Here is a 109,103-nt window from a genome sequence, read left to right as displayed (position 1 = left end):
TTTCATATTCCTGGCCTCAGACTGCAAATGGGCTATCAACACTGCCTAGCAATCCTATCCTTCTTTTAGTTTGCTTTGCTCCAATACACATACTGCGCCTTTTCCTCACTCTGCCTCCCCCCTTCCATCCCAGCTCCAGGGCTGACCAAGCCGCAAGCTTGCTTGGGAAAATAGAAGCCAACAGATGGGAACTCCCTCCTCTTGCCACCACCAAATGTACACACCTTCCTACATCTCCTTCTGCAACGGGCCTCTCTTTCTTCTCTTACATTGGAGTAAGTGTCTCTACTCCTTTTAAAGGCAAATCCTTCAGCTTGTGGTCTGGAGCGCCTTCCTTCTGGCCAGTCCCAGAAAATCACAACTACTGGTACATTCTCTTTCTCTCTACTTTATCAGCAAATTTTCACTCTTCTGAAGCACCGCCATCAACCTTTAGACCTTCCCTGCTATCTCTCAGATGTATATATAGCATTTTAAAACTTTTGTATCTATGTATATGTACATTACATATATAAAAACTCATATATGTGTATATGTATGTGTGTGCATATATATACATATATATAAAACTCATCTACATATGTAAGTTTTTAAAACAACCACAGATCCCTCCTCTGGCCCTTCCCCCTCATCTCTGGCTTTCCTCTCTCCCTCACCTCCAACCTCTCCTCTACTTAACTCTCATCTAGCTCCTGCCCCCACCACTCTGCAGAGCAGTAGGTTGTCACAACTTAGGGAAAGGGTGCTCCTGGCGACTAGCACGCGGAGGCCAGAAATGCTACAGTGCACAGGATGCCCCCTGCCTCCCATGCAGCCCCCAGCACAGAGTTATCCAGCCATAAATGCCAACAGTGCACCAGTTGAGAAACACTGATGCAGAGACTGTGTTGTCAGGTTACCAAGAGCTTCCAGGACCCAAGCGGGAGAAGCTACGTGCACTGCTCATGACCCCAGTCCTCTCTTGGATCCCCGACGCTTCTCTCCTGGTTTCCCGCCTGTACTGTGGGCCAGTCCTTCGCACATTCCTCCTCTCCCCGACTCAGTCCCGGGCTCTCTTCTGGTCCTCTCTTTCCTCTTTCTTCCTAATTGTCCTATGCAGCGGCTTCATATCATTTCCATGCTGGCTCTGGAGCCAGACTCATGAGTCCCAGCCCTCAGCTTCCCAGCTGTGCGTCCATAGTGACAATTTCTTCTCTGTCACTTGGCAGCCTCAGCATCTTGGTCAGTAAAGTGGGGATGATAATCGCACTTATTGACAGAATTACAATAACTGAGTGAGGAAATGCAAGTAAATCTCACGGCAGAGAGTTGAATTCATGCTAGCTGTTACTGTTTTTATTTGTAGCACTATGACATAAAAGTTGTACATGGTTTTACTTTTCACCAGAGAGTTCACAAATGGATACTAAGGACTCATCTGATCAAATCCAGACAGGTATAAAGTTCAATCTAATAAAACAAAACACAAAACCAAGACACTGGCTAAGCATGAGCTTGGGCAGGCACAGTACTAAGGCTGGGGATTCATGAGGTGCCAGGCAGGGTTCCTGCCCAGGAGAGCTTATCTGCAGTGAGCACACAGCAGAGAAACAGAGAGGAATACATGGCAATGTTAGGCAGCACATGATAGGTGCCCAGTCATTGAGAGACAGTAGTTTTCCATCAGGATTCCATGAAACCCATTCTTCAGAGATGCCGCAGGTAGATCCTCAAACTTTAGAATTAAAATTTCTCTATTTTTTTTCTTGAGGTATAATTTACATATAGCATTATGTTAGTTTCAGGTGTACAGTGTAGTGATTTGATATTCAAATTTCTATTTTAAAATGGTAATAAAAAGAACATACTTCTTAACGTGTTGCAGGCTAAATTTCAAAGTGGTAGAGAATACCAAACATCAAACTTTTTTTCAGGTTGACAGATTTTTGTCCAGACTATAATGAAGCACCTCCTTACAACTCTGTTTAATAAAAGAAAATTTCATTCATCTAGATATGAGTTGCAAGAGGAACTATTTTGGCTTGTTTTGCTCAATAGCTTTATTGGAGATGTAATTCACATGCCATACAATTCATCCATTTATCAGTTTGGGTGTTTTTTTAATAGTTACAATTTGCAACTATTGGTTGGATCAAAATTCTCCTGAGTTTGTGCAAAGAATGCAAATATAAAGTGAAATGAGGATACTGTGAGGCAACACCTGATGCCTCCACAAGTCCATAATATCAGTTTTCAAATGTTTACATGCAAGCAAGCCAAAACATTTCCTTTGGCTGCCTTTCTATATAATTACATAAATTTGAATGTGTAAAGTTGTTTCATATTAATGAAAAAACTTCATTTATCTGTTTCATATATTGAGGTTGCACTTAAGAGCTAGATTGAAGAGATTCAACTTGGCAAATATTGAATATGTGCCAAGTCCCAGGCCCTGTTTTACACTCTGGAACTGGGCCCCGAACAGACATCAGGCCCTGCTCTCATGAAGCTTAGATTCTTGGGCAATAACTGGAAAGAAAGAAATGGTGCATTAGATGAGTACATCAGGTGGTGAGTGCTATGAAAAATGGAAGCAGGCAGGCCAAGAGGGGTCAGGAGCTGGGCTGGGGCAGGGGCAGGAGGCAGGGAGCACCGGGGAGAGGAGTGTGCCGAGTGCAGGGTCCAAATGACCCTGTCCTCTTGTGAAATTTTGGTATTTTTCTCATCATGGATTTTTTTTGCATTAATTTTGATGTTTTGAAATCAGTGCTTGCCTTGGTCACTGAGTTACTTGGTGCCCTCTTCAATTTTGCCCTAGTTCCACCCTGGTTTCAGCTCCCGAAACAGCATCTGTGTAAATGTGGTCACAATCACTGGAGGAGGGCTTTGGATGCCTGGGGAAATTTTCAGACTTTATTTTGTGGTCTCTGGAAAGACCTCTGAAGGGGCAAATAGGTGCTGTGACCAAAATACCATCTGGGGACAATTGGTCTGGAAGCTGTGTGGAGCCAGCAGGAGAGACCAGAGCGGCAGGACCAGTCAGGAAACTCATTGCAATGATGCAGGCCCTCAGCGTCAGGGTGACCCAGGCCCAGGAGGCAGTGGAGAGGGAAGCTGACGGCCCCACGCCTTTCACGGGTCTCTGCCTGCCTCTGTTTTTAATATGGTTAATTTGTGCAAAACAGGAAGTGCTGCCGTGACAATGGCATTATTTGTGGCTGGGAAATGTACTTTTGAAAACTGAAAACTGTGAAGACCCTTGGTCTCTGTGCTGAAGCTCAGCTAGGTGGGTCCCATTCCAACAGGGGGCCATGATTTCCCTCTGCTCTGCCAGCAGAATGGACTCAAGAGCTGCTCTGCTCCTAACACAGGGGACGAGGTTACTTAGCCTTTCAGGAACTCCCAGCTGTGTGGGGCCCTGGCATTGCAGGGAAAGGCTGGCTGAGTGCCCACCAGGCACTATGAAGGCAGGGAGATTTACAGGGAGGTCACAGGAAACCTTCCCCTGCCCCAGGCTTTGGTCCTAGATAAACAGTTCAATTCTAAAATCCAGGGTAGTGGCTGCAGGCTGGGGGAATTCTGAGGAAAGGTAACTCTTTGCAACAGAGGCAGACAGGCATGTGCAGTGGGCACCAAGATGGAGTTGGGGGCCAGCCCCTTCCGCAGGAACTTCTAGTCTTCTGTTCAATTGAATCTGAATTTCTGGTTCTGATTCACCCTGGTGGCCTCACCCACCTGGACTTCTCTAGTCATTTTCTAAATTGACATTTTCTACTGAGCCATGAAGACACTCTTTTGGATAGCAGTCTTTTGGAATCAGAGCCTGGTTTGAAGCCTGACGCCGTGGCTTCCTAGCTATGCAAACTCTGGCAAGCTGCTTGACATCTCTGAGCTTCATTTCCCTCGTGGAGTTTATTAAGGGTGAAGTACAGTTACATGCATACATATAAAGGACCCAGCAATAGTCAAATCCCTGCTCTGTACTCGATGTCTGCATGGCCGTGGGCAGGACACTAAGCCAACTTCTCAGAGCTTCAGTTTTCTCATCTTTGCTATGGGGATACTAATAGTGCCTACTCCAGACACAGTTGTCAGGATCAAATGGGACAAGCCCCTAAATTAGATAAAACATGAACACGGCATATATTACAAACTCAGTAAATGGTTCCTATAATTACCAGTATGATTGGAAATGGTAGCTATTAGTAACATAACTTGGGAATAAGATGAAATAAACATGGGAACAAGTTTAATTTTCAGGACCTCAGTGAAATATTTCAGAACTCCCTTTGGGTCTCCTCTAGCTCCCATTGACTGAATCAGTCAACAAGTATTTACTGAGCACCTACTATGTGTCCATCACTGTTAAGCACATGGCAGCCGGCAAAACAGGCATGTTGCCTGCTCTCATGCAGTTTAATGTCTAGAGGGAAAGCCAAACAATCAAATAATTTTATTAATTTAGAATTCCCCAAAGTAATGAGTGCTTTGAAGGAAAAGTTTGGCAGCTATGAAAATGTAGGAGGTGCTGGCTTGGTCTGGAAGGTCAGGGAGACTTCTGGAGGCAGAAAAGCTTGATCTGAGATCTGAAGACAAGGAAAGTTAACTAAGCCTATGCCTATGTCCCTCCCTGGACCTGCTAGGGCTCTGACGCCTGGCAATTGTCATGCTCAGCTATCCTAGACTCTGGGGCCTCTTCTGCCAGATGTAAGGTTCAGACTGTAGTACTCAATGATCTCCCTCCCTCTTTTCCCCTAGGTTTACAAACTGGAGATAAGAGGTGCACATGCATTTTGCAGGAAAGGAAAGTGGTATGATGCCAGCAAATGCAGAGACCCAGCCTGAATAGGAGAGAGCCGGAAACCAGAACCTAAGTCCTTCCCAGCTACCCATATGGACCCAGCAGACAGGAACTTGCCCTTTTCCTGCCCTAACTTACATTTCCTTGGGCTGGCATAAAAACAAGCAAACAACGCTGAGAGGTGCTGACCGACCACTGATGGTGTCTCCTGAGTCTGCAGGCAGAGCCTGGATACTCCAGCACAGTGACACTGAGACAAGAAATGGACTTTCATCTCTCTTCAGCAGTTTGCAGAAACCTCGATTCCAACCAGAAGCCAAATCAGCTTTTGAGGACCAATCTCTCAGTCCCACCACTGTCAGAGGCAACCATTTCTGGAAGCTTCATGTCTAGTTCAGGCTGAAGCAGCTCTTTGGGAGAAGCACCTTGAGTTCTTTTTTCAATCATCCACTGAATCCCTTCAACTGCCTTCCCTTTACTTAACTTTTAAATAGCTACAATTACCTGGCATACAATAGTCACCTGGGTTTAATTTTTTTTTTCCTGAGGGGGCCTCATTTTAGCTGAGCAATTGCAAACAATAGCTTGATTATACTTCTATTCTTTTGACACAGCTATTGCTTCTTTTCCAAAGAATGCTCTGACGTTATCTGAATATGGAACTATTTCTCTCCCTTAGCAGTTTTGCCTGGATCTCACCCACTGAAGAAACCAACTATAAATATTTGGCATTCCTTGCACCTCTGTCATCCATGCAGTTGAACCTTCTGGGGCTCTGCATTTCAGCTTTAAGCCTCAAGGAAAATGGAAAGAAAAGGCCAGTGGCATGTTTCAGGCCCTGAAGCTCTGCTTTTTTATAAACAGTCACCCCCTAAAGGGTGCAGATTAGGGTGTTGCCATGAGTTAGGTTTCTCATAAAGCTTTTTTTATTATAGTAAAATATACATAGCAAAATTTACCATTTTAGCCATTTTTAAGTTACAGTTAAGTGGCATTAAGTACATTCAAAATATTGTGCAACCTTCACCACTGTGCATTTCCGGAACATTTTCATCACCCCAAACAGGAGCTCTGTACCCGTAAAATTGTGATTCCCCATTCTTTTCTCCTCTAGCCCCTAGTAACCACAATTCTACTGTTTGTCTCTATGAATCTGACTACTTTAGGGACCTCACATAAGTGGAATCAGACAATGTTTGGCTCTTTGTGTCTGGCTTATTTCACTTAGCATAATGTCCTTGAGGTTCACCCATACTGTAGTATGTGTCAGCATTGCATCCCTTTTTATGGCTGAATAATATTCCATTGTGTATTGTGGGGAAGCTGGAAGTTCCTACAGCCAGGATCCTCACCTGAACCTAAACTATTTGATGATATAATTGGCCTAGTGCTAGGCTACTGCTTCCACACCTGTGGGCAATAAGCTATTATTGATTGAGTCACTATATAAAGAGCTCAGCCCAGTGCTCTGCTCAGAAGCAGAGACATAAGAGGATTACAGACCTGCAGACTGTTGGATGCAGATGTAATTCTAGTGCTCAGCCTATTGCCAGGAGAATAAAGCCAGGTAATAAACCCTTTTTCCCCAAGAACGTTCCATTGTCATTCCTCGGTCTCACTGAGTCCATAGTGAACTTGCCAGGGCTGAAACCCACTGGCAAGACATACGGACATGCCATATGCTGTTCATCCATCCATCCGGAGTTGGACACTTGGGTTGTTTCCATCTTTTCGCTATTGTACAATAAATTTTAACATAATCGATGGAATCTGGCCCCTCTGTGACCTAAGACCAATTTAAAAACTACATTTTATTTTATTTCATTCCTTGGAAGTAGGACACCAAACAGAGCATCTTTAATATACTGGGGTTCTGCAAGCAAGCTGGGGCTGGAGACGGTGAAGGATGAGTAGCTGTAGTCACTGTGGACCTTTGCAGAGCTATGCCGGAAGGCCCAGCTGGTTAGCGATAGCACACTGGGTGGGTGAGATTGCACAGCATAACGTTTTGATTCCATAATAAAAGAGAATTTTTATTCATTCTTTCAACTAATTAAACCCATTAATTCTATCATTTACTCACTCATTCCACTATTATTAAACATGGTGGTGAACTAGGCCTGCCCTGAGCTTCCAACCACTAGGGGCAGAGAAACAAGTAAATGACACTGACAACACCTAAGGGTAAGGGCTTTGGGAGGAGAAGCCCGGGGTGCCTCACCTGCAGAGCCAGGAAAAGCTGCCTGGGAGAAGTCACACCTGTGCCAAGACATAAGGGCTGGGCAGAAGTTAGCCAGGTGGAGTCAGAGCGCGGCAAGAGTGAACCAGCCTAGGGAGGGATGTGCAGGAGCCTGGGGCTGAAAGGGGTGACCTGCTGTGGGCTTAGGTGTGTGACTTGTGTTTTCAGGCAGGGGTGTAGAGATTCATGAGAGGCAGACAAAGTGACACTGCAGGCACGGGCAGGAACCATTTGGGGAGGGACCTTGTGTGGTGTTTGGCTTAATCCTGGAGCAAAACAGAAGTCCTGATGGCTTTGAAGCAGAAGGATCAGAAGAACGCACCCTGTTCTTTGCCGGGAAGGAGGCATCCAGCAAAGCCCTAAGAGCCAGCATCTAATGAGCACTTTCTGAGGGCTCGGGGCTGCTCTAGGGCTTCATGCTTATCTCAATTAGTCCTCACAACAGCCGACCAAAGTGAGTGATAAGGAAACTGAAGCCTAGAGAAAAACTTACCAAGGCCTCCAAGTGTGGGTAGCAGGAGGCAAGCCCAACCATTGCCTCTGCTGTTCAGTGTGGTCCGTGGACCAGAAGCAACTCCGTCTCCTGGGAGCTTGTTAAAAATGCAGAATCACAGCCCCAGACTTAATGGATCAGGATCTGCATTTTAACAGGATCCTCAGGCGATTCCTGAACACACTGAAGTTCAAGAAGATTGATGGTGATTCCCAAGATTGGTTGCACATTGGAGTCACCTGGGAAGTTTTGAAAATCCCTGATGCCCAGGCTGCACCCCTAGATCAATTACATCAGGATTTCTGGGACTGCCACCCAGGCTTCAGGATTTTTCAAGGGCAATAAAGCCTTGTATAATGCATGCCTGTTTCTAGGGAGGGCAGGCCAACTCCTGCAGGGAAGACAGGACGCAGGCTTGCAGGGTCCACCCAGGCACTGAAGGCTCTGTAGCTTTAAGAACTGGGACTGGCTGCCTGCCAAGGAAGCCACTGCCAATGCACAGGCCACGTGAGCACAGGCTGCAGAGCTAGGCCAAGAGAGTCAGCACTGGGCCTGGCCTGGGCTTGCAGAGCCGGACCCTGCAGCCCAACCCCGGTGGCGCGGGTGAGCAGAAGAAAGGGGACCTTTATGTCTTTTTAAGGAGAAAGCACACATTCTGCAAGACCATGGAAACAAAGAGAGGAACTGTTTGTGGCCCTAGTCCAGATGTCCCAAACAAACAGTAAGTCAGGCGGGCACAGAATGCTGCACAGGCGACATCCACACACCCAACCCAGCCTAGGAACTGAAGGGTCTGTGGGGCTACAGGGTAAGGCCAATTGGCAGGGCAGAAAATTCCCAGAAATTTTCTCCACTGGAGCTTGTGTCCTCTCTAAGTTAAGGCTCAGCTCGTGACAGGTAGCACCTGATGAGTGACAACACCTCAGGTGTGGGTAGCGTTTCTCCTCTTTGTCCTCCATTCTGCGTGGACCTTTAGGTCCATTTCACAACCCTGAGAACCCCCACAGTCACCTGCAAGCAAAGAAAGTGAAACTGAAAACTGTCAGAGGTAATAGTCCGTCTTTGGGCCACAAGCTTGCTGGAAATGAGGCCATGAAGTCAGTGGACAACGTGGGGGTGGCAGTGAGAGTGAAGGGACTCCAGGCTGCAGCAGACACAGGGACAGTCAGCCAGTCAGTCAGTTTCCTGGGCACCCACAGGAAGGAAACGTGGAGGTGAGGGAGCAGCCAGGTCAGCAGCCCCACCTTGGCTGGAGGCAGAGCTCCATAAATCCCCTTCAAGGTCTCTCTAGGCCACAAGCCCGCGTGTCTCAGTTCACTGGGAACCCAGGCCCAGTGTGGTGCTGGTGACTGCAGTGGCGTGCTTCTGACCTGTATGCCCCCAGACTTAAAGGCAAAGCGTGACTTTTGCATGTCTCCTGTCTAGCAATATCTGTGCCTCCTTGACCCCTCCTTCATTGTGGACAATTGAGAGTTAACTCTAATCCACCTTACTCCATGAGAACGCATGCAAAATGGTCATGTGTTGGGGGCAGGTAGCAGGTTGAGACTGTGTTGAAAGAAAAAGAATATTGGCATTGATTGGCGTGCAGAGGTGGGACACCACCTTGTGTCTTCAAGGTAACTGGGTACAAACTAAAAGGAAGGGAAGGAGAGCTCCAAGAGTAGAAGCCAACAGAAAGCTGGCTTCACCTGAGGGGTGGACTTCAGGTGAAGAAGGAGGAAGAGGAAGGCAGCGTGGGGCGGGGCAGGGCAGGGTGGGGTCGGCTGGGAGGAAGCAGAATTGTAGCTTGTATATAATTACGATGAAGCATCTTAAAGGGTCAGATGTGACTTCTGTCTGCAGGGCTGGGTCCCAGGAGGTCAAATGGTGGCCCCTTGACATGTTTTATTTATAAATTTGAACATCCTTGGAAAATGGAGTAATTTCACATGTGCCTCTGAAACTAAGCTGGAGCTGCCTGTTACCCAAATCCCCACTCACCCTGTAAGCATCTGGCATTGCCCACCCCGCTAGCAAACTTCTGTACCTGCCTGGCTCCTGGGGGCATCGCAGACAGCTGCTACTCCTTGACTTGATAATAATGATTTTCTTTTGAGCCTGAGTGTGTGTGTGTGTGTGTGTATGTGTGTGCACATACGCATGCACACACCAGGCACACAGGTATGCTCTCTTTCAATTAAGTTCAATTAATCTTTCCCTTTTTCAGTCAAGGATGACAGATGCACAAAACCAAACATACCCCTCTCCTTAACAGATTTCACAGTGTTTCCAGGCCATCTGCCAGATTGCTAGATGGTACTTGCATTAAAATTTTTTGAGTGCATTTTGTTATTTTGGTTTTAAGGATTTCCCAGCCTGCCTTAAGGAAATATTTAATGTGTGCTGCATTTTATAGCTTTCAAAGCATTTCTTAAACATACATGAATTCATTTTATCCTTCCATGAGTTTGGTTGTTTGGGTTGCATTCCTGTGATCTCTTGGAGAAAACCAACATAGAGAATCTAAATGACTTGCTTGGTCCTGCAGTAATTGTGAAGAAAAGTTAGTATTCCGGCCCAAGCTCTCTGGAAGACTAAGCTGTGTCCTTTTAACTAGATGGACTTGTAAGAAGTTATGCTTTTTGTGACTAAGGGTATGATGCCTGTCCAGAGGGCTTATTTGACTGCTGGTTCGGCCACTCAAATAGCTATGAATCTCTAGACAAAGTACTGAATCTCCCTGTGCCTCCTTTTCTGTAAAACAGAAACATCTACTCTTGGAGTGTCATGTAGATTAAATGAGATGCTACATGTCAAGTGTTTAGAACCATGCCTGGCACACAGTAAGCTTCCAATGAATATTATTATCAGTACTAAAATATTATTTTCTGTACCTTTGGGAAACATTCTGTGTTAGTTAGGGTAACAGCTAAATTGTAACACAAAGACAATACATTTGCTCAAAAAGGATAGAAGTGTATTTGTCTTTCACCTAATAGCTAAGAGGTAGATGGTCAGTCCAGGACAGATAAACAGCTTTGCTCCACAGTCACCCAGATTCCTTCTCGCACATTGCTGCCCACTGCCTACGTGTCCTCCTCTTCTGCATAGTCAAAGCTGACTCAATACCACAGCTACCTTCTGTTCCTGCCTGCAGGAAGAGGAAGAAAGGAGGTGGAGGGCAAACAGCCCTCTTCTAAATGGTGCAATTCAGAAGCTGTTCACTCATTTCCCTGGCCAGAACGTGGGTGCTCTTAGCTAAGGTAAGTCTGGAAAATATAGTCTCTATCTGGGTTCACTAAATATACTAAACTAAAATTTAGGAGTTTACCTGAGTTTGAAGTTGTTCATGCCTGCTCTGCCTGCCAGTTCCTCAGCTCCCCCGCGCTCTGCTTCTTGTCTACTGGATGCCTGTTTACTCTTGGATTTCTTTACTAAAATCCAGGGGCTGCTCTCAGCTCCCCTGCTCTTCTTGGTGGCAGTGTGATTGTATCCTACAGGCGGGTCCAACTGACTGCCCCCGGGGCTGGGCACTTATTTCCTCCCACTCTAAACCTCCAGGCAAGTGTGGCACTGCACTCTGGTTTTTTTGTTTTGTTTTGTTTTTTCCTGTCTGTATTTTTGACAACTTCTTCAATATGCAATGTAAACTCCATTCTCCCCTGTCTCTAGAGTGTCACCATGCTGTGTGATCTTGAGCCTTGGTGGATGATTAAGGAAAGGTACTTGTCTTCTATCCAGTGCCCTGGAGTCCATCCTTGCCTGTGCTCAGGAGGGAACCTTCTCCCCACCTCATCAGAGACTATGAGCCCACAGGGCTGTGATAAAGAAGCCAGACCACTTGTTTAGTGGGTGGATAGGCAGCCACATAGTCCTGAATCTCTGGAGTCTTAGAGTTCAATATCCAGGATGCATAATTTCCTGAAATCACTAAGTGAATGAAAAGAAGTATGGACCAGTATTCCATTCTATCATGGCAAGTAACTGAGATTGGACGGGCCAAGGGAGGGAATGCCAGTTGTCTCAGGGACCTTACTCCAGGGTCAGAGAAGGCGCTTTGATGGATATAGCCTAACAGATGAAGAAGGAATGTGTATTTATTGAGGCCTGAGGTGTGGCAGGCACTTACAAGAAGCAGAAGTTAGAGCACTGAAATAACAAGACAGTCACCTACTGGAGTTGATAGTCTAGCAGGAGTCCTTTACATTAATGATCTCATTCAATCCTTGCAAGTTCTGCAAAGCATGTATTTTCATATATTATAGACAAAAAGTTGAGCTGAGAAAGGGAAATGTAAGGACAGTTTGGAACCCATGTCTGTCTGATTCTAAGTATCTTGCTCTTTCCATCATGACCTTGTCTACCTCTGGTCACTTTGTTGATAAGGGAATCTAGTCTATACACAGAAGTGACCTTGACCTCTCTGCTGGACACTGGAAGCAGGGACTATTGTTAACTCAGGGGTCAACTTCCTTTGACTGGTGGTCGGTTTTTCTCTCTACCATGCATCTCTCTCTCTAACTCTTGTCCACTTATCCTGTGTGAACCCACCGAGCTGAACCCCACTTCTGGAATGCTTCTGCCCTGCCCATTCCTGGGGTGCTGACTGCCACTGGAGGAATGAGTCCACCATCTCCATCTGGGCCATTATAGTTCCCAGGCTGCCAGAAAAACCTTCCAGATGTTCCTACCTACTTTCCTGTCCCACTGTCACTAGTACTTCCTCTCGAATGTTCTTCTTTCATCAGTGCATTTTTGAACCTCCATTTCATTGTCTGTCATCATCACTGACAGAGAAGCCAGCCTGTCCATTGATAAAGCTGAACAACATTGAGGCCCCAGGAAACTCTCTCGGCCTCCTGGCACCCGCCCAGTATCTCTCCTCTTCTTCTCAATCCCGCCCATGCTGGGGAAGAGGTGTGTTCCTCCGCGGCTGACCTTCCCCTGGGCTCCAGATGCCCTCCACCTCCCCTGGAACCTTCCACCAGCTGTTGTTCTCTATCGCTCGCACCTTCAGCCTCTTCTCTACCAACATTTCTCTTTGTGTTCAATCTCTCAACATGGTTGATCTCTCCAACGTGAAAAATACCCCATTCTTGATCCCTTATCTCTAACGTTTTTCAGTTTCCCTTTGCTCTCCCTTCACAGCCAAGCTTACCAAAAGAATCATCGGCATGAGCTGTCTACACTGCCTACCTGCCCACTCAGTCCTCCATCACCCTCTGCAATCTGCTTTGTGCTCCCGTGATCAAATGCCCAGACCGAAGTCATTAAAGACACCCACACGCCAGGTCCACCTGGTGTCTTTCTTCCCTGATCTGACCCCATCTTTCTGGAGCGTGGGTGCTGTGGCCCACCCCTGCATCTTGAGCCTTGCTCTCGAGGTGGCTCTACTGTCTAGGTCTCTACTTTGCTTTGCTGGACAGTTTTTTCCATCTCCTTTGCAGAGACCTCCTGTTCCTCTTACTCCCAGAATGTTCCCTGAGTCTCTCTGTCCTGCCCACTGCCCTTCCTGCCCTCTTCCCTGCCCTTGGTGTTTTCAGCCGTGTATAAGCTGGCAGCTCCCACCCCTCCCTCCTCCATGCAGATCTCCCTCCTGACGTCTGGTCCTGAAGGTCCAGCTTCTCCTGGACCCGTGCTGGTGGCTGTCCCACAGGCTTCTCCTCCTGAGTGTTCTAGAGCCAAATGCATCGCTCCCTTCCAAGACTTACCCTTCTTGTGTCCTTTACTTTCAGGAATGTCACCATTACCCCAGTGCTCGTGCCAGAAAAAGGGCATCTAGTATTTGCCTTGGAGTCCCCCTTTCACAGTTCCATCAGGAATCATGTCCTGGGGAGTCTGCCTCCTTTAGCTCCTGAACCCCCTCCCTCTCATTCCCTTTACCATTGGGAAAAGCCTTTGTTGCTTCTCTCACAGATCTGACCAAGTGCCCTTGAGGACCTCCTTCTCCTCTTCCATCCTCCCCTGGAGGACTGTCAGCGTCCTCTCTCGAGTGCTGTCTCCTCAGGGCATCCTTCTGCTCTCAGTGCTCCCAGAGCTTTTAGACAAAGTTCGCACTCCTCCAGGTAACTGCATGACCCTTCCGGATCAAAGCCTTACCTACCTTTCCAGCCCCTCTCCATCTTTACACCAGGCTGGCCAACCACTCGGGTTGCAGCAGGGACGTGCCTTCACCAGCAGTGTCCTCTTCTGCCCTCCTCCTGGCAATTACTTCCAGTTGTCTGTGAAAACTCAGCACAGGCAACACCGCCCAGACCCCACCTGCCTGGTACTGTCATCACAATTTCCCTTGCTCTTTCCCCATTAACAGCTCTAGTACCTAAGCATGTTGCTGACACATGGAAGATGCTCTATAAATGGTAAAGGAATACACTATTTTTCAGAAACTTTTAATTCTCACTCACAAAGCCTATGCATCAAGTTGCGGTCCATTATGACAACTCATCAGTGTGTATCTGATTTTTTAAACAGAAGTATCCGTTGGCCTTAATAATCAGACACGTAGAAGCTGCACATCTAGCCCACGGAGGGTGAGGCAGCTGTTCCTCCCTAAGTCACTCCCGAGGAGCTGAGCCTTGTGTGTCCCTTCTCTCTCCTGCCTCCTCTTTCCTCTGGGCCTTCTGATTTCCTTGTATTTTTGCATTTGGCCTGGGGAGGTAGACAGTTCATCAGGATTTAAGGCTTGAGGTAGGAACTGGAGACTCTCTGTGGGCAGCTGTTTGTTAAATCGCAGTAGACTCGGCTTTCTGTGGCCAGCCGTGCTTCCCTCAACCTGGAGCACGTTGGGGCTTGGGGATAGGATGGGTGGGAGGTGATGTGGCAGAGGCCAGAGAAAGTGTCATATTCCCCAGGGGGTGGTTGCAATTCTGATTCTGTGGTTGAACAGAAGCAAATCTGCATGTTTTACAGATACCTTCATTGTTTGTTATGATGCAATTTTACCTCCTGTACTTGAAATTTACCTGCTGCTGAATCTGCTCTTTGGAATGGCTGAGAATTTTGTTCCCCGTCTCTGCTGATCAAGCATTTCAAATAAGGCAACTGACTGACTGTCCAGCTGTGTGAACTAAGGATGGTCCAATGGCCCAGACCATGAGAGCCATACCTGTCAGGAGCCATATCCCTATCACCAAGTGGGACCTCTCCTTCTGCTGGACTCTGCAGGGGCTGGGACTCAATACCTGACAGAATGTGCAGATCAGAACCTAGGAGGTTTGCAAGTGACAACCCCAACTCTGACTTATGCAAAAAAGATGAATTTACTGCCCGAAAAGTCTGGAGGGAAATGTGTATTTAGGTATGGCCGTGTGTAGGGCTGGGAATGGTCGGAACACCTGTCTCTCCCTTTACACCTTTGGCCCTGCTTACTTCTCTGTTGGCTTCCTTCTCAGGCTCAGGCTAGCTCCCTGTGGGGTGGCAGAAATGGCTACCCATGGCCTATATCTACATTGTCCTTGCATCTACCAATTTCAGGGCAAGAAATACTTCTTTGCCAACAGCTATACAAATTCAAAGGATAACTAATTGCCTCCTTTGGGTCACGTGACTATCTTCGTCTGTTTGGGTTGCCAGAAGTACCAAAGATTGGATGACTTAAACAAACAAACATTTATCTCTCACAATTCTGGAGGCTGTTCAATATCAAGGCATGGGCAGCCTCAGTGTGTGGAGAGAGCCCATTGCTTGGTGTATGGAGAGCCATCCTCTTGCTCCATCCCCACAGGGCAGAAGGGGAAAGGGAACTCTGTGGGTCTCGTTTATGGGAGCACTAATCCCAGGCATGAGGGCCCCACCCTCATGACCAAATGCTCTCCCAGAAGCCCTTCTCTAAATATCATCACACTGGCGGTTAGGATTTCCATGTATGAATTTGGGGGACATATGAACATTCAGTCCATTGCAGTGACCATCCTCAAATCACTGTGATCAAGGGGACTGGATATTTTAATAGGTCACCTGGTCTTAGATAGTGATTGACAGTCCCCCCAGGGGAGAGACAGCCATAAAAATGTGTGGTCGTATATTAGTTTCTTAGGCTGCTACAACAAATCACAATTTGGTGGCTAAAAACAACAGAAATGTATTGTTTCACAGTTCCAGAGGGTAGAAGTTTGAAGCAGAGGCGTCAGCAGGGCCACACTCCCTCTGAAGATGCTAGGGAATAATCGGTCCTTCCTCACCTCTGCCCTCTGCTTTGGCCCCAGGCAATCCCTGATGTTCCTGGGCTTACAGCCGCATCACTCCCGGCTCTGCCTCCCTTGTCACGTGACTGCCCTCTCTGGGTTTCTCCTGTTCTGTGTTTTCTTTTATAAAGACTCTTGTCACTGAATTTGGGGCCATTTGATTAATCCATAATGATCTCATCTCAAGATCCTTCACTTAATTCCTGTATAAAGACCCTTTTCCCAAATAAGATCACATTCACAGGCTCCAGGAATTAAGACTCGGACATACTTTTGAGGGGGCCATAATTCAACCTATTGCAGGGCAGAAAGAAAATAACACATAGCCCCTTGGCCACCTGGCATCCCCCCCTGTCCTTTCCCCATAGCAACAACTTCAGAAACATACCACCCCACATGGGACGAGCCATGCGCATGTAAGCACATCTGGCCAATGGGATTCTTCTTGGTCAGGTCTGAATGTCACTTTTAATAATCTGTCAACTGACAGTTAAGTGATTAGTTTAAACACCCAATATTTAATGGTAGAGAAAAAAATAAGATAGTTGGAATAAAAGCCATTCACATTTAGTAAAGGGGAGAAGGGAACAGCACACTGAGGTCATTTGTCCAACATTCTACAGAGGAGGACTGGCAAGGAGCCACTTCATAGCTACTGAAAGATCTGAGTTCCTCAGTCAGCCAGGGGCGCCTGGGGTTCTGGTCTCTGGACGACTCCGGCTTGTCCACTACCCTCCATGAGCGGCATCAGAGAGAATGTCCCTTCTAGAAACTGTATCCTAGCAGGCCACTCCTTGAGGACGTAAGCACAGAGATCTGGGGCTGGCCCCAGCAGTTGAGTAACCTTGTGTTATGGTTTGTTTCTGGCAGCATGGCTGTCTAAAACTCCTAGGCAGTTGCTGGGCAGTTCGTTTTCTGATAAGTCCATGAGCTGGCAACCAGAGCAGGAACCCGGTCAAGTCATGCTCTGGAATCTGGACCTTGTCCTCACCATGTCTGTCTCCTAAGAACTGTCTATGCTCTGCCCTCCCCCAGCCTTCATTTAGACTTTGGCCATTTGGCCTCTGCCCTGGACACACTTGGTGGGGGAGGGGAAGGAGGCGGGGTTAAGCAGGCCACTTGCTGCAGGCCGTTCTGCGGTGGCCAGCTGTCTCCGGCAGGGGTAACGGGCGCTTTGGTCAGGCAGGGAGCTTGGGCAGGGGCTGCGGGAGGAGAAGCAGCCCCCCGGGTTCCTCTCTTATCTCCCACTGTGTTCTCCTCCTTCCAGCCTGTGCTTGCACTAACATCAGCCTGGGGCAGGGTTTTGACTTTTGCAATCCTGAAAGATGATTTTCTGGCTCTCAGCTCAGTTGAATTACTGAGCACAGACAGAAAGAGGATCTTGTGGCTTTTCCCCCACTTTCCCTGCTTTCAGAAAGGCCAGCTGAGACTCAGGACTCTTTTCTTATAGAACCTTATTAAAGGCGGAAGAAATTGTCAATGCACTCATAAACTGGCTTTTCTTAAAAAACAAGATCTCTAAATTTCCAACATCCCTGAGCATATGGTTTGACCTCCCAGATTCAACAGGAGAGAGTTCAGTGACTTTGCCCCACGTAACAGATACTGCTCACTTCATGGTGAGGGAGGGGGCAGTCCACGCTGCCCTGCTCCCCACTCCAGCACAGCCAATTCCATACATTAGGGTCTGTCACTTACAAAGCCCTATTCCTGGTACAAAGTCCTATATTACTTAGGACACTTGATGGCAATTGAATCTGCAACTATCTACATAATGGGAATCAGGGATGGCTGGATGCAGAGACTCGAATGATAGGATGAGGGCTTTGTCTCTCTCTTGCCCCCTCTCTCTGTCCCTCTGTGACTCTCCAGTCCTCCTTTCTGCTTTCCTCTCTGCTGACTTCATTTCAGGCTGATTTTCATGGAGTTCTAGGCTTATTATGCATTTACATGTAGCAAAATCCCACCTCTTTCTTGATTGTTCCAACAGAAGCACAAGGGTGGCTCTGACTGGGCTGGCATGCAACCTCTGACATCCCTGTATTAACCACTGAGGCCAGACAAGTGGAAATACCCTGATTAGATGGTCTGAATCACATGCCCCCCATTGATATGATAGGTAATGCCACATGAATGACAGCTTCTCTGGGTTGGGGAAAAGGCAGTTTTTGAAAGGAAAATTATGCTGGGAAAACAAAAATAAGTGTTCAGGAACTAGGTCTCTGAGCAGGTTCTTGATTTGCATTTTCCTGTTGGTCAAGAGTATGGCAGCCTGCCTACCATTTGCCTGCTCCCTCGGGGGATGTGACCCTCTTCCTGCATTCTTAGCTATTACCTGGAGCCTTTTTATCCTTTCTTTTAATTTTTTAAAAACTGTGAAGTACATCATACATACCTATAAGCCACATGTTCCGCTTAAAGAACTGTAAATCAAACACCTGCATCCCCACCAACCCAAGTTGAGAAATGGAATAGTGTCAGTTCCTTAGAGGCCTCTGAACACTCTTCCCCAGTCACATACTCTTCTATCAGAAGGAAATTACAGAATTCTGTGTTCACCATCCCATGCTTTTCTTTATAGTTTCACTACACACACACACACACACACACACACACATACTCTTTAATTTCTAACCAGTATGTTGTTTGGCTTTGCAGAGCATGGATGCCTATTTTTAATGTGGCATGCAATATATGTTCTTCTGTGACTTCTTTCATTCAACATTATATATTTGAGAATATTTGTGTGGATGTGTGTGGCAGTAGCTCACTATTCACTGCTGTATAATAGTCCACCATCTGGTTATTTCACATTGCATATATCTGTCCTCCTGTTTAGCATGTATACTTAATGGGTGGAATTGCTAGGTTTAAGGGTGCTCACATCTTTAACTCTCCTGGATAAAACTAATTGTTTTCACAAAATGATTATAACAATCTACTCTTCCACTAACAGTTGATGATAGTGTTTTAGTTGAACTCATTCTTGTCAACTTTAATTTTTGTCAGTCCATTGAGTGTGGACTATGTCTCATTATGGTTATAATTTGCATTTATTTGGTTAGTATTGAAATGAGAATCTTTTCATGTTTATGGACCATCTGCTTTTTCTCTTCTGTGAAATGCCTATTTATGTCTTTCCTCCGATTTTCTGATGGGCTGTTGGTATTTTTTTTTTATTGATTCATAAGAACTCTTTATGGATTTATGTCAGTTTTATATGGTCAGATTCTACTTGCACTTTGAGATTGCCTTTATTTTTCTTGTCTAAGAAACCTTTCTCAACCGGAGGTCATATGTTCTTTTTCTATTTTCTTCTAAAAATGCCTTATTTTGTCTTTCAAATTTAAGTATTTAATCTTTCAGGCTTAAATATTCAATCTCCCTGGCTTTGATTTTTGTGACTGCTGTAAGATCATCAGCTCCTGATTTTACTTTTCCCCCCCATATATCTGCAGTGCCCTATCTACCACTTTCCAAAAAAGTGGTCATTTTGTCTCTCTGAGCATTCAGATTTTCTATGTTGAACTTCAGTTTTTCCCACAATCCACTGCAGATCAGTATTTTTGTAAGTATAATCAAAATTACTAGAGAAGTGACATTTTGAAAAGATACACAAAATAAAGACCCCAATTATTTGTTATTAGATTTAATAAACATAAACTTATTTTGTCAAGTTGCTATCAAAATTTCTAAATGCTTACTTTTCACGTCTGTATTGATCCTGGGCCTGTGGTAGACAGTTCAAAGATGGCCACCAACACACAGATCACACTTTGAGTCATGCTACTCTGTACTACTGTACTCATATGTTTGTTTATTCCCACTTTAATATCAGTTAATCTTTTTTTTAATTGTGGCAAAGTGTACATAACATAAAATTTATCATCTTAACCATTTTTAAGTGTACCATTCAGTGGCATTAACTATATTCACTTAATGTCCAGCCATCCCCACCATCCATCTTCAGAACTTTTTTAACATCCCAAACTGAAACTGTCCCCATTTGATCATTACGCCCTATACCCCCTTCTCCTAGCCCCTGGAAACTACCATTCTACTTGCGTCTTTACAAATTTGACTATTCCCGGTACTTCAAATAGACAGAATCATATAGAATTTGACCTTTTGTGTCTGGCTTATTTCACTTAGCATAATGTCTTTTAGGTTCATCCACATTGTAGCATGTATCAGAATGCCATTCCTTTTTAAAGCTGAATAATATTCCACTGCATGTATATACCACATTTGTTTATCCATTCATCCACTGGTGGACATTGGATTGCTTCCATCTTTCAGCTCTTGTGACTACTGCTGCTGTGAACATTGGTGTACAAATATCTGTTGGAGTCCATGCTTTCTATTCTTTTGAGTATATACCCAGAAGTGGGATAGTAGTTCAATGTTTAATGATTTTGAGGAAATGTTACATTGTTTTCACAGAGGCTCTGCCACTTTACATTCCCACTAGCAATGTGCAGTGGTTCCAGTTTCTCCATATCCTTGCTAGCACTCATATTTTCTGGGTTTTTTTTTTTAGCCATCCTAATGAGTGTGGAATGAAATGGTGTCTTATTGCAGTTTTCATGTGCATTTCTGTGATTACTAATGTTGAGCATCTTTTCATTGCCTACTGGCCATTTGTATATCTTCTTTGGAGAGATGCCTATCCAAGTCTTTGCCCATTTTTAAATTGGGTTGTTTGGGTTTTTGCTATTGAGTTATGAGGGTTCTTTCACTCAGTCTTAAATATTATGGTTTCATAATTCTTGATATCTAGAAGCTCACATCCACACACACACACACACACACACACACACACACATATAACTTATATCTATTTACTCAGTCTTATTAATTCAAATGCTAATCTCATCTGGAAACACCCTCACAGACAGACCCAGGAATAATGTTTAACCAAATATTGAGCACCCCATGAACCAATCGACTTGACACATAAAATGAACTATCACACTGTTACTATTTCTCCTCCTTCCTTTTAACAACTCTTTAAAAATACAAAAAACATTCTTAGCTCACAGTCTATACAAAAAAATTTGGTAAACCCTGGCTTAGACTGTCTTTCAATATCTACATCTCAGTGAAGTTTTGTCTTTCCTACAATATAGCGATGCTTGTGTGATTTGCTAAATAATCTATAAAAGTCAAGAGTCAGAGAGCAAGCCACGGCCCACCATGCTGATGTACACCCTCTCAGCCTGCGGTCCACACTGCCGCCCCTCTACCCATCAGATTTTGTGTCTTTTGGAAATACTACCAATCTGGACCCCACCAAATAATTGCCCTAACACCAGACATTTTTTATTCGAATAGCTACAGAGTGAGACTCTGGCTCTCTCTTGCTGCCCTCTCCTGGCTGACCCATTGTTCAGGATCAGAGGAGAGTCCTGGTGGAACTGACACAGCCCGTGATCCCTTCAGGTCTGGTTACTGGTTTGTAAACCTGCCCTGACTTTTACCAGTGGAAAGTACTAGCAGGGATCTTAACACTGGCTGTGATGGCCAAGTTTATTAACTCTTGTAGGATCCTGAGACTTTTTGAATATAGGCGTTATATGGAAAGAAGAGTTGTACATGTTTCCTATGTGCCAAGTATTGCTGAACATGGATTATTTCATTTAATCCTTGTAAGACCCATGTGAGCTCCATATTCCTTGGCTGTTCAGCATTCACTTTGCACTGGTAATGAGACTGAGACCCAGAGAGGTTAAATAACATGCCAGAGGTCCACAGGCAGGAGGTAGTGGAGCTGGAGCTTAGAGGTAAGCCCATACTGATCGGACTCTAAAGCCCGTGTACTTAACTGCTACCCAAGGTTCTCAATCTTTTGTACAGAGTCTAATTCAGGGGGAATCGTGTGGAGCTCAAAGTTTTGCATTTTTAACAAGCACTCCAGGATTCTGATGCAGGTGTCCTAAAGATCTACACTTTGAGAACACTGCCTCCCATAAATAAAAATTGAAGTGCTTCCCACAGAAGGATATAACTATTCAATGCCAGAAGCCTCATTCTGGGGTGGAACAAAATGCTAGGCCTACCCGCCTGCTTTGGGTATGAGGGGAGATCAGCAGAGGTGATAAAATGTAACAGTCTCTTATCTCTTACCGTCCCGCAGGCTTCCCTACCCCTCTCCCTTTCTAAGCCCCAGAGAAGTGCTGCTCAATCAAATGTGCCTAAAGAGATGTAACATTGCCCTCCGCTGCGAAGTGTATGGCCTCTGGGTGTATACACTGTGTATACACTGAGCAAATGTAAGCTGGTTATGTGATGACACTTAAAATCTAAGGGAAACCTGGCTGTCTGAGGAACAATTTCACATCTTCACTGAAAATGTACATTGAACCAACCAAAGGAAAGCAAATATGTCCTTTCTTTATTAAGTCAGACCCAGTGCTCAGGCTGTCAGATCTGGAACTGTTCACACCTTGCTGGGCAGAGACAAAAGGAAAAAGGCTTAGTTATAATCTAAACACAATGAATTTGCAGTGAAACAAAGCAGCCTGGGCTTCAACCATTCCTAAGTGTGCTCTAACTTTCAATAGCAAATCTGTTTGGCAATGAATGGCATGGAAACTTCTCCCCACCTGGTGGCCAATGTTTTCTCAAATTTCTGTATCTCTCTTTGGCTTCTGGGTAGGGCTGGCCATCATCCACGGAGCAGGGGCAGGGGCACAGATGCCTGGTCAGCCACTGGTTAGTGCCCTACAAACGAAAAATAGAGTAAGGACACAGCAAAATGAGGTCGGGCATGGTGCTGGGTATTTGACTGATATGGTTTCATCTTCAACAACCCAGAGACATGTTGGGATTATATCTTCATTTGACAGATAAAAAACGGAGGCACAAATAAACAAAGACACTTGCCCAAGACCACCCAGATAATAAGAAGTGGGGCCAGGAATCAAAGCCAGAGTCCTTGCCCTTTCTATGCAGCCATGTGCCACTGTAACGGACCATGGCCTGTGCGTGTGTTCATCTCAACAGAGCCTCTACTTCCAGTTCATAGCGGCTCCACTCACAGGCCTTGGCGAAAGGCCACTTGCCTGTGGGTCCAAGAATAACATAAATACTATGATCCATTTTTTAAAAATGAGATTATGTATGTCAAGCACTTAGCTCAGTGACTGGTACTTTTTAAAGTACTCAGCAGACCCCTGGGCATAGTCAGGCCCTTGGGCCAGGGAGTTACTGGACGGCGACTATTTGGTAAGGAACTCTCCTCAAGTTTGCTACAACGGTGATCGAAAATAGGAAGTAAAAACAGCCTTGGGTTCAAGAAATCTATAACCCAGCTGGGGAACTGACATAACTTAATGTTTAGAAAAAGAAATAAAAATCTATTCATGGACTGCCTACCATTTCTAGTCCTGGTCTTACCACCTGCTAAGTGGTTAGCCTTAGAGGAAATGACTTCACATCTTTTTGGGCCTCCTGTCCTCATTGGAAAAATGGAGACACTCCTGAACTCAAAGGGTTTTATTGGTAGGATTATGTATTGTTGATTCTCAGTAAACAGTACATAGGGGCTGAAGGTAAAGGGGGAAACAGAATTAGGTGGACTTTCTTCCAGACCTAACTTTGAAATTGAGCTCTGGATGTGATGAGGCCTTGAAACTGCAGAGATGGAATAACACTCCTGGCGCTGTAATCCTCAGTTTATGGCAATCCAAGTCAAATCAGTTTAAATATTAGTGCAATTTACTGATTCATAGACCCAAGAAATTCAGAGGGAAGGCAAGCATGCAATGCAGTCGGATCCAGGTGTTCATAACACCGCCGTGGCCCAGCGACAGTCTGTGGCAGTGCTTTGAGCTGGCGCTCCTGGGTCAGCTTTGTCTACGGGCTCACCATGCTTAGGACAGTCAAACAGCTGGAGCAGCCCAGGCCTCGCCCCTGTAGCCCGGCGGGCCTTCTGTCCTCCCTTCGCAGGAAGTCCCCAGAGTCATTCTGATTGGACACCCACTTAGGTCATGTGAACCAATCCCTGCCTGCAGTAGATGGAATTGTGATTGGCTTAGTTTAGGTCACATGTTCTGTCTACAGTGCCTTGGAGTAGAGTCCAGTTCCTGGGAAGCACGTGAATCCTCGAATGGAAACTGGGCCCGTTTCCAGTGGGACTGGCAGGGAGACAGCCACAGTGCTCATGTCAGCTGTGTTTGTGAAATCAAAAGGGCTGAGTAAGCCATGTGAGGGTGAGCCACGCAGTCTTGCCTGGCAGAGCATTCTTGAGGGGGAGTTGTGAGAAATGGCATTTGGGAGGCCACTGGGGGCCCTGGAGGGGCCCGGGTCAGCCACTGGGCCTGGGCCTTGTGTGAGCCCAGGAGTTTTACTGTAGTATTTACCAGCACCATCAGCAAATTCAGGAAACGGACCGGTTTCCTCCTATTATAAAGACTAACCTTTATTCATTAGGTAGAGAATTTACTCCACCTTAAAATGTTCAGTGTGGGGCCAGAGGAAAAGGGTGCCCACCGTTTCGGAGAGCCCACGGTGTGCTGACTCTGGACCGGAGGCTTTTCCTGCATTTTCTCCTTTAATGCTCCCAAGCTCCCTCTTTGACAGGAGGCATTGTCCCATTCTGCAGAAGTGGCAGGAAAGAGAAGTGCAGAGAATGGTCTAGGGTTACTCAGCTAATTATGGGCAGAGGGGAGTACATGACTCCCCAGGGCTGCTTGACTCCAAAGCCCACAGCAGGAAGATTCCACTGTCCTGTGTCACAGCAAACGCCCGAGCTGATGACCCTTCTGCATGGTGACACCTGCTTCAGAGCACAAGCTTGTCCTCAGCTACATTTGTTGTGCCCAAGGACACGGATGGATGTGGGAGTCTAGAGGCAGGTGGCTACTCGTGAGCAGGGGCCCTGCCCCAGTGGGACGGAGGGCAGGAGAGCCAGGCCGGGCTGAGCATCCTTGTCCTGGTGGTCACAGAGCCCCTCCTCCTCACATGCTCCTCTCCAGCAGCTCCGAGCGCTCTGCTCAGCGCTGTGCCCATAGGGCCTCCTCAACTGCCGCAAAGCTCCTCGATGCAGGTGCAGTTACTACCCCCATTTTATTGGTGGGCAAACCAAGAAACAACCATGGAGGCTGAGGTCACAGCAAGGGGCTTGCCCGCAAGCGGTGTGTATTCTCATGTCCAGTTTACAGATGAGTACTTTCACCGTTAAGAAACTGCCCACTAATCTCACGTGGCTGACAAGTGACTGAGTCAGGATTCACACTCAAGTTCTGACTGACTCCAGAGGATGGTGAGGTGCTCTGCTGTGGAGGGGCGATTTCATTTAGGGAAGTTACCTGGTCTTGAGGATCCCCCCCTGAAGAGAATGTCCCACTTACTCCCAGGAGAGCTCGCGATCCACTTTATTGGAATGAACCCAGGTCCTTTCTTGGGTCATCTGTATGTACTGATGTCACTGTCCCTCTCCCCTATGCCCACTTCATCCCCCTTCCCCGAATAGCTTACAGGGGCCAGGTTCCCTTGCGGACTCACTCAGGAACTGTACCCCTGTGGCAAGTAGAGTCAAACTTCCTGGAGCCTCAGACCATATCGCCCTCCAGGATGCCGATGCTGATAGTAAGCCTTGTATTTTTTAAGGCCACCCACAACAAAAAACATGGAAACTGGGAATGGAAAAGGTCCATGTGAGCAGCCCTCCTGTATAACAGCTGCAGGCGAAGGTGACTGCAGGGAAGTGGATGGCCCCCCTTTCCTTTATGTTCTGTTTTTAGCCTGTGTTTTTCAGAGCAAGTAGGTGCCATGGTGATAGGTGCCATAGAAATAGATGAAGCACACCGCCCAGTGAGGGCTGCAAGTCGTTCCCATGGAAATGTACCAGTGCTGGGGAGAGCCCACCGTGCTGCTGCCAACCGGCTGCTGCACGTGGCGGGAGCCCTCCGGGCGGCACAGCCCCCAGACCTGTCCACTGCACTGCTGGGGAGGAGGCATCACTGTAGGGCAGCCCCTCAAGGCTTCTAACTTTCTCCCTGTGATTGTCTGGGGCCCCTGACGGTCTCCCTCTGAGGGCACCCATGGGGGCCTTCTCTCAGACTCTTTCCAGGGAACTCACTTAGGATGCCTGGCCTTCGCTCAGCACAGCGATCACCTCCTCTGACAGTGGCCTCCAAGCTGATTCTGTCAGTGTTCCCATGCTCGCCATTGGCAGCACACGGTCCCCATCCTGCCTGGATGTGGAGCTGTCACCGGTTTTATGCAATGAGTAATAGGGCTCGTGGGGCAGAGCTGCGTGTGAACATTTGGTGGTCAGCAATACTCATAAAATGAAGTCTCAGAGGATCGCAGCCAGGCGTGATCATATCTGGGATTGTGGTCTTTGGTTTGTACAAGCTCTGGCTGTACAGACTCAGGTCTGACCCCAGCTATTTGTGGAGGCGGCTTTGATGGACTGAAAGACCCTTTGAAACAATGATCCCAGCCATTCCATGGCATTTGTACAACCCTTTCGCTTAGCTGTTGATAGATGTATGGAAATGAAACTGCTCTGAGCTTAGCTCATTTTTATTTGGATTTAGACCAGTTATGGGTCTTCTGAAACATAACTTGTATGTACACATGCCCTTTAAACCTGTCTTATATTAGGCCTGGCAAAAGAGATAAGTTTAAAGGGCATGAGTTGTTGTATCTGTATCTGTCCACTTCTGTAATGGGGCTTTGTTACCATACATTTATCTGTTTCCTTGCATTTTTGCTATCAGATAATATACTTCCTTCAAAGCAGAACAAGTATAATTCTTGATTAACATGTGGTTCTGAGGCCAATAATTCTAAGAACTGACCAAGTGAGAGATAATTTTACTCTCAATTAAAGAAACACGCACACATCCCCTGACAAAGGAAATTTTTTTTTAATTTAATAATCAATACCACCACTGACTAGTAAATTATTGCCCAAGTAGTTACAGATTATGAAAATCAAATAACTGAGAGGTGCTAAAGAAATGTCCTTCCTGGCATGTCTGGCATTTGGCATGAAGAGATTGAAACCCAAAGAATCCAAGCACTTTGTTCTTAATTCAGCATATCTTCTATGTATGCAGGTGTCGTGTCATGTCATTGCCACAAGGCAAGCCCTGTCCCAGCAGGGGAAGAGCATGGAGCCTCCAGCTCCCCCAGCCGTGGAGTGGTGTGCACAGTGACCTTGAAGGAGGCTTGTAAGTCATCTGCTGGTTGAGCAGGGCAGTGGAAGGGTCGCTAGACCTAAAATTTGGTTTACCCTGCTGGGACGCACACAGGGAACCATGTGATTCAGCATGTACCATTAGTAGCATCATACACTTAGCCTACATCTGGATTCCGTTTGTCATGTTTCATGGTTACAGGAATTTGGTCTGACAGAGCAATGCAGAACCTCTGCATTAAATAAGCAAACATGTGTGCTCTAGTTTTCCAGGCCAAGCAAACTATCAAACAGAAGGGTTTGTTCTTCTTGCCCACAGTGCTGTTGCACCCTGGAGTGTGGCCACTTGGTTGGATTGCTTTATTTGGCTGAGTAACTAAAAGCAGATTTGCTTTGAAGAATGAGGCTCCCAAATCTTCTGTAACTCTCTAAGAATGGACATTCAAAGTCACATCTGGCAGAAAGAGTTTCCCCCAGATTTTCAGAGTCATAAAATTCCCATTTGGCCACGTGAAGCATCCACACAAAACCTGCCTTTCCCAAGATGAGCTCCTTCCCGTGGAACTGGAACAGGCACCCGGAGTTAGAGACTATTTGGTATTTAACTCAAGACGCACCCGACCTTTGTGTCACTTTTCTTTTCACACCAATGATTCGCAACTAAATGTTAAATGTGAGTGTACCTTAACCATCACAGTTTACCTTTTTAAATTTAAATTTTAATTGTGATAACATATATACAACATAAAATGTATCTTCTTAACTAGTGTTAAGTGTACGGTTCAGTGGCATTGAGTATGTCCACATTGTTGTGCAACCATCCCCATCAACCATCTCCAGAACTTTTTCATCTTCCCAAACTTAAAATATGTCCCCATTAAACACTAACTCCCCATTACCCACATCTCTATCCCTTGGCAATCATGATTCTACTTTCTTTCTCTATGAATTTGATTATTCCAGGCCTCTCATATGAACAGAATCATACAGTATTTGTCTTTTGTGACTGGCTTATTTCACTTAGCATAATGTCCTCAAGGTTGACCCATGTTGTAGCATGTGTTAGAATTTCCTTCCTCTTACTAATATTCCATTGTATGCATATACCAGCTTTTGCTTATCTATAATTTAATTTTCCTATAGCTTTTTTCTATTTTTAAATTTTGAGGTAATCACAAAGTGACAAAAATTGCAAGGGGACTACAAAATATCCTCTTTTTTCTTGAACTCCTTAAGAATAAGTTGTCCTACAGTGACTGTAATGGGGTTTGTGGGGGGGACTTGGTGAAGGGGGGACCCTAGTAAACATAATGTTCTTCATGTAATTGTAGATTAACAATAACAACAAAAAAAGAATAAGTTGTCCTATACTCCATCATAGTCCATACTTTTGTGTGATTTTTTCTGCATACAAAGACACTTCCCTACCTAACCACAACACAACCATCAAAACCAGGAAATGAATGCGGATTCATACTATCATTGAATCCTCAGAGTCTAATCAAGTTTTTCCAATTACTGCAATAGTGTCTTTTGTCTCAAAAAGATCTAGTTTGGAATCACTTGCATTTAGTTATGTCTGTTTAGTGTCTTCCAGTCTAAAAGAACAGCTTCACAGTTTTTCCTTAACTTTTATGACCTTGACAGTTTGAAAGACCATAGATGTTTCAGAATGTCCCTCAATTAATGTTTGTCCATTTCCCCATGATCATATTCAGGTTATACATGTCAAGCAGGAATACTGCATTCTTTTCCTTGCATCCTACCAAAATTTACCCTTTTGATTTGTTCCTAGTTGAATGATGTTCACTTTGATTGCATGATTAAGGTGGTGTCCACCAGATTTATCTACTATAGACTTCCCTCTTTCTTATTAATAGGCATTTTGTGGGGAGGTTCTTTCAAACTATGTAAACATTCCACCCATCATTCAACTTTAATTATTTCTTATGTCCATATGGACTTGTGGACTCCTATGTTAGTAAGTTATTCCTGTCAATATTTATTTTAAAGCTCACATTGGCCCCCTTTGACCAGTGAGTCCTTGCTATATGGCCCCGTCATTCTTTGAGCACATCCTGTCCTAACTTTCTGGCATGACAAGATGTTCCAGGCTCATCTTGTCTTCCTTGTCTCGGTTATGGAAACAACCATTACTCCCAGGAATCTTGATTTATTTTAATGGAAAATGGTATTGATCATCCCAGGTCTGGGCACTAGATATGCTTATTCCTATTGCAATGTTGCTGCTCCCCGACAGAGCAAAGAAACAGATGTTTCCCCCAACACACATACAGATATGCTCCTTACCCTCTGATACCATGTGCCATGCCACCATTTCTTGACTCACTAAGAATCCCTCCTTACCCTGATTAGCCTGGGACACCACAGGCCAGGCCACCCTCCCCTGGGATGTCCTCCTCATCACTTGGTCTTTGACCCCTGCTTTGGGCCACTATGGCTTCTGGCCCTCCATCCCCCACCATGGACTCCTCTACCTCACTCTGCTCCACCTGATGGCTTTAGGACTGAAATGTTTAGGAAGGGGAAGGAGAAGGGCCCATCCTCTGCTGTGGTGGAAAATACTTGTTCTGTTAACAATCCTTTGCATATTGGGAGCACTTGTATCTGACCCACTAAATAAACAATACTGATTAGGACTGCCAGCATTTCCCCAAACTTTTGTCTCTGTATGGTAATGAAAACAATTTTTACGAAATATTTATACAGTTAGGGTGCCTTCTCCCATCGGCAGCATCTATTTTGCAAACTTGCAGTTGTATTTAGGCTGCCACCAGCAACTCTCTTGGCAAACGCTGAGCAACTCCCACCACAAAATTAATGAGAAAAGGCAAGGTCTGAACACCTACTTACTCTGTTTTTCTATTATCAAGTGGTAGGACTCTGCAGAAGTGATCCAGGAGACATTGATAGGAACCAGAAATGGGGACTTATAATGCTGTGAACTGCTTATGCTTGTGAATACTGTGATCTTCCTGGTTAGACTATGAGCATCAAGGACATGGACTGTGTCTTCTATGATTTTTAGTACCTGTCAAGGTCGGGTCCTGAATACGATCCTGCAGGTGTATCAGGTGCTCTCCGTGCTTGTTGGCCGACAGAGCTGGGAGACTCTGCCATGGAAGGAAGGGAAAAAGAACCAGACTTCCGGAATCTGACAGCTGCTTGTTGGGCTTTAGCCTGGACACGTTAGCTTCTCTTGGCTTCTGAGCCACAGAGTTTCCCTCCTGCCTCCCTGGCTGCCTCATCTCAGCTGCCTTCATGCATGCCACTTGCTCTGCCCACCCAACAGTGGACACTTATTGGGTGCCTTCCATGTGCCAGGCCCTTTGTGGGTTCTGGAGATACCACAAGGGATAAAACAGATCAAAAGTCCTGCCCCAGCCAAAATGAAGGCAGAATAAAAAATCCCCCCGTGTGTGATCCTGGAGCGAACACGGCTGTTCTCCTGAGGCAAGCTGACCACTGGCTGGTCTGGCTTTAACACACGAAGGGTTAAAGCAGCCTCTCTCCTGCAGGGTTTGCTGTGGGGGGGGCACTTACCATGTGCGCATCTTTCTAGCCTGGCCAGCCCTCTCATCTGCCAGCCCCCCGCTTTGCCTGATCTGCAGTGTGTGCCCCGCTTGCAGCCAGAGCCATCTTTATTAAAGCCAAGTCACTACCGCTGAGAACGACATGATTTTCCCATCACCCTCAAGAGAAATCCAAATCCCCTCAGGAGCTGGCCTCTAGTTACCCTCCTAGCCCCTGCTCCCTCTCTTGCATCGAGTATTCCAGCAGGGCACAAAGCAGGTTTCCTCCACTGGCCTCTCACCTTTGCTCGTGCTGTCCCCTAGCCCAGAGTGCCCCCCTGCCCATACTGCTGGTCTGACTCCTACCCTTTCTTTTAGACTCAGTGCTTTCTCCTCCTCTACCCTCAGCCCACATGGCCCAGGAGCACTCAGTACATGGTGTTAACGTTCCTGAAGACAGACACGGTGGTAATTATGTGTTTAGCGTCTGTCTCTAGGGATGGCAAGCCCCCCTGTGAACGTGCGCAGGCTGTATGTTCCCCACTGTATCTGCAGCCCGCTGGCTGAGGAGTTACAAACACAGGCGACAGTGCATGGCAGTAGCTGTGGCCCCGCCAGAACTGTCCTAAGAGCCTCACACATGTGTTGGCTAACTTAATCCTTCCCACACTCAATGAGGGACATTCTGTTATTAGTCCCTGTTTACAGAGGAGAAAATAGGCAAAGGGAGATTAATGATCCCCCCCTAAGCAAAGGGGCAGGTTTAGAATGGAGACAGTCTGCCCTGAAACTGTGCTCTGTGCTGCGATGTCTGTTGCCCGATGGATGGCTGATTGTGCCTGGACACTGGGCACTAGCGGGCGCTCAATAAGCAGAACTATTACCATCATCACCACAGTGTTTGCTCTCCCAGCTGTGCACGCCTCTTACATGGGGATAACTTCTGTTTTATCCACTCAGTGAACTTAGCGTACCCCACATGGTTGGGACTAAGTAAGTATTTCCTGAATGAATGAAAACTTGTCAGTGACCCTCCCTTCCCACCCTCCTTATACTTGTCAGAAGTATAAGGAATGACTTACTTTACCAGAATGTTTTATTTCTTTAAAAAGGACCCAATTCTACATTCCCTATATATATTTAAATTAAAGTCCATTTTCAAGTAAGTAATGTTTACATACTGTACTGTTCAAAGTTGCCGGAAGTCCCTCTTCCATCAGAGCCATAGCATGGTGCCACTCCAGAGGTGTCAGTCACATTAACTAGAGTGTGGCAGCCACTGCTTCTGCTCGGGCCCCATCCACCCAGTTTCCCCCTCTGCAAGCACCACTGATGGCTGTGCTTCATCCTTCTAGAGATGGTCAACATGCATTTGAAGAGACTGTAGGTGTGTTATTCAACAATGAATTCTCCACTTTGTCTTCTTCATTTTACCTCTTTGGGAGACTGTTTCATATGAGATGTATAAAGCAGGCTCATTCCTTTTAATGGTTACATAGTATCTCATTTTATGGTATGGGTATACCATGGTTTAACTACTCCTCTGTTTAACCAGTGTTCCACGTATTTAATCAACCTCTGTTGGCTTGCTTCTAAATTGTTTCTATTACAAACAGTACTGCCATATGCTCCCATCATTCCACCCACTGTTTGAGCCCATCTGGAGGGTACATTCCTAGAATTGGATTGCTTGGGTAAAGCAGAGAAATGACTTTCTAATGGTGAAATTTCAGTCATCTGTGACAGGCAGAGATGAGATATTTTTATACTGGGTTGTGGGTGTGTCCAATCCTGCTAAGGATTGATGATGGCTTGTGGGCTCCCTCTCTAGTATATATGATGTCAAGGAATGATATTTGTGGGTTTGATAGTTTGTTTTTCTCTATAAAGAAAAGAGAGGCTTCATTGCAAAAAGGTGTCTTCTTGGAATCTGACCAAGGCTCACTAGTTAGATCCCATCTTACCTTACTTCTAGAGAAGACCTCAGTGGACAGTGACACAGTTGGGCCACTCCAGGCCACTCAGCAGTGAGTTCACTGGAGGCCCTTGTGAAAGGCTGAGAAGTTCAGGGTTCAGTCCTCAAAGAAACATGGACTCAAGAGACTCTGGCCCCAGAATCACCGTATGGGGGAAAGGAGGAAGGTCCTCGCTATTCCTACAAATAACTTGATCCCTATTAACACCACAGGGTAGATGATAGATGGATGGTTGGATGGATGGATGGATGGATGGATGGATGAATAGATACAGAGATAGGTAAATATCAGTCAAGCAAACATGAACTTAGACTTGCTTTTGGATTTGGGCTCTACCACTTACTAGTTATGGGAGTTTAGGCAAAGTCTTTTACCTCCCTAAGCCCCATTTCTTTTCTATAGTGGGTTGGCAATGTCTTCTTTGTGGGGCAGTGCTGAGGAACAAATGGATCTAAACCAATGAGGGTAAAGGGCCTGGCACAGTGCCCAGCATGCAACGGGGTCCCATATATGCTGGTAGCTGCTGCCATTTATCACATAACTAGGCATCCTCTGGTTGGTGTACTGAGGGCACTTCTTTGGCAGGAGCCAATGAGCATGACTGCTGCCTTCGAGGGGAAAAGTCTGTAAGGTAGAAGTTCTCAGCTTTCCCTCCCTCCCGGCATGCATGTGGACGGCACTCAGGTGCCTGGCCCGCTCCGATGTACTCTTCACAGGGCAGGATTTCCAGCCACGCTCACTTAACTCCAGGCCAGGAAAGCAACATTTTACAGGAATGACCTAGATCCACCTAAATCTATATTAAAACAACAAGTAAATAAAGGAAAGGAAAAGCAGTCATCCTCAGATTTTGGTCTTCTGGCTATAATTTATTTGCAAAACAACACCCAGCTTCCACCTTCTGCCTTACAGAGTAACAGTGGGTGGGATGGGTGCGGGGTGTACGGCGAGGGCTAACGAGTGGGTGCCTGTAGGGTCTCTCACTTCAGTGGGTTTGGGGTAAACTCCGTTCTCTCCTCCACATATGAGTCGAGGACATTTACCAGAGGGGTCTGGCCACTGTCCCCACGAGGCTGTAGAGTGCTTCTCTGATCTTTGCTGGGTGCCAGGCTGAGGTGCTAAGCCCTCTGCAGTAACCCTGAGGAGCCATAGACATCCAGGGCCTTAGCTGGTACCTCAGCGGCTTGGCCAAGGGGTCAGGCCTACCAGACCGGGCAGGCGCTCCCAGTACAGCAGGCAAGCACGGCCTTGACCTGCCAGAGCAGCTGCTTCTTCAACTGGGGAATGGGATCCAACCCCACCTGACCCCGCCAGTGTCCTCCAGCCCAGCCCTCCGGGACTGATTGTCCTCTCTGTGTCCCCAAAGAACTTTGCTTCTGCAGCTATTAAAACACTCACTGTCAGTTTAAAATTCGTCTCTACACCACCCAGGGCAACATTCTTAATATTTTGTTTGTTAGAGACTTTACGTGACCTCAAACTCTTCACTAAAGTGGCCATGGGGTTTACGTGGCTTCCTATCTATGAAAGTAGAGTTGAAAATACACCTTGGTAGTTTGGAATCTCATTGGATTCTTCTCTTCAGATAGAAAGACAGTCAAGCTTATCCAAAACCTTCAGTATGGAGACTGCCCTTGAATCCTGCTTTCACCCATTCTGCTGTCAGCCAGTCATTCAACAAACATTTACTGAACTCCCACTTTTGTTCCAGGCACTATGGCAGGCATGTGGCCTATTTAGATGAGGACATGGGCTGTTCCTTGGAGGCTAACATGATATGACCATCTGGATTTGCTGACACATTGAACCTCTCTTTCTAGCGTATAAGAAGTGACTTAGAGGATTCCTTTCTAAGCATAATTTCCTAGAGTTTGGGGACCATCTCTTTATTTTTAAATCTACTGTATTCACCAAAAACCTGTGTAAGACAATGTGCCTAGAGTAGTGGAGGGTGGGGGATATTAAGAAGAAGATGTAAATTCTCTGCCTTCTGGAGACCTAAATCTAAACAACAGAGGTCACATGTAGACAGAAAATCTGGCCTGTTATTTCATTTGTGATTGCACGTGGCAGCCCCTCATTGGTTCATTTGCTCATAGGTGTTTTTAGTTTTTTAGTGTGTACTGTGCACTTAGTTGGTGATAAGCCCTATAGGAGGCCCAAGCGGTGGCCCTGCCCTTCAGGCATGCGGGGTCTCCTGGGAGACAGAAAGAGGGTTCAGAGTCGAGAAGAACATCCAGCCGACTGTGACTCCAGGCCGAAATCAGTGCCTTGAAAAATGCCCTGGGGGTAAGGAGGCCCAGTGCCAGCCAGTGAGCCTGTTGGCTGCTGTACAGGACAAAGATTCTGAACCAGTTCAACCGCAAAGGCCTTGGGGGAGGGAGGGAGGAAGGCATACCAGACCAGGGGAAGGGCATAAGCAAAGGTACTGAAATGTTGGGAGTTTCTCGTTAGAAACCGAGATGTGCAGTGCGGGGAGAACTTGCTCCCGATGATGCCCACTCAGGGCGGGACCGGGAACAGCCTGCTGGGAGGCGGTGTCCGGTGCCACTCTGTGCCCTCAGGGGAGCTCTGCTTTCTCACCTCTTCCCCTTCTTTCTCTCACCCAGATTCTGGCCCATTCACAGATAGCATGATGACCTTCACAATCCGCCTGAAGTCCTGCCTTCCCTCCGCTGTAAGGACTTTGATTCTACAGAAGAAATCAAGCACCAGAAACATGTCCAGCGTGGCTGGTGGTGAGTGGTGCCCGGTGTTTAAAAACATGAAAAAATAAATCCCTGAAAGACCAGGTGTGTAGGGCCCAGGAATTCCTGAGAATTGGAGCTTCTGCATGGGAGATAGGAAGTAAGCAATAGGTTACTTAGCTCTGGTCACTGCGTAATTCCCCAGAAGGACTGGTTACTCGGTCCAGAGCCAGGTGTGAAGCCCCTCATTTGGGTCTAGCACCACCCACTTCTGCTCAGTTCCCAGAGCTCCGCAGTGGGGACAGCAATGGACTAGGGTGATGAAAGGGGTTGTCCCCACTGGGAAAAGTGCCCCCAGATTATGCTGCATTTTCATCTGGTTTTGATTCAGATCAAATCTCTCTACATTGGCCTGGTCTTCTCCAGGTAGCACCCATCTCCTCACTGTCCCCCAGGAGTGGTACCCAAGGTTCTAAAAGATTCTGCAAAAGAAAACATACCCAAATTGTCACTGACCTGAGTCCCAGCAAAATCTTGGAAGCAGAAAGGCTTTTCTGATCACAGTGGAATCGCCAAAGGGAAACCTGCAGATGGTTTACAGTAACAAAGGACAATGCTCATTGCTTAGGGACATGCCTGGCCTCTGTTGCTATTTGTGGGCTAACAGTTATTTAGTGTTGCATAACAAAGCACCCCCAAACTTAGTGGCTTAACCTGTAATTCCCATAATTCTGCAGTGTGGCTGGGTTTAGCAGGGTGGTTCTTCTGCTCCATGTGGTGTCTGCTCCAGCTAGCTCATCCAAGTGGCTTCTTCCTTGCATGGCTGGAGTGTCCTCTGGGGGTGGCTGGAACATTCCTCTCTGGCTTGGCCTAACCTTCCTCTCTCACTATGAAGCCTCTCTAACAGTGGTGGCCAAACTTCTTTACAGAGTAGCTCAGGACTCCCAGGCAGCATTCCCAGAAATGAGCCCTAATGTACACACACATGTCAAGTGCCTGCTTGCATCACATTTCCTGGTGTCCCATCAGCAAAGCAGGCACGTGGCCAAGGCCAGAGTCAGTGGGAAAGGGGCTCCTTGAGAGTGTGAACCCTGGGAAGCATGCTCTGTAGAAAGCCACCAAGGTGATGGTCTGCCACAACCCTTCATACCCACGATAACCTCAGCTTAACCTGGGATCGGCCACTGCTTCCTAGAACCTCAGGGAGCCAAGGGAGCAGAATGGTGTCGGAAGCCTGGTGTGAGTCCCAGGGTGGCTCCTTCCCAGGAGTGGGTGAATGGGGCGACCTCTCTAAGCCTCTCCGGTTAACTGACGGTAGCAATAGAGCCTTCCCTCCAATGCTGTGGGCAGAGCAACTGAGCTGGTGTAGGTAAGGTGCTTAATCCAAGTCAGCCACTACCACAGATGCTCCTACAGAAAGGAGGTCCTTCTACAGAACAGCTGGGGTCATGTGGTTTGGAACTGTGTCTTCCAGGACTTTAAATCACATTGCCATTAAGTAAAAAAAAAAATGATTTTTGGTTCAAAGGACTCAGAAGACTCACTTCATTTCTCTCCACAAAGAAAAAGCCATCACGACCTTAGATGGAGCCCAAGAGTCTGAGGGGACAAATGTATCACTTCAGACCATAAAATACCCTCCCTTCTGCATCCTCCACTCCCCCCACCCCCACACCAAAAAGACACCACGCGGCCCTCAAGTCCATGTCCCATTACTAATGGGAACAGCCCAGGGACTTCCATGACCAGCAGTGGAGATGATCAAAACAAAACCCAGTGCCCTCTGAAGTACATTTAATTAAAAAGGAAACAAAGAAGCTCTGTGCATGTAATACCTCCCTGATTTATGGTATTAAAAATCCAATTTGCTCTACAACGGGCTTTGGAGGTCAGAAAGGGGTGGCTAGAGAATGCGAGGCCTCCGGGCTGGCTGAATTCCCTTCAGCCTCACTCCAGATTATTTTTGGAAGCACTCCAGACTTGGTTGAGACGTGCAGTTGGCTTCCTCGGGATTTCAGCAGCTGGGGGCGTCCAGTTCGCCTTCACTTTGAGAGTCTATTGTAGCTTTGCTAGGCACTCAGGTGGTAGGTTTGAGATGGTGAGTTTTGGCACTTGGAGCTGGTCCTGGACTTTTCCCTGGAGATGGTTGCATCTGCATTACTCCATCATGCCCAAGCAGGAGGGTGCCGGAGGCGTAGACCCATATGAGGGCAGCCTGGTGCCTGAGGCTGGTGGTGGTTGAGAGGCACTGAGGGGTCCACATCTCAGGCTTGAATCCTAGCTGTGCCACAAGCCAGCTGTGTAATGCCAGGCAAGTCACCTCATCTCTCTGAGCCTTATTCTCATATATAAAATGCAGATGGTTACATAAATAAGGTCCTTAGCAGAGAGCCTGGCGCACAGTGAGCACTTTGAAAATATTAGCTGACACTGTTATTGCAGAAAAGAACTGTCCATACGTTGAGAGAGCAAATCTGACATTTAGGAGAATTGCCCCCACCCATGGTTATTTCTTCAAAGAACACAGTGATGTTTTCCTCTCGGATGGTCTTTTTAAAGGAAATAGTCCTTCTTTTGGGAAACACGACTTTTCTTATTTGTTTTTCCTCTAGTTACAGAATGATACCTATTTATTGTATAAATTTTAGAACATTGAGAAAAGCACAGAAAGAAAATTAAAATCACCTACAGAGATAACCATGGTTAACATGTAGATATATTTTCTTCTAGTTCCTTGTCTCACTGATTTTACAAAAAAGAGAATATGCTGAACATACTATTTTGTTACCTAGCATATTGTTCCTTTAACCATATGGCTTAACCAAACATTTTTAATATCATTATATATTTCTTCCTCACCATAATTTTAAATGTTTATTCAAGATTCTGTGGAATGAATATAACTCCAACCCCTACTTCCTGAACTCCTGGGTGTTAGGGAATTTACACCCAGGAATGAATTCCTGGGTTCTCTTTGAGGTGGGTGTGATTACTGCCATATTATCCATGGGAAAACCAGGCCCGGGGTCACACCGCTGGTCAGGGGCAGAACTGGGAGCCAAACACAGGTTTATTTACCTCTAAAGCCAAAGGACTTCCCATCCCAGAGGAAGGCTGGTTGCCCCCAGAGGAGGTCGTGGCATGTCTGCAGGGGTCTGCCTCTATGGCTCTGTTTCTCTAGAGGGAGAGTCAAGGATTCTGTGAAGCTGCTCAGTCCAGAATCTGCCCGGACAAAAGAAGTGAGCAGTCGCTTTCCCAAAAAGGACACCCAAATGGCCAATACAGTGTGTGAAAAGGCACTCAACCACATTAGTCATCAAGGTGACGCAAATTAACACCACAGCGCAGTGCCACGGCACACCCGTCAGAATGGCCAGAATGAAAAAGACGGGCAACAGCAAGTACTGAAGAGACACAGAGGAACCAGGAACTCACACTGGTGGGAGGGGGCATCAGTACAGCCACACTGGGTACTGCTCACCAGTGTCTACTGAAGCTGGACCTGTATACACCCTACTCCCCATGTGCATGCAAAGAGCAGTGCCCGTGTGTGCGCCCCAAGATGCAGGTGTTAAAAGGCTCATGGCAGCACCGTTTGCAATAACCCCAAACTGGAAGTTACTCAAATGCCCATCAGCAGTTGTTTGGGGTAAGCACACTGTGATAGTGAGTTTACCACAGCAGTGGGTGTGACCAACTTTTGCTAAACACCGTAACATGAGTAGATCTCCCAAATATATTGTTGGTGAAGAAACTAGACTCAAAAGACACATACTACGTGATTCTAGTATGTAATCTGTGGTGTGAATTCAGGGGTTCTCTTTGAGGTGGGTGTGATTACTGCCATATTATCCATGGGAAAACCAGGCCCGGGGTCACACCGCTGGTCAGAGGCAGAACTGGGAGTCAAACACAGGTTTACTTACCTCCAAAGCCAAAGGACTTCCCATCCCAGAGGAAGGCTGGTTGCCCCCAGAGGAGGCAGTGGCCCCCAGAAGTCAGGGCAGTGGTTCCTCTTGGGTAGGGTGATGGCTGGAAGTGGGGCGTAGTTTCTGGAATGCTGATCATGTTCCGTCGTGACCAGGATGCTGGCTGTGTGGGTAGGCTCATTTCCTGAAAACTAATCAAGCTGTACACTTATATGCATTCTTTCTGTGTTACGCTATAATAAAAAGTCAAGTTTTTTAAAAGACTCTTACCACAAAGCAACTGACTGTATCTGTCCCTTCTGTCACCAAACCCAGGGCTCCGGCCAGCCAGCGTGGTCGTCCTACCCAGGTCCCTCACTCTGGCCTTTGAAAGGTTCTGCCAGGCCAACAGTGGCCCTCTGCCTCTGCTGGGCCGAAGTGAGCCAGGCAAGTGGACACTGCCTACCCTGGGTGCTGTCCCAGACACCAGGTAAAGCGCTGGGGGTACCCGGGTTAAAGCTTGGAAGTGGCCAGATGCGGACGCTGGGTGTCTCTGCCACCAGAGACCTCTTTGTCCAGCCTCAGACACCCCACAGTGCCCAGCTCAGAGCCTCACTCCTGACTCTTGCTCAAGAACGAGCTGCCCTTCCCCTTGTTCCCACTCCCACCCCTGTCCCTATCCCCTGCCTGGGAAAAATCACTGGGATCACCAAGAGAGTCCAGCCCAGGAGAAATCCTGCTGGCACTGCCATCTGTCCACTTCACCACTCAAGCCAGAAACCTGTCTGCACAGGATGAAGAAGAAAATAAGAACAGTATTACCAATACCCATAGATAGACGTTGTTAACACTGTGGTGTATGTTCTCCCGGACTTTTAACGTGGTGAATAAATGGCCCTACCGGTCCTGCTTCTGTAACTCCTGTGAGCAGGTTTCTCCTGCCTTCCCAGCTCACCCTCAACCCTTCTCTCGCCTAGACTCTTAGGACGTCTTAACTGGTCTCTTCCCCCACCCTCCTTCCACCCACTCTCATCTCCTACCTGTGGCTTGATACCAAGACCTGTGGTGACCTGGCCTGGCTCAGTGTCTCCCCCCACCCCTGGCACTCCAGTTATCCCCAGCCCTCTCCCCAGAGAGAAAGCTCCCCAGGGACATTCTGTTGTCATCATTCTGTGGACCCCAGGCATGGGAGAGTCCTTCAGAGACCCCACCTGGGCCTGAGGTCAGCTCCTTACAATTTCCCTAGCCCCTCCCGTGCTGCCTCCTAGAGCAGATCACCCAGGGGGCTGCAGTGCCTGAGACCTCCATGCCATTCACATGCTGCTCCCTCTGCCTGGGACATATTTTCCTCCTTGTCCAACTGGTGAACTCCTATTCATCCTTCAGGACACAGCTCCAGCACCTCCCACTTAGGAAATGGATTTCCCCCTTCCCTGTGTCACTCCTTTTCCTAACTATTAACACTCACTGTTCTGTAAGGCAAGGGTCTGTTTTCAGCGCAGGCGGATTGCATGCTTCTTATGGGCGGGGCTGGTGTCCTGTTCGTCTCCAGAGCCACATCACCTGGCCTGGCGCAGCAGAATGATCTGGAAGTGAATGGAGAATAGGCTTGTAACCAAAGTCTTTCAGTCCTACAGCAGTTTCTCTAAGAGGAAGGCTTTATCTGTTGCTGGCACTGGAAACTTCCTTGATACATGTGTCCTCTGCCCCTTTGGACTGCTTGCCCTGTCTCAGTGGCAGAGAAGGCATCATTGTTTTTTTCTTGCTGTTTTGGCTGGTCTCAGGCCAAGCTTATAGGAAAGATACTGGGGTGGGGCCAGGGAGTACATTATATACATGCTGGTTTAATAGTTCCAATCTAAGATCAGCTACACTCCCTCCAATGCCTGGAATTTCAGCTCCAGGCATCCTCTCTTCCAGCCTATTTTTAAAAAGGCATGTTTAGGGACCGTACTGAATCTGGGGGCCTGAGAACTTTCCCTTGTGTCCCCAGGACAGGCTGTCCCCAGTTCCTGAAATATGAGTTCGGTGTCTGCACGGACAGCCTGGCCTCGCTGGAAGAGTACTCGGAGCAGCTGAAGGACATGGTGGCCTTCCTCCTGGGCTGCAGCTCCTCGCTGGAAGGGGCCTTGGAGCAGGTGGGGCTCCCCAGAGGAGACCCAGCAGGCCACGGCCACACAGGTGCATACAAGGTAGGGACACCATCCACAGGGCAGAGTGGCTTGGCAATGTGGACCATCTTGTGTTTTCTTTTGGAGGGGAGAATATTGGCACAGGAGGCAGGAGACCTAAGTTCTGACCCCAACTCAACCATTTGCTGGCTGTGCAACCCAAGACAAGTGGTCAGCCTCTCTGAGCTTGTTTCCTTATCTGGACAATGGGAATGGGACCTCCAGCTTCTCCCCTGCCCGCCTCTGGGATTGTTGTAAACCAAGCTGCTTCTGATTAGAAACAAGGCTGCCTACAGTATGTGCTGCTTTTCACGTGTGAAATACGTGCCTAAGCAGTTTTCTGGAAGGTAGGGAAGGGTGGGGGCAGAACTGTGGCCTTGAGAGCTAGTCAAGCCCTTTAGAGATAGCTTGTTGAGGCGTGTAAACCAAACCCGTTTGGAATTCGTCTGGCTCCTTTAACTTAGGGCGGCTCAGTGAGGTTTTTGAAAATCCTCCCTGGCTCCAACTTCCTGGCATCAGGGAATATGTGCCTGGCTGGGTTAAGGCCCGGGCATTCGTGACAGAGCCTCAGCCAGGCTGTTGGCCGCTGAGTTATGTCTCTGTCAGAAAAGCTGAGTCATGTTCTCGGTTGGAGGTGGCCACTGGTGGTCACAGACGCAGTGTGCTCACCTCTCCTGGGACATGCCTGCTGCCTCCCTGCTGGGTCCTGAGGTTTCATTCCAGCCACTACTTGTCAGGGGAGAGAACTAGGTTCTCTCATTCATTCCACGGACCCCTTCCAGGACATCTGTGTCAGGCCCTGGAAGTCACTCTGCTGGGCGGATGGTCAGCCAGTGCCCATGGCCTGCTCCAGGTTTCTTTACAGAGGATGCCGAGTGGAGATTTTGTCTTGGACACATGTATTAAATCTCGCCTGGTCTGGGCTCCCGCCAGACAGGCCTGAGCTGCCTCTGATTAGAAACAAGGCTGCCTACAGCATGTGCTGCTTTTCACGGGTGAAATACATGCCTGAGCCATTTTCTGGAAGGTGGGGAAGGGTGGGGGCAGAACTGTGGCTGCTGGCCAGGGCAGGGCAGGGTCTGAGCCTGGAACACACCGCCATTCATGCACAGACTATCATCGGTGTGGAAGCGAGGCCCAGAGAGAGAAAAGGGCTTGTTCAAGCCCCAAAGCCGGGCTGGCAGCCAGCACTCCTGGCTCCCATCAATAAAATGTCAGTAGGAGAGATGTCACAATGCAATGACTTTGCACAGAGATGCTCAAACTGCCCATAATATGAGCTCTGAAGAGCCTTGGTTTCTCCACAACACCTCACTGCCCCCCGTGGTCACCCCCAGCTTGCAGTTTAATAGGGACACCCCTGCCTGTAGGCTCTGGGAGAAAGGGCCAGCAGCCACCCCAGGGCCGTCAGGTCCTCAGGGGATGAAGACCCCGAGAAGGAGGCATTGCAGCCTTGGGGGCACTGCCTGTCCCCTCTGGGAGTCCCTGGCGCATGCCCCTCCCAAGTGCTGTGATTCAGTCCCCAAACTGGCAGGCACACCAAGGTTGGTTCTGCTACAGCCAGGGTGCCCCAGGGAGGAAAACTTTTCCCTCCTTCCCTTCTACTTTCTTTGGCTGGTCTAATAATTAAACTGACATATCAGACAGATTAACAAGAGAAAAATATGTAATTTCGTATGTACAGGAGAACATTCCTATAGAAATATGAGACTCAAAGAGGTGACCAAAGCAGACAGCTTTTATACTTTTTGGACAAAGAAACAACAGATTTGTGAAGAATTGACAAGACAAAGACATGTGGGCTCCGGGTAGTAAATGAGCCAAGTGACAAGGCTGATTTGTACGGCTTCCTCAGCCTTGAGCTCCCTTTCTCTGCTGATAAGGATGCCTTCTGCTCTCCTGGCACAGGGAGGGGACTTCTCATAGGGGAGATTTCTTTCCTGCTTTCAGGGGGACAGAGGAGGTCAGAGTGTCCTTCCTGCACTGGCTGCTTCTCAAGTAACTTTAATGCAAGATAATCCATATGCCAAAGTGGTATATTTTGGGGGAGCCATATTCTGCCCCCCACTTAGTGTTAAGAGCAAGCCCTTCAGGCAGCAGCCAAGACTGTCCCAGTGGATTATCATCCTGGCCATGTCCTAAATCTTTCATAAGCCCCACTGCAGGGACCAGAAACCAGTCAGGGGAAAAAAACACCACCACCACTGACAGTCACTCGGGTCATCCGGGCAACTTTCCTTAAGACAGGAGTGCCTCGGCGGGGGAGGGGAGTCTGGGCACAGGCCCCATCCCCTGTGTGGCAGAGCAGACCCCAGTGCTTCCCGCGAGGTCCCTGCTGCCCTGGGTCCCTCAGCCTCCGATTCTGCCAGAGATCTTCACCTGAGGTCCATGGGCCTCTTGAGGTCAGTGGAGAAAATTCAGAGGATACATGGAATTGGGTGGGAAAAAACTACATTTTTATTTTCATAGCCTCCAACTATAATTGAGCGTTTCCTTCAATTATGAATGCAGGCGACAAAGTGCAGTCATATCAGCAGACCCTGTGACTTTGTGGCTGCCCAAGGAAATCACAGGTATTTTCATGCCACATCCCAGTCCTTCCTGACATCTCAGAAATAGGATATCCTAATGTTGATCACTGTTTCAGAATTATTCTGGTAGACCTGCCATCTTGTTCCTTAAACTGTTCATGAAGAAGCATACACATGTCTGTATAACACTGTTTCATAATTCAATACCTGCATTTGTAATGTAACTGGTTTCCTTGGTAATCTGATGCATTGCTCTGCGTGGGGGTCCGTGACTGCTCCAGGCTACCAATGGGGTGCCCAGCATATACAAAATTAAGAGTCTCTGTTCCAGACCAACTACCAGCAAACTTTCTCATTTCTATGCCGCATAAAAGCAGAAGTAATATTTTTATAATAGCTACTTGGCCCGCCTTCTTCATTCAGCTGCCTTGAACTCTTGTTCCTCAGGGCTTTCATCTGCGCTCATTCTATTTTTTAACCTGTTTTACTTGATTTCTTGTCAGACGACAGTGCCATGCGCCACCGTGGCTGGCTTTTGCTGCCCTCTGGTGGTCACCGTGAGGCCCATTCCCAAGGACAAGCTGGAGGAGCTGGTGCAGGCCTGCTGCTCCATGGGGGCGGAGGGACAGCCCATTCATATCGGGGACCCAGGTGAGTGTCCACTCTCGTTCATGATTCTGACAGCTGCCCTTGGACGCCAGCACAAGAAGACGGGAACTTGCCTTGCTCCTGAGCTGCCCTGGCTTGACCTCATCTTTCCCAGGGGTCCCAGTGGTCCTGGACTAGACTCAGACCCCTGCACAGTGTTAGGGCTGTGTTTGCAGATGTCCTTCAGGTTTAGAATAGTCAGCCTCACCCAGTGGCTCCTGCGAACGTCAAGTGGACCTGGGGTGGTAGAAGCAGGGGGTGGGGGAGGCAGCAGAGCCGTTCGTCCTGCGGCCTCTAAGCTATGCTGTCCCTCAGTGGCGTATTTGGGCAGCGGAAGGCTTCATTCCAAATGCTGCCTTGGACTGAAATCCACTGATCCCCAGTGTATTAAATCAGCCTGAGAACGAGCGAGCAGATCTCAGGGTGGCAGCTGCGAGGCCCCTTGGAGGCTGCCAGGGGGCAGGATGAGAGCTTGGGACTGGGCCTTGGGTGAGAGGCAGAGTTCCGTGCAACTGAACTCGCTCGGCTGTATAACAAACAAGATCAGACAATGCCTGGCATTCTGTAAAGATGCAATCTGCACTTGCCGCTTTCCTTCTAGAAGGATGGTCCCGGGACCACCCAAAGCAAAGTCTGCTGGATTGTTCTGTCATTAGTGGGGAGGGGCTGGGCCTGACACATCATCTATGCTGAGCGCTCTGCTGCCTGGCCAGAGACAGGGACGCTGTCAGTGGTCAAGCAGCAGAGTTTAGGTCTGTGTTATGTGACTCTGTCTGTACCAAGATGGAACCTCACAGATGCTGGCTGTTAGCGATCTCTGTATGATCTGTACAATGAGGGTGTTGGGCTAAATGCACCCAGACTCCTCTAGAAATCACACCAAGGCTTTGAGATTCTGTGTTCTGAACTGTACCCCTCACAATGGACTAGCAGTTAGTAAGCATCCTGCACTAACAAGTCCTGGCTCCTTTTCTCCTCCACCTCCTGCTCTGATACCCCGTACAGCGGTCCCATGCCTGGGGCTCCTCTTGGGGACAGAAGCATAAACTACTCACATGTGCAGCTTGGATGGTGCCTGCCTGTGCAGGATCTGATGGAAGCCACTTTCTTTCTTCATTTACAGAACTGTTAGGAATCAAAGATCTTGCCAAACCTGACTACGGGGACCCTGTGGTGTGTCAGCCAGGGGATGTCCCCGTGTTCTGGCCTTCTCAGATGACCAGTCTCGAAGCTGTCAGCAGCTGCAGTACGTCTGGGCTTAAGGGGGGCAATTACCCTAACCTAGAATGCAAATTGGTGGGCCTCTAGTTCTTGAAAGTATAGACTTGCAGTGCAATGATTTAAGAAATAAAGTCATAAAACAAAATTCAAAACATAGTCCTGCAGTCTGCAACGAATGCCTCTCCGACTTCATTCTTTTGATCGCAGGCATGGGTCTCACCGTACCGCCTGTCTCAAAGCTCAAACACATTTTGATGAAATATATTTCTATCTGCAGAAGGCTCACAGCCCATTCTAACAGAAAGACCAATATTTAGCTTGACCTTTTGAGATATTTGGAGGTTGGTGGGTTTTGAAAGGTGAAGGCAATCAACACGACCAAACAAACCGTTTCACAGTATCTGCAAGGGATCTGAAAGCAATACGTCAGTTCATTTTATCACAGGCCTAGGGTGATACTACAAGACAGAGACACACGAGGGCACCCCAACCAGCGCACAGTAAATTAGGGAAGTGAAACCTTAAAAATAAGGAGGAATGCGGCCCATTGTTATAGACGCTGGAAAATTCTAGCCGGGTCAGCCACACTTGCACTACAAATCATAGAATTTAGTGTTACTTTATTTTGAAAGCATTCATGAAAATTTAACTATCAGTATGGCTTCATGATAGGGGAAGATGATGATCTCTAATATGGCAAGGGACATTCATGCCAAGATCCATGGGATTCTATTCACTTGTTCTTTTAGCATAAATGAATTGGGCAGCTGCTATGTGCCAGATATGGGCCCAGATCTTGGGAATGAAATGTTGCATGAGACAAGATGTGGTTCTCAGGGCTTGTGGTCATTTCCGAGTGTGTGTGTGGCTCATTTGTGTACACACATCCAGCACAGTGTCTCACCCACCTCCTGCACACCAGTCATGCCCTGCAGCAGAGGCCTCGCCACCATGACACTCCAGCACTCTGGCTCTGGCTTGCAATTGCATATTTGATTGTAAATGAGACCAAATGACATCACTGGTCAGGGACAACCTTTAATCTTTCTCATTTATAAAAATCATGCTCAAACTTCAATACTTAAACTTCTATTAGCAGTAGATTAGATGCTGCATACCTCACAACTGATAAGACAAAACCCCGTTTCACACTCTGAGCTGACTGTTCTCGTGTATACCTGGCATTGGAGTGGCCAATATTGGGTGCTGTCCAAAACACAGAAAAATGATTGCGTTCATCAAAATTCTTAGTTCTTCACCATCTAAAGATTTAGAATGCTTTTTGCAACTATCAGTAATTTTCCTTCTGAAGTATTGTCTGACTTGGCTTTCTATTAGATCTGAAGAATGTAACTGCTTTCTGTGAAATCCAAGACATTGTTATTTACTCAGTTCACACCTACATTTATTTAGCCCCTTTTATGTGCAAAGCACTATGGGGGATTCTGAGATGCATAAGCAATGGTCCCTCTTCTCTGGGAGCACACAGCAAAGTGGGTTAGAGTACTTGAGGATAATATTGATGAGGGCAGAAGGTATAATATAGTATAGTAAGTATTAAACACCTAATGGGCCAGGCACAAGGACACAGAATGTGTAAGATACAGTGTCTGGTTCAGTAACACAAACCATCATTTATCGAGGTCTTACTCTGGACCAGGCACTTTGCTAAACACCTTTATGTACCTTTTCCAGCTGAGTTCTGACAACAATCATAAGATGTATTGTCATTATTTTATAGTTGAGGAAATAGGTTTAGAAAGGATAAAGTTGCATCTTTTGAAACTCAAGTGTGTTTGCCATGTTCTTAACAACCATGCCAGAGGGCTTCAAGTTTTCCAGAGTCTAGTAAGAGAGTTTTTTAAATAACAAAATCAGCATAAATCAAAGCAAAATATAAGTACTATGAGAATAATAGAAGCTATGCTCAAGGGCAGCTCTAACTTTACTGCAAAGTAAAGCAAGATGGCCCATGCATTTTAAGAGTTCAGTAAGTACTTTCTGATATCCCTGGGATTAAACTGATGGAAATTCCTAGAGCTCTATTTATAGCTGTACCCCACTTCTCTTCCCATACTCAACTAATCTTCACTTTCTTAAAAATGGGAGGCACCTGTTTAAGTGGCACTTGATTTAGCCATAAGTCAGCTTGTTCTGACCTGGTGCCACCAAGCAGTAGAGGGAGTGCCGTTGACAGAGTTGGTGCCCAGCAACATCTTGTCACTCAGCCATGGGCTAGTGAGAATGGACTGGGTTTGACTGAGGGGGCTCAGTTCTCCTTTGTGTGTTTTAGGGACCCCACTGGCTTTTACCAGTGCGCCAGGTTGCACAGTTCTGACCAGCCTGAAGAATACAGAGGGTCCAGCCAGCTGTCTCACCCCTGAGGGAATTCCAGAGGTCCACTGCATTTCCCAAGATCCTTTGCACTACAGCATTGCGTCAGCGCCAGCCATTCAGAAGATCAGAGAACTTGGGGCTCTAATTGCCTTAGACCCAGGTAAGAAACAAAGCATTCACACCTTAATGGCCTGGAGAAGTCCATCACTGGTATAATGTTCAATATTATGCAAACTGCCTCTATAGTATGATTGTTTTAAATGCTTATACCATATATGAATGCCCCAAAGAAATAAATGCACCAAAATATGGATGGTCATGATCTCTTGGTAGTGCAATTATGGGTGATTTTTGTTTTCTTCTTTATGTTCCCCCCTAAATTTTAAACACAACATGTGGAGGAGTGAGGGAAGCATGCTTGTTAGTTGGGCCCATTGCTGCCAGAGCTAAATTGGGGTTAAATGAGTAAGAACCAAAGGGAGAATGGTTCTTAAGTAGTCAACTGCCACCATTTAAACAAAGTCACCCGTGTATTTAAGATGTCCCTAATCTTCCTCTTTTGTGCCATTGCCATTTTTTGTCCCTGGCAGCAGGGGTGTGGTGGGGGCTGGACCGCTGTTCCTTCAGGGATCCTGGTGGGGCCAGACCTGCAGGGACCATCTCACAACAGCCTGTAGCTGACATGTTTATTGTACGTTGTGTCTCAAAGGACAGCACTCCTGTGCTTTGCAAGCTGCTGACTTTCTAGACATTGGATAGGGCTGGTGGAATCCCTAGGGGTCTGCTGGTTCCCGTTAGGACGAGGTTAGCTGAAAGTAGGTTGAGGGCTTTTAATTTCCAGCTCCATCAAGCTTAATTTCTAATCCTTTGCTGCCAGCAGAGGGCGCTGCTGTGCGTGGTAAATTCAATCCATCTGCGGGTTAAGTCTCAGCAGGCTTTAAGGTGTAGACTTCACTGCTGTGCTCTCACCTGTTTCCTTATCAGCACAACAGGAATAATAACAGTTATAAATAACAATTATACTCCCTCTTGGGGTTGTGATAGGCAATAAGCATAACAGCTACCAACTACTGAGTTTTACTCTCAGCCAGACATGTGCTAAAACACATGTTTTATCTTGTTAAATTCTCCCAGTGACCCTATGCGGCAGCTATCAATAACTTTCTTTAACAGATGAGGAAACTGAGGCACATAAGGTTAAGAAACTTGCCCAAGTCCACATACGTAGTAGACAGTCAGGGCAGAGCTTAAACTCACACCCAGTGACTCCAAGGCCCATGATCAATTAAGTGTTGGGTAAATTGGAATCTGAGCCTAAATGGTATGTCACAATCTCACCTGGGCAGCTACGAAAGTGCTCTAGTCTCTCCAGGCTCACACCCCATTTCCTCTTCTGCACCTTCTCATGGGCTGTGATTCTAGAACTGGCTGACCTTTGCACTTTGAATGTCTGGAGAAGGCATATGTGGCCTCCCGGCCAGCCCATCTGACACCTGCTTCCCAAGCAGATGCCTGGAATGATGGTGGTGGGGCCCCGTGGAGAGCTGAGTGGAGAGGCCACCCTGGGGAGGTCAGTCCTCTGGAACAGACTTCCAGGACCCAGGCAGGGCTGATTATCAGTGCAGAGAGCAGCACCGGGCAGGGCCATAGAGCCGAAAGCCTGGTGCCCTTTTGTGTTGGCAAACACCATGCCAAGAGTATGACCATACAGACCACCCTTAAAAATGTCTGATCTCTCCCCTGGGCCTGGGAGAAAAGGTATCCCCCAGTTACAGGGGTTCTGCAGTAACAAAACTTCCCTTGAAACCACAGGGCATAGCTTTTTGCTCATTTATTTGTCTGGTAGGTTGTTTGTTCATCCACTCATTTATTCTGCATAGAATATGGTTTCTTTTACTAACAGACAGTAAAGTTTGGATCTATGGTCCCCACAGATGCATGCACCTTTTAGGACATATACATATGCTCATAAGTAAGTATATGTACAGTCTCTTACATAGGTGGATTTTTTTTTTTAATTTCTGCAATACTTTCTCCTTCACAAAGATTCTTACCCAGGCTGACAGCTCTCCCACTCAGCACAAGGGTCATGAGAGAAGATGAATTATTAATTCTGCCATTAGCTCAGATAAGAAGGTAACTGGGAAGTAAATTTACTGCAGACACGGTACACCCATTGCTTCATAAAAATGATCCGGAAAGTTGTCAACACCCACCTTCAGTCCTTGTGCAGACTCTGCAGACTTGAAGCATGGGGCTTCGGGGAGAAGCAGATTTATGACTGTCTGAATGTCCCAGTATTGTCTGTGAAGGGGCATCCTTAAAGACCCTCAAGAACAGCAGATGCTCTGATTCCTACTATGTTAAATAAATAGCTATAAGATTCATGACCGTGTACTGAGCATTACTCACTGTGCATAATAATAGAGCCACTCAGTCATTTTTGAGAGGACATTGGCTTGCATTTGAGATGCCTGGAAAATAGGAAGGAATACAAGGTGTATAGTAATGGTATTTTCCCTGGTAATAAAATCATCATAAATGCACAGCCTGCTTTAAAGTTGACAAAATTCTCTCTCCCCTCCTCCATCTTTTGGTGCTCACCAAGGGTTACCTCCCTATTTTTTCTTTTAAGATGTTGTTATTCCTCTCCCCATTTATCAACAGTAATTTGTGCCCACTGTAGAAGCATCAGAAAACATATGGAAGTAAGACACAATAGAAATTGCCAGAATCCCATCACAATTCACCATTATTAACAACTCGTTTGGCCACACGACTCCAAGGGGCCACCCACTAGATTCTACATCTGGGACTGTTCCTCCATAACAAACCCTGTGTCCTTCATGTTCTCCAGGCACCTCAAATGCAAGCTGACATCCTCTCCTGTCTCTTAGGCCCCCTCTCATTTCAGCCACAGCTGGGGTGGAAGTTCTGAGTCCCATCCTGCCTTCCCAGGGCACAGACAGGCTCTGAGGTCACCTGAGTGTGGACAAAGGACCAATGATAAGTGATGAGCACTGGGAAGCTGTGCTGCCCAATAGGAACGAGTGCGGCAGCCGCTGGTGCACATCCTCGTGGATGCTGCTGGTGCCCGTCCATGCCCTGGGCTCCCTGAGAACTGTAGGGGGTTCCCCAGCATGACAGCTCCCCTTAGGCTCAGGTGGCTCTGCTCCTCCACCTGAGGGTGTTCTTGGACCCCCAGACCCTCCACCAGAGGCATCTGCACCCAGTGGGGGCAGGGGCTGGTGCATACATGGCGGTGTCCCTGTCCTCTGGCGGACATTGCCGAGCTGTGTGCCACGCGGCTCCTCAGAGGACCTCCAGCGGGACTAATGTCTCACTTCCTCAGCTGCTGACTTGTCTCTTGGGCTCACTTCCCACTGAAGTCCCTGCATCTCTGTATTTGTCTTAGTCTCACGGGCTTCTTTTGGGGAATCCCCGACGAAGGCAGTACTATTTCCCTTCCTTCTCCTGTATTAGACTTTGCTAACCTGATATAACAAATAAACCCCAAGCTGCTTTGCTCAAATACAGCAGAAGTGTGTGCCTCTCTTGTGCAACAGCCCAGGGCAGGTCTTCCCCGGGGAGTGAGCTAGTTCAGCAGCAGGTGGGATCTCCTCCCGCAGCCACCCCGGGACCCAGGAGCTGTGCCATCACACCCCGTGCCATCACACCCTGTGACCCCCAGGGGGCGCTAGTTGTCAACATCCCAGCCCCTCACAGGAGGCGCGTGGCCTGGCCGGGAGGATGTGGTGCATGCATGCACCTCACCTCCACTCACGTTCCTTGGAGAGAAGCCAGTGTAGTAGCCACACCTAAGTGAACAGGGAGGCTGGTGAGCCATTTACCCAGCTCTCCTGCTGGGGGCAGGGTGGGGGGAAGGGGGAATGCCTTCTGGTGAGCAATCAGCAGTCTGCCATAGCCCTCACGTAAACTTCTGAAACAGACAACCAAATTATTGTTCGTGTAAGTAGAAACCCAGTTACATTTTTTTATTATTTTACTCTATCTTTTTGTAATTTCAGGCAGTCGGGGAATTGGGTACCTGCTCTGTGAAGATGACCTGCTGCGGGCCTCCCTGTCTCTGTCCCATGCCCGCTCAGTTCTCATCACCACTGGGTTCCCCACGCACTTCACCCGAGAGCCTCCGGAAGAGACAGATGGTCCCCCAGGGGCCATTGCTCTGGCTGCCTTCCTGCAGGCCTTAGGGAAGGGGGTCTCCATGATGGTTGACCAGAGAGCCTTGGGTTTGTTCAAGAAGCTTGTCGAAGAGGCTGTTGAGCACGGTGAGCAGCAGATGGGGCAGTCGGTTTCCCCAGATGGCCTTTGTGGGAGGAGGGTGGAGGGAATCACTGTTTGCGGGACTGCCACAGGGCCCCCGGGCACAGCGCTGTGCACCTGACATGGGGCATTTTCCTTAAAGCCCAGACGACAACTCAGCATTATCCCCCCCTTACAGATGAAGAGACTGAGGCTCCTGGAGGTGATTCCCCCCAAGGCAATGGTGAGCTACAGTGGGAACACAGGGCCACCAGGCTCCAGAGCTCTCCATCCCGCTGTGCACCTGCTGCCCTCCCTATGAGAGGCAGGGCGGCCTGCAGAGAACTCTCACCAACCCAGGACAGCCCTGGGCCCCCAGAGTTGGGGGTGGGATAGTTGAGAACAGAGTGAACGAGAGGCTCAGACACCAGTGTCCCACAGGCCCAGATGGGCAGGGTTCCCCCATGCTGCCCAGCTTTCCGGTTGCCCAGATGGGCATTAGAGCTGCAAGTGTTACTGGTGTGGGGCCTCGAGGCCGCTGGCTGTGTACCAAGGTGGGTCTCAGGTGCAGCATGAGCTGCTGCCCCTCATGTCTCCTCTGCAGGTGTTATTCAGCCATGAGCTGGGAGCTTGGTAACTGACTGCTTCCTACTGCCTATCTCTCTGTGTTCCTCAAAATTCAGTCTTCAGAGAAGTAGCTTTCTTTAGGGCTTCAACCCCAGTAAGGGGTAACTTAAAGCACCCGTTATTACATTGGAAGTTTCAAAAAGGCTGTGTCTGAACATACAGAGTCAATTTCATGCAACAAATGTGTGTTGAGTACCTGTCATGTGCCAGGCACTATTTTAGTGTTCTTGAGATCCATGGATGAGCAACACTGACAACCTCCTGCCTCAAGGAGAGTGAGTTCTAGTGGAAGTCGGCAGACTGTAAACAACACGTTAAATTTAAAAAAAGGTTAGATAAACAGTGTAGGTGGGAAAGATGAGGGGGGCATGGGCGTGACGGGCCAGGTGGTGGGTGCTATTCTAAATGAGATGGTCAGGGAGAGCCTCCAGGGGGAGGTGCCCTTTGAGTCAAGACTTGAAGCTGATGGAGAGAGTCCCAGGCTGTGAAGATGGCCAGGGCAGAGCCCATGAGGTGGCGGGGAGGCCCAGCCAGCTTAAGAAAGGGCAACCAGAGAGGAACCAAGATGGTGGCATGAGTAGAGCAGCGGAAATCTCCTCCCAAAACCAAATATATTTTTGAAAATACAACAAATGCAACTAATCCTAAAAGAGAGACCAGAAGACACAGGACAGCAGCCAGACTACATTCACACCCACGAGAACCCAGAGCCTCACAAAGGGGGTAAGATACAAGCCACAGCCCGGCGGGACCCGAGGCCCCTCCCCCCAGCTCCCAGCGGGAGGAGAGGAGTCAGAGCGGGAGGGAGAGGGAGCGCAGGACTGCTAAACACCCACCCCCGCCATCCGCACCAGAGCGCAGACACACAGTGCATGCGTGGGGTCCTGGAAACTAGGGAAACAGGACAGTAAGACCTGTGAGCGGGTCCCCACAGCTGGCGCACCCACGACAAGGAAAAGTGAGTGCTTTTTGAAAGTCTTAAAGGGACAGGGACCCCACAGCTGGACGGAAGCGCCCTGGGACACTTAGCCTAGCAGCTGCGAACCTCAGGGAGCTTTGGGTGCCTGAACCCCCACAGCGCAGCTCAGAGGCCCCTCACTGCGATAAACAGCCTCCCACCTGTTCCCCCTCCAACGCAGCTCCGCCATATTGGAGCAGCAGCCTGAGGCCGGCCACACCCACAGCAACTGCAGAGCTAAATAAACTCCATAGTGGCCAGGCAAGATCAGAAGCCTGGTCTGCGTGCAGCTGCCCCGCACAAGCCGCTAGAGACTGCTGTTCTCCCAGGAGAGGAGGGCCATAAACTGGCAAGAAGGGACTTTCTCTTACCCAACACATGCGCCAGCTCCCCACAAATATATCTATCACCATGCAAAGGCAGAAGAAACTGATACAGACCAAGATCACAGAGGCAAACCCTGAGAAGGAGATAGACCTAACCAGTCTTCCTGAAAAAGAATTAAAAATAAAGCTCATAACCATGCTGATGGAGATGCAGAGAAATATGCAAGAGCTAAGGGATGAAGTCTGGAGGGAGATTACAGACGTCTGGAGGAAGATTACAGAAATGAAACAATCTCTGGAAGGATTTATAAACAGAATGGATAAGATGCAAGAGGCCATTGATGGAATAGAAACCAGAGAACAGGAACGCATAGAAGCTGACATAGAGAGAGATAAAAGGATCTTCAGGAATGAAACAATATTAAGAGAACTGTGTGACCAATCCAAAAGGAACAATATCCGTATTATAGGGGTACCAGAAGAAGAAGAGAGAGAAAAAGGAATAGAAAGAGTATTTGAAGAAATAATTGCTGAAAACTTCCCCAAATTGGGGGAGGAAATAATCGATTAGACCATGGAAGTGTACAGAACTCCCAACAGAAAGGATCCAAGGAGGACAACACCAAGACACATAATAATTAAAATGGCAAAGATCAAGAACAAGGACAGAGTTTTAAAGGCAGCTAGAGAGAGGAAAAAGGTCACCTACAAAGGAAAACCCATCAGGCTATCATCAGACTTCTCAACAGAAACCTTACAAGCCAGAAGAGAATGGCATGATATATTTAATGCAATGAAACAGAAGGGCCTGGAACCAAGGATACTGTATCCAGCACGACTATCATTTAAATATGAAGGAGAGATTAAACAATTCCCAGACAAGCAAAAGTTGAGAGAATTTGCCTCCCACAAACCACCTCTACAGGGTATTTTAGAGGGACTGCTCTAGATGGGAGCACTTCTAAAACTAAATAGATGTCACCAGAGAAAATAAAATCACAGCAAAGAAAGCAGACCAACCAAATACTAACTTAAGGCAAAAAAATAAATCAACTACCCACAAAAGCAGTTAAAGGAAGCACAAAAGAGCACAGAATAAAACAACCAACATATAAAGAACGGACGAGGAGGAGTAAGAAGGGAGAAAAATAAAAAATGACCAGACAGTGTCTAAAATAGCTCAATAAGTGAGTTAAGTTAGACAGTAAGATACTAAAGAAGCTAACCTTGAACCTTTGGCAACCACGAATCTAAAGCCTGCAACGGCAATAAGTACATATCTTTCAATAATCACCCTAAATGTAAATGGACTGAATGCACCAATCAAAAGACACAGAATAATAGAATGGATAAAAAAGCAAGACCCATCTCTATGCTGCTTACAAGAGACTCACCTCAAATCCAAAGACTATAGAAACAAAGAAAGACTGAAGGAACAAAACAGCAGCAGAATCACAGAACCCAAGAATGGACTAACAGTTACCAAAGGGAAACGGACTGGGGAGAAAGGGAGGGAAGGGAGGGCTAAGGATGGGGAAAAAGAAAGGGGGTATTATGATTAGCATGTATAATGTGGGGGGGCATGGGGAGGGCTGTACAACACAGAGCAGACAAGTAGTGACTCTACAGCATCTTACTACGCTGATGGACAGTGACTGTAATGGGGTTTGTGGGGGGGATTTGGTGAAGGGGGGACCCTAGTAAACATAATATTCTTCATGTAATTGTAGATTAATGACAACAGAATTAATTAATTAATTAATTTAAAAAAAAAGAAAGGGCAACCAGCCAGCTGACCGGCCTGGAGTGAATGAGAAGAGAAGCTGGACGGAAAGGCAGAGGTCACAGGGGCCAGACCAGGAAGGGCCTCAAGAGACACCATAAGCAGCTGGGTTTCTATTCCGGGCGGGATGGGGAGCCCTGGGCCGCCCCTGAGCAGAGTTATGTTCTGCCTTAGGTTTTAAAAGATCACACAGGGAGCGGTAGGGACAGGGTGGAAACAGCGGACCGGCCAGGTGTGGCCCATGGGGGACGAGGCGGCCTGCGGCGTGTGGGGCGTGTAGCGCAGCTCTTGGGCCCCGTGTGGTTTCAGCTGCAGCTGGGCTGGGAGCCCTGAGTCACGCTGACCTGACCAGGCCCCACCCCAAGCCAGTGCCCTGTGGGGGTTCTCCAAAATTGTGCAAACTACTGCCTGGAAATATGGAGGCTATGCCTGCTAACTAGTGGGGGGGGGGGCTCTTCTTGGAGACACGCGGGTCCCCGTGGAACGGAGACCCCACTGCCTGGAGCAGTGGCCTTGAACGTGCACACACCCTCCTCCTGGCTTCTCCTCCACCCCGTCCCCACCTTCCCTGCCCCCTCCCCCCTGCCACCTGGGATCATCTCCCAGAGAAGCCACCCGACCCCAGTCTTTGGCTCAGACACTGGTTTTGGAGGCCCCCAAATGGCACGGGTGGAGGTTGAGAGAGGTGACCGCACCTGCCTGCATCGTGCAGGCAGAGCCACGGTTCCCAGGACGGGTGGGTGCGGGTGGAGGCAGAAGGCCCGTGGCGCTCTGAGCCTTTTGGCAGCATGACTGGGACGGCGGAGCTGCCGTCACGGGGAGGACACTGCCGGTGGGGACGGGAAACGGCGCAGCCACTGTGGAAACGGCACGGCGGCTCCTCCTAAACCAGAAGAGAAACCCCGGAAGATCCAGCGGTCCCACCTCCGGTGTTCTCCGGGAGAAGGGAAGGCAGGGTCTCCAGGAGGTATCCGTACACCATGTTCATAACATACAAGGCACAAGTGGAGGCACCCTGAGTGTTGTCAACGGATGAACGGATAAGCAATGTGATGCGCGCACACGATGAACTACCAGCCTTAAAAAGGAAGGAAACCCTGACACAGGATTGCAGACATGCCAAGTGAAGTAAGCCGGTCACAAAGGAAAAAATGCTGCGTGACTCCACTTATATGAGATAACTAGAGACATTGAAGTCATAGGACCAGAAAGCAGAACAGTGGCTGCCAGGGGCCGGGGCCTCGGGGAACAGGAAGTTAGTGTTTAATGGGCACAATCACTTTGGAAAGATGTGAAAGTTCTGGAGATGGATGGTGGGGATGGTGAAGCAACAGCGTTCATGGTCTTACAGCCAGAGCTGTACACTTAAGAATGGTTAAGATGGTAGGTATTTTATCACAATGACAATTCTTATAAATTTTTTTAAAGAGTGCAGGGTTTGAGCCTGTTAAGTGGGAGAAACCTATTAGACCCACAGAGGGAGAAGTCAAGTAGGCGGTGAGATCTATGAGCCAAGTTCAGGGGAGCAGGCTGGGCTGGGAAGATAAATAGGACAGCAGTTGGCAGATTGATGGCCTTCAAAGTCAGGACACTGGATGAGATCACCGAGGGGCTGAACGGAGACAGAAAAGAGGCCCCAGGATTGTGTCTTGGGGTGCTCCACATCGAGAGGCAGAGGAGAAGATGGGGAGCCAGCCAGGAAGACCAAGAAGGAGCAGGGCCGAGGCAGGAGGCAACCCGGGGCAGCGTGTTGTCCTCACCAACTCTGCCAGCTGCTGCCAACAGGCTGACAGTCCTTTCCCTCTGACAGCTGGCATGGTGGATATCTTTAGCCGCCCACTTTCCCAGAAGCCCCCCTGCCCTCCCTGCCTGCCTGGCCGCCCGGCTCAGAGGCCTCCGCTGGGCCCCAGCTGAGCACCGGGGCCTGCACACGCAGCGGCTTAGAGGGTGGGGTTTGCTGGGTGGGCTTTTGCAGAATCCTCGTTACATGTGAGCGAAGAAAGTTAAAATGATTTGGCCTTTTAATGAAAATTACTTCAGTTCATTTTAAAACCGAAGCCTAGGAAATGTCTGAAGAAGCAGCTCAGTCATCTCTTCCCTGTCCTGAGCATCAGTTGACCACACTGATGAACTGGTTCTGTGTAGCTCAGGGCCCATCTTGCCCTGCCTTCCTTTTCAGAGGCTCTTCCTCTGTGTGCCCAACTGTGGATGCGTTATGTCCCCTGCCTGGTGCCACTTCTTGCTAACAGCCTGTGCCTGCCATCCAATTTCAAGGCAGTAAGAAATCACTAGCCTTTATGAAGCACCTACTATGGGCCAGGCCTGCAGCTCAGAGCTCGACACACATCACATCATTGCGCCCACAGCAGTCCTGGGATGTGTACACAATTACCCCATTTTGCCAGAGAGGAAGCTCATAGTTTCCCTGGCTTGCCCAGGGCCACACAGCTGGGAGCTCTTGCTTCCCATCCAGGTCATTTGGCTCTATTCAGCCTGGTCGCTGCTTCACCAGGCTGTTCCCCACGGCACAGAGGGACATGGGGTCTTCCGGGTAGATGTACTCGCACCCCCTCCCATTCCGTAGCGTGCATCATGTGCTCGGTGATCTCCCCCTGATGGACTAAATGCCTTCTCCTTGTCTTTCCCCCTTTGACCTGGGGCAGGGCTGGGGAGGGACACCCCAGGCAGCCACGGTGGGGACACTTTAGGACCTCTGACAATGATTCTGGCTCCTCTGCCCTCAACGTGCACCATCAACTGCCTGGGGTGGTGGCTTTGGGTGACCACATGGTGAAGCTGGGGTGAGCAGCAGCTGTGCTAAAGCCATGTTTATAATACAAGCACGTGGTGTTAACACGGACTGCATGTTTACTTGGGCTGGCTTTATGTGAGGGGCGTGAGGGGTTGATGATGATTATGGAGGTGGCCAGAGCTCCTCCCAGGCTGCTCCTTGGCACCCCTGCTGGGCCACAGAGCAGTGCGGGTGCTCGTGCAGAACCAGTGGGACCCCAAGTGTTGGGTCCAAGCCCCCCATCCTGGGCTGTGTTAGCTGTCTCTCACTGTGCATGCAGAAGACTGTACTGGGCCAGTGAATGTGCAAGGATCCCACCCCAGACTGCGGGGAGGTAGGTGGGTTAATGAACACCAAGTCAGCTTTACTTTACTTCGAGATTTGTGTGTGTTTTCCACATATTCTACAATAACATATATTATTGTATATATATGCATATATATCTATATATAACATGTCTATATAACACATACTACCTATTGATATATAATATATAGGGTTGTACAATAATATATGTTATTATTGTAATTAGAAAAGATGCTATTTTTAAGAGTCAAATGCATTTTGGAAACCACACTGATACCATTACCCAACTCAAGGCCCAGACTCTGGGACCTTTCCTCTATTGTTCTTGAACTTTCCTGAAGCTATGCAGGGAGGCAGGGGTGGGGAGGGATGTGAACAAGAGGTAGAACCTGGAGTCGTGCCACTGACCTACATACTTGTCTTTGCCCAAGTTGTTTAGAATCTCTGGGCCTCAGTTTTCCTCCTCTGTAAAATGGGAATGATAATGCTTCTCACACACAATTGCTGTGAAAATTAAATGAGAGCATGCGTGCCATGTGCTTAGCAGAAGGCTGGCTCACTGTCACCGTGGGCACCTAAATGTGTCCCCAGCACTCACGATGAAAGCAGACCAGAACGGACCTCCTTCCATGTTGTATTATGGGTACCTACATGCAGATTTGCTAGCCCACCATACTGGGGACACTAGCCCAATTCCATCCCTACACAAAGTCACTCCCCACCCTCCCCACCACTGCCAAACCTAGGGTTTACTCAGGACTAAAAGTAAACTTAGGTATCTCTATGTGGAGGTATTGGCTTACCTAACAAAGTATTCTACAAGGAGCTGCTATTCTGTAATGGTAAGGGTACTTTGCAAGGAAGCTTTTGAGAAGCCAACATCAATTCCAAAAATGCATTCCAAAAATGCAGCAGTATAGCTGATGTGTCCACCCTTTGCCTCTGTTTTCAAGGTGTTCTGAAGACACAAGTTCCATTATTAACTTTCCCAGGTGGACCGGCAGGAACTGCTGAGGCATTTCTCTGCAAAGACGGGGACCCCCAGTCACCGAGGTATGTGTGTCCATCTGGCTTAAGTGGGTGGTGGGGGAAAAGCCCACACATACCCCATTAACTTTAACCAAAAAGCTTCTGCACACCTCAGTCCTCCAGAGAGAACAGAGCTGTGGGCCCAGAGGTGCTGACGGGCCAGACTAACCAAGGCTGGGGGTTCGCAGAGGGGCTCTGGAACTGGCAGGTCCCTGAGAGATGGCATATGTTCCTGATAGAGGGAGACTATAGAAAAGTCTGAAAACAGAAATTAGCAATTTCTCTGTCTAGGTCATGACCCATTAGAGAGCTAGATCACTTCATGGGGGGTAATGAGCACCTTGGGAAAATGAGGTAGAAATATCATTGTATATCTTACCTAGGATGGTAAAAACTCTGGTGAAACTGTGTTTGTATTTCTTACTGTGTGTTGTGGTCACACATTCTGAAAAATACTTTATCATGTGTAGAAATATATTTCAGATCTTGTAGCTTCTAATACAGTGTTTCACAAACGTTTTGACAACAATCCACAGTAACACATTTCGCATTGTAAACCAGTACACATACGCACACAACTGAAATGCAAGTTTCAAAGGGCAGTCCGGACTCCCGCTATATGTGGTGTATTCTGGTTTTTTCTATTTCCATCTGTTGTGTTCTCTTCTACTTTTCAGAAGATGCTGGCCTGGACTAATTTATTTCATGACCCACTGATCAGGGTCCACTTAGACTTTAAAAACACTGCTTTAATCTGCCTAGAGGGCACAGCTATATGGTAGGTCACAGCAGATCTGGTGTTCATAATGAGGACTCTGAGTCACCAAGGAAAAGTTTATGGATCCAATATGCTATTTCAAGTTCCAAGAACGCATATGGTGCATGTTAGATATGTTTATATTCTCCAAACAGTTGGCATACAAACAGAGCTCTGGATCCTCAGGGAGATGCTGAAAAATTCTCTTTGGTGGGATCCCTGATGCCAGATAACACAGGTGTTGCTGTTTGGTGAGTGGAGGGAGGTGAGCCAGGTGGTTTGTAGGGAGAGAGGATTCTGCTCTTTTTGCAGGAAATGCATGAACCCTTCCCAGGAGTGAATTACTTCCTGCCGTAGCTAAATGGGCCCTTCTGCCCTAAAAAATCAGTCCACCTTCATGAGGCACATAACTGCGTTCTCCCAGGGGGGAGGTCCAGAAATGGTGTTCTCCCTCCGGATCAGAAGGCATACTGATCCCAACTAGAGCTCTTGTCCTAAACAGCCATTGTCATCATTCCTGAAGTAGCTCCAGAGGCAGTGCAGGGCCCAGGTGCCTTCCTCCTGCTGATTCTGCTTTGCAGGGGCTCCCTTCTTCTGCCCTGGGTGTGCAGCCTGAGGTTTACATTCCCAGACTGACTCAGTGGCTGGCTCATCCTCACACGTGATGCCTCTGTATTCCGGTACAACCAAAGGACATGACAGGCATGTAGATTGATTTTTAAAAAACCTGAATAGAGAAAGCATTCAGAGTTAAGATTTTTTATTGTGGTAAAATATGCATAACATAAATGTTGCCATTGTAACCATGTTTAAGTGTGTAGTTCAAGGGCATTAGGTATATTCACACTGTTGTGTAATCACCACTGCCATCATCTCCAGAACTTCTTTATCTTCCCTTACTGGAAGGCTGTACCCATGAAACAATAACTCCTATTCCCCCACCCCCCAGCTCTTGGCAACCCTACATTCCACTTTGTCTTTAGGATTTTGATGACTCTAGTACCTCATATAAGTGTTTGTCCCTTTGTGACTGGCTTATTTCACTTAGCAAAATGTTATAATGTGTCAGGACTTCCTTCCTTTTTAGGCTGAATAGTAGTCCCTTGTATGGACATACCACATTTTGCTTATTGTCCATTGTTGATGGACAGTTGGGTTGCTTTCACCTTTTGCCTAGGGTGACTAATGCTGTTATGAAACAGATATACAAATATTTCTTCAAGACCCAGCTTTCAGTTGTTTGGGGTACATACCCAGAAGTGGAATTGTTGTATCATATGGTAATTCTATTTTAAATTTTTTGAGGAACCACCACATGGTTTTCCATAGCAGAGTTAAGACTTTAAAGAACTCCATCATGGGGGGATTTGGAGAGATTTTAAAAAGTGCAATTTTCATATGCTTAAATTGGATGATCAGAACAATAGTCCTCCTAATAATGATAGCAACCACAGCCACTGAGCACTGAGTAGGTGTGCGGCTCCCCGCTAGGCACCCTCCCACATTCTCTCATTTAACCCTCCTGACACTGTATGAGACAACAGGTCCTGCTGTCAAGTCTTCTGACAGGTGCAGCAGAAGAGGGGCAGGGAGGTTAAGTGGCTGCCCCCAACCAGCAGCAGGAGAACCTGGAACTGGAGCCTACAATCTTACCGCCATGCTCTCTGTGCCCTGTCTCTCTCTATTTCTTTCTGTCTTGGGCTCGACTGATTTGTCTTCTATTTCCGTTCTGTTTTTGTCTGTTTTGTGTCCATAAACTGAACAAGATCCTAGAAGATGGCAGTGGAGGGCCAATCGCAGCCAACACTCAAATCTTGGGTGCTGGCACCCCACTAGGTGGGGCACCAGCAGTGTCCACTGTGGTAACCCTGACCATCTATCTGCCTTCCTGCATGCACAGCCTTTGACTCTAATAAAATGCTACCATTTCTGATGCACTCACTTTAAATGATCTGATAGGCGAGCCCCCAGCACAGGCCCCACCACCTAGATGTTCAGGCAAGTTCTATAGGAATGAAAGGATCAAAGAAAGAATGAAGGAGGGAGCCAATGAGGTGACCACACTCTCCATAAGGACCCCATCCCCTTGCTTGCTCACAGATTCGACCATCTGGTGGCAATAGAGCGCGCAGGAAGGGCCGCTGATGGCAACTACTACAACGCGAGGAAAGTGGACATCAAGCACTTGGTTGACCCCGTTGATGATCTTTTCCTTGCAGCACGAAAGATTCCTGGAATCTCATCAACCGGTAAGCAAGGGACACTGAGAATTCAACAAGAATGTGTTAGCACTAAATGCCTTTTTATTGACTCTTAAACACACGACAGGGAAGAGTTATATGGGGACATCATTTTCCACTCCAGAGATGGCCTATGTTTGTCATGGTCAGTATAGACAACAATGACAGTCATTTAGAAACCCTACATTCCCACAAGTAAGAAACGGAAATGACACTTAATCAGGCGATTCTATTTGCCCAAGTCTGAAATATCAAAGCTAAAAAATAACAGCAATAAAATCAAGGTATGGCATATTATTTTGGTCATACAGGACAGATGTATCACGTATACTATGTATCATCTTATGAAGCATATTAGTTTCTAAATATATGTTAGATAGATGATTAGGGCAAAGTTTTGATTGCTAATAACATAATGTGCTCATTTGTGTTTGTACAGAATTTTATAGTTTTCAAAGAGGTAGTGAAACATCCCTCATATTGTTTAAGCCTCTTTACAACTCTGTGAGGTGGGTAAGGCGGGTAAGAGTGTTAAAAAATGAGGCCTAGGGAGGTTTCTTGAGGTTTCCTAGCTAATCAGTGTTGCTGATTGAATTAGGAATAGAGTGCAGACTCTTGGGACTCTACCCCAAATGAGATGCTTTTCATTGGAGTCATATTACCTCATGAATTCCTGAAAGGCTTGATGTAACTCCCGAGGGGAACCAGTGTTCCTTCCCTGGGGTAGGTATCAGACCTGGAGTAATTAAGGCCTGTTTGCCATTCTGTTTATTTATTCTCCCCATTCAAACACTTCAGAGTGTTTCCCAGATTCATTAGTTGCCTTTGGCTTTTGAGGTTTTGATGGGACAATGAAAGTCTTCCGGGCTGAGTAGAAAATTTCTGCAAATTTCCCTGGTGTTTTCCCAGAAGAGGCCCTGGGTTTGGTACAAACACAGTTGGCTCATACTTCCTGTCTTTCTGGGCTGGGCAGCCACAGAGGGTCTAAGGCCTGGGGGGGAGGCATTCCCAGCACAGAGAAGGGATGGATCTCTGAGTCCAAAGGGGCAGTCAGGGTCCAAAGGAGCTGCTAGCACACCACACTTCCCCCAGTGGATGTGAAGCAGGACAGGGACATGGGACAAGCATCATGGTTAACTCTCCCTGCCTATGATGGAAAATGCCAAGATATAAACAGTATAGTAAGAACAGGAGGGACTCCATTTTAAGGCTAAGATTCCATTTAAAAAACCAAGGAGTTAGGAAGTTAAGATTCCTAATATATTCTTTGGTAATCAGCCATCAACCCATCCAATCTTAAGGCAGAGCAAGCAGTCCTCACTGGTATGTTTCCAGAGCTTGAGGGAAACCACTATCTTGGAGAAGAACAGGATCAATAAATTCCTCATGTTAAGTTTATCTTACAGAATTATCTAGAGGACTGACTGTAGATAGTGATATAATGTCTCTCACCAGACATTTGCCCTTTGTCCCATTCTTGAAAGCCTTAAAAGACAGAATCCTAAGCCCTTTGTGCCTCTGCTCTGAGGTTGCCCACACTCCCCTTTTTTCGAGTGTGTACTTTTTGCCTTAAATAAAGACTTTTACTGCTCAACTTACTGTGTTTTGTCTCTGCACTCCTCCAGTGGTAAGCATCTTTGTTACTTTTCTATTTCATTCTATTTTCTAGACTTCAGCACTAGTTTTTTCTCTCTCTGTTCTACTTCAGGCAAGTAGGGAGGGGCTACTGAGATCTCTGATGTGGGCTTGCAAGTTCCCGTTGCCTGGGTGACCCAGACAGGACTGCAGCGGTATGATCATGCTCTTTAGTAGGCTGTCTGAAAATCCCTTTCTCTGCCTTTGGGAAGTTCTCAGAACACAATCTCACTCCATCCACTGCTCTGTGGCTCCCCCAAATCCTGGGGTGGTAGGGGCTTAGTCTGCATGCCATGCAGATTCAAGTGGACACTGGACACCAGGTGACCCTGGCTTCAGGAGTTGGCAAGGGATCTGCCCTATGCTGAGCAGGAGTTCAATGAGCTTCCCTCTCCTCCCTCTGTTCTCCCTTGTTCCCTGCTCCCTGTACAGCTGCTGCCATTCCCTGCTGCTCTCACTTTATGAATTCCTTCCTTGTCTGACCTGCTTGATAATTCTTTCTCTTTCAGAGTCAAGAACCCTCCCCACTCCAGGTTGAAGTTTTGCCTGGTATGCAGGGAGAGACTTCCCCAGGTGCAGCTGCCTGGCAACAGGTGGACCCCTGATCTGTGCTGATCCCCCCAGTGGTGACCCCAAGATCCCAAAGGAAGCAAGTGGAGCCCACTGTTTGTGGCTTCAGACTGCCCTCTCTGTGGACCCTGGACCCTTCTCTTGGTCTCAGGAAGCCAAGCCCCTCTAGGCTCCCTCAGCCCCATCAGGGATGCCCCCTGAATATTCCTTTCTCCCCTGTGCTCCAGCAACTCCCTTACTCCTCAGTTTCCATGGGCAGCTGCCTTGTCATGGATATTGCATTCAGTTGAGAATTAAGACACCCCCCCCCTCCCACTTGCCATGCAGGTACTGCCCCCTCTCAGAGACTCTGCAAGTTCCGTCAAGGGAAGAAAGCAAGGCCACAGACAGGACCGACCAGAGGAGGGAACGCAGTGAAACTCATAAAGTGCTAAAGAGCAGAGACAAAATAGACAAAATATTGTGGGGAAAAAAATTCAACTGAGTAGATTTGAAATCTAATTGGTTTTATTAAGTGATTCAGGAATCAGGCAGCATCCCATCTAGCAAGTAGAGAGATGCTCTGAGGAGTTGTACAAAATGGAAGGTTTTTGTAGGAAGGAGGTGGAGCAAACAGTTATTAGCAAAAGTAAAAAAGGAGATTCAAGCAAGGTCACCTCCCCTTAGAGGGGAAACCGTGGGTGCTTTACCATGCAGATTTCTTCATCTTCTTCTGGCAGGAGGGGATGGAGAGGGCCCACAGGACAGATTACCTCATTCGTGCTGTGCAGAAAATTCCTGATTGACTGTTAAAACGTCACATTTCTAGAACTGGTTGAAATTGTAATTAAGTCAGCTTGAAGGGAGCAAATGACTCCATTTGGGCTTGTTTCTTTGTTAACAATACCAGTGCAAGGAGTTGTTCACTTTCATTCCTTCAGTGGGCTGTCGTGGATCTAGAAAACTGTTCTGAGAAAAATCCTCAGGGTGTGGATCTAAAGCATTTGGTGATTCACGATTGTCTGATTCTTTAGGCGAGAGTCTAAATGCTTGAGGTGGGTCAGCTCAGGTTCCTCTCTCCCCATCTCACAATGAATGCTCACTTCTGATGGAATCCTGCCCCATGTTCTATGCCTTTGTAGAAACAGACACGAAAACAGTTGTACTACTGTTCTGTAGGTGTGGGAAGCGGGCTCCTCTGTCCTTGAGGCCCTAGTTACCTTGAGGCCACAGCAACCAACTTCTAGAGGCAGATCCAGCTGACTTCTAGTCTACAGAATTTCCCAGAAGTACCTGGACACAGGGCCAAAGGGTGTTCCTAGAGCACCGCCTCAAAGGGTACAGGCTACAAGGCTTGTTATTTTTTTCATCTTGTTCCTACAAGGGTGGAAGTGTCTGTTAATTATTTTTAGCCAGCTATCCTGAACATCATTCATTTTGCCACTGAATTAGTTAATTTTTAACATATATTTATTCTATCATTTATTACGCTAATTAACAAACCCTCTAATGCCTATTATCAGATTGGCCTTTAGACTGTAGGCTCCAAATGCTAATCAAATACTTCTGGGGTGTCTATTCCTGATTAGGCTACTCCGATGTTAACCACGCACCCCTCTGGTATTGGTTAAAATTAACTGGCACACATACATTTCACATTCCTTAGACAGAAGCCTTTAAAGAAAACTACAGATTTGACTTTAACCATCTATACCAGTTCCCTTCTGCAATGGAATGAGTCTGGTCACACTAATGGGGCTCACGGCCTTATGGCCCCTCGCTGAGCAGGAGTCACTTAACAGGAGAGGAAGTGCTGAGTGTCTCTAGACCCGCATCTCTTGTGGCCTCGCACCATCAGCACAGAGCCTGCTCCGTCTGTGACTAGAGAATGTGCCCCAGTAGGGTCCTGGCCACACTCTGGTGAGTTCTTGACCTCACTTGTTTTTAACTAGAGAAGTTTCTAGGAGACCTGAAGGAGAAATACAATATATCCTAATTGTCTGAAAATTTGCCCAGAGCAACCCCTTTCCCATCCCTGAGGCAAGAAGGCACATATGGGGGACTGCCCTGCCCCGCAGCCATCCCTCCTTGTGCCCAGTCTTGGTTCCCCTTCCCTCCAGGGATCGGTGATGGAGGCAATGAACTTGGGATGGGAAAAGTCAAGGAGGCCGTGAAGAGTCACATACGAAATGGGGATGTCATCGCCTGTGAAGTGGAGGCGGATTTTGCTGTCGTTGCTGGTGAGTGCTTGGGCCGAGGAGGAGGGGGACCTGGCTTGGAGCCAGAAGCTCCTCTCCTCTTCGAATAGTCTAGAGGGGACCAGGGCAATACGGGGACCTGGTTCCCACCCTCTCACCTCTCATTCAGTCATTCAACAGACATTTGCTGTGGGGCAAGCATTGTTCTGGGTACTGGAGTTAGGGTAGCAAAGGGCCTGCTCCAGAACTCCTCTTTTCGTGTTGGGTGAAAATAAGCCCAAACAAATAAATACACTAGACCATGCTAAATAGTGATCTGAGCTACAGGTCACTATTGACGGGCAGGCACTTAGATCAGTGGTCAGGGAAGGCCTATTAGGAGGCTTCCCACCTCCCCTCTCCCTTACCGCTGCCCCAGGCTGCCCTACCCCTCCCTACAGCTGCCTCCTCCACAGGTTGGCCTTTCTTGTGTTCAGGTCCTTCCAGGCCCCACCCTTCCTCCCTTGACTGTGCCACAAGTTTCAGGAATGTTGACAGATACCTGAGAAAAGCACTCTCCTATTTCATCACCAATAGCCTGGAGATGAGCAGAAACCCCTGCGGGAACCAGTGCCAGGTAAGAAAACCTGAACTGTAACTGGCGCATTGCTGGAGGCTCAGTGTGGACAAGTCAAGAGTTAAAAACTCTAGGGGTCTCAGTCATAGGAAACCCCATGCTTTTGTGCATTTTACCTCTAGCAGTTCTATCAAGTTCACACAGTGGATATCAGAGAAAAATCCCTTTATGCTTTAGGTAGGTAGAGGGGAGAGGAACCACTTTGAAATATACCGGAGCATTCTGTTCTCCTTAACAAGGCCTGCCTTCAGGAGAAACTATTTTTCCAGAACCTAGCCTGCCTGCAGGGGTTTTATCAGAAACTATTTTATCAGAACCTACCTGGGGAAAGAGAAATACCCAACAACAGATGGGCAATGTAAGCAGAGAAATGGAAATTCTAAGAAAGAATTTAAAAATGTTAGAGATCAGAAACACTGTAATTGAAATGGAGAATGCCTTTGATTGGGTCCATTAGTAGACTAGAGACAAGCAAAGAATCTCTGACCTTGAATATATGATTCTAGAAACTTCCAAAGTTAAAAATTCAACAGAAAAAATACTAAAAGAAATAGAACAAAATATCCTAAAATTGCAGTGCAATAACAAAGGTGGAACCTATACATAATAGGAACACCGGAGGGAGAAGAGAGAAAGGAATAGAAGCAATATTTGAAGGAATAATGACTGAGATTTTCCCCCAGATTAATGTCAGACACTAAACCGTAGATGCAGGAAGCTCAAAGAACACTGAGCAGGATAAATGCCAAAAAACCACACCCAGACATATCATATTCAAACTTCAAAATATCAAAATAAAGAAAAAAATCTGGAAAGAAGCCAGAGTTAAAAACACCTTACTAATAGATGAGAATTACATCCAACTTCTCCTCTGAAACCACACAAGCAAGAAGAGTAAAGTGAAATATTTGAAGTGTTAATAGAGAAAAGCCACTAACCTAGAATTCTGTACCCTGCAAAATTATCCTTCAAAAATGAAGAAGAAATCAAGAATTTATCAGATAAGCAAAAATTAAGGGAATATGTTGCCAGTAGACCTGCCTTGAAATAAATACTTCAGAGAGAAGGAAACTTATTTAGGTCAGAAATTACACGAATAAAGGAAAAGCACTGGAGAATAAATAAACAAAGGTAAAGTAAAACCTTTTGATTTTCTTAGTCTTAACTGATCTAACAGGTAACAATTTGTTCAAAGTAATAATTGCAAAAATGTACTCAATTATATGTTCTTGTCAATGTATATTGCAAACTCTAGGGCAACCACTTATAAAAGTTAAAAAAAGTATTACTGATATGCTAAGAAGTGAGAGAAAATAGAATCATATAAAATGCCCAGTTAAAACCATCAGAGGCAGAAAAAGCATGGAAAACAAAAATGGGAAAAAAGCACAGGGCAAGAAATAGAAAACAATAACAAATATGGTAGATATTAATCCAACCATATCAATCACCTTAAATGTCAATGGCTTAAATGCCCTGATTAAAAGACAGATTGTCAGAGTAAGTCAAAAAAACAAGACCCAACTATAGTTGTCTACAAGAAACCCATTTTAAATATAAAGCCACATATAAATTAACAGTAAAGGGGTGGAGAAAGATATACCATGTTAACACTAATCAGAAGACAGCAGGAGTAGCTATATTAATTTCAGACACAGCAGACTTCAGAACATGGCCCTGATGGCAGGCTCTCCTGGATAACAAGGGAAGTTATCAGGAGGATTAAGGGGGCATTATGTAATGATAAAAGGGCTAATACTTCAATAAGATGTAAAAATTCTTAATGTATATGCTCCCAACAACATCCACATCCAAAAAAAAACCCCAAAAATGAATCTAGACACAGACCTTACACCCTTCACAAAAATTAACTCAAAAAGGATCACAGACCTAAATGTCAAATGCAAAACTATAAAACTCTTAGAAGACAACATAGGAGAAAACCTAGATCTTTGGTATGGTGGTGCCTTTTTAGATATACCACCAAAGGTGTAATCCATGAAACAAAGAATTGGTAACTTGGACTTCTTAAAATTAAGAACTTTTGCTCTGAGAAATATTGTGTAAAGAGAACGTGTAGACAAGCCATAGATTGGAAGAAAACATTTGGAAAAGGTATATTTGATAAAGAACTGCTTTCCAAAATACATAAAGAACCCTTAAAACTCAACAATAAGAAAAAGAACAGCCCAATTTAAAAATGGACAAGAGACCTGAATAGACACGTCAGCAAAGAAGATAATACAGATGGCCAGTAAGCATAGGAAAAGAAGTTCAGCATTCTTTCTGTCTGCTCTCCACCCTGGATTAGCTCCACAGCTGAGACACACAGAAGAGGAAGAATTGCACCTCAGTGCTTGGTGTTGGCAGAGCTGCTATCTGCCAATCCGTTGTCCCAGGGTCTTGGATCTGAGTGGGAAGAGAGCCACTGGAGGAACTCTTTGGAAGCCCTCAGATTTCCTCAAGTTTACTTGCCACCCAAAATGTAGATTCTCCATGTAAATGATCAAACCCCAACAGCCTGGCCAATGACATCACCGAGGTCATGATTTTAAGAGCAGGCAGAGGTCCCCAATGAGAGGAAGCAATCCCAGCTGGCAGAAGGTGGTGGTGGGGATTGTTTGGAATGAGAGCTTCTGATGAAAATCTGTAGGATTGAAGCTGAATGAAATGAAAACGGGCCCCTCCAGTTAGGCTGGGAGCTGCCAGGACCTGAACACCGAGCCCTTCCGCTCAGTGGGGACAAGGAAGATCAGGGCTCTGGCATCAGCCAGGAGATGGAAGCTCATACTTCCCAAGCCTTGCCGTCCTTGTCCATAAACTGGGTCTCTGTGAGGATTAGAGAAAAACCTCTGTCACGTCATCCTGACTGGCCCTGTTGGGTGCTGTGATTCCATCTGGGTGTCAAGAGGGAGCAACAGGCAGGCAAGGGGCCTCTCAGGAGAGTGGATTAGGAGGCACAGAAGCCCTGCCTGACTCCATCCCTGGCTCTCGACACCAGGGATAGTGGCAGCCCCAGGATGCTCAGCAACTCGTCAGGCCCAGCTAGTCAGGCATGAAAGAAAAGAAGAGAAAAGAACCCACCACAAGGTCCATGAGCCAGCGATGCCCTGGCCCTGAAGGCATGCTCTCCTGTCCTGTTTGGCACATGCATCCCAAGTCAGTGTGGAAATCAAAGTTTGCAGTAGGACTCACATCTCACGGGGCCTCCCAGAGCAGGGCCCCTGCATTAGGGCTCAAGTCTAGCTCCCTTTCTGGGTCTTGGGGCCTCGCTCAGCCTAATCTCTCCAATCCTCACTATGATCCAGCCATGCATGGCCACCATCATGGCTCAAATACAGCATGGGTTTCAGTTTTTTAATTGAAAAGAAATGATGTGAAAAGATGATGTAACAACAATACTGTAGATATTCTCAAAAGGCAGGTGGTGGCAAGTGATGAAAGAGGGCAGAAATACCATCCTCACCATAGTACCATACCGTGATCAGCATTTTTAATTTCATATACCAGCTTCTAATGCTCACACTCAGTAGTACCCACTTTATATGATTTCACCTGGTAAACCTGCATTTTAAATACTTCTCTTTCTCTTTGATATTCCTTCCCAAATATGCTTTTATTTTCTGTATCTGCATGGAGGTTGAGTTTAGGTGCTAGAGTTGCACCACAATGTAGATATGCTTACCACTGCTGAAGTGTACACCTAAAAATGGCTAGCACGGTAAATTCTATGTTATGTGGGTTTTTAACCACAAACATTTCTAAATTGCTTTTTTAAAGAGTGTGTGTCTTGCCTGAGGGTTTCAGCCCCAGGGAAGTTCACTATGGACTCAGTGAGACCGAGAAATGACAACGGAATGTTCTTGGAGTAAAAGGGTTTATACCTGGCTTTATTCTCGTGGCGGTAGGTTGAGCACCAGAATCACATCTGCATCCAGCAGTCTGCAGGTCTGTCATCCACCTCTGTCTCTGCCTCTACCCAGATCACTCGGCAGAGCTCTTTACATAGTGACTCAGTCAATAGCTTAGTCCCTATGGGTGTGGAAGCACTAGCCTAATAGGAGGTCAGTTACATCAAGTAGTTTAGGGTCAGGTGAGGATCCTGGCCGTAAGAACTTCCATTTTCCCCACAGTGTGGGTTCTGGAGGCAACAGCCTGAGGTCACATCTCAGGTTCACCACTTACTAGCTGTGTGACCTCAGGCAGATTACTTAATGCCTCTGTGTCTATTTCCCAGTTTTGCAAGTGAAGATAATAATCACACCTATACTTCACAGGCTTGGTGTAAGGACTTCAGGAGCTAATCCACGTAAGGCATTAGAATAGTGCCACACATTGTAAGTATTCAATCAAAACAAGTTACTCCATTGACTATAAGATGCCATTGATGACAAGAATTACTAATATTTTATGTACCACTAAGAAAGGAAAATGCTGCCTTATTACAACTGTACAATTCTACTGATTATAAGAGGCATCTCAGTTTCAGAGGGGCAAATGTAAAAAAAAATATGTCTTAGAATCAGTGAAATACAGTATTATCACAATGGTCTTTGCCCACCGTACCTTGATATAAGCCTTGTATTTTCACGTACTCACTGGGTGTTTGGTTTTTTCCTACCTGAAGTACCTCCACTCCTCCACTCTTCTTCTGGCAAATTCTACAAGGCCCATCTGAAATGACCCCTTTTCTGTGAGTCTTTCCTAAACCAGTCAGAATGAGTACTCCCATGATCTGCTGTGAACATCTCATTCACAGATCACCCCACTCTGTGGCTGGCTGTGTGTACAGTCCCTCTCTCCCTGGCTGGGAGCTCCTCTCTTTTTAGCTTTAGCACCTAGAGGTTAGCAGGTCCCTAATTAATCCTTCAACTGAATGGAGAACTCAAGCAGGTTTCAGGGAAGCGCCGATGAGAGTCCCTAAGCTGGGCAGTAAGCCTCTGGGGCTGCTGATAGAAAAGGCAGGTGGTATGAGGCTGACCTAGGAGGGATCGTCAAGCGCACAACCGTGGAGCTCTTACCGAGCCCCTCTGCGGTCGGCTTCCATGCAGCGTGAGGGAGTCTGGTGAGCTATAAGGGGGACTTTCGTACTGTCCAGAGTCTTGGAATGGCTTCCGAGGGTTACAGCCTGAATGTTTTCTGCTGACAGTCGTTAACAGTACATAATCCAGATGATCTAGATCAATGGTTCTCAAACTTTAACTTGAATCAGAATCACGGAAGGCTTATTAAAACTCAGTTAGCTTCCCCACTCCCCTGCTGTGCTTCCAATTAAGTCAATCTGGGCTGGGACCCAAGAATCTGTGTTTCTGACAAGTTCTCAGGTACTGCTAGTGCCACTGGTCTTGGGACCATTCTTTGAGGTGATTTCTGTTGCTTAGAGGCAGGGCGATGGACCCCCTGACCTTTCCAGTTTTCTGACAGAATCCTTTTTTTTCTAGGTGTTTCTAACTGGGGAGGCTATGCCTTGGCCTGTACACTATATATCCTGAACTCATGTGAGGTCCATGGACGTTACCTGAGGAAGACACCTGGGCCCTCCAGAGCACCCGGGGAACAGAACTGGGCTCAAGCGCTCCCATCTGTCGCTAAGGTAACACACCCAGTGGGCCACTTCCACAGAAACAGCTTTTCCCAGGATAAGGAGAAGGCCTGGTGTTCCAGCCCAAAAGCCAAGGCCCAGCACCACTGCTGCCTGTCAGTGGCCGGACGCAGACCATGCCTATGTAGGGTAGCAAAATTGGCCACCCCAAAAGGTGTCACTTTGGCATGTGGATTATTTTAGGCTATTTTTAAGAAACAGAAGACTCCAGAAGTTTTCTTTTTGCCTTCCCTCTTTAACTGCCTAAAAGAATTCAGATAGAGGATGTATTCCAGGAAGGGAGCTATCACCACAGGTAACTACTGGCTACTGTACAGTATGATATAAACCAGGTGTGGTAGGTAGGGAGGAACCTAGCAAAGTCTGTTAAATGTTCCTCTCTGTGTCCTGTTGCTTCTATATTGCCCAGAAAACATTTGTTTACCAAACATGTACACCTTTTCCTCTTACTATGAATGGTCTTCCTTCCTTTTGAAATCCCAGGCCTCTACCTCTTTCTGCTTCGCTCTGGATGGCGTATAAACCCCAGTTGCCTGACTGCCTGAAGGTTTCATATTCTTAGGGAGCCCCTGTACTTACTTAACTAGATTTTATTTTCTCCTGTTAAACTGTCTCATGTCAATTTAATTCTTAGACCAGGCAAAAGAACCTTGAAGGGGAGAGGAAACTCCCCCCCCCCCCAACACCTAGAAGCAAAGATCTCCTGGCAGGCAGTTGCTAGATTGGATTGAATGACCTTTGACCTATGAGCAATCCTAAGTTATTGTGGAAGACCTGATATAAGTAACCGTTTTCCTTCTAGTCTAACTTTAGGCAGGCTACTTAGCCCCTCCGAGCTGCGTTCTCTTTGTCTGTAAAACAGGGGCCATCAGCAGCATCGCTGGAAGAGCAAGTACCTGACCTGTGGTGGGCGCTCTGTGTTGGTAGCTGTGAGTGTCCTTATCATCCCCTCCAAGGACTTGACAACCAGTGAAGGCGCTGCAACCTTGGGCGGGACTGTCAGCCATCCCACAGGGTGCTGCGGCATAGGGGACCAAGATGGGCAGAGGACCTGTGAGCTGGAGGCTGGCAGATAAATGCAGTAGAAGGGGAGGCATTCTAGGCAGGGGGAATGGAGGGAATGGAAGCTGGCAGATGAGGACAAGCTTGGTGCTAGTTTGGGGAGTCTGCTGTTGGGGTGGGGGGGGCGATAGGCCTAGAGGAGGGCTTCTGACCCCCGGATTCCCAAAGTCAGGTCTGAGAGTCCTTTGAAACTGCTTGCAAAATTGTTGCATACATTGATTTTTCTGGGCAAGGATCTGCGTTTCCGTCAGATTCTCTGTGTGGTCTGGGGCCATTAAGAACCCCCGGGCAGTGGGAGAGCATGTTAACTGGATCCGAGCAAACCAGGAGCCCCTCCCCAAGGGTTCCACCTGAGAAGGCACAGAGAGCCACACCAGGGCTTTGAGCATGGGACTCAGAGCCCTGGGGTGCCTCTGTGCAAGCTCCTCTGAGAGCCAGTGACCTGGCGAGCCGTGTGCTTCCAGGCATCCCCCAGCAGAGCAGGGCAGAGGAAGGGCGTCATGCCTGCACATGTGCATGTCTAACCCATGTGAAGTATGTGCAGGCGCAGGCAAAAGAGAGGGGCTGAGAAATGCCAGCAAGGCAGTGGCGGATCCACACCCTCCACAGGCACGGTTCCCAGCGCTCTCAGGGAGCAGGCCGCCCCGCTGACCCCATCCCAGACCCGAGCACCCTCCTCAGCCAGATCCTGGCAAAGCTGGGCCACCCACGTAGGAGACAAGCTGATGGTGCCGCAGTCTCCAAAGGGGCACCCTCTGGGGGATTTTTCAGAGTGATTTGGATCATGGGAAATTGAGGCCAAAGCTCTTACGTTCCATCTAAACCCCAGGTCAGAAGCGACTTCACCTGAGCGCCACGGGCCTTCACCTGAGGGCAGGCAGGAGAGCAGGAAAGCGGAAAGGCCTGGGGAAACAGTGGAGGCAGCTGGGGTTTTTGGCCTGGAGGAGAGAAGACTGGGGTGGAGGTCCTGAGGCCTCACACAGGCCGGGGGGCTTCCTGGGGGAGAGGGACAGACAACCTGAGAGACAAAATCAGGTCAAAAGGCAGGAGGTACAAGAGAATCTCTGGTTCACTGTAAGGAAGGGCTTGCTCTTTGCAGAGCTGCGGGGCCCACCTGCCAGGAGAGAGCTGTCCTGGGAGAGGGCTGGTCTGCAGAGATGGGAAGGCCATCTAACAGGCAGAAGCTTCCTGAGCATTGAGCCTGGGCACAGCAGCTGAGATGGAGTGGGTTGTTGTTCCAAGCCCCCAGCCTGCAGACAGCTGAGCCCCAGGACGCCCCACTTCTGAAAGCATCTGCATCTACAGTCCATCACAGTCTCTTGCTATTCCTCTTAAATAGTCTTGCACCCCTTCTGCTCCCTTTCCTTCTGCCTGTCTCTCCCTCTGCCTCTCTCTCCTGCCCCCACCCTGTTTCTCTCCAGCACCACCCTGGATGAATGGTGTTACCCCACTTTACAGATGAGATTGTTGAGGCTCCAAGGCTGGGGCGACTTGCCCCGCACCACCCACCTGAGAACTGGGATCTGCCCAGGCCTCTCTGGCTCCATACTCTGGGCTCTCTCCTGGCCCAGAAGTTTCCCAGTTCCTGGTAATGCCAGTGCCCTGTTGGGGGGCAGGGGATGGAAGGGGCTGCTGGAGTGACATTTTCAGGGGAAATGGCCTGCCCTGGAGGGGCCCAGAGGGCCTTCTGTGTTTCTTCGCACTTCCTGGATGTGAACTGGAAACAAGTACTCAGGGGGCTGCCTCACGTGACTCCTGATTCACACGGACACAAAAGAACCAACCCAGCCAAACAAAGGCACACAGCCCAAACACTTACCCTCTGGGGATGGAAAATTCTCCTTTGACATTTCCACCCAGTCCTTCATAAATATATTAATAATGTATCACCCTTCAAAAGAAAATAAAAGGGAACATTTTTAAACCAAAAGTACAAAGGCATGTTTGTTGAGCCCATCCTCTGGGCCAGGCCCAGGCTTTCTCTGGGAGACAGTGAGGGATCAGACCTGGCCCCTGGACAGGGAGCTCAGGAGACAGCACAGGAAAGGTGACTTCGGGAGCTAGGATACACACGTGTACAGCCAGCTGCTGTGCAGACACAGAGAACGGGCACACAGCTCATTCAGAGAGTTCAAGGAAGGCTGCATGGAGGAGGTGGCACTGACCTGGTTTTTGGCGGGTGAGGAGGATATAAGCAGCTAGGTATGGAAGGGTAGGAAGGGCCTTTGAGGCCACAGGACCCACAAAGGCAGAGGGGTGAGGACCCAGAGTGTGGTATGCGGAGGAATATGTGGGATCATCACGTCAGAGGTCTGAAGGCCATTCCAAGGAGGTCTCTGAGCCATCGAGGGATGCTGGGCTTGGCAGAGGAATGTGAATTGCTTATAAGTCAAGCTCCCCAAATTCAGGGGCAGTCCTTGGGGGTCTGATCATGACTGTAGCAGGAGTAGGTACCATGCTGAGGGGCCCAGGGAAGAGGGCCACCACCAGCTGGGGCACACCCTGCCCACCCTGGCCCTTGGCTGTTGTAAGTCCGGGGAGAGGAAATCCTGGGACAAAATACCTCTAAAACCAAAATCAGTCAAAGGGAGAAATAAAGTTTAAAACCCGTTTATTGCTTACAAACTGCAGTCCGGGGCTGTTTCTCTCTCCTGCTCCAGCAGAAGTAAGCAAGCAAGGACCTCCCCTTAACCTCTCAGGTTCAGATAAGCCCTCCGTTGCCCAGGTAATTACCCATTGATATGGACATGAACTTCTCTCCACCCCTGAGGAATGATGCAAATGCACTAAAGCCATACTTCTTTCCACCTCTGAACGCCTATTGATATGCAGATGTACTAAAGCCAGGCAAGATATTCTGGAAATTTTACAATTTTACCCACAGCTCTGCTGTGGGGTTTTACCTGAGAGCAATGTAAATGGCTGGAGAGCATTTTCCAGGAGCCAACTGATGACACCTTACAGAAGGGACTAAGGATGGCTGGCTGACTGGATGGTGGATGACGGATGGAGGGACGGCTGGCTAGCTGGATGGATGGTTGGGTGGACAAATAGATGGATGAATAGACTGATGGACAAATGGATAACAGATGGGTGGATGGTGCAGAGAGGCAGGAACATGGCCTCTGGCCTCATGTTGCACTCCCATTCTCTTCCAGCATTTTGATCCCACTCCACTTTTCTTTATAACTTTTCTAAATTAAGAAAAACTAATGCACTAAGCACAGAGTAAAGTGCATAAATTTTAAGAACACACTGGATGAATTGTTATGTATGTGTACACCCATTCACTCATCACCAAGGTCACAGTACAGAACAGTTCCGACTTCCAGGAGGCCCCTTTCTCCCAGCCCATTTTTAACAGCAACTTCACCTAACCGTGTATATCAGCCTGCTGTGCTCCCAAGGTAAACCAGTAGTGACCATCCACATACTCAGCCTCCGAGCCCAGGCTGGGGCCTCTGTCCCCAACCACAGTAAAGTGGGCCCCAAGCCCCATCCACTACAGCCCCTTCTGTCCTCTGAGTCGCCTCTCCTGCCCTACTCTCTCATCCTGGGCCAGTGCAGCCGCCTCTGGGTGCTCTGTGTCCAGCCACCCCCTGGCCCATTCTCCTCCCCCACTGCCACCTCCTTCACCGGTGGGGCCTTCTTGAGGATGGTGTGGTCACTCGGTGATTTCTGGAAATGTGCAGGCCGTCGCTGTTGGCCCAGCTATTCCCTGCAGCTCTTAGAGGCTGAGTGCCAGCCAATTTCTCATCTGTTGACTGATCCCATGCACCCTGAGGACCCCAGGTTCCTTCCAGGACCCAGAAGGACACGAATGGTGGGGGCAGGCAGTGTGCTGGGAGGAAATGGCCCCATGGTCCCAGAAGTATTCACCATAAAGAAAGGATATGAGCCAATGAAGAAGAGAAATGGAGAATAATGCCCAAACAAAGGGCGGGAAATGCCATTCTGGGCTGAGTAGCCCTGGGAAGGGGCTAGTGGACAAAGAGCATGCCTGGAAATACTCTTGGGCCTTTCTGCCACCTTGGGCCCCAGGACAGAATGCAAATGCAGGCTCTCGAGCCAGCTGAGAGTAGGGACAGTTCCCAGGCGACCTTTGCCAAGGCTTTCTCCACTGTTTTGAGAAGTTTCGGGGAGTTCTCCTCATAGCTGCGGGCTTGGCTCATTCCTGCTCTCCTGCCGCCTGCGGTCCTGGTGGCCCCTCCTCCAGAAAGTCTTTCCTAAGCCACTCCAGGAAATGGGATTGGGTACCCCTGCCCTGAGTTGGACTATGCCTTCCTGATCACTCATCTAGACTGTGAACCCCCCACCCCGGGACGGGGACCATGTCACATTCACCGCCGTATCCCTGGGGCAGGACCTGGCACACGGCATATGCCTAATAAAACTCTGATGGATGATGCAGCAGATGTAGATGCCTGAGCAGGAAGGAGAGAGCCCTTCTCAGATCTGTCCTGACCTTCCTTCTCTAGATTCCTTTGTCCCCTCCTTCTATCCCCTCCTTTGTCTTCACCTACGACCCACCTTCCTCAGGGGGACCTGAGCTATTCAACCAGGGATGGACATTAGTGGTTTAGACAGTGATTCTTTGGGCCCTTATTTTTGCAGGGAGAGAAGGGGAGGGGAGTCAAATATCTTTAAAAAAAACCAGCAAGTAAATCGAAGAAGAAAGTTCTGGACTGTAGGCCAGGGGGACCTAGCTCTGCCAGTAAGAATTCACCTCATTTCATGGGCATCTACTATGTACCAAGGACAGTACTAAGATGCTTTACTTGCATTATGTCATTTAATCCTCACAACAGCCCTGTAAGGAGGCTTCATCATCATCATTAACCTCCTCTTTATACGGATGGGGACACTGAGTCACAGAAAGGCTAAGACACCTGCCAGAAGCCCCAGGTCAGAGCTGTCTGATCCCAAACTACCTTGCCTGCTGGGCCCAGGATGGAGCTGCATTTTCTCCACAGCTCTGCTTCCTGTAGATGCTCCCACTCCCCATGGTAAAATCTAGACGCAGCTGCGGGTGGGCCTTGGGGTGTGCCCCACAGGAGGCTGATGGTGGGGTCTCGGGAGGAACAGGGGCCTTCCGGCACAAAGGCCACTGGCAGACAGTCCAGAGCTGGGCAAGGGCTATGTTGGCAGGAAGTAGCCCACGCTGTCCCTGCAGAAGTAAATCGTTAGTGTTTGTGAAGAAAATGCAGGTTTCCATCAAAAGCATAGTATTTAGTTCCATGAAGGTAGCTACCAGAAGAAACATTCCAAATCTTTCCAAGTGAGCTTCTGGGAAGCGGGTTTGGGGGCCCACGAGGTGTGCTGTAGGGCACTTATTTTTCATTGAGTCTTCCAGTGGCATTAGTATTTTTAACCAAAATTTTATTTTCAGAAAAGAGACCATACCAAGTCAAGCACTCTCCACTTAGAAATGTACATACTGCTTTCTTTTTAACTCCCTCTCCACCACCTCTATCTCTTCTCCATTTTTTTCCAGGAAGAGAAAATGTTGGGCATCCTGGTACGGCACAAAGTCAGGAGTGGGGTCTCGGGCAACGTGGGCATGGAGGTTGATGGGCTGCCCTTCCATGGCACCCACGCCCAGATGATCCAGAAGCTGCTGGATGTCACCGTGGTGTGCGTGTGACCGTGCATGTTCCACGGGTGCCTGGATCTGGAGAAGAGGCTCCAAAGGCCCCAGCTTCTGTCCACAACAGCTTTGCAAATAAACACTGGCCCCGGGTGAGCAACACACTCTCCTCTGGCCTGGGGCTCTTTGTGTGCCCACTTCCTGGGAGGGGCTGGGCCTGTGATGTGGATCAAGGAAAATATTTCTCTGGGGTTCCCAGGTTTGCTTTTATCCTAAGTGCTCAGAGGTATGGATTTCAGCCCTCCTCCCCATGGCTTCTTCAGGACCCCCACTCGGTCTGCACTGAGAGTCCTCTGACCGATCACTTAGGGACACCAGTGAAAAACACTGCCAGGCAGATGCAAGGGTAAGTGTCACCAGGGCCATGAGTGGTCCCCCAGGCTAATGAAGAAATGGTAAAATGTACAAATGAGTAGTATATTTTAACAAAGCTCTGGAATGTTACTAAAGGTTTAGTCACCACCACCACCACCAAAATATTTATACCTTTGCAATACTTCTTTTTCAAACAATATTTGGTTTACTTCAGCACAGGATCTCTCAGACCTTCCATTTGTCACCACTGCCTCCCTTCTGCCCCTCACTTCCCTTGGCCCCACACCCCCCGAGCCCCTGCCTGGGCCTGATACTTCCTCCACCTCCTTCCCATATGCTGACCCCCCAGCCTGAAGCCGGACGCTTTGGCCTCTCTGCCCAGGAGGGCGGCCATACTTCTGGAACCTGGCGGTGGACAGTCCCAGGTTCAGGTGGCAAGAGGGTCCTCCTAGAAAAGTCCGGTCAGCTTGCCCTTATCTTCTTCACAGCTGCACATTTCCCAGCAATGTCAGAAGTGGAGTCACTGACCACATCCCATTACACTCATGTATTGAACCAGTACGGTGTCTGGTGCTAGTTAGTTCACTGCTGAGTGACAGCTGGCTCATCCAGATGGGGCTGTCCAGCCTCCCAGCTAGAGACCCAAATGTTTATTGGGCCTGCATAGTTTTATTTCTTTAAACATGTCTACTTTGATTCTTTAAAGGGGCACTAGTTATAAAGCATGAAACACATGCTATAAAACTTACCTCTAAATTGTATGCTTAATAGTAAAGCCTAAATGGGTGCCAAAGTGATCAGGAATTAACCTCCAGTGTTCCTACACAGGCGCGTGGGGAAGAAGTGGCCCCTCTGTCTTTCTGCACAGCTTCCACACCTCCAGGTCTGTGCCTTGGCTTGTGGCGTCAGCCCTGGTGCGCGCATTGTCATGAGCTCACTGCCCCTCCATCTGCGACTGCTCACAGCTCCCTGAGCCTGCTTCAGCCCTAAGTCTCACTGGCTGGTTCTCCCCTCCAATGACACTTCTTGTCCCCAATTTGAGACCGCAGAGCACCATATAATGGGGGCCTCTGGCTGAGTGTACCCTGGCATTTTTGAAGGCTTGGTGGCCAGAGAGAGAAAACATCATCCTGGTAAAGCTGCCAGTACTCTTCTGACTCATGTTTTGGTGGAAGACACTAATGGGCCTTCGGTTTTGCAATAGTAATAGAATTCTGTTCTGGTATGAAATGTGAGGCGTGGCCAGGTAATAGGTTATCTTCACTGTGAGCAGCTTATGGGGAGATGAGTAAGTTGTTTGGAAAAGAGGCTGAACCCCAGGTGGAAGCCAGAGAAAGCTGAGAGTAGGAGTCCTAGCTCTGGAGTAGGGCACCCAAAGGCCCCCCTTCAGGGACAGGAAGGCCTGTGCCTCTGCAGCAGGGGCTAAGATACAAAGAAGGGCCAAGGGTACACCCTTTGCAAGGTCCAGGCCAGGGACCACAGAGCTCTGAGTTCCAGGATTCTGTTTTAGTGCTCTTCTGTTCCACAGTATGCCTCATGCTCAGGCCTTTAGTAAACTTTGACTCAAGTTCATCTTAGTCTTGGCTGTGCTTTTAGGAAGGACCTGTGTCCACATCTAAGGTAGCATGGTGAGCTTGACTATGACCTGGAAAAGCTGGTTGTGGGTGGGGGGATGAGAGGTGACCTATAAGAATGATGGGGTGACCCAGGGTGAGGGATGGGCTGCGGTGTCCACCAGGTGGATTCATGGAGCATGTGAGCCTCCATGGACACTTCCAAGAATGGTGGTGGGGATGGGGCTGGGGGTTGCTGTCCTGGTAGGCAGTGCCTGGCATGCTCTGTGGATGTGCAGGGTAGGCTGGACACCTCAGGCCCGCCAAGGTGCATATGCCCCACAGAACCTTCAGAAAGTTGGACTCAGGCAAGCAATCCAGCCAAGGGGTTCAGAGCACTTAGCCCCCTGCTGTCCTCTGGCCAAGCACCACCCCATTGCTCAGCTGGGCAAAACATTCCTCTGACGTCATTTCCTGCCTCTCATTGCTTGGGCTCTGCTGACTGCCGCCCCACGTTAGCCCAGCGCACTGCATCCTGCTACTTCCCACCTGTTTCTTGTGAGTTCCTCTGGCTCCACGATGAAATCTAACTTTCAGATTCAAAAGACCACTGCTCCAGGCAGAATGGAGGAGATGTGGCTTATCACGTAAATTCAGTATATGTCAGTGATGTGACGGCCTTGCCAGAAAAGCTGGTGCATCAACAGAAGCACACTGAGATAAATGGCCCCTTTCTCCTTGGTGCAGGTCAGACTTAGTTTTACTTTGGTCCCAAGCATCACATTTGAAGAAGTGGGTTTTGTTCACATGGGGTACAGGAAAGCGAGAGCCTGAAAGCTGTTATGTGAAGGTGGCTTAAAGAGGTGTCTGTCAGAGACCAGCTGGATGCTCACCAATTCAGCTTGCTCCTGCCCTGGGAAAACTACATTTCCCAGCCTCCCTTGCAGTTGGGTTTGGCCATGTGACTGGAACCTGGCCAGTGGAATGTGAGTGTGGCTGGAATATCAACCACTTCCAGACTCAGTCATAAACCCCCTGTGAGATTCTCTTTGTCCTGCTTCGCCTACCTGTGTGGATGGAAGGGGAAGACCTCAAGATGGTGGAATTTCTTGATAGAAGGATCTTGAATCAGTGCCATCACTTGGGAAAAGACCTGCCAGAAAGCAGCCTTTCGTTGGACTTTGAATGAACAGGGAATAAACTTTTCTTGTTTTAAGGCTCTGTGATTTGGGGGTATATTTATAACTGCAGTATAATCCAGCCTTGTCTAATACCAGCCTGGAAGGTTTAATACTGAGAAGTAGCCTATGAGATAGCTACTTAAATGCTAGTACCTAAAGGATTATGTGGACTAGAGGCCTGAACTAAGTAAAAGTGGTTCCAATTTGGCTCGTTAGGAGGTGAATTTTTCGGCCCAACTATGGAATGGCTTTGTCTTGGGTAGTAGTGAATTGGTGTCATTGGTGGTATTTGTAGAGAAACTGGGCTGTCTTTTAGGAAAGATATACATGGGATAATTCATGGAGAGGGAACTGGATACCATAATCCTGCAGCACATTAGCTGATGTCTGGTCTGGCAGTGTCCTCTGACAGTTGTTGAATTAAAGCAAACGGAACTGAAATTCCACCCTTTCCCTAGACCATGGGTACCATTGGAATGCCAGGGCAATTGTCTTAAAAGACCATCACTGTCTTCCTAGACAAATTGCAGGAATGGAGGCTGCAGGATCACCAGTTTTGAGAAGCAGGTTTTTCAGGCATTGAACCCAGTGGACCAGATTCTGGCTCTCTTGGTTACTCCAGCCAGGGGAAAGCACCAGATGGGGATGTATTCTGTGCTGATAATTCCTCCCTCTCTTTTCTGGCCAACCCACAGACCAGTGTGTGTAAACAGGAAGATGAGCCTTCATCTTGCTAAGCAGTAAGAAAGGAATCTAATGGCTTCTGCCACCTTCAGTATAAACCAGACGGACCTTTTCCTCCAAGCATTCTCTCAGGAAAGAAAGGACTCTTAATTTCCAATGATGTCCTTAAGTCTGTTTGGAAGAAGGATTAGTTCTTCCAGAACATTCAAGGACCCCAGGAATCTGACCCAGAGAAGGATTCAGTGACCAAAACTAAATCTATGTTTTAATATGTTAATCCTTAGCAATAAACATGTAGCTTGCCACTGTTAGGAAGATGCTCCAGCCTAAATAAAAGCTGGTCAACAAATGTAGCCCTCCAAGATGACAGCAATGGGCTCTTCTGCTCTGGCGTCTTCCCTGGGATGGGGGGAGGCATGGTCTGAGCAAGCCTGCCCTGTGGGGATCCGATCTGCAGGTAGAAGGGGTCGTGTGTCCAAGGACAGAGGGAATGATACTCTCCAAAGCTGGGCTCTGTCCTCAAAAGGAAGGCCAGGTTAATTCCCAGAGTAGACTTAACTACCATGTGCTGAAGAGCTGAGGACACTGAATCTCCAGAGGAGGGAGAGAAGACCCGACTTTACTTGAACATTTGATCCTTCCTGGCCGCTGCTGGGTGATCCAGGGCAAACCCCCTAATGGCTCTGTTGGAGTTTTCTCCGAGAAAGTCAGTCCCTGGACCTTCCTGACCCCACTGGCTGTTTCAAAGGACCCCTACTCCCTCTGGTGTTAGAGGACAACCCCCCCCCCCCATAATGACTGCTGCACAGCCCAGCTATGGCTGGTTACTTTGCTTTATTTGCAGACTCAAGTTGGCTACATAAATCCATTGCACAATCCAGCACATACATACTTGGCATAAAAGAGAGGACAATACAAAAATACAGCTCTTGACAGTAAATGGAACTGCATTCAGCTCATCCCAGGCCATCCCTGTGGGAATGGCTGTGTTTAAGGTCAAAATAGTGGGAAATTTGGAATGAGGAGCATGGAGGGCTCAGCTAGCGCCATCACCCCCAGTAAGATCCTGGGCTGGGGCTGGGTAGCCTTTTCTCTGCTGTGGTCATTTCTGCCACCTTCAGACCTGGTCAATTCCTCCTCCAGGAAGGGAAAGAGAACCTCCCCAGGTTATGGGATGCCCTCTATAGGGAGCTGGGGCAGGGGCTACCCAGTCAAAGCCAAGTGTAGCCCTGGGATGACACTTCCCTGGGGCACACAGACTGGGCTATCTGCCTCTGGGCACCCCTAATAGGAGGGTTAATAGATTCAGGATAAATCTACCTCTTGGGGTGAGCTGGGGGGAACTGAAGATGTTCTCCCTGGCCCTCCCTTTAGCAGATTCCAGAAATGTTCTAATGATGCCAGCTTCTATTTCTCCCTCCACCCCAGTCCCTCCCTAGGCTTCAGCCCACCTAGCCCCTTGGCTATGAGGAGCTTAAGTCCCAGGTCTTTGAGGGAAGTCAGAGCTGACTCCAGGTCACCGACCAGGAAATCTGAAAGGCCAGCATTTCTGGAAGTGCGGGCAGGTCCCTGGAACATTAAGAAGCTCTTCTGGTCCTCAGTATGTTCACCAGAGCAGGAGCTCACCATGGTTGGGCACAAAGTGGCAGGAGAGATGAGCCCTGTACCCAGCCTTCCTGGGTAGAACAGATGGTGGTCAATATCCTGGGCTACACATGGCCCAAAGGTCCACTCTCGCTCTCCAGGTGGGAGGGGAGGAACATCTGGCAGAGACACAGCGCCAGAACCAAAGGAGGCAAGGTTCTCCAGGGACACCTCCTCTCCTGTTCCTAGTGGAACTTAACCCTTTGGACTGAGAGATGTCAGAGAATACATCTGTTTTGTTTGTTTTGCTCTATCTGAGAACTTGGGGAGAACATCATGCTCCTCTCTGAGACTGCCAGACACTCCACACTGTGTGGGACCAGGGATTGGAGGATTTGTGGCTGGGGCTGGGGAGCAGGGGGACCTCTGCCAGCAGTCGCATGGCCCTAGCCTCAATGACTTGGCAGGTAGTGTCATGGAGACCCAGGCATTTTAACTGTGAACACACACATCATACATATCACACACACACAGTCTCAGGCTTCTGGTCTGGTGCTTCTGGGCAGATGGAAACAGAAAAGTAATCAGGAATCTGTGTGTAGGGAATTCTGTTAGACACACTGGCTTTAGGCCTCTTTCCTGACACTCGAGCTTCAGTACTGACTCTTTAAAGGACCACAGACATCGCTTCAGGGAACCCTGGCGCCTCTGGGATTTGTTCTCCATTAGCCCTGGGGCTTGGGGAGTCTGCTCATCTCTCCCTATTAAACTGTGACATGGCTGGAGCTGGGGTCTCTCTGCCTGTCACGCCCCTACCACTGCATGGAGTGAGGCTCCAGTGTTAATGGTGACAATACAGTTTTGGGTGTCACCTCCTCAGATAACACTAGTGCATTCAGACAGGTATCACCTGTGACAACAATGGCTCTGGAAGGTCCTGGCAGGTGTGCTCCCAGGACTCACTCTCATCTCTTAGTCCTCCTCTCTCCTTATACTCACACTGTACCCCCAAACCCCAGCTTCTCTTTGAAAATCTCCTGGAGGTGACAGTTCCCTGTCTTCTTCCCACCAGCAGCCCAGCTGGCAGCAGATGACACCCATGAGCTGACAGGGCACATGCCCACACTCAGCAGCCCCATCGGGCTCAGCAAGCCAGATGGGGTTCCCTGGAACCAGGGGGCCTTGCTACAGCCCCGGCCCATTGTTCCCTCCAGCAGAATGAGGCAGGCGCCTGCGCTCGGCAAAGCGGGTGGCAGCCAGTGAGCATGCTCAGGCCTCACTGTGCCCCACACGTGGGCAACCCCGGCTAAGCCAGCCCGCCCGTGGGGGACCCTCCCACTCCAGAGGAGTTAGGGGTCTGGGAGGCCGAGTGGAGCTTCGTTAACAGCTCGGGCTCCTCGTGTTTCCCAGAGGCCTCGGGGGTGCCCAGCGGGTAGGCCTCCCGGGCCCGGCCAGTCCTGGAGCAGGTGAGGAAGGCCAGGCAGGCCCCGCGGAGGCGGGCCAGGTCCCTGTGGGTGGTCTCACTGACGAAGCAGTAGAGCACCGGGTCCGCCACGCAGTTGAAGCTGGTGAGGAGGAGGGAGAAGTGGTAGGCGTTGAAGATGCCCTTGGCGAACGCGCAGCTGGACTCCCAGAGGCTGCGCACGAGCAGCAGCACGTGGTAGGGCAGGAAGCAGGCCAGGAAGATGACCACGGTGCTGAGCACCAGCCGCTGGATCTGGTCCTTGCGGCTCTTCTGGGTGCCGTGGCTCCGGCGCACGGCCCGCAGGATGCCCTGGTAGGAGGCCAGCAGCAGGCAGATGGGGAAGAGGAAGCCCACCAGGAAGCGATAGTAGTTGATGCCACGCTGCCATGGCTGCAGGGGGTAGTGCTCGAAGCAGACGCGGTGCCGGTTCTGGTCCTCGATGACCTCCTTGTGCGTGAGGAAGTAGACGCTGGCCAGCAGCTCCTTGACCCAGATGAGCACGCTGACGCCCACGGCCGCCTTCAGGGTGCGGAACTGGTGGAAGCGGAAGGGATGGGCCACGGCCAGGTAGCGGTCGATGGAGATGCAGCAGAGGAAGCCCACGCTGATGTAGATGTTCTCGTAGAGGAGGATGCCGCACACCTGGCAGGACAGATCGCCGTGGGACCAGTTGTCGTGCTGCAGCACGTACTGCAGCCAGAAGGGGAGCGAGCAGATATAGAAGAGGTCGGCCACCGTCAGGTTGCACAGGTACACGCCCAGCTCGTTCCGGGCCTTGATCTGCAGGTAGCCGAAGTAGAGGGACAGGCAGTTGGCTGGGAAGCCCACCACCAGCACTGTGACGTAGACCACCGGGGCCAGCGTCTGGTGGATGGTGTGGTCGATGGCACAGTTCAGTGAGGAGTTGTCGGCAGTGATGTTCCCCATCTTTGGGCTGAAGGGGCCTCACTCCTCATGGGCTCAGGGAATGGGCCAGTCTCTCTACCACCATCTTGACTGTAGGATGGGATTCAAGCTGTATCAAAGGCTGGGCCTCAGTGGTGGTGGGTAGGGCCCTAAAGGTCAAAGGCAGGAAAGGCTTAGAATAAGAGGAGCTAACAGTCCTGTAGCACCTACTGTGTGTCAGGGGTTCTGACAGGCTCTAAGTGCCTCACTTAATTTAGAAGATGATCCTGCCAACCAACTCCAACTGAACTAGAACATCTGAATGGGTCCTGCCATGAAATGGACACATGGTTTGTTTCCCCATCGCCCTTCCCTGGCTTCCTGTCCCTTATTTATTTCCCTGGTCCCTCGGTGCAGCAAGCAAGGCCAGGACTCTTGTGAGCATGAGCCCATGCTAAGCCCGGTCTCTCTATAACCAAGTACCCCCCACCCACTGCTCCCCTAATGCCCCTGGTCATTATTCACATGGCAGCCGCAGCTAAACCACAAACCAGATCCTCCTCTTCCTTGCTTAAGACCTGCTGAGATAGTTTCTTAACATACCTACAGTAAAACCCAAACTTCCGGGACTTACGAAGCCCAGTGGGACCTGCCCCAGCTCCCTGGCCTTGCCCACCGCCACCACACTGCTGTCCCGTGGGCCAACCTTCTGTGCGTTGTCACCTGGCCTTGGTCCTGCCTAAGGCCTTGCTGCTGCCTCTTCTGGAGGGCTGCCCCCTGACCTCCTCCCCGGGGCTCACTCCTGTTCTGCCAAGTCTGAGCTTAAACGGCCCCTCCTGTGAGGCCTTCCCAGCCCACACCACTTAAAGCCACCCCCTCCCCAGTCACCATGACATTCTCCTATTTGCTTATGCCACAGAGGCCCCATCAGTATGTGACATTTTTCCTTTTATTTACTTGTCTGCTTGTTGGTGATCTGCCTTCTCCATGAGAGAGTAAATTCCAAGAGGGCGGAGGCTTTGTCTGCCTTGAACAGTGCCTGGCAAATCACAGGCATCTATGAATATTTCTGGAATGTATAAGTCAGTGGCACCCCCACTTTACAGGGAAGGAAACTGAAGCTCAAAAGGGGAAGTGAACCCTCTTCTGGCTCCCCAAAGCCAGCCTGAAGAAGGAAGCATAGGTGTTAGAGTCCAGGTCCCTTGATCCATGCGCCACTTCCCTGCCACATCTGAGACTCTGAGTCCCCACCTGTGACTCACTCCCAAGCTCCCAGTTCCGGGGACTCCCAGGTGGGCTCACCTCCCCGTCCTGTCCAGGGCCTGGAATTTCACTGATGGTGGTGGAGGGGGGTGCTTGTTGTTGTTGTTTTTAATTGTGGTTACAAATATATGATGTACAGTTTGCCATATTAACCATCTTTAAGTGTACGGTTCTGTGGCACTGTGCAGCCATCACCACCATCCATCTCCACATCTTTCCCATCTTCCCAAACCCTGTACCCATTAAACACTAACTCCCATCTCCCTTTCCCCCAGCCCCTGGCAGCCACCAATCTAATTTCTATCTCTATGAATCTGACTGTTCTCGGGACTTCATATAAATGGAGTAATTTGGTATTTGCTCTTTGTGACTAGTTTATCTTGTGCAGCGTAATGTCCTCAGGGTTTATCCATGTCGTCACATGTCATAATCTCCTTCCTTTTTAAGGCTGAATAATATTCCATTGTGTGTACACGCAGCATTTTGTTTTTCCATTCATTTGTCAATGGACATTTGGGTTATTTCTACTCTCTAGCTACCGTGAATCATGCTGCTATGAACATGAGGCACAAATATCTGTGTGAGTCCCCGCTTTCAGTTCTTTTGGGTACATACCCAGAAGTGGGATTGCTGGAGCATGTGGTAATTCTATTTTTAATTTTTTGAGGAACCACCATTCCGCTTTCCACGGCACTGCGCTATTTTACATTCCCACCAACAGTACACAAGGCTGTGTTCTTGTTTCTTGCTTTTTGTGGTTTTGGCTTTTTGTTTTTGCTAATATGTTTTGATGGAGAGAGGGAGGGGAGAAGGGGCAGCTGAGGCCTGTGACCCCTAAACTCTGTCCACAACCTGTGAATCAGAATTTGGCTCCACTCCCCCTCCTCTTGCCTGTGCTCCTGTCCCCGAAACCCAAGCTCATACCTATGGGGCCCAGTGGTTCCCCTGGCCTGCCCATGAGGAAGTCAACAGCAGCAGGTCCCCAAACAGTCCTCAGGGGCACCCGCCCAGGACCATCCTGTTGCTGAATTTACCTCAGGTTCCCTGCAGTTCAGATAAAATCAACCAGCAGGAAGATAAGTTCATTCACAAGCACAGGTCCCTAGGCACCAGAAACATGGCAAATGAAGTCATAGCTAAACACATCCCGGCAGGTTTTAGGAATTCACTGCGAGCTGCCCTGCCCGAAGCCTGCTGTTCACTAGCACTGAGCGTGTGTATGTGTGGCATGGGCTGGAGCAAAGGCATGTAGCTTCCTTCTTCCTAGGCCAACAGCAAGTGAAGTCTGGCAGCCAAAGTCAGAAATGCTCAAGCCTGCAGGGCAAAGAAGAAACACTACGTTTAGATTAAAGCACTCCTACATTCACTTGGGAGTAAAACGAGGGTTTTGGCATTCTAGAGCAATGGTTCTCGAACCGTGCATCCGAGTCACCGGAAGGCTTTGTTAAAACAGGTTACTGAGCCCCGACTCCAGAATTTCTGACTTGGGGGGCGGGGCATCTGAGGTGAGCCTTGAGGGTTTGCAACAAGCTCCCAGGTGCTGCTGGTGCAGCTGGTCCATGGACCACGCTGTGAACAGCAAGGCTCTCAAAGGTCTGGAAGGTCTGGGATTCTGCCCCTGCTAAGTGTCCTATAGGAGTTCCCAGGCTGGAGAACAGAGGTGGTTGGAAGGAGCTCTTAAGACCCAGCAGAACTTTGTAGGCTTCCCTTCTGCCATGCTCTCTTCCTGTTTGTTATGATTGTCCTGGAGCAACCACCCTCCAGGCTCTGCCAGGCTCTAGTTCTCACAGACGCCACCATGAGGACCACCAGTCCCAGTCCTGGGCCAGCCCCCTGCACCTGGAGGATGCTCTTCTAGGCCAACCATTTCTCTGACACCCACTGAGGAAAACCCAGCGAGCTTCCAGGCTGCAGTTCCCCAAGGTGGCGGGGGCTGGGGGCAAAGAAGCAAAATGAGGAGCCACTACATCTCAAACACTATCATCTACCTAATAAACTGAGAAACTACATGCAGAGCAGTCCAACACTAAACGTAAATCTTTAGACCAATGCTCATCAGCAAAGAGCTCTCTGATGACTTTAACGACCAAGAGAAATTATGCCCTGAAAGGAAGGAAGTGCCTCTTTGACTCAAGCTGGGAGCCTTCTGCACAGTCCAAGCCAGAAGGCAGAGGCGTCTGACACTGGAGTTCAGGTGGCGCATAAACAGTGATCTAATCCGTCACCCCTCTTCTGTGTGGTGCACTCAGGCACGCACACAGACGGTTACTCATGGCGTCTGGCGGTCCTGCTCACAGGAGCGGGGGCCACAGATCGGGAAGTTTCCTGCAGCCTGGCTTCCCTTCCCTTCAGCTGGTCAGACCTCCACATGTTTTAAGCAAAGATGTGTCATTTCCTAAAACTGTTCCTTTCAGAGGCTGTTGATACTTCCCTCTGGGACAGGAGTACAAATTTTTCCTTAGTCCTAGTCTCTCCCCCCAAATACCCTCCTCACTCCAGCAACAAGGAGACAGAATCTCATTTCTAAGGCCCCTGTAATCGTTTCCAAGTTCAATCCCTTCTGAGCTCACAAAGTTGCTGTGAGTGGGGTGAGGCTGGCACTGCTGACCCGCACTGCACAGAACCTGTAGCCTGGAGAGGTCAGTCCTTCGCTCAAGTCCACACAGTTAGTTGGTTGGATCTGAATCCAGAACCCAGGTGTCCAGGCACAAACTCCCTTCCTTTAAGCTCTTTTGACCAAAAGCCACAGCAAGAAATACACTTGACACACAGACATTATACACACACGTGCATGCTTTTGGAGAAACAAACTTCCCGCAAACAATACTTACCAGACTATTTAGGACGCTCTCGGACCATTTCCGTTCTTTTTTGTTTTTCTAAACACAGGTTATGAGCATCTACATTGATTTCCAGACATGCTAATCCTGGGTCAGGATCCCCAGGTGGGAAACAGCTGCCCCGCTGCCACTCAGCCTCCCAGACCCAGGAAGGAGGGGGTCTCTGCAGCCCAGATGAGGGGCGGCAGCCCAGGGGGAATCTGAGTCGTCTCTGACGCTGCCCAGCCAACCAGCTCTGCCCTCAAATACCAAACAGCTGGGCTTCCTCCTTCGCGGCTCCGTAGAGGTCGTGGGGGGGGGGGGGGAGGGCGGGGAAGGAGACTAGACCCACCTCGTCTGGGCTGGCAGACACCCACCCCACACAGCGACCCTGCAGCCAGGACCAGCGCTCCCTGTCTTGGCGATTTCCTACAGACCGTTCCTCCCGGCTCCGTCTAGAGAATCCCAGCTGGAGGCTGCCCATCCTCTGAGCTGAGGCAGAATCATGTGAACTCCGATCTGGTAGCAGGCTGGGTGGTTGCCAAGGAACCCTCGCCAGCCAAAAGATGAGGGCGGTGGGGTGCTCCCTCCACGCATCCTCCGTCTGCTTTACTCCAGAGGCCGGGAGCAGCCTTGGTGGGAATGTTAAAGCCTGAATGAAGGGCAGGGGACCTTGGGGACTCGTGGGGGGGAGGGAGGGAATGCAGGAGGAGCAGGTGCTGTATTTCTACCCATCAAGCCACCTTTGAGCACCTGCAGGATACCAGGCAAGGATATACAGGATGTAGAGCCCCTGCCCAGTAGTCTTCTCTTGAGCCACTCAGACCAGTGCTCAGGTAGCCAGAATATACTGGAAATATCGGCAAGATTAGGCAAGGAGAGAGGGAAGCTGTTTCCACTCCCACCCCCAAGCTGTCACCCTTTAGCTGCTAGCAGCTAACATCTGGGTCAGTGGGTCACAACATACCTTAGAAAATACCTAGGGAGCTTATAAAGATTGATACCAATGCTCAGAGTCCACCCCAGACAAATTGAATCATACTTTCTGGAGGTGAGGTGACAGCATCAATGTTTTTAAAAGCCCTCTGGCCAATTCCAAAGGGCAGCCAGGTGAAGAAGGGCTGATGTGGTAGAGGAGGGGGTGGGTCCTGCCTGCAGATCAAGAATGAGAGCACCAGGGCACGGTGCTGGGCCCCAGGGGAGGCAAGCAGCGGTGTCTTCAGTTAGCATGGCCCCGAGCAGGGAGCTGCAAGGACCCCTGGAGATTACCTAGTCAGGCCTCCTCATTTTACAGATGGGGTAAGTCGGGGCTAGAGGTCAAAGGCTCTAGCCCAGTGCCTTGCAGTTAAACCATAGCCTTGATTCTTGAAACCAGCCGATGACTTCAGGCGCGGGGCTGTTTTGCCATGACCTCCTCCCTCTGAATAGCCTCCCTGGAAGGTGCTCACTGGATACCCTGCTGGAGCCAGGAAGCCAGTGTCCACCATATGTGCGGATTGCTGAGGACCAGCGTTCTCCCTGTTCTGTTAGGTGATCCGCAGGACTCATCTGCTCCAGGGGACAAGTCGCTATAGTCCTGTCAGGGGACTGTATTATAGGGGTCCCAAGAAGAATCCCCTCTGTGGGGCCTGGGTCCTCCAAGCAAATGCTCATCAGTTGCTCCAAGAGGCTAAGACTGGTTATAGTGCCATATCACATGTTTAGATGTCAATGCCTTCTTTGAGTTGTAGAAGTGTGGTTGGCATTCATATGTCATGTGATGTCATATGAATGGAAGGCCATGTTAGGAGTGCAGGATCAACTTCACAGTGAGTGCCTGGCTACCCCCAGGGCACACTGGCCAAAGACGGCACCTCTGGCTCTCTCCAGGTTGACCCAGCCAAACAGTGCGCACACACACACACACACACACACACACACACACACCATCTGTACCATCACTACCTGCACCTGCAAGGATGGCTGATGGCACTGTGTCTCCTCCTCTCCACAAGACTCCTAAGCTGCCCAGGCCCTCCAGCAGTATGTATGATGCCTCCCCTGGAGTGGGGAGCCCTTCTCTCTCCAGGGCCAGGAACCCCCATGTCCTCCCAATGGGCCTTTGGGACTATGGATGGAGGGATGATGCTTTACTTCAGTTTCACTCCAATCAGCTAAGCCCATGGCCTCTGTGAGATGCACACTCATGGGGAGAAAAAAGAGCTCATGCTGTGCTCTACTTTGGTGCTTGAATTTTTGTCTTTAACCTAAAATAGGAAACCATGATGATACAAGCATCAAGCAGTGGCCTGAGGGGTCCTAGAGACCCCATAACCATGACTCCTCCAAACCTCACCAAGTAAACCTATAATCAAGTAAAAGTAATGAGTTAATAATAAAAACACTACCTCAAAAGAAGCCCCCTGGTCTGCCTCCCCCCACTCAGACTTCTGTCCTTAATTCCAAAGTGGCAGAATCTTGGAGCTGCCACTGAGCAGAGGGGGGCATTTAGTGACGGGCGAGAAGAGGCAGCGTGACCCCACGTGGGGCCTCCCATCCTGTAAAGACCCAGGCCGTAGCTGGGGCCAGGCCTGCCGCCTGAGTTCGTTTCTCATTCTCTCTCTCTCAGTCCCCAGTGTCAACAGTCAGGCGCACTGTAGCCCCCCACGGGGGTGGCAGCCCCAGGAGGCTGCCTTGAGCCCTGGGCATCCTGATCTGCCCCCGGCGTCGACATCTGCTCCAGGAAACCAGGCTCTACAGGGCAGCTGGGTTTTTCTGAGCTTCTCTGGAGGCTACCTGGAGGGCAACAGGAACCCCAGCCACAGGCCTTTAGGCACCCACCTGCCCCCAGACGTCCAGCAGCCTGGGAGACACCATAGGGAGGGCTCTGGAGTCCTCCCTGAGCTGGTGGCACCATGCAAGGCCACCAGCATGTGACAGCAATCCCATGGTCACAGGGTGGAGGTTGAGAGCAGAGGCCCTGGGCCAGACCTGGAGGCTAAGTCCCTGTGCTTGCGCTGTCTGGCTGTGACCCTGACGAACTGCATACTTGCTGACCAGTGGCCTTCCGCGACAAGAGAGATGAGGTCCAGCAAGGGCCTGGCACCTAATAGTCCTTGGTTTAGTGAGGATGCAATTAATAATGAGGATGGTAGTGGTGGTAGCAAGAGCACCATGGCCTCAGGCCAGGAGGTCCTGTCTCCCCACCTGATTTACCCTAGAAAGAGTGAAAGAGGGGCAGGCCAACTTGGTAAGATGTTTGTTATGGTGCCCAACCTTCTTCCCCATGGCTACTCTACTGAACTGGGGCTAGTTGGGGTAAAGGCCTTGGAGGCTCGCCGATGGCTCTGACAAGTGCAAGGGGTGCCTATCTTGAGCCATGTGCTGTTTGGTGGCAGGGACGTTCACTGACTTGTGTCCTGAAGGCTGGCCTTGGCCTTCCCAGGCCTTACACTTGACCACACACTTAGACCATAGGAGCCAAGGCAATGTGCTGCACTGTGGCGAGTTCAAACATGGCCAGGTGTGAATTAGGGACAGCTTCGAGGACCAGCAGAGAACCTTCCAAAGTGTCTGGCACCACAGCCCAGAGGAGGGGCAGGAGCAACTTCAGATGAAGGAGTGAAGTTGCTGCCATTTTGGGAGCATGTATTTTTTACCAAGTACTGTGCTGAGCACCTTTCAAAGGTTTCCTGTTTTAACCTTTGCGTCAACCCTCTGAGGCAGGGCTGTCCCTGTCTTATAGGTAAGGCAGCTGAGCCTCAGAGAGTGCCAGCAACTTGCCTGGGGTGACACAGCTGGGAAACAGCAGGACATCCAGAGATGAGGCTCTGGGCCACTGTATGAGTCTCCTGTTGCTGCTGAACAAATTACCCCAGATGTAGTGGCCTGAGACCACACATTTCTTACATTAGCCTAGTGCTCAGAAGTCTGCAGTGGGCCTTGCTGGGCTAAAAGCAGTATTGGCAGGGCTGTATTCCTTCTGGTGGGTCTTGGGGAAAATCCATTCCCTTGTCCAGTTTCTAGAGGCTTCTGGCATCCCTTGGCTTTGGCCCCTTTCATCGTCAAAGCCAGCAGTGGAGGACTGAGGCAGCCCCACATTGTGTCTTTTGTCACTCTGACCTTGGCTTGTAGTGTCACTTCTCCCTCTCTGACTCTGAGCCTCCTGGCCCCTCCTCCACATTTAAGGACCCCCGTAATTACACAGGACCACCTGGAGAATCAAGGACAATCTCCCTATTTGAAGGTCAGCTGATCAGTCACCTTAATTACACCCACTACCTTAATTTTCCTTTGCCACAGGTAACATATTCACAGGTTCCAGGGACTAGGAACTGGACTTCATTTGGGGAGCCATTATTCTGCCTACTATGTGGTTATGTTGCATTTATTTAAAACCCTGTAGAGCAGCACTTCTCAAATGTCAGTGCGTATATGACCGGGGGGTCTTGTTTAGGTGCAGATTCTGGTTAGTAGGTCTGGGGTAAGGCCTGAGCTGCCAACAAGCTCCCAGGGTCACCTTTCTCTCTTTGGTAGCCCCACAGGGATTGGCACAATGCTCCCCAAGTGTTTGACACTTAAATTCTTGATAACTGAAAGGGCAAGAGACGAGGATAGCTGGAAGCTGGGGGAGAAGAAAGGAAGGAAATAACTAAATAGCCAGACATTACCTGCCACCCCAAACCCACGACAAAGTCTAACAAGGCGAGAAAAGGGACAGCAATGAAACCAAAGCTGTACGGGCCAACCAACAGAGCCACCAGCGATGTGTGGTGACGGGTGACAGACCTCTGGGTTGGGACGGGCTTTGAGAGGTGTGCTGGGATTGGAGGGGGGACAGAAGATAGCTGAAGTGTGAGGGAGGAGGAGGTCCCCTGAGCCTCTGCTGCGCGGCCCGACGTGCGGTCCACCCCCTTCCCAGCCTCTGCTCCTCCCCACTTCAGCTCCACACTCTTCTCCTTAAGCTTGAAGGCCAGCGCCCTCTCCTCATGCCATTCCTCTAGGCTGTGCTTCTCAGGGGAGCTTCAGGACCCCTGCATCAGTATCGCCTGGGTGCCCGTTTAATGCAGATTCCTAGGTCCTGCTCTGGACTCGCTGAATCAGAATCACTTAGGGATGAGGTCCAAGAAGCTGCATTTTGAGCAGTTCCCTTGGGTTTTTCTGACACACACCCAAGTTCAAGAACCACTGCTTTAAGGCCCACCTCAAATGCCACCTCCTCTACACAGCCCTCCCTGACACCCATAGGATGGACAAATAGTCCTCTCAACCCCACCCCCAACATTAACTGTACCCTTCCATGGGGTCTTTTCATCCTTCCTTGGCCACCTTGAGATTTCTGAAAGGTGAGGCCCAGGTATTTTTATTGCTGAGGCAGAAGTTAGAGGACATGGGTGGGGGCAATGTGTGGTGAAAATGCGTTACAGCAGAAGCCTACCTGGGTCTCTCTCTGGAGAGTCTGTGGTCGGCCTGAGCTGCCTGGGGCATCCTTCTGGCTTTGAGCCAAGCACAAACTGCAGGCCTGAAGGTTGCCATGGCAACCCCCTACCCAAAGCCTGCCGCCCCCACCAGCCTTCTGCCTCCCCACCCTGAGTACTCCAGTCCTTCAATTACTAACTAATGATGTATGACAACAGTCACTCCCAGCACCCAGGCAGCAACACTCTAGAAAAACAAACTTGAGAGCTACCTAGCTGCTCATTACACTCAGCCTAGGCCACCTGTTAAAATCTAGTTTTCTGAATCCGAATTACACTCTCTCTCTCTCTGGCTTCTGCGTCTTCTTTTAAAGGCACAGAGTTGGCGAGCTGGTGACTGAAGCCTCAGAGATGGCAGGGAATCTCATGCTAGAGAAGCTACCCTGTATATGGCTGCTCCCTCAGCCCTGAATCCACCCAGAGAAACTGACCCAAACAGGCTCTGTGACAGGCCCAAGTCATGATACCTGTCTCTCTGCTGGTCTAGGAGAAACCCTATATCCTTTGCAAAGATGAATTGATTTGTTACCATTGCACCCAGGAGGGGAAATAAAGCAGAAGGGCAGACTTTCAAATTGTGGTAGATTCAAGGTAGTTGTAAATTGATACTCTTCTCATTGAAAGATGGGGTCTGAGCCCCCACCCCTTGAATCTTGGTGACTGCTTGACCCATAGGATAAAGCAGAAGCCATACTGTGCCAGTTTCTGAGTCTGGGTCTGGAGAAACCGGGGGTTCCCACTTCCTGTCTTTTGGAATAGCTGCTCCTGAAACCTAGGTGCCATGCTGTGAGGAAGCCCACAGAACCCCATGGAAAGGCCCGCTTTGAAAGGAACCAACCATACCACCGACTGGCCACACAAGGGTGTGATCTTGGAAGAAGATGCCCCTGTCCCAGCAGGGCCATCTGAGCTAATGTTGCAAGGAGCAGAGACAAACCATCTCCACCCAAACCCTGCCCAAATTGCAGATTCATGGGCAAAATGGAGTACTGCTATTTTAAGCCACTACTTTTGGAGTGGTTTATTATGCAGCCATAGATAATGGGAACATAAGAATGATTTTTCTTCAACATCATTTAAGGGTTTATCATGTGCTGGATACACTCATATGGTTATTTGATTTTGATTTTTATAACAACTTTATGAGATGGGTAAAAAATATTTTTACTTTCATCTCCACTTTTCCCATGAGATACTATGGCACAGAGAGGTAAGGTTTCTCACTTGGGACCAGCCAGCTAGGAAGGATAAAACCTGTTTTGCACTCTTGGCTTCCTGTTAGATGAGTCTTCTCTCCCTACAGTGTGAGCTGTACCCAGAAGGGTGCGACATCATAGTAATAAAAGACCCAGAACTAAGACTCGGGGGAAACTGCACAGCTTTCAAGGCGAGATCTTTAGCTGCATGATCTTCCTTGGAAGCAGGCTCTCCTGCCATGCCCATTTCACAGAAGGTGACACTGAGGCTTAAAAAGGGGGTAGGTGATTTGCCCCAGGTAATTAGCTCTCATGAGCGGAAGAGCCAAGATTTGGATCCAGGCTGTCTGGTTCTGGAACTGGGCGCTCAACTGCAGATTCTCCAGTCTCTATAGTCCAAAGCATCCACGGTTCTCACAACCCCTCCGGGAGGGGGTCATGGCTGGGATTTGTCTCCGTTTTACAAAGGTCCGGCCACAGCCAAGTGGCCCAAAGCCACTGGCCTCGGGGTCTGGCCTGTGCTCTCTCTTCTACCCACTGCTAAACCCCAAGGAGCCTACCTTTGCCGTTGTGCCACCGCGTCCCCGTTTCCCAGTTTGAGAATCACCTGGGTCCACCTCATGGCGGGACAAGGGCCCCAGCCAACCAGCGACCCCCCAGCAGCTTCGTGGACCAGAGTCGCAGGCCCGCTTTGCCCTCCCTCGGCGGCGCGGGGGCTACTTCGGTAAGCCTGCCCTGCGCCCGACGAGCTCCCCTTCGCGAGCGGGGGACCGCACAGGTTCGGAAGAAGGAAAGGAAAGCCTGGCCCTCGAAGAACCTGTGGGTCGCCTGCGCAGCATCTTTGGGAAATGAAGGGTTAGCTGTTTTATTTTTAAATTTTTTTTTTTTTTTTTGGTGGCGTAGAGTAATTACTAGGTGGCCACGAAGCCAGCCGAGGGGGTGGTGCTCAACCAGGCGGCAACCGCAGGCGGAGACACCGCACCCGGGCGGGCGAGCAGGACGCGCCGCGCTCGGGGCAGACGCCGCGGGGCCTCCCCGCTGCCGCGTCCGCCCGCCTCCGCCGGGCACCCGCGGTGCCCGCTCAGCACGCATCTGCAGGTGCCCGGCCGCGGCCCCCGCACTCGGCTGCCCCGGGCGCGCACACGTGGGGGCCACGTGCCCGCAGCCCTGTCGCGCGCTCGCGGGGCCGCGCCGGAGAAAGCACAGAGCTGCTGCCAGGGCCCGGGACCCGGGTGCCGCCCGCATGCAGTGGCCCGGGCCTGGCGCGCCCAGGTCCCCACGACCTCGGCGAGAGGAAGAGGCCTGCTCCGGGGCTGGGGACACGTACCTGTGCAGCGAGGAGCCTCAGCGCTGGCTGCCGCCACCCCGCGCGTCGCCTGCACACTCCTACAGCTGGCGCGCAGCAAACGGGGTAGGCACTGCGTCCTCCGGCTGCTGGCAGGGGCACCGGCGGGTCCGTCTCTAGCCCAGGCCCTCTTCCTCTTCGGAACACGACTGATTCCCCCATCCAACGTCCCCCCCAATCCCCGCCCCCGCCGGGCACACCCAGCCCATCCCATCCGCACCCTGCCTTTCACTCCGACCACAGGCCCCAGGCCAGGCGCCTGCCAGGAAGAGCTGCAGTCGTGCAGACTTGTCCCGGAGGTAAGCCCTCCCTGCCCCCACTACCAGCCTGTCCCCGGGACAGATTCTGGAGTTGCCAGCATGGGCTCCGACTGGACCTGGCTGCGAAAGGACAAGGGTCTGTCTCCAGCCACATCCACAACCCCCAGGTGAGAAGCCGAGAGAAGAGCCCATGAAGCGATCTTTCTGTACTTTCCACGTCCGTAATCCCCAGTGCAGGACATCAGTAGCCACTCAGTAAATGCAGTGCCGCCTTGCGCTCTGGGCCTCTCTCCACCCCCCTCTGCACTTAGGTTTGCTGCCTCCTGGGTCCCTGCGCTGGGGGTCCCCGGGCCTGAGTGTGCTTGAGGCAGGGGTTACCAGGGACAGCACAGAGGTAGATATTATTACTATCCCCATTTTACACATGGGGGAATGAGGCGTGGAGAGGTCAAGGTCACACAGGTAGTAAGTAGAGGCACTGAGACTCAAATCCAGGCAGGTGAGTCCAGAGCCCTCACCACCACCTGCATCCAATCCCAAGCCACCCTTAGCTGTTCCCTCAGTACCTTCTCCCTTTCACATCTGTACACCCTTACTCCTGCCTGTGTCCCTGCCCACTCAAAAGAACACCTGACCTCCATCTCCTGAACTCCTGCCCCAGTTTTAAGAGGTGAAAGTCACCTCCCCTCTCCAGTCTTCTTGCGTGCCCCAGGCAATCTGTGCTGAGCACCCATCCCAGCATTTGCACCGCCTGCCGGGGTCATTGGCACACAGCTGACCCTCTGCAGGGCCCTCATTCTGCACCCAGTGCCTGGCTCGGAGCAGAGCACCCCATTCCTGTTTGTGAAATGAGTGTCTGAGACTGGTCACTGCAGGAATCTGCAGAAACTTTGGTGTCAGGACAGTTGGTTGGGGGCAGGGTTTAGGGGCAGAGGGCAACTGGAGAGCAGGCAAGGGAGGTAAAGAGAGAGCTCAGTGCTCACCCTCTGCGGATGCCTCTGGGAGGCCCACAGCTCCGCACTCTGGCCCTTGGGTGAGTCTCTGGAAGGAAATGGACAGTGGGCAAGAGGACAGACGTTAACTCTGCAGGGGAGGCAGCAGGAGGCAGAAGGAGTGTGAGAAGCAGGAATTTTGCTTTTCCCACTGGGCAAATGCCCAGCAACCTCCCAGCAGGCTCTTCTCAGATGCTACCGCAGCCTCTTGTGCTGGTCCTCAGTTTGAAATTCCTGCTTCTTGCAAAATCTTTACAAATGGAGTTTTCTGGATGAATATTCATGCCGTAAAAATGCACATATGATTTTTTAAAAATTGCCAAACTGGAAGTAGTTAAGAGTTTGACTTTGAAAGCCAAAGTGTCTTGAGTTTGTATCCCAGGTCTGCTTCTTAGACAAGTTCCTTGTCTTTTCACCTCTCTGTGCCGGGTTCTCCGTGTGTGAAATGCAGACACTGCTTCAGAAGGGGGCTGAGATGACTGCATGATTATATCAGATAAAGCCCTTAGCTCAACACCCAGCAGATACTTGGGTTCTATACATGTTAGCCATTATTATTACTGTCCACTCCAAATGCCCTTATAGACAGCTCTTACCTTTTGAGTGCTTGCTGTGTCTTTAGCACTTATGAGTGATCTCTTTTCATCTCAACAACTAGTTTTATTCTCTCCATTTCACAGATCCAGGAAACTGAGGTTCAGTGAATTGCTAAGGTCACTCAGTTTTGAGTGTCTGAGCCAGGACTTGAGTGGAGTCCTGACTGGGAGGGTGCTTCTTGCAGTGGTTATGTTCTGCATCCTATCCCTCCAGGCAAGAAGTGGGGTGTCCTAATGCCCATCAGTTTCCAGATCCATGGTGCATGCCATGTAGAAAGTTTATTATAAGTGAGTCCTGCCAGGGCTGCTGCACTGCACACTGTTCAATATTGTCGGCTGTACACACTATAACCTATCTGGTGGCACCTGGAGTTGGGGCAATATGGCAGTACTTGGTGGCACTTCCTCTCTGCCTCTCATTTTCTAGCACACAGTCTTTGTTTACAGATGTCCAAGCACGTCTAGAACTCTTCATAGTCTAAATACTCTCCAGTTAAAACAAACACCATTTTAATTCTTGCCTCATTGTTTAGAATGGAACAGCATGGCACACCAGTTATTTAAAAATCATTAGAACTGGCTTGTGGAATACAGTGTTGACATCTCTGGCCATGCTTTTCCAGAGAAAATGCTAGATTTGGAGAAGCAAAGGGATGCACGCACTTCCTGCAAAGTTGCCTTTTGGCTAGACTTTGCTGTGTTTTTTGGTGTTAAGACGGCCAGTCCTTGGCAGGAACAGTTGAATTTGTTGGTTTGTAAACAATACCTGGCAATGGCCTTATAGACTACAAACAGCTCACCAAGTTAAAATGAAGCATGCATTGTTTTCCAGAACCTTCCTGGTCCTAGAGAATGGTAAATTATGGCCCATGCTCATGGAATGCTGATTTGAGATACTACACTAATAACCATTTTTCTTGCCCACAGAAATCATCTACCACATTGGGCTGGGCTCAGAATTTCTCCATACCTGGCACAAGGGGCAATTATGACCATTTCTCTTTTCCAGCCTCTCGTGGGGTTTCAGTCTCAGCATTTGCCTTTTCCTGGTGGTAAGCCCAGGGAGGCACACTATGGCTGCTCAGAAATTGCAGCTGACGGAATGGATGAAAGAGACTGGTGCAGCAGGCCAAAAGCATGCTGATTTTATTGGTCTGTCCAGATCCACTTCCCACCGTTCTCCATCCCACTCTTTGGACCACAACCATGGGCTTCTGCTGAGTTTGGCCAACAGGAAGCGCTAACGGGAGTCAGAGGCTGGCATGAGAGTGGGAAAGAGGGAGTACTTCACCCCTGCCGGGGTGCTTCAGGTTGGTGCCTCCCTTTGTGCAGCCGCCAGCTCCCGTGCGAGTCCTGATCCTGCACGGCTCTCCCCCTTCTTCCTCCAGGCCTGGGGACAGTAGCAGCTCCCCAGAGATGCTAGTGTCATGGTGGTGCACCACCCAGCATCATTTCCCTTCGCCCCATCCACACCCTTGAAAAGCGTCCCCGTACTAACCTCTCCTCGGTGCCCCTGCTTGATGGTGCCTCTGCTTCCTGCCAGGCCCCCAGAGGACACAGAAGTGGGTGTATCAGATGCACCTTCACTGCAAACTCACACTCACGGAAGCATGTGCACACGTTTTAGAATCACCAGAGATTATCTACTTTAAAAAACTACTGTTTTTGCAGGTCATCCTTCCAATCAGCACAGCTGGCCAGCCTCAGAGGAAATGTCTCTTTAACCCCCAAACAGGATGATTCCCTGCTTCCCCACTCGGCTCCAGCGCCAGCTCACCGCTGCCCCTGCTCAGACCCAGCCCTCCTCTTGCAGATTCTCCTGCCCTCTGTTTCCCAGCACCACCACAGGGAGCGTCTTAGCTACTCACTGTGATACACAACTTTCCTTTTGAGAAATACCATGGCAGAGTCAAGCACCTCCCAGACAGCTTCAAGCAACAAAAAGCAGGTTTTTCTGAGAACCATCACTTCTGGCACCAACCACACTCCAGCAGGTCTGGGCCTGAGCTGATTAATCAGATGACTGACCTGATTGACAGCACAGTGTTGTTTCCGCTCCCACTCAGATACTCCCCTGGCCCTCAGACAGTGTGACTAATGTGGACACCCAACGGCAGGAAGCTCCAAGGCTGGTGGTGAATCAGCTCAGGTCCAGGGAGTGTGAGCACCCACATCTGGAGAGCTGGCAAACCCATGCTGCATCCCTGGCTGGATTTTGGACTCCTGGAGGAGGGCTTCGGGCTGGGCTTGCTCAGGCTGAGGCAGCTTGGAGAAGGGGTAGCAACTGAATGTCTCAGTTCAAATCCCACATCTGTTATTTTCTGGTTGTGAGAATCTCTGGCAAGCTATGCAGCCTCCCTGTGCCTCAGTTTCTTCTTCTTTAAAATGGGATTAATAATGAAGTTTGCTGTAAGAATGAAATAGATAAAGATGCTCCCAAAACATCTGGTTGACACAGAAACCAGGAACCTAGCCTAGCAGGTGCACAAAAGCAGGTTGTGCTGGGAAGGCACAAGGGGAGGCTTGGTTGACACAAGTACGGTAGGCCAGGCTGATGCTGTTCAACCAGCCTCGACCAGGCTCAACCTAGGTTCTCCTGCTTATGGAGAATGGATCAAATCCTGACTCTTCACCCTGGCTGTGTGACCCCAGAAAGTTACATGACCTTTCTGTGTCTCAGTTTCCTTTTCTGTGAAATGGGGATAATAACAGTAACCTACAGGGTTGTTGTGCATATTAAATGAGTTAATAAGTATAAAACTCTGAGTTATTCTTAACCCTAGTGAGTGCTCAATAAACATTGGGCACCCCTCTTCATCCAGTGCCTGCGGAAGGCTCGCGTGTTCCCCTCTGGCTCAGCTATGCAGGCTTCTTTGTGATGGCAAGCTGGGGAAGTGCGGTTTACTTTCTTTGGCTTGCTGTGTAAGATTGCCTCCAATGGGGCTCATGTTACTTTGGTGTGTGGATGCTGGGGGAGGACAGCGGTGCATCTGGGTGGTACTTGGCATCCAGAAACTCTTCTAGACTTTCATGCCTGGCTAAAGAGAACCTAAAGAGAACCATTGGAAGCTCCCTGCAGCTTCCCTGGATAGGCTTAGGTGCCTTTTACAGGGTGTGGGTGAGAAAGGGCTGATATGGGAGAGATCTGGCAAATAATATGTCACCTAGACAGGGGTCTCACTTAGAAAATCTGGGGAAAATCCTCCCTTCCTCTGTTGGGCTTCAGATCTTGCCTGGCCTCTCTTGGGCTGTCTGTCAGCTGGTGTCGTGGGTGTGATAATGGTGCCACACAGGCAGGGTAGCCTGGAGGTTGGGAGGTGTACCCTGGGGCCAAGCTGCTTGGGTTCAAATCCCAGCTCTGCCACCTGCCAAGTTATTTAGCCTCTTAATCCCCACTGTAAAGGGAAGATGGCAACAGTGCCTCCCTCCCAGAGTGGCGGGGAGTGTGCCCAGAAGAGTTGTTGGCCCACAGTAAGTGCTCGGTAAACGCCAGCGAATATTAATATACCACCAGCCAGTTTTCTCTGACTACCTGGGACAGCTGTTGTGCTAGCCAGAACGACGCTCCTCCTCAAGGATGGCCACGGCCTAATGCCTGGAACCTGTGACTCTGTTGCCTTACATGGCAGAAGGAACCGTGCAGATGTGATGAAGTTAAAGATCTTGAGGTCGGGGAGTGTTCTCAACCATCCAGCTGTGCCTGATGTAGTCAAGAGGGTGAAAGCAGGAGACGCGAGGGAGAGTCTCAGAGAGACTCAACCAGCCACTGCTGGCTTTGAAGATGGGAGGTGACCAAAGGCAGTGAAATGCCTTCTCTTCTAGTGCCCCGGCAGAGGAACTCGGCTGTGCTGACACCTTGACACCGACCTCTGACCTCCAGAAGTGTAGGATGGTAAGTCTGTGTTGCCACAGGGTACCCGGAAGTCTGTCGCAGCAGCCGCAGGGGACTCATGCCACTGCATCCTTGCAGGAGGAGCCGCGTCAAACCCCACCGCGGGAGTTCGTGAGCACCTGTGTCGTGGCCCGTCCTGCTCGCCCTGTGGACGTGTGGGGAACACAGCAGACCACGGGACCGAGTGTCTCCTGGACACAGCACTGCCAGGGGTGGAGTATCAAGAGCAGGAGAGCTCAGGGTGGGCTTGGTTGGTTGGAAAAGGCCTCCTGGGGAGTCTGGACCCTCAGTAGGGCCTTGAAGGATGGCAGGGTGGGGTTTGGACAGGGAGAAGGAGAAGGGCAAGGCATTGCTGGAAGGGGCCCGGAGGGAGTAGAGTTGAGAAATTCAACCCATTATTCATTCATCTGTTCATTCAGCACCTGTGCTCCAGGCTTTGTGGGGGGAACCTGGATAGTAAAGTAAGGCAGATCTGGTGGTTGTTCCTATGGAACTTCCACCCAGGAGAGGAAGCCAGTACACCATGACAATAAAATATGACGAGCGTTACAGCAGGAGAAGTACAGCTTGTTAAGTGGGCACATCAGGGTGGGCTTCCTGGAGGAAGTGACCCTTCAGGTGATACAGGATTAAGTTTTGTTCTGTTTCACTTTGGGCTCTGTGTGGTGCTCTGCACTCAGCAGGTACTGACTGATAGTTTAGCCATGTATTTCCTTATTCTTTGTCCAGTTTTATCTTAATCCTTATTACACTAGGAGAAAGTCTCGGTTTCAAGACATTTCAATAAATGTCTTGAGTGCCTCTTTAATTCTTGCTAATCTGGAAAGCCAGCCTGTAGGCAACAGGTGCTAATTAAAGTTTAATAACACTGCTTGGTTTTCCTTGTTTTTATTTGTTTCATTACATTCCTTTTGTGGCAGGGGGTACTGATTTTCCATTTCTGGGAGCAGAACACAATTTCCTTTTAAAAATAAGTGTATTTAAGACTAATGGAACCATGACTGAGCTGGGGGTCCTTCCTCTTGCCCTGGAGCTGACCACTGGGGTCCAGTGGAAGACAAAGAGGCACTGAGTGTCCCTCAGCAATGGGCCTGACCACTCCCTTAAGGCTTCCACATCCTACCCAACCCCGAGGGTGGAGTGCCACCCGGGACCAGAGGGTGAGCCCTGAGGGGCTGCGAGATTCCCCGAAGAAGCCCCGTTCAGCTGGGCGTGGGGCTGCCGCAAGGAGGAGCCCAGGGTCCATACTGGGTGGACATCTGCCTAGGCAGGGGGCATGCCACTCTGTTCAGTGCGACTTTTTGGACAGGAAGGAAAGAAGCCTGGAGAGAGGCAAGAGGTGGCCGGTGGACAGCGGGCAGCCTGCGTGCATTCCCCCTGCCCTGCGGCCAAGTGGGTAAGGAGGAAAGCTGCTGGGCTGCCAGGAGGGCTCTCTGGCAGGGGCAGGAGCTTGAGCAGCACGGAGGAGACGGTGCTGGAGCCAAGGCCCCTGTGTCAGGGGTCTGGGCAGCAAGTAGGCCCCACACAGGGGGCATCGGGACCAGTTCAGGCTGGCCAGAGAGAAGAGATGCTCAACAGCAAGAGGACCTCAACGGCGGCAGCCTGGATAAGGGACGCAGGTCTCCTTCCCTCCTGTCCCCAGCACGCTGAGGGAGGCAGGCCCCGAGAAGTGGAGAAGGGAGGGGCCCCTGGTCCCTGTCCTCTCTGTGCCCTCAGGCAGAGATATTCTGAGATTTCAGGGTTTGTACCCAAAGTACAAAAACTGTGATAGCCTCTGCCCAAGAAGCCTCTGAGGAGCACAGGTTAGATCTGAAAATAGTGACAGCCAGAGATGTTTCAAGTTTCTATTCCCTGCAAAGAAGTTCTGCAATAATCCAGTTTCCAAAGTAAAATATTCAGAGAAAAACATCATATATATGATACAACAGAACTTGAGTTGGTTTTTTAACTGGTTTGGAATGGAAAACTAGGATTGGCCCAGCAATTACAATAGCTATGACTGGAGGGTGATGGGCAGGGAGGACTCATACTGCGGGAGCCCAGAGTACCAACACTCCCGATAGAGGACAGTCAGGGCAGCCTTCCTGGAAGAGGTGACTTGTAAACTAAAACCCTCAAGGAGCCTAGGAGGTATCCTGGGAATCCTCCTGGTGACAGGTGTGTATGGCACTGTGGATAGAAAAGGGGCTTTTTGAATGGTGAGAGTGGAGGGATTTCTCATTAGTCCAGGGGTGTACTGCTGGGGGGTGCCCCCTTAGTTAGATTCTGATCATTTGGAGGCAGGAAGGAGAAGCCAGGCAGACCTCCCACCATCCCTGAATTATACAGTGTCTCTTCCCCCCTGGAGTATGAGTTGTATGGGGAGGACCAGCTCCCTCCAGCTTTGGCCTGTTTGCCGAATGAGTGAGGGGAATGAATGCGGGCACAGATCGGCTGGGACAGTTAAAGGAGATGCCATCTGAGAAGTCCCTGCCACCAGCAGGCACTCAGTGGTATTACCATCTGCTCAGGCAAGCCTCCAGCCTGGGTGCCTGGACTCCTCCCCCAGTGCTCTTCTCTGGGCCTTAGCTGCAGTTAGGGTCAGGGCAGTTGGGATTGGACTTTCTGAGATCTGCCCCCACCCAGGGGCTCCGAGTAGGGCAGGCCACTCCCACCTGCTGCACCCTCAAAATGCCACGTCCTGACACACCTTCTGGGTGGTAGGTCCCTGGGCCCCAAAACCACTCTCAATTTGGGCCCTGGAATGGCAGGGACCTACCTCGCAGCCCTTCTTCTCCACCCCCCTGCAAAGGCCTTTATCTGGAGACTAGATCTGAATTTTCCACCCGAGATGATGTCGGGGAGCCGGCCTTGTTGAAGGTCGGTGGTCCCCTCATCCCGCGCTGCCAACCCCGCTGTCAGGAACCGAACGCGAGCTGCGCGGGCGCACTCACCTCTCAGGTCCCTGGTGCAGGACGCCGGGCGGCGGCTCCCCAGACCCCGCGGGCGGAGGGCGCCGGGCGGCGCGGCCTCCGGGGCGGGGGTGGCGGCCTGCGCGCCCGGCTCCGGGAGGCGCTGGAGGGGCGCGGGCTCCGGCGGGGGCGCGCGGGGCCTGGGGAGGGTGCGGCTTCCGGAACGGCTCCTTAGGGCCATCGCTCTCCCTTGGGGACCCAAGGAAGGGCGCAGTTCACCTCCCCGCTGTTTATTTGAGGTCTCGGGAGGCGGGGAGACGGGAGCAGGTGGCTGGTTTCGCCTTCGCCAGCTCTGACTGCACGCGCGCCACGGGACTTGGCGAACAGGACCCCAGTGGGCTGGGCCAAAAAGCCAGAGCTTGGAAAAGAGGGAGCATTTCTGAGGCACGCCAGGTCTCTTCACCCCTCCGAGGTATGTGCCAGGCCTGCCAGGCAC

At 49.1% G+C, this 109,103-nt stretch overlaps 2 protein-coding genes and 1 long non-coding RNA gene across 15 annotated transcripts; 1 reads left to right on the top strand and 2 right to left on the bottom strand.

Moving 5' to 3' along the window:
• The first annotated feature begins 8,013 nt into the window (after positions 1 to 8,013).
• Positions 8,014 to 80,337, top strand: DGLUCY (D-glutamate cyclase). Of its 4 annotated transcripts, XM_057488214.1 has the most exons (14): positions 8,035 to 8,233; positions 10,652 to 10,757; positions 34,948 to 35,076; positions 39,270 to 39,423; positions 40,927 to 41,125; positions 44,139 to 44,286; positions 45,407 to 45,529; positions 47,798 to 48,001; positions 51,870 to 52,130; positions 59,849 to 59,948; positions 62,782 to 62,930; positions 67,226 to 67,345; positions 73,361 to 73,512; positions 80,078 to 80,337. In XM_057488214.1, the coding sequence occupies exons 3-14, from the start codon at positions 34,971 to 34,973 to the stop codon at positions 80,225 to 80,227; spliced, it is 1,866 nt and encodes a 621-aa protein (XP_057344197.1). In that variant the 5' UTR covers positions 8,035 to 8,233; positions 10,652 to 10,757; positions 34,948 to 34,970; the 3' UTR covers positions 80,228 to 80,337. The 4 variants fall into 4 exon arrangements, with proteins under 4 accessions (XP_036738225.2, XP_057344197.1, XP_036738224.2 ...); XM_036882330.2 differs by lacking the exon at positions 10,652 to 10,757 and having other exon boundaries at positions 8,014 to 8,115; XM_036882329.2 differs by lacking the exon at positions 10,652 to 10,757.
• On the bottom strand, positions 36,546 to 40,918 carry LOC130679468 (uncharacterized). The gene is made up of 4 exons (XR_008992415.1): positions 40,402 to 40,918; positions 38,952 to 39,145; positions 38,104 to 38,202; positions 36,546 to 37,651 (listed from the first exon to the last, which is right to left on the bottom strand). It is a non-coding gene; the product is annotated as an uncharacterized LOC130679468 (long non-coding RNA).
• A 4,441-nt stretch (positions 80,338 to 84,778) lies between the features above and the next one.
• Positions 84,779 to 108,870, bottom strand: GPR68 (G protein-coupled receptor 68). 10 transcript variants are annotated; one of them, XM_057488209.1, is made up of 3 exons: positions 108,650 to 108,777; positions 90,195 to 90,474; positions 84,779 to 88,067 (listed from the first exon to the last, which is right to left on the bottom strand). In XM_057488209.1, the coding sequence occupies exon 3, from the start codon at positions 87,937 to 87,939 to the stop codon at positions 86,854 to 86,856; it is 1,086 nt and encodes a 361-aa protein (XP_057344192.1). In that variant the 5' UTR covers positions 87,940 to 88,067; positions 90,195 to 90,474; positions 108,650 to 108,777; the 3' UTR covers positions 84,779 to 86,853. The 10 variants fall into 10 exon arrangements, with proteins under 10 accessions (XP_057344192.1, XP_057344196.1, XP_057344191.1 ...); XM_057488213.1 differs by lacking the exon at positions 90,195 to 90,474 and adding an exon at positions 103,853 to 104,089 and having other exon boundaries at positions 108,650 to 108,734; XM_057488208.1 differs by lacking the exon at positions 108,650 to 108,777 and adding an exon at positions 99,959 to 100,160.
• Positions 108,871 to 109,103: the final 233 nt, after the last annotated feature.

The sequence above is a fragment of the Manis pentadactyla genome, chromosome 11 (genome assembly GCF_030020395.1).
Source record: "Manis pentadactyla isolate mManPen7 chromosome 11, mManPen7.hap1, whole genome shotgun sequence".
Lineage (NCBI taxonomy): Eukaryota > Metazoa > Chordata > Mammalia > Pholidota > Manidae > Manis > Manis pentadactyla.
Note: the sequence above shows the minus strand (reverse complement) of the source record. Positions and strands in the feature narration are given on the sequence as shown.

What these genes read in the sequence shown, in the direction of transcription:
- DGLUCY (XM_036882329.2), top strand. An exon ending in CATTCATATCGGGGACCCAG is followed by an intron (nt 44,287 to 45,406) that starts GTGAGTGTCCAC and finishes CTTCATTTACAG; the next exon opens with AACTGTTAGGAATCAAAGAT. An exon ending in CGAAGAGGCTGTTGAGCACG is followed by an intron (nt 52,131 to 59,848) that starts GTGAGCAGCAGA and finishes TCTGTTTTCAAG; the next exon opens with GTGTTCTGAAGACACAAGTT.
- GPR68 (XM_036882287.2), bottom strand. Translation starts at nt 87,939, where the DNA reads ATGGGGAACATCACTGCCGACAACTCCTCACTGAACTGTGCCATCGAC.